A 124,497-nucleotide genomic window follows, 5' to 3' on the forward strand; every position below is an offset into this window, starting at 1 on the left:
GTGGAGAGACAAAGAAACAATCGCAGGACGACAATTCGGACCAACCATCTTTGGATTGTTGTAGTGCATCCGACTTTAACAAAATTCACAATGCATGCAGCAGCGCTTTCCAAAAAGCTGCACAATTCTACAGGGAATAAAACAACTACGCTAGCAAGTCTATTACCGAAAAAGCAAGCCACATTCGTGAAACAGCGTGTGCCAGAATCCGAGTGTAAGGGGTCGGATATGTGCAACGTATCATTGGCAGCCGTGTAGCGCGTGAACCACGTGCAGTTGTGTGTTCCGAGAGAACCATAGCGGATGCGATTGCGGAGTACATATCCTGCAAATTACAAAATTGTCCAGGGAAAGACATGTCACTTGTACCTGTTACTTGCGCCAGGGCCTCGAGTAAATGTCGATCCATTGGCCGCTTCTTCTTGTAGACCTCCACAATGTCTCTGGAACGTTACCTGGAAGTTTGTAATCGCCCGCAGCATACGTTACAACTCGGTCATCGGTCGTTAGGAATCCCTGAAAGGAAAATAATAAATATAAGCTTGAAAACATTAAAAAAAAAACAAGAAATACCTTCACAGCCAACAAGAGCAAGGACTACATCACGTAAGAGTGCCTCCTCGGGAATTTACATCACAGCCAGCAAGCATGAAATCTACAACACACCCTAGATTAGGTCTTATGGCGTCGGGCAACAGCAAAAAGGGCACTTTGTTGCTATGGAATTATAGTCCGCCGCCTGAGCCCGTGATTCATCTGAATCAGCTTGCTGGGATCCTTGTGCCGCGCTGCTCGCCTGCCTATATGAGGCTGCCACTGTTGGAATTCATTTGTCCCGTTGACGATAGCTTTGTGGTGGTGGATTGGCCAGGATTCAAGACAGGTTTCCAAGCATGGTGGGCATCTCACTGCACTGATCCTGCGAAGGTGGAATCTGTAGCAGTGTACAGGCAGGAGTTGCAATACACATTTTCAAAGGACATTGAGATGGTTTTGCAAATTGTTATTTATCCTTTCCTCGCGAAAGGAGAAAGGTTTTTGAAACCTTTAATCGGGTATCAATTTCTAATTCTTTAGGTAAGTGATTGTTGATATGTGATAAACATCTAAACCTTTAAGTTTTCATTTTTGCTGGACAGTTGTTTCATTCAATGGGGTGGCTTACTTATCGCTACCAGTCTTGCTCATTAGTGTCACAAGCAAGGGCGACCAGAGCATGTACTCGTTCGCCAGGTTCTGGGCATATATGCTCCTCAACAGTGTTGCCTTTGGTGTGATGGCATTTGATGACGATCGGCTGGCATTGTGCATGCGAGACAGTATACAGCTCAGGGCTTATATTACTTCTCGAGAGGATGCAGCAACGCTGTTCAAGCTGGGGTATCTCATCAACCTTGCTAGGAACAACAATCCTGCACTCGCAGAAGCTCAAGAAGCTGCGATACTGTGGAAGCCAGTTCGTGTTTCTCGTCTGTATGAGCAGAAGCACTTGTTCATAGAGCTGGCCAAGAAGATGGGACTGACAGCCATAGCTACTACCGAGTTAGAGTGTTTGGACGTGAGCAGCTTGCAAGGGATGGTACGACTTCACTCTTCCTCATCCTGCGTGGTTCGAGCGGCTTGGAAGGGCAAGCAGGTGGTGCTCAAGATGAGGGACCTGTCCCTGTCCGATCGCTGGTCCGAGGTGCTGATCAAGACGATCTGGGAAGGGGAAGTTTACATGAGACTGAACTCTCTCCAAGGTCAGTGCATCCCAACGCTCTACTCCGTGGGCTTTCTGCACGGGGGGATGTTCTCCTTCCTCATGATGTCCGACGCTAGAGTTGGGGACATGCTGCTCCCGCATCCTACGTGCCCGCCAGAAGCTGCGCTAGCTGTAGCGCAGGGATGCAGGGAAGCTGTGAGTGATATGCATGGCATGGGGATTCTCCATGGGGACTTAGCGTTTAGCAACATGGCCGTCTCGCAGAGGCCCGGTGGAGGCTACGTTGGCATGCTGGTGGGATTCTCACAAGCCAGGTTTGCTGAAGAGAGTCTACTGGCCAAGGAGTGGCTTCATCTGGAGAGATTGCTCAATTTAGTACAAGTGATCCGTAGGAGTTAAGCGGTATGTACTGCTTTTAGCAGCGAGATGGCTATAATGTTTCCTTTCAATCTATTGCAAATCCCTCGATAAGTTATGGACACCAGTCTCTTAGTTGGAACATATTTCCCTTTCACTCTTTACTGTAGAACGCACGAGAAGAGTAGCATCGATTACCAGCGTCAAAAGATCTCTGAGGCAAGTACTTCACATTTTCCTGCAAAGGTCGATAGTTTCTCATAGTTTTCCCGTGGAAAGAAAGAAAGACTTGGAAGCGTTTCTTCGTAGACCCACCTCATCCAATGAAGGGACTCCGTCGACACGAACTTTACCATCCTAAAGCGATGAGCTTGGCAGCCCAATTCCCAACCGCAACCTGATCTCTCACAGAAGTAGCCATGGACGCCACAGGATAAAAATCTTTCCGTACCAATCAATGGCGAAACCACAAGAACAATTTCTGGCTTTGCAGAGAGATTCTCCAGCACCCGGTCATGCAAAACACAGTGACTCACCTGCTAGAACGGCCTCGATCGAGTACTCCTCTAAACCCAAATAGCTCGTCCCATGAGCAAAGAAAGAGTTGCTCGCCGAGCGATTCAAGCTCTGGACTTGGTCTCGCCCTTTTCTTCACCCTTGCTGACCGAAGTATTCCCGGTTATCGCACTACACCTTTTCGACCGGCGACTCCGGATTTCTCCTCGGTTCTTCATGAACACGCAGAATCCACACGAGCGCGCGGAATCTCTTTTCTGAAACCACGAAAACCTTCCCTCCAAGTTTTTAAAATCCAAGATCTGGCACGGTTCGATCCTGCGGCCTTGCGATTAAAATAATTTGCTAAACGTGTTGGTTTCGAACCTGCGACCTTGGCTTGTTTAGCACCAAGAAAATGCCGGCATGGCATCGCGTCCTGGAGTGAGCATGTGGCAGCCAGCACAAGGAACCCAACACAGATGTATGGACATAAGGGCTGGTAACATTCCATCTCATATTGAAAGGATCCTTGGAAATCAGTATGTAACTGCTGCAAAGATGTTACTACAGGTATAAAGTTGCTTTTCTATCAGAATAGCGATCTCCATAGATATACCCATGTAGGTTCGTGAAGCTACAAGCAGTGGAGCTTCCCTGGGGTGATATCGCGTCGAGCACCATAATAATAGCAGAATTTCTAGGGTAAAAATTGTTTTCAAAACTTCTCTCACTTGGTAAAGGGATATCCTTCTTCGAATCGTGGAGTGAAGCTGGCTCAAGTATATAGATTTTAGTAGACTTTGATTATGAATATCTGGGCGAGCGGGTATTCGCTGGGAGCGACTGGATCGGCAGCGGCGTCGGGGGCTTCTTCGGGTAGGGAATCGAACTCAGGAGAAACGGGTTTGCAGTTATAAATTGCCCAACACGGTTAATAGGCTGAATCCGGTTGGTCCTCCAATTCTTTGTTTGTTGGTCATAAAAAGCCAGAAATTCATGGTGCATAACCAGAATTGTGTTCTCGTAAACAATGCATATAGGTTCCTCACTACCAGGCCAAGGATAAGCACCTTCCTCCACAAATCCTTTAGTAGGATCCATCCTCAACAAGTAACAGTTTGAATTGTTTGCAGTTGCCACAAAGAAGGATTTTGCTGTCACCACAAAGATATCACCTGTGAAAATCACAAATCCAGCACCATTTATTCTAGGTCCACCATCAAATTGAGGATGGTTAAATGATGTCACTTGTCAGGATAAACTGCAATCTTCCATCTTTAGGGAATAACCTTCTACCCTTTTACAGTTAGATTGTTGTCCCTGACAATTGCAGGAGAGTAATATAAGCCAGACCAGCCAAGAGGCAGAGCAACCTTGTTCCACAATCCTGTTTTTCCTGAATCATATACATACATAACAGCTTTCATTATTATACAGATCCAGTAGCACTTTCCAGACAAGTCCACCCCCATTGCACACTCTGGTTCCCTTTCCAAGAAAAGTGCTGGGAGAATTTTCTAGAGAGGATTCCATACTATAAGATCTTTCCCTTTCATCCCAAGTAACAACCCACTGCTAGCATTTAGAACATCATGCTCCATGGCAACCCAGCTTGCTTCTTGTCCCACAAAGGGGTAAAGAAACCTTTGGCCATATACTCTAGACCCCAAACATGAGGAGGACTACGATTCAAGTGGTGTGTGTAGTGAAGAGCTGGTGTCTCTATGAGATCCTTCCATGCCTTGCACACGGCTCTCTGTAAAACAGCTGCTGGCAGGCGCTTGAGCACTCCTCAAGTGGTATTCTAGTTTATTTTAGTTACTAGTCTTAAGGGTTCTATAACGAAAAACCCTAAAGAAGGTTCAGCAGCGATGAAGGCCGCTACTCATCCGTCCATGACGCTGATCGAGAATGCGAGGTGCGCGAGGAGAGCGCCAGTAGCAGCGGCAAAGATCGCTCTCCACATTCCTGGAATTTGAGCCTGAAATTCTCAGCTGTGGAGAACCAGCAGCTCCGATTGCGCACTTACAAGCTATCCGAGCTGAGCGACAGCGATATGAAAGGCCTGGCAGCGCGTCCCAGGATTGATATCTCCTCCATTTTAAAAACAGTGAGGAAGAAACAGTGAGGGGTGGAACCAATTGTCGAAGATGTGAGATTTTCTGGCGATGAAGCGGTGATCAAGTAAGCATTCGTTTTTCCTCTCTTCTCTTTGCTCGTGCCTTTAATATCTTCCCGCTGGCGAGCTTTCCAGGTACACCAAGAAATTCGATGGAGTGGAGCTTGACAACATTGTCGAAAGGGTGTCCGACCTTCCAGATCCAAAGGTAAAACTTTTCGATCTATCTTTCTCCAAAGCCACAAAGAATGATCTCATTCACGTATTGGCAGCTCGATCCAGATGTCCAAGCTACATTTGATGTGGCCTTCGACAACATCTACAAATTCCATCTAGCACAGCGAAAGACTCAACAGCTTGAAGTAGAAACCATGCCCGTCAGTGCTCTATCCGAGTCTGGTAACTTGGAGCTTGTGTGATAAATGCTAACTCCTTGGCTGTTTTACCACCCAGGGAGTTAAATGCCGGCGAGTTGCGAGGAGTATCGACGCCGTCGGACTTTACGTCCCTGGTGGAACGGCTGTTCTTCCATCAACAGCGCTCATGCTAGCAGTGGTACGTCATGTCTTTCACTGATCTTTCTTAAAGCTGCAAGATTAATAGCCGGATGTGAGACGATTGTTCTTGCGACTCCACCAGTCGGACGGTTCAATATGTCCGGTACGTTTGTTTTCCTCGAAAAGTTGTCAAGCTTAGTGGAGCAAGCAGGAAGTTTTATATTGTGCTAAGAAAGCTGGAGCTACTCACATCCTAAAAGCTGGAGGAGCACAGGTACTCCACTCTTCATGCTCTTTTGTTACGTGTTCTCATCTTTGGAACTGTTTAGGCTGTAGCTGCCATGGCATGGGGCACTAATCCCTTTCCAAAAGTAAGAATTTGTTGTTGAAGCTTCCGTGATTGACATTCCATCTCCATATTGCCACAGGTCGACAAGATCCTAGGCCCTGGAAATGAGTATGTAACTGCTGCGAAGATGTTGCTGCAGGTACGAAGTTGCATATTTTTCCTTCTTAGTTTACCGTTTTTTCAAGCTTTTCTATCCTACAGAATAGCGAGTCTATGAATATGCCTGCTGGTCCCTCGGAAGTCCTTGTCATCGCGGATAGAAACGCGAATGCGATCCATGTAGCTGCGGATCTCTTATCCCAGGTTCGTCAAGCTTTAGCTTTGTTTTTTGCTTAGAAACGCTTTGTGTACTTACAGGCGGAGCACGGCCCGGGCAGCCAAGTGGTTCTCGTGGCTGTCGGCAGCGTCGACTTAGAGGCCATCGACGAGCAAGTTTACAAGCAGCGCCAGGAGCTTCCCCGGGGAGATATCGCGTCGGTCGCGCTGGGTCACAGCTTCATCGTCGTTGCTCCAGGCATGGCAGAGGTCAGTCAGTCAGTCCTTTACGCGATCGTAGAAAACTAGATAAGAGTTTTCATTCATTCCTTTGGTTCTTCCAGGCTTGCAAGTTCTCCAATGTCTACGCGCCGGAGCATCTCATTGTCAACGCCGAGGACGCTGAGGCTTGGCTGGATCACATAAAAAACGCAGGTTTGCATAGCACATTCTTCGCGATTGAGTGGAAGTCTTTCTCTTCGCAGGGTCTGTGTTCTTGGGAAGATGGACGCCCGAGAGCGTTGGCGACTACGCGAGTGGAACAAACCACGTCCTCCCGACGTACGGCTACGCTGCGGTGTGTCGCTGGACTCGTTCGTCTGGCGAAGATGGCCGAGGTCGAAGGCCTGGACGGCTGTGACGCTGCGCTTGGCGTGATCCATTCGATCTATACATCCATCGTCCTGCAAACAATCCTTTTGGCGCTAGGTTTTAGGGTTCTTGGAGGGGGCTATGTCGTTCCCACTGTTTAGTTTCCAGCCATCCTTCCCGTCCCCATTCGCAGCTAGCAGCACGCCATCGCCATTCGCTCCTCCAGCTGCGTCCTCGTCGCCATTTGCCAGTGCTCCATCGCCATTTGCGTCGACGCCGCCCGCGTCCTCGCCATTCTCTCCTGCGCCATCGTCTTCACCATTCCCGTCGATTCTGGGAAGCGCATCCACACAAGGCTTTAACTCGACGTCTTCGACTAACTCTACAAACACCATCTCTGTTCACAACACCCTCTATCGTTTTTCTTTCCTTTCTGTGATTCTGGTGTTCCAGGCACCAGAGGCTTGTTCGGACGAAGTTCGTGACTTCGGTTTCGCTAGCGTAAAACAGAGATAACTCACCGACGGTGCCACACCGGAAGAAGTCGAAGATAGAAATCTTATTTGGGCCGCGGTATACCATTGTCGAATTTTTGCTGGAGGTAACTTAAACTTTTGTGTGGACTTTGCGTGGTTGGCGATCTTTCGAAGATTTGCAAGCCTCGCGTGTGTTTCTTGTCGCAAGCTAGAGAAACCATGTCACCAAAGTTCATGAAATATTTTTCCTTTATACACTTTTTTTGTCTCTTCAATTTTTGTGGTCGATGATATGCCTGTCCGCGAGCACAGCATCCTTTCGGGTAACCAGCAAGTTCATTAGATAAGAGAAGAGAGGAGGCTGCTCTCCTTTTTTTCTTTACCTTTCCTGTGTGTCGATCAATCACTCCTTCCAGAGGCTTGATCTCTTTACGTAGCGGAGGTGGAAGTGGAAGTCCCAGCAACTTGGTGGTGGAGAAACTAGCTGGAATGGAAACGGAGCTTGGGTCGAACCGCACAGCCAATCTTCCCTGCTCCAAATCTTCCACCAAGCACGCGCTACCTCCTCCACCATCGGCGTTGTAAGCGAAATGTGGATACCAGGCAATCCCAAGCTTGCATCCACTGAGAGTTTCCAGCTTCACGGATTTGGCTGCGCTGCTCGCCGGGGATAGCTGCGCCGGAGAAGAAACACTGGCACCATCCGAGAGGCTCGACCGAGCTCGCAACGCCTCTCCCTTGTAGGTGGAGCTTAGATTCATCGCGGAGTTTTTCTTCACCGCAGGTCCAGTGTATAGAGCTCCAGCTCTTGTCGTGGATACGCTCCTCACGACGGGAAGTTCCAGTGGGGAGCACGGGAGCGGCCAGGGATTCGCCATGGATGAGAATGGGAGCTGCAAGCTCGTAGGCACTGCAGTCATCGACAAAGTGAGCGATGGGTTCCTCGATGCGTTTCTGGCGCTCCCGAGTGGCGCCTTGCTGAAATGTACGCACGGATATGATCTTAGAAAAACGTACCAGTTGGTCGAAAGCTTATATGGTGACGACTATCTGCTTCTCTTCCGGCTCTGGTATATCGTCTCGCTGCTGCTGCTGGTCCTCCTTTGCATGATCTGATGCTCCATCTCCGAGGTTCTTGTTCTGGAGAGCGACGAAATCCTGCTTCAGTTTGCTAATCTGCTCCAGAGCAGCCTCCAGCTTGTTCTCAATCTTTTGTTTGTTCTTCATCAGCGATTCTATCATTTCTTGGTTGTTGACCTCGATCTCCGACGCGCAGGAATGCCTTGCTGATGTCGGCACTGGCTTGTTGACGAACTCCACAACTTTGAGGTCACTTGGAAGAAAAGGACGCTGTTGTTGCTGTGGTCGTTGCATGGCTTCCTCCGTTTGTGGAGGCTGAAGTTTCCTGTAATAGCAGAGAAGTTATTGAGGCGCGAAAAGAAAGAGAGAAATGAAAAACTTACGACAGCTGAAGCTGGACGGGACGAGTTCCTTTCTGGGTGGCGAATCTTTCTTCGCGGGGCTTTACCGCTGATCAAGCGGCTCCAGAAGGTGCGTAGTCGAGATGCCTTTTCAATCTTGAAACCTGTTTGGAGCTGGAAGTATAGTGGCAAGTAAACACCAGAAAGTTTCAAGACTTGAAGTTACCAGATTGCTGTGCCGAAAGACGTGTCCACCATAAGTTATTAGAAAGTTCAGTCCACGATGCTAAGCGCTCACAATGCTAATTCCCTGACAATCCAGAGTCAAGCTTGCAAAACCAGAAAACATATCGTACATCGTTTGCCAAGGGCGAGTTTGGTGAAACAGTCATAATAACAGCCCACGTTTGGGTCGGGAGAGTTCCAATAATTTCTGCAAAGCCCAAAGTTTAGATGCGATTTGCCAAGAAAAATCTGCATTTACCTTTATCGCTGTATTCTCCTCCTACAATGTACCACCTGTGGCCAACAATTACACTCGCATGACCAGCACGAGGAACGACGTTGCCTCTCGGCTTCGTTGCAACCCATTCCATCTATAGATTTTGAAGATCAGAGCATGAAGAAACAGGACAACGGACTTACCGCACGTAGATCTAGCTAAGATAAGAAGTTCTTGATTTCCACCAAAAATCCACAGGTAACGCCCGCCGTAGCATGCAGCAGTATGACATTTCCTTGGACAAGGCTTTGAGCCACTGCATCAAGGAAACACAAGGGTCAGTGAGTGGTAGGAAGAGACAATGGAAAGCTGTACATGGTGCTGCAAGGAAGCCATGAAAACGTTTTGAGATCCAGATTGAATATCATTTCTCAGCTGGCCTCTGGCATCCTCGCCACCAAACATAATCGGCATGGAACCAACATGAACGATGCTGTGGCCGATGCGAGCCATCTGCAAGGTGATAAACCGTTAGTCATTCTGGACAAATGTTAAGGAGCACATACCGGTATTTCTCCACCCACGTCAAGCTTTCGTGTTTCCAGTTCAAAAGCAATGACTGCAGGTTTGAGCGCTTGGTTAAATTGTTTATAGAACTACTGCTAGCAAACCTTCCAAGATCTTCTTCATCGGTTCTAATGGCCTCCAAGAACAAGCAGCTTCTTCTCCCAGAACACCTGCAAAAAATGCTCGTAAAAACAAAAGGTATAGTTCGAGACTGACACTACCAAGCTATGGCCGGCACAATGAGGGCCAGGATACCCCAGTTCCGGAACCCATAAACTCCATTCCCTCCATTCACCCGTAACCGTATTTAGTTCCTGTTAAGTAGAGGATTAATTTGAGCAATAGAAACACTTGATTGGTACCTGGACGTCGTTTAACAAGCTCCAGAAAATGCCACCCACAACGAACATTCTTCGACCTACCATTGCCGCATGCTACAGAAAATACGCCAGAAAAACTAAGCAACAGCACAAGATAGAAAAATCACACCTTGGAACGACATATCGGTGACTGTCCTGTTACTTGAAGTTTGTACCATGAGTGCTCATATTTAATCATGTCAAGGGACTTGATAAACAGGTTTTCTTCGTCTAAGGCAGCATGGTGCTTCCGGTACTAGTAATTTGTAAGATCAGTATCAACTAAAAGAGGAAAAAAAAAATGAAAAGAAATGAGAGAGCACCTTATAGGTAAACCATGGTACGCAGTGCACTTGACTGTAGTGCTTGCATCGGCAGCTGCAGTGAGACGGAGTTGGACTGGCACCGCTGCTACCAGTGACAAACTGGCAAACACTATCATCACTTCTCCGTGGCAAGGCCCAAGGAGCTTCCGGGATGAGATCCAAGGGACTGCCCGGTGCACCATAATACAGATCAGTGTTGCTCATAGCTGCGGGTGATGAATCTTGCAGCTTGATACTGCTTCAAATGAAAACCAATGCCAGGCACGTGATGTATTTGAATGGAGACAGTTTCTGACGACGTCCACAAGGCTGGAAAAATGAACGGCCGGTGAGCCTTTCAAAGCATTTCAATGTGCTGATCCTAACCAATTTAGAAATATTACATATGTCAATCGAAAATTTTTAAAATAAAGAAAATATATAAAATATCAAAGAAAATTAACTGTTACTGTATAATATTGCAAATTATTATATAATTTTTAAGATTTTTCCTTAATAAGAACAGATAAATACTTTGTAAAAGAAATTACTTTATAATCAAGAATGAAAAATATTTATCATAAGATTTTTTATTTCTCACACAAGTGTTATATGTCTTAAGAAACAGAGAATATATTTAATTTATATAATTATTTAATAAAGCTACTTTTTAATAAAAGAAACTAGATACTCACAATACCTCTATAATATTTTCTCAAAAATATTATTTTAGTTTATTTTGCTATTTACAGTTTCAAAATTAAATCTTTGTTTCAAAATTTTAAACATTTTAATATTCATGGTTATCAAAGGAAACATTACTTCTTCTTGAAATTATTTTTTATTTACCCTTTGTTCATCATATTGAAAAAGCTAATTATTTTTGCAAATAAAATTATTTTCATGAAATAAAAAATAGCATTAATTATTTTTCTGTTTTATTTTGCAGATCAGCACTTCCAAGTGTGATATACTTGAAAATTAGTCATATATTAAAACATGGGACATTTGGTATCTTTTTCTTTTTATTAAGCTTTGTTATGCTTGCAATTTTTAATTTCAGAATTTCAAACTTCCAAGTATATTGAATTTTTTAAGACTTTGTATTTGAACTTTAGCAGGTAATACTTTCCCTTGTTTTTTGATAAACATAATTTATTTTTGCATAACTGATTACAATTTTAGGATTTACCACAATTTTTGAAGTGTTGTCATTTTTTTAATGTTATACTCCTTTTTAAAACATTTTTTATAAATTTTTGATTTGTAAATTTTAAGAAAATTTTGTATTACATATAAAATATTTTACAAATATTGTCATCACCCTTGCTTTTATAGTTACTTATATATTTCTAGTCAATTTTAACTATATTTAATCAACTCTTTTACTATCAATTTTACTAAATTTTATATATAGATTTTATATAAAGTTTTTCTAAAGTAATTAGATTTTTAAATTTTAGTTTGAAAGAGTTTTTAGTTTGTGTTTTTAAAGTAAATTATTTTACTTGAACATTTGTTTAATCTTAAATATTCAATTAAGATTAACCACTCACATCTTGCTCAAAATTGAGTTTTGCTAAATCCACCCAAGTCTGCCAAGCACTAGGCTCAAACAAAACAAAATGGATCTACAAAAACGAAAACAGGAAAGTTCAAGCAAGATAGAAGGAGAACAAAATAAAGGATCACTCACCTCTGAAAAGCCCTCAGAATTTTCTTTGATGGTATTCAACGAGATCTTGGCAGCGTCGTCCAATGGATATCTGCATAACATTCATTCAATCATCGAGGATTTAAACAAGGAAGCTTTTACCCGTAGATCCCACAGGAGATGGCCGGGAATGCGATGTACTTGACGCCCTTCTCCCTTGCAAGCTTTATCGAGTTCCTGAGCAAAAAAAACAGCAAAGCTTCATTATTCTTTTTTCTTTTCTCACTTACCTGTAAGCACTTGCAAGATAAGAAGCACAGTCATCTTTCACTTCCTTGTCATAAACCGGGCCTACGGTGTGGATAATCCGCCGCACAGGCAGCTGGAAGCCCCTGGAAAAAAACTTCAATCAAGAACAAAATGAAAAAGAGGAGTACCAAGAAGAAAACTTACGGTGTCTCCACGGCCATTCCAACGCCACAACGAACACCACCGTGGCTAGGCAAGTCCCTACAAGCACGGAGTAGCTCTCCTCCAGCGGCACGATGGATCGCTGCAAGAAAAGAAAGAAAGAACTGTCTTACGATCGATCAAACACTAAAGCTTTGGAAGAAAAGAAAAAAAGGAAAAGAAACCTTACGAACCTCCGTCCACTCCACCGCCTCCCATCATTAGCTCGTTGGCCGCATTCACGATGGCATCCGACTCTCCATCAATCTTCCACTTTGTGATATCCCCTCGCTGGAGGACGAGCTTGCATTCTCCGGAAGGGAGCTTGAACTTGAGCACCTGGGGAAGGAGATCCGGCTGCGAAGAGCTGGAGAAGGACCTCATGGCTGCCTTGGAGCGTTTAGTAGTCGCCACCCCTTCACCACTAGAGAGGAAGCCACGCTTCCCACATGAAAAGGAAAGCCCCATTGTGGACGTGGACAAAGAGTTTTTAACTATTTGTTCTTCCTCGCTTTGGTAGCGTTTTCTCGCTAGCCGAGCAGTGAGAAGAAGATCTCCTCCTCCTCCTCCTCCTCCTCCTTCTTCATAGTTTTTCACCGATCTAGCCGTCCTTCGCTCGAGGAGGTGATGATCCACGCTGCCAAACTGGAGCTCCTCCAGGCTTGCTGGAAGAAGAGAGGGAGCAAGCTGCTGGATCATGCCATCTTGCTGAGATTTTTCCAGGCTTTTGGCCTGGATGGAGACCATTTCCATGGTGCCAAACTGGAAAACGTCAAAGCTGCCGAACTGGAACTTCCAGTTTGCGAGAAGAGGCTCGCCGCGCTTGTCCCGATCGTGCCGGGTGATTGCCGCTGCCACTCTGTGTGAATCCCGGCGCTGGAAAGAGCTGCTGTGGATGTGGATCCATTCTTGCGCGGCATTGATCGCGGCCACGTCCATTGGAGCAGCAAAATGCCTGGAAGATCGAAGAGGAGGATTCTTTTCGCTCACCAGAGATCTTGAATCGCCGCGGCTGGAGATACTCCTGGAAATGTGGGGTGACCTCGAGAATCTAGCAACAGACCCCAAAAATAATTTCCAGCGCCTCATCGTCTCATCCAACACCAACATTCCCTCCCCTGTTCTAGGGCAAAAGGGTTAGGGTTCTTCGCGACAACGATGGCGTTTAGCGGGAGCGCTAGCAATTCCAGGTGATTCTCTCTCGCTCTCTCTCGCTCTCTCCTCATTGTCTAGATCCGATCGTCCAGGCAGAGGCAGAGCTCCAATCGGCTGCCACAGCGGGAGGAACACGTCCAGCTCCGGATCGATCCCGTCCACGGCGATCTCGACGATCACGTCCAGGATCTCCACCAGCGAGTGGTCCTCTTGAAGAATGTAAGGGTTTGGATCAATCAAGAGAAGATTCTCACGACCGATCTCCACAGGTTGCGAAGGAAATCGAGCAGGAAACGAAGTACCAAAATGACCTTCTCAATCAGCTGGTATAATCGTTTGATCTATCATAGCTCTCTCTTTTCTTCGATGATATCTTCTTTTTTATTTGGCTCTTATCTTTCTTCCTTTTTTCGTTCTTCATTCTCCTAGGAAGAAACGATGGCCAAGGCTGGTGCTGGGCTCAAGAACAGCATGAACAGACTATCCAGAGCGATGGCACAACATAGCTCCAACCACGTCCTCCACGTCGTCATGTTTGCTCTGGTTTGCTTCTTCTTTGTATACCTCTGGTCTCGATTTTCCAGATAGTAACAACTGATCTTCTTCTTTGCAATCGATCGATCACATCTTGCTTTGAGGTAAAGGAAGGTCTTTCCATTCCAAGAAATTTTCTAAAGATGTTACAACACACAGGTTATAAATCCAAAGACTTATAGCTGCTCTAGTGCCGCTCCACCACTGCTCCCAAGCTGTCCGTGACGAAGAACCTCAGCGTCCTGGGGTTGACAACCTCCAGCGTGCACAGATCCCCGATCCTCATCTTGTAGTGCTTGACGATGGCCGACCAGCCCTGTGTGAGCATCCGCTTCCTCGCCACAATCCACCTCATTTCCCATTCTTTGCCGGCTCTGTCAACCAGCTTCACCATGCACGTCTGTGGCGGAAGCCACCGCAACGCAAACGCCTTCTCGATCGTCTGGAGGAACCAAAGTCAGGCAAAGGAGACGAAAAGAGCGACTCTTACCAGTCGAGAGTAGGGAGCGACGTTGGTCGTCCGGATGGGAATGGTTATCCTCGGCAGTGGAGTTGTAGCAGCAGCAGCAGCAGCAGCAGCAGCAGCAGCAGCAGCAGCAGCAGTAGCAGCAGCAGCAGCAGCAGTAGCAGCGGTAGCATCAGACGCAGCAGCAATTTGAGGCTTGGTCTCCAAAACGTTCACTGGATTCTCCGGCTCGGCAACAGGAGTATCGGGTGCCGTGACAGCAGGATTCTCCACCACGCCAGTGTTATTCGTAACGTCCGGCTCCGGTGTAGCAGTGTTGGCAGCAGCAGCCGCCTCGATGGCGGAGACAGAAATAAAGACCTTGAAGTTCTTCCTCTCGGTTTTCAGCACCAGGTGTATTCCTGCTTCCTCCGCGGCACCTTGTCCTCCAGACATATCGATCTCTAGCGGGTCCTGTGCTGTTCCCAGTGACTGCCTTCGCTCTGCTCTTTCCGGGGTTACCATCTCGCTGGCTGGTGTTACTGGTGTTGCTGCTGCTACCGGTGCAGCATGAACTTCATCATCCTCCAACCGAGCAGCTTTCCTTGGAGGACCATGCTGGAGCTCTTGCTCCTGGGCAGTCCTCTTCCTCAGTTCAAACTGATCTTCCGACTCTGGAGCTGGAGAAGTGGCAGTCGCAGGTGCAGTAGCAGCAGCAGCTGCAGCAGTCGGATCTTCCACAAACTTTGAGGCTACAGTTTCTTCTTCCACGCCCGGCATCACGGTCTCTGCAACAGCCGACTCCACCTCCGGCTGCTCCTGCTTCACCTTGACATTCCGCCTGGCATCCGAGTCCTCCCCCGCCCGCGTTATCTTCACCGAGAAGAGGCTGGGACTGAGCATGGTGAACATCACCTGGTCGTCGATCTCGAGCTCGTTGTCCCTCGCAAAAGCAGTCCACCCGGGCCCCCGAAACGCATACGTGGAGCTCTTCAGCACCGCAACCTTCACCACCCATTTCTTGTGGGAGTTGATCTTGAGCACCGCTTCGCTGGCCAGCTTGCCGCGCTGCTCGTCGTGAAACTCCTTTGGAATAGGCTGTGGCGCGGCATCACAAGTTAGTTCGTCTTCTAGAGATCGAGAGAGCTTACCAGGCATCCCGGGTAGTCCTTTGATACCGCTACTCGAGTGATCGTCTTTGTGAAACACGGCAGTGTGCCGATCTTGGAACCCATCTCACTCTCCCAGTCTCTAAGTCTCTCCGAGTCCCACAGGACCATTACCCTTCCTCGGCTCACTCTAAAAACCTAACAGCAAAAAGGAAGTCTCTACTCTACCTCTCACCTCCCTGTTTCCTAGCTTAACTATCGGAACCACGACCTCTTTTCTCGCCCCTTCTCTTTTCTCTAGCAGCCTCTTCCTCCCTCCGTCTATAATCACCTCGATATCGTCCTCGCTGTGGAGTGGCCTCCGGCTGCGAGCTTCGAGCGTTTCCCAGTCCACCACCGAGTCTCTTTGGAAGCCAGTCCTTGACCGTCCTGCCTCTCTCAACGTCTACGAGAATTCGGCGGTTGTCAATCTTGGTTCCATCAGCGTGCTTGTAAGCATCTGCAATGAAGGGAAAAAGAAAAGAAAACGTTTAGCTTGCTGTGTTGTGCGCGAAGAGAAAACGAAACCCACTTTTCATGTCTTGGCTGTGGTAGAATTCCACGAAGGCGTATCCGCGGGGCTTGTCAGTGTGCTTATCGTGGACAAGGCGTACCTAAGGAAAGAATCTTAGAGACACTGCGAAGGAGAAAAGAAAGAAAAGACTCACCTGGCTAGCTATAGAGAGAGACAAGAGACCTCATTTGAGAAGCATGAACTGGACTGAGACACACCATCTTTAGGACCAAAGGCAAAAAAAATAAAAAATTCATGCACTTACCACCATGCTCGCACTCAAGCCATGGTACTTACCCTTTTAACCGGACCATACCGTTCGAATTCACGCTGTAGCCGGTGCTCGGTTGTGTCGTAGCTCTGGAAAGCTAAATGGTAAAACGGATATGACAAAAAAAACGATGAGAAAACTTACAAGCTTGCCGATGAAAAGCGTCTTGTATGGATCACCTCGAGCATTGGGATCGGAACGAGGATCATCTGGAAAGATCACGAGTGATGGTACCGAAAGGAAAAAAGAAAAAGGAAGAAAGAAAGAACGCAAGTGAACTTACACTTTGGAATCTCTTCGGCCAATTTCTCCTTTCCCTTCTCCAAGCGAGCGGCATTCACTCTCGCCCTTCTTTCGGCGGTGGTCTCCACTTTCGCCTGGGATTCCTGATCATCGATCGATAGGTTCTCAAAACAGCTGACGAATTGCGCGATGCCAGTGTAGGGAGGCAATTCTTTCTTCTCGATCGGCTCCTTGTACTCCACCGGGGGCGGAGGATCGAACAGCCGCAGCAAATTTGGGGTTAATCCAGTCGGATGACTCTTGGCCAGCTGAAAAGGAGATCAAATCAAAGAGCGTAAAAAAGATAGAACTTACCTGCTTCAAATGCTTCACATGTGGCGAGTCCTCTTTCCTCTGCCTGGGCTTGCCCATTGCTCTAGAACACGACGAACCCTAAATATCAGAGCGTTTTAGAAGGCGCTCCAACGGCTACGATGATTTTCCTACTCAACGGCCACGATGCCCTCATACATTGTAAGAGAGGCAAGTCCGTGAATAGCTAGAAAAATAAAAAAAAGTAGAAAGAGAACCTCCTTAGATCAAACTCTTGCATCCTCCTCAAGGCGATATCTTATGTTCGTTTCGTGGCTGCCAAGTGGAGAGCCTGTACGGCACATCAAACCATATCCACTACCAAGTTTTTAGGTTCAGACATTGAACGCTAATGTCAAATGTTTGAAAGTTGTTTTTCATTTTCTTTCTTCATTTGATCTAGATCTTGGGTTAGTAGATCTTATCATACCTTACAGCTTGATCACGAAGTTGCAAAATTTAACTTTTGGATGCAATCAATTTTATTTTAGTGCCATATGCAACATTAGTGCAAGCTCACAAATTCATCTTTTCTTGATAGATCTTAACTGAATTGCTCTGCTGAGTGTTTGCATGAGAACTTTAGAGTGATGTTTTGCAATTTCCTCCCACATTAGTTTATTTTGAGTGGGGAAGAGGTTTCTAGAGCTTCTTGCAGATAAACCTAAAGAAAAGTTAAATAAGTGATGGCCACATTTGTCTGCTCTCAGCAGAGACGAACAACATGTGTTTTCTGAAACAAGTGAGTGTTTAATAAACTCACTCCCAAAATACAATTGCTTACTCGTGGACGAACGCTATGGATTTGTACACTACAGAGCAGAAAAGAAATTTAACATAAGATGAAACGACAGTGTAGATCAGAGCTAACAACCAGTCCCGCAACATAGTCTTCCACACAGCAAACATAGCCCGGTATTGTTTTGCAACGCAATCAGTAGTATCTACATAGAAAAAAGGAAACATAGGACGGTCTTATGGAACAAGTAAAGAAAGACTTTGAAGGACAGTAGAGTCATCAGTTGGAAAGCCACTGCTCCCACAGCTCTTAGAACAATGGAGAAGCTTTGTGAGCCTGTTTCACGCTGAAGACTGTGGCACCACTTGAAAACGACTGCCACCTCCAAGGTATCATGAAATCTAGAATGCAAATGCCCTTACTATATGCATGTCCTTTTCCTCTCCCCTCACAAAGTGCCACATGGCATGCTAGGCACCATCCAATAAAAATGTCCCATTAACAAACCGAACCAATGGAAATTCAAGTGTTGAAGCCACAGAACCCTTTGTTATCACATCTGGATCAGAGTTTAGAGAATGTAGCAGAATAGAATTGAAGAGATAGTCAATGAGGTAAAATATTACTCTAAACATATTGGATTATACAGCTAGAAGGTGCAGTGTTGTACTGAGTGGTTGCTGGATTTGCCATTGCAAACAAATCAATTAAGCTTAACTTAATTTTTTTATCTCACAGTTTTCACTTTTGCCCTAAAGAATTGGAGTCAGAAGTTTATTTAGTATTTGTGTTGAGATCAGTGTATTTCTCTGGGAAGATACCCTCCACTCCCGTAGAACAACCATTACAGTAGTGCATATGGTAGCACCCACTGTAGTAGGTGCTACTGCCCACCATATATTTGCAAAATACAATGTTCTCTCCTTTTGCTCTATGAAAAGTAGATTAGTATATAGATTTTTTTAGAGAAAAACCTTGAGTTTTACCTCTTTTGAAGTGATTAATTAGTTTTTTTATGTCACAAGGCTTTTTAATTTGAATGATTGAGCTGATTGTGATCTTGACTATAGATGAATATGGAATGAGGGCAACTTGTGAACATATAATATTATATGAGGTGGAAATAGGCCGATTTGATGCTAAGTGAAGTTATTTTTGTATATTAAAAAGAAGCTCATCTTTTATTATATGTAGGATATCATATTTCAAATTGAAGACAATAGTTTAATAGTTTTGCACTCTATTAAGATTATATTGAGTTGCAATTATTAGGTTGGTTGGTATTGTTATTTTGAGTGATAATGAATTTTTCTTAAACTTTGATTTTTTATGTCATTTTTTTTATTAGTGTTTTAGCTTCACATTAGATCTTGAAAATGGTTGAATAAGAGTGTTAATGCAATATAGATATCTGAAGATATAGTCGTCAAGATCAAGCCTTGGATGTTCATTTTATATTTTTATGGATGTTAGTGTTAAATTTGGAGATATGGCCATAATATTCAATGCTTAAGCATGCTATTGGGTCATAGAATTTGTATTACTTTTTTAAGGTATATTTTCCATTAAATGTATTGATAGTGATTGTAACTTGTAGAAAACTTATAGTCTTTTCATGTGGTTTGGTTGTGATCCTCTCTTCTTTCACCTCTAAGTATTCTAGCATGTAAACTTGTTTTATATTTTCTGACCTTCTTGGGCTAAAGGTCCATTGATAACAAACAGTCACCTATATATCTTGAGATTTGTATAGATACATGCTATTGCATTTGTTAGCCATCGAAACATTCATTTATATGCTATTGCATTTGTTAGCCATCGAAACATTCATTTATATGATTTATATGTGTCCATGAAATATGGGAATGTATTCTTTTCAATATGATCCTATTGTGGGAGTAATGTTATGATTTTATTGCTTAAAGTGGATCATAAAACCTCAATGTCTCCTCCTGAAGGAGAGTTGAAACCCCACCATGAGCAAATACTTCATATTAGTTCCTCCCATTTTCTACAAATTTCTATAACCACAACAATTGTTTTTAGTTGGGCATGTATTGCCCAAATACAGCCGCTTAAACAAGTACCCCAGGTGGAATATGGTTAAAGCTGCAACGAATTTTGGTTGCCATTTTTCTAGAATGAATAATGCCGATATCCATGGTAAGGACATGGTTGAATTCGTCATTAATAAAGTATGTGAGCCAGGGAACTTTTAGGCATCTACATACAATTTCTAAGTTAGAAAATTGGAAGTCGGTGAAGAACTCTGGTAAGAGCTTTGATATTTCCGAAAAATTCCATATTTGTGAAATAAATATGGTCAAGGATTTGTTATCCGGACGTAAGTCTAAAGGTCAGCTTTTGGTTCGCATGTATTGCCAGCTTATTACTTTTTGGAGAAAAGGGCTGATTGTGAGGGACTTGCCGATGAAATGGATGGATCACAAAGGCACTTAACAATCAACATAAGATTATATGAGAAGTTATACATATTAATTCCACGGTTTTACAAAGACAACCTTTTAACGGTGTTCGGGCCTGAAATAAAATCGCTTTGTGACCTGCATAGAGTAGAACAGTTTGCCGCTGCGTGTCTTTGGCTGCCAGACAAAGCAGAGGCAGTGTAGACGCCTCCGTCGCTTCGTGAACAGAACAACTAATCGAGAACAGGGCTCCTTGAAACAAGCCTTAGTATAGTGCAGAAAGCCGCTCCAGTAGCATCATCAGCGGATCGTAGACACTGCACGAACACGCTTGTTCTAGTCTTGTAAACCCCTCTACAACGTTGGCTGCAAAGGGAGTTCATGCGAGGGATGTAAAACTGGACGAATGGACTTTGACAGCCGACGTCAGACCGGACATAGGGACTCTCCCTGCGAAATCACAACCGTTAAGATGTAGATTGTTTCTACAAGAACTTACAAAACGCTCCTGGTGCCAAGCTTGTTTCAAAATTTCCAAAACTCGCCATGAGCTTATCCTACACAAGTGCGCAAGTTCCACATCAGCAGAAATAAAAGACAAAAGAGATTTCATCACTGCAGCTTCACGCTCCCGGTTTCCTCTCTAAGCTCAACGTGCAGTTCCTTGCCTCCGCCTTGGGAGGACGATACACGATGTAATATCTCGGGTACAAGCGCTTATATGCACTGACGGCCTAGCTCGTAGCGATATCGTGCTCGATCATCTGCTAATTATAGTGGTGTCCACTGCAACCATTATCATTTGCTTTTTCCTGTACAAATGTTAAAAACGTACTTTTTGGAATTACCTTGGACATTTCCCTGTCGTAGACTCCGACTTGTATCTGAAAAAGAGCACAAAAAGTTTCCTTCCAGAGGTTTTTCAATAAAACCGGACAACATATTCTTGATCAGGTGTGACTTTCACTGAACTTTAAATCCTGATCTTGCCATTTTTGTATCCACGATTGAAATTTCCACAAGGCGAATGCATCTCGTCCCTCTGGTGGTTTTTTTGCGTAGAAAAGAAAGATCTTGCTGTTATTCAGGTGTGTCCACGAACCAGATGCGACCTGCAAGATCGTTTTTACACAAGGTGTGAGCATATAGCTCGTGGAGGATACACACCTGAAAAAGAAACAGCAAATGACTCACACTCAGCAAAAGGTGCGAAGACCTTACATGGATCTACGCAAAAACTTTCTTGTGGCAACAGCACTGACTGGTCCACTTAGAATCGAGCAACACAAGAATCTAAAACGACGCCACCATTCTGATAAACCCTAATCTCTCTTTGCAGTCGAGGGCAGTCTAAGATTCTCCCAGCACTTTGTTGGAAGAGAACACTGCCATGGGGATGGACTTGTCTAAAAAGCGACTATAATATTGGAGGCCGATAATTTGTGGAATAGGGTTGCATTGCCTCTTATCACTAGGATAACAATATGTATACTTGCAAGGGAATCTGGAGAGTTATAACTTATACTCAGTGTTGCAAGATTATCCTTACGAGTTCTAACCATCCTAAATTTGATGGTAATGGGCGAGTTCGTCATGGAGCTTCGATCCTTTGTGGCGACAGCAAAATCCTTGTTTGTAACAACTGCAAGCTATTCGAATTGAGGATGGATCCTACTAAAGGATTTGTGAAGGAAACTATCCTCAAGTGGCATGTCGTAGTCCAGAGGCACAAGCTTCACGGACTCCCGGTGTCTTGATCCTGGTACATTATAGAGAAAGCACTGATCACAAAATGTAAACGAAGAAAAAGTATTGACAGTTCTGGAAAGCCAACTTCGGCTAAAAATGTTGATCTATATGTGTTAGTGAATCATGGAGAGACTATATTGATTATGTTGCCATCCAAGTTCCAACTCTTGACGGAACTCCTGCTGATATACCAGCTCCACGGATCGACCAAGCACGAGAGCAAGCGATGCTTGGAGTCGACAAAAACGGCCAAGGCACCGGAGCTCCGGCAGTACTAAATGTCGGCACGCTTGTTCACGAACATTGTGGGAAAGAATGGAAAGAAAAGCTTTGAGAACTGAAGTAGCTCACACCATTTCCAGCATCCAATCTGGCTTCTCCTCCAGAGATAATCGCCTGCAAAGATTAGCCATGGCCAATCACTCAAGCAAAATAAAAAAGGGTTTTTTACCTGTGGCTTTGCCGATTGCGGCAACAAGAAACAAGAAGGTCGAATGTTGGGCCTGGATCGCCTGAGGCTGCTGACAATGGAGCTCCGGAGGCAGCAACACATGCGCGATCGACTTCCCCGGGATATGGATGGCGTCGGCACTGTCTCGGATGCGAACGTCGCGATGCCACTCGCTCACCGTATTCCATGAGCGGGAGCGCGCAAGATGACGAGATGATACCACTCAACATCCTTGCTGGGATGCACGACTTGGCAGGCTTGGACGCCACCGCCGTCATACTCTGCTGGTAGCTCCAAAACGGAAGCTTGATGCTGCTGCTCCGGATCAAGGCTGTAGCAGAGAAGGGAGTGACGATCTCCCGCCTCGCCTTGGACAGTGTTGCAGTAGAGAACCAGCAGCCCGCGAGGAGACACGGCCAGGAGGCGCCTCTGCGACGAGCTGTGATCATCCCTCTCATCGAGTTGGAGTCGGAGCCGCTTCCACCTGGGCGGGAGATCTACCTCGAATCCAAAGTTGTGCAAGACGAGGTTTTGATTCGGGAGCAGCAGCGCACACTTGTCTTGCTTCAAGGGCTGCAACAGAATGGCGGCGGTGAGCTCCCAGTCGCCGTCGGCAAGGCGGAACAGATGATCCAAGGCGAGGTGATCGATAAGAATCTTGAGCAGAAGCAGCGCCGGCAAGCCCTTCCACAGCTCTGGAACCAGATCACTCTCTTCCTCCAGAGAGTGATCTTCTTCAGTCGCAACTTAGACGCTGCAGTGAGAGGATTCCAGACTAAAAGATCTTCTTTCATCCCAAATAACAAGCTACTGCTCGAGTTTAGAACATAAATCCATGTAACAGGTTGGCATGCTTCTTGTCCATAATCTAGACCCGAGGACTATGATTCAAGTGGTCTTGGGTGACATATTTAAAAGGGAAAAGTCCTAAACCCTAAGATGGTAGGCTAAATATCCGACGGCTACGATGAATTTCCTACTTGATGCCCCACATAGGGTTTTAACGTGCGGCCAAGATTTTTGAAATTGAGAATGTCCAAGCGATGGACGGCCAGGATCCAGAAGGTGCAGATAAATATCTCTAGGGGTTTAGGGTGTTTGAGGGGAAGGGTTTTGGCGATCGATTCTTTCTTATCGGGGGCGCTCCATCTCGAGTTTCAGCGGCGATGCAGGCCGGGGTCGTGAAATGCAAGGTCTTCCCTCGCTTGGCGCAGGCGTCGCAGCTGTTGGAGAGGAATGCCGGCCTTGCATCGCTCTACAAGCGAGCGTCGGGCATTCACACGACGCCGGCGGTGGAGGTAGCGCAGCCGACGAGGATCAGCTGCGCAATGGGTGGGCCGCGATCTATGGATAGGCCCCGCCGTCGCCCAAATTTCGATAGGCCGGGCGATACTCCCCCGACTCCGCCGCCGCCGCCGCCGCCAGAGCCTCTCAGCGGCCAGGTCAAGTACAGGATCTCGGAGAACTGCGTCATGGCGATCTGGAAGGGCGACATTGCCTTGTGGCACGTCGATGGACAAAACGATTGCATTGTAAGGCTTTTTTTTTTCTTGTCTCGTTTTCGTGATGGTTCTCATGTCTTCTTTTGCTTTCCAGGTTGCTCCTGCGAACAAGCGATGCAATGCCGGATTTGGAGTCGATGGAGGTGAGTTTTGATCGGTTTTTCACCATTCTAAGGAAGCTCTTTTTTTTTTGTTGTTGTTCTAGCTATTCACCGTGGAGGAGGACCACGTCTTCTGGATGCTTGCCAGAAGCTCCCGGACGTAGCACCGCAAGGCATCAAATGCGAGGTCGGGAATGCTGTGATCACAAGGTGGGTGTAGCAAGGCCTTCTCTCGGGATTCGTTGTCTTATGTTTGTTTCGTGGTTGCCAGGGGATTCAATCTTCCTGCTTCTCGTGTGATTCACGCGATTGGTCCCGTCTACGAGGACAAGAACCGAGACGAGTCGGAGAGAAACCTCACCAATGCATACAAGTAAGACTCTTCTTCGATCAGAAAAAAGATGTTTTTAATCCCTCGGTGGTTATAGGAGTGCTATCGCGTTAGCTCTCAAGGAAAGCATCAGATTCATGGCGTTCCCTGCGCTCTCCTGTGAACTCTACGGGTAATTCTCGTCTTTCTAAGAGTTTCGAGTCCAAAAAATCGTCTTTTTTTCCAGATATCCTTACGACGAGGGAGCCGAAGTCGCATTGAACGCTGTGATAAAAAACCACCATGGATTGTCTGAGGTATATGAAGTTGGAGCTAGAACCTTTTTTCATTTTTCTTTTCTTTTTGTTCTCTCCAGGTCCATTTCATTATCAAGGCACAGGATGGATACGATTCCTGGATCGACGAGGCCAAGAGGATGTTTAGACACCAGCCACAGGCACTGATGCAGTAGCAGCAAAGTTGCGAGAGCTCTATTCCTCTTAACACAGTCTGTAGCTAGAAACTACGTTAAATTTCAATCTGGAAAATGTGTGCCGATCCAACGGCTGTGGCTCGCTCTCTACTTTGTATCCATCGGATGCCATTGCCCAGTTGTTATGCGGTGGAATATCCACATGAAGCAGGATATTTGAAAGAGAGCTCGAGGAAGCAAAGCGCTAGGGCAGCGCAAAGGCGCAGGCGCGCGAGGCGTTGGAGGTCAGTCATTTCTTCTGCGCTTGGATGTAGATTCGTTAGCGCGCTTTCATCCGGGCCAGAAATCTCCCAGGGTTTTGGGTTTTGGCTGGAAATCTCGCATTCTTCTCGCCCTGTTCCTTTCTAGGATTTCTTCCGGCACTCACAATGGCCGCATTCTTGTGTGAAACAATCGCAGGGAAGATGGGGGCCGTGGGAGTGGTCCAAGCTTCGCAGTTCCTGGGCGCGGTGAAATCGCCGCCAGGTCTATCATCGCTAACGCAACACACCCAGCTCGTTGGGTCGAGCATTCGCAGGAAGAACAGCATCCACACGCAGCCATCGCTTCACATCAATTGCGCCATGGGCGGGCCTCGCTCGGCGGGAATGGATCGGCCTCGCAGGAGACCAAACTTCGATCGTCCCAGTGGAGAGAAGCCCGTTCCTCCGCCGCCACCTCCGCCAGAGCCCCTCACTGGGGCGGTCAAGTATAAGCTCTCGGATACGTGCACCATGGTGATTTGGAAGGGCGACTTGGGACTGTGGTATATCGATGGACAAAACGATGCTGTGGTAAGCAAAGCTTTTGCGTCTAGGCTTTTCTTTTCTCGCTCTTTTTTCTCTCGAAGAAGTCTGAAGTTCATGTTCGTTTTTTTTTCTTCTTCGTTTTCCTAGGTGGCTCCTGCGAACAAAAGATGCAATGCTGGATATGGTGTCGATGGAAGTAAGCTTTGATGCGCTTTAAAAGCCAGGAAAACATCGAGCTAAAAGTTTCTAAATGGCAGCTATCCATCGCTTTGCGGGTCCGAGGTTGCTTGATACTTGCCAGAAGTTACCCGACGTAGCACCTCAAGGGATCAAGTGCGAGGTCGGTCAGGCTGTGATCACAAGGTAAAGCTCTCTCTTTTTTATCTTAGAGTCTTGTCCACTTCATTCTTCCTTTCTTGCAGGGGTTTTAATCTCCAGGCGTCTCGTGTGATTCACGCTGTTGGTCCTGTTTACGAGGAGAAAAATCGAGACGAGTCCGAGAAAATGCTAACCAAGGCCTATGTGTAAGTGTCTACTATGATGATCTGGAGCTGGATTTTGGCATTCTCTAAACTTATTCGTTCTTTTTCTCAGTGCTGCTTTGAATCTGGCAACTTCTAATGGCATTAAGTACATCGCATTTCCAGCTTTGTCTTGCGAGCTCTACGGGTATGTTTCGTAGAAAAACTAGAAAAGCTCAAGAGCTTGCATTCACCAGGTATCCCCACGACGAGGGAGCTGAGGTTGGTCTTACGGCTTTGAGGAAGAACTGGGCTGGTTTTCAAGAGGTTTGTTTGATTCAATCTCTCGCATTTCTTTGTGGAATTCATGGTTTTGGATGGGTGTTTATAGATCCACTTTGTACTCAAGAATCCAGACGCTTATGAAGCGTGGCTAGACGAAGCAAAAAGAATGTGGAGGTTTGGCTAAAACTTTACACACTATAGAGAATTTAAAATTATGCTTTTTGGATATTCTTATCTCGAGCCCGATCAATCTACGCCGCCGACTTACAACGGCTGGATGAGATTAAATTTGAATTTGTGCTTTTTGGATATTCTTACCTCGAACCCTAGATTTTAGAGCGAGAAGAGAGATGGGGATAGTGCTGTCGATATGCTTCGAATGGTCAGCTCCGACGCTCGCCCCCGCCATGTCACTCAAGAGCGCCTCACTCCGGCGTCTTCGATCTCTCACGCCCTGGGCGATCCAGGTGATTCCAAGCATGGATCGGCAAAGGCGCGCTTCACAGATTCTAGGTTTTGCAGGATAGCAGGGAATTTCTGGTGAGAACGAAGAAATTTGCCATCAAGGAGCACATACAATGCAAGTTTGAGGGTCTCGGATCCTCGGAACGCTGCCGATGCGAAGATTTCAAGCAGCAAAAGGGGCAGCCAGCGATTGTGGGACTCCATTCCAACTGGGTGACTGATAACATAGTAGCTACAGCTCGTCCATCGGATGCTCTCATCGGTGATTATTCCGTGCTAGAACAGGTAAGAACGTGAATCTCAGAGTAAATACTACTACTGTTGTTGCATGGACAGTTTGCAAAATGCGGTTTAGGTGCGATTTTCAATCTACAAGAGCCTGGCGAGCATGGAGATTGTGGACCAGGAATCAAAGTCGAGAGTGGATTTTCATACACACCAGAAAGTCTCATGAGAAACAAGAGTAACTCCCGTTATGCTCCAGTGTTTATTGTTTTTTTCTTCTTTTTTTCGGTGATTTGGCAGTCTTCTATTATAACTTTCCATGGAGGGACATGACTTGCCCGAGCGTCGAGTACACTCTGAACATTGTGGCAGTGATGGATTTCCACATTTCTAAGGGAGCTAAGGTTTGTTTTGTGATCTTTGCGACCTTCGCGATCTTCAGAAGAGTTTTTCTATGCAGGTAGCTGTTCACTGTCATTCCGGACTTGGTAAGTTACTTTCATCTCATTGTAAGCAGCTTTCTTACGGTTCGTTTGCCACAGGACGCACTGGGCTTGTGATTGCTTGCTACTTGGTGTACACGGGGCAAAGGAATGCTGTCGGAGTACGTTCTCTTGCAGTTAGATCTTCTTTTTACGAGCTAAATGCAGCTTTTTCCTGTGGCTCAGGCTGTGGAGCTGGTCCGCATGCATAGGTTTGCCACCATTTTCCCAAGCGATTCAACATATTTCTGTGCGTATTTAATCAAAAGTCTTAGCACACTGAGGCGTGAACTTACATGCATTTTACAGACCAGGAGCTCTTCAAACAAAACAACAAGTGCTGCACGTGAAAGAGTTTGAGGACTTTCTATCAGGATTGAAGATTGTGTACGTGCAGCCTTGGCAAACTCTGGACAATGCCGGTACCAAAGGAACGCATCCGACGCTAGAAATTTTGATGGCAAGGCAAAGACAAATGCTTCATGGGGAAGAAAGTCGCCTTCTCCGATATACTCCAAAGGTAACAGAGGTCTAGCGCTTTTGTTGAGGACTTTCTTGGTACAGGTTTTGGTGTGTTTGGTTCGGGAGCTTTCAAGCCGTATTGTTTTGAGCAAAATCAACAAAGAAGCAGTCGCTTCTGCTCTTTTGCAAGGATTGGCACTTGAGATGACAACCGAAAAAGATCAAAACTTCATCTCAGACGTACAAACGGCGAAGGTATCAATAACTTTTTGTGGATGTATACTATTTGCCGTCCATAATCATGCAGAAAAAGCTAAACACGGGCAATTGGGAGGTACTTTGTAGCCTCGATGTTCGAATACTTGTGCAGCTGTTTCTAGATTGGTTTTACCTTCTTAAGGTCTGAGCAACTTCTTGTTCCTAGTAGCGCTCAGACCAGCGTTTCTGGCAGGATCCCATAATCCCCGATGCAGCTTTAAGCAAAGCGTTAAGTCGTGGCGAGATTCGAGCTGCAAATTACGAGCTAAAGAAAGGTGGCAAGTGTTGCTTTTACACAATCAGGCTGTTGGCTTGCTGGATGCTTCAGGTACTATTTCCCTTTACTCCGTCGCAACTGCGCAACAACTATCTATGACAGGTTGTTCCGGCAGAAAAAGACATGCGACGCAGATTGTTTAGCGGCTTGGCACATTTATTACTTCGACCGTCGAGTCTGGCCAGCGAGGGAAAAGTAGAGCTCTTGGACAAGATTGTAGATCCATTAAATCAGGAACATCAGAAGACGGTGGAGAGAAGCAGCACCTTTTCTCCATCGCTGCTGGAGGTAGAGTTCGGTTTGCTTTTGGAGGCGGCTGCGAAATACTGGTACAAAGTTTTGCTCCTGCAACGCAAGCTCGGCCCACTAAGCTCCATCAGTCCCAAGCTGAAAACAACCAAGAGCGACGACTTATGGGTGTACGACAAGGCTGGTATCGAGGCAGAGATTTGTAGCAATCCGGAGAGCGTCGAGGAGCTGCAAAGTGGCAACGAAGACGTCCAAGAATACATGTCAACTGTTTGTGTAGAAGATATCATCGACGAGGTCTCGTCTAGCGGACAGCTCGTCTTACCGAGCGCAACCTCCACTCCCATATCATCGAGGCCGGAATCCAGCAATGTGTCAACTCCTCACAGAGGCTGACATGACTCCGGCAAAGCGAGCTAGCATCTCTTTTAGCGGGGGGGCTTAAAGCGACTCACAGGCATCTCGGGGAGCTTGCGACACGTATGTGAAAGTGGCAGTGGTTACTGTGAAGGCATCGATCACAAAGCAAGGTTGTCACAGGTAGAGTGGAACAGGAAAGTTGAGAAGCGATGGATCGTATATGTGAAAGTAAAGGTACTTCAAAAGCAGCCGAGTCAACAGGGGAGAAATAAAGGCGTAAACTTTTCATCGCTCTCGTGTCCAGCTCAGAGGAGAAATCGGTTTCTTCCTTGTTCTTCGACTCCTCAACTTCGCGGAACGAGCGCGTTGATAGAATCTTTGCACACCGGGGAGTCAAAAGAGGTAACGTGTTGCTTTTTCTAGTTCTCGTTTTGTCTTTGCCTCACCTATCTTATAATATAATCAGATCGATCGATCGATTGGTGGAGCAATGGCTAAGTGATCATCGATCATATACGATTATCACGCTACAGCTTCAAAGCTACCAAAGCTCTACAACTTGACTGTTCGACTGTGCATAAGGTAAGTCTACCTCTCATCCATTGTGACTTGACAGATTGTTTTCTCGTTGTTGGTAGGATTGACTCAACGCCCCCAGGATTCGACGCTTCTTCGCCTCGTCTCAGAGACACAAAATGGTTGTGTTCCTTGAACCGTGCTCGCGAGCTCGACAAAACACAATCGGATCAGAGCCATAAAAAGCCTCTCGCGTGACAATCCTCAAACATAATCCGGACGTTGACACGGCGAGATCAAACTTTATTTTGTAGCTGGGAAAGAGAAGCGAAAGTTGCTAATGAGCGCTGAGAAAAGCGCGGCTGTCTTTGTCGACGAACACCACACTGTTGAGTTTTATCGCTGCTCCCAGATCGGCTGCTGGCACGATTGGCCCTCGCGATCAAAAAAAGAAAAGAAAAATCTCTCGCACGAGAGGTGGTCCAGATAATCACATCGATCGTACCGGAGTGAGCGGTCGAGGTGAATAGAAACACAAGTATGCGTTGCTGGTGCTAGTCTGTCGAAGATCCCTCTATCGTGAATCTAAACTTCCAGAAGGTGAAACTTCTCCCCTTCGTAAGCAAAAACAACCAAGATGAGCGAAGGCTCCACCGCCAAAGAAAGGTCTATAGCTTTAGTGGAAGTTTTTGCTCGCTTTAGCACCTAGCGCGAAGAACTTAGCACCGAACTTGGAGCTATCCCTGCCACCAAACGATGCGGAAGCGAGCAAAGTCTTGGCAGGTAAAGCTGTGGGGCTTTCAACACGGGAAGAAAGCCCTTCTTTTTGTTTGTGAGTGTGTGTCTTCTACAATGGCAGGAGAGGACCACTCTACCCTATATGTGAAGGAGCTCCAGTCGAAAGTTTTTGCGTGATCTAGTGGCGCTTACATCAACTTGAGCGATCCAAACTAATGGAAAGGGCCAACAAAATGGGAGAGTATGAAAGGTTAACAAATATAGGACCACTTTTTTGTGCCATTTTTTCTAAACATGTAAAAAGGGAAAATTTTCTCCTGGAGAATCAAGGAGATAAAGATACCGAAAAAGAAGAGATGTATCATGTACAACGTTATAATCTCCCACCTAATCGAGAGGATCGAAAGGAAAAAAAAGAACAAAACTAAGAATCGATCGATCGATAATTACTTTTTTCCCCTCGCGTTTTAATCTTCTTTCTTCGCTGCCTTGCCGTTGCCTTGTCGTTGTTCCTGTGTTGATTACCTCCAGCTATAAGCTGCTGTACACGAGAGAGAAACTTGGGAGAAGTCGATCAGCGAGCGAGCGACCCCACCTTGTCACTCCCAAGATCCCCACCTTGCCAGATCCTCCATCAAAACTCGCCAAAACAATCCCGCTCGCGATTATCCGAGAACTCGTACGAGATCGTCGACGAGGAGCTACGCCGGCTGTCAATCTCCTCCTCCTCTTTCCTCATCGAGGACGAGCTCACCTTGGAGGAGCTCCAACTCATGGTGGTGGCCGGGGTGGACTGGATCGTGGTTGCCGGCATCGTTTGCTTGAGCAGCTCGTCCACTGTCACCACCTCCATCCTCTCCTCATCAATCGCCAGAGGCTCCGGAACCCACGGTGGACGGGCGACGTGTTGGATTGCCTCCCAGTCCACGCCCCGGAAGAAAGCGTGTGACTTGATCTCCTCGGCGCCACCTTGGCACCCCAGCCTCTTGGTCGGGTCTTTCGCCAGGAGCTTGGAGATCAAGTCGCTCGCCTCTGTCCAGTCCCCAGGAAATGCCGGCTGCGAGCTCAGGATGTTTAGAAACGTCTCCCTCCGGTTCCTCCCCTTGAACGGCGTCACCCCGTAGATCATCTCGTAGAGGAAGATCCCAAGTGTCCACCAGTCGAGCGGCTTGCCGTGCCCGGATCCCAGGATCATCTCCGGGGCGACGTACTCCTCGGTTCCCACAAAGGACTGCGACTTGATTTCCTTGGCGGCTGCCGCCGCTGCGGCAGCTCCTTTCCTTCCTCTCATCTCCGAGGGAAAGATTTTCTTTGTTGGGCGATGAGACGGCTTAACGTCCACCGCCTTGCGAGCAGCGCATCCGACATCCACTGACAGGGGCGTTGAGCACATGAATGGAAGGTTCTTCATCTTTTTTTGCTTGGGCTGCGGAGCTGGAGCTGGAGCTGGAGCTCCAGGATGATGGTGGTGGTCACGGTCCTGCTCGATCCTCACGGACAGATCGAAATCCGTAAGCATTATGTGACCATCTTCCTGGATGAGAACGTTCTCGGGCTTGAGATCCCTGTATATGATCCCGGCCTTGTGGAGATACTCGATCGCTAGGCAAACCTCCGCGGCATAGAATCTGGAAGGGAAAAGGAAAGGCAAAGTAAGAAAACCAGAACTTCTCGGATGAGAGCTTTCGCTTACCGAGCGGCATTCTCCGAGAATCGTTTCTCGGGCTGGCGCTGCCGGAGCCTGTTCATGTCACCCCCGGGGCAGTAATCCATGACGAAGTAGATGTTCTTCTTGGACTCGAAATGGCTGAAAAGCTTGGGCGTGAAAGGATGAGAGAGCATCGAGAGTATCTCCAGCTCCCTCTCCACTCGGTACTGGTTGTGCCGGGCCTTCACCACCTCCTTGTTCATCACTTTCATCGCCAGGGGCTGTCCCGTGTTTCTCAGCGTCGCCAGAAACACCGTCCCCATGTCGCCATACCCAAGCCTCTTGAGCGCGTTGAAATCGTCGGATTCGTAGCCCGGCACGAGATCGGAGCCATGGCTATCGCTCCTCGACAGCATTTCGATCGAAATCTTGCCAAATTCCGTGAATTCCCCGCAGGATATCCCTGGATCGGCGATATTTCCTTCACAGACCCCCTCTCAGCTCGCCGCCTAAGCCCTGTGACCGAATCGCGCCGTGAAGGGAAAGAAATCTACTAGATCGCTGGACGAAGAAGAATCGCAGAAACCCGCAGCTACAATACCTTGGCATTGTGACCGATCATCAAAGTCACAGCCGGGGAAGAACTAGAGATCGCGCAAAAACCTAGCGCCTTCGTCTTCTCCTTCTTCTTCCTTTCGAAAGAAAGACCGCCTTATAAATATAGGCGAAAAGTGCGCCACGTGTCCGCTGGCGGGAAAACCCCGTAAATTCGTGCGGCCTCCACCGAAACCGTTGGATGTGACGCAGGCGCGCCGTTGGATCCGGGATTTGCAGATATTGTTTGTGGGATCTGATCACTAGTTTTTTGCCTTTGGAGATTTAGGGCTTATAAACTTTGAATGCAATAGATCACTCACTGTTGCTTATCAACTTTGGAGATTATTTGCGATACAATACACTAATGCGCCCAACTAGATCATTCCAACTCGAATCTCTTACACTCCAAAGTTGAGATTGGGTATCTGGCGACCAATGTTTTCTAATCTTTCCAAATCGAGTTGACGATCGATCAATCGAAAGATATCATATAATGCGAGGGAACGAACAGATCGTGCGCGCGCGTATCATCGCTATCTTTGGGTCAAAAGCTTCCCACACGTTGTCAAATGCCCATGCCAGTTGCCAGATTTGGACCTCCTCACCAAACAAATCCCATCCCACGTTTAATTTTTTTTGTCAACAGGTGCGTCTTTCGTGAGAAAGAATCTCTTGGAAGAATGGTTGTTACCGTATTTAATACGCCAAGAGAAGAGAAGAAAAAACAAATATATACCTTTGATTCTTAAGGCGGTGATAAGAGGATTCGCCTTTAAGCTCGACTTTAAGCTCAGCTGGTCTGGAATGCGGCTGGAGCGTCAAACTGGAGTGAGCGTGGCGAGCTCTTTGTTTGATCCCTGGCAAAGAAACCACCATCAGCAGTTCCATCTAACAAGAGGAACCTCTAAAGGCTCGTAAGAGATGAGGAGCATACCTCTTTGACGACCATGCGCTTGTAAGCCGTGAAGCTACCGTACGCGGAGGAGCTTTTCTCCGCGGGCTCCATGCTGCTCGCCATCGATCAGCGTCACCGTCCCTGAGGATGGATGCTTTTGCTGCTCTAGTCGTGGGAGAACTCGCTGCTGTTGGACGCGGACTTCGCACCGGCAGTGGCTGTGTTCTAGAAATCCTCAGGCTGCCGATGCGCGATCGCTGGCGATGGCGAGTGACACGGAAGAAGCCGTGAGCAGCCACGAGGACGATGGCCACTGCCAAGGAGAGCTGGGAGGCTGGCGTCGTCGACCGCGGTAGAAGGTCGCCACTGACCAGCAAGCGAGGAGAATACGTCTGTAAGTCGTCGACGTTCTCAATCTCCGGAAGCTCGTCACCAACACTGGACAGGGCCTCGCCGCTGTGAACTTCACGTACAGTAGCAGCGTCGTCGTCACTTGAGGATTCCTGACTCTCCTTCTGCGGCCTTTGTGAACTCCAAAGACTCGCCAGCCAAGATGCTTCCCACATCATGATAAAACTCGACGTCTTCGTGTTCCATCAGCTCCAAGTATCTCTGCTGGACGTCTCGCTCGGACCGTCATGAGCAGCGCATCCAGCTCCAAGGAATCCACCGAAAACAAACTGAGACCTGTGCTCTGATTGCGAAAGCTCTCGCTTACATCGTAGTCAGGAGACCCTTCCCAGTCGTCGAAGTCAGCAAAGTCTCTTGTCACCAAGATGCTTAGTCCGAGTGAACTTCTGCCTTAAGGTGGGGACACTGCTTTCGCTCGCGATGTCTGTATCCGTTACATCGATTGCTACATAAACTTCCCAGCAGCAGAATGAATGATGCTGCTCTCAAAGTCGTGCCGAATGGCGCTTCCTCCTGTTCAGTCGCTACCACTTCACCATTTTCCTTCCCTTCTATCGTCTGGGTGATCGATCATCACCTAGCTTTTCCTGGAAATGGTCGTTCAAACTTTCCTGTGGTTCTTCAGTGGCTCGTACATCCTTCGGTAAGAACCTCGGTAGCAACATCTTCGACGTGAAACGAACGCTCTTCGTTGCTGAGACACTCTTCTTCGGCAAAACACTTCCATCACCCGTTGCGTTTTCTCCTCGAGACTTGAGAGACTAGATGGGACATTCCAGAGTCTCACCTTCTTTAAGCTCGAGACTGCTGAGAAACTCCAGACGCCAGTCAAAACTTCGGCCTGGGAGTCCGCCAGTTCACCTTCGGATCATACCTGTTCACTCGAGCTCTCCGATGCATGGCTCTCGGCGGAGAAAGTGTAAACCACAAAGTTGGGCTTGGCGGAGACATCGACAGCGACGACAAGCTCTCGTCGCTGCTGCTATCAGCACTGTAGAGAGCGATAATGCTCTTGGTGGTTCCTCGTCCACAGCACACCAGTCCTGTTCCTGGTTTTCCCGAAGGATCCTCTTGGAGCTGCTGGTCTTAGTCATGGAATTCCAGACCTTGAATTTTCCTCCACTATCCACAGCCGCATTCTCTTTGAACGATAAGTCAAGCCCGCCGATGATAGCTGTGAAGGCAAAGTCAGGGCTAGAGTAGAAAGAATGGATTGCTTTTGCCTCTCTTCTTGTGCCTTCTTCTTTGCCTCTCTCTTCTTGTGCTTAATGGTGGAGCCTTTGCCTCTAAACCCTAAACCCTAAACCAGCTCCCAGAAACATTCCTTTTCATTAATGAAGTGGTTCTCCGAGAAAGGAAAAACAGGACGATTACAAGCAGCCCTGGACGCATGTCCGAGGAAGACAAGGAGCAAACCGTGTCAAACATCGCAAACCAGTTCATCCAAGAGCGTCAAATGGGCCTCTTCCGGAAATGCGATGGGGATCGAGAAAAAGAAGTCGCCGAAACCGTATACCATGATCGCCTAAAGGAAAGCAAGTTTGCGGAACTCAGTTTTAATCCACGTGGCGCAGCAGCACAAGAAACTCGAATTTCTTACACTGATTGGGTTTCGGGCGACCATGGTTTTCTAATCGAGTTGACGATCAATGACTCTAAAGATACCATACAATGCAAGGGATCGTATCATCGTCCCCCGAGAATATGGGGATCGAATATGCAACATCAATATCTTTGGGTCAAAAGCCTCACACACGTTGTCAAATGCCTTTGCAAGTTGTTGGATTTGGACTTTCTCACCAAACAAATCCCACGCTTCGTTTTTTTTGTCAACAGGTGCGCGAGAGATTCTTAAAACTGGATGGAAACGGTATTTATACACAAGAGAAGAGAAGTAAACTGATACATACCTTTGATTTCTTGTTTGAGCTAAGCCGGTGACAAGAGGATTCGCCTCACAAGACAAGGAGACCTCGACTTTAAGCTCCGCTGGTCTCGAATGCGGCTGGAGCGTCGAACTGGAGTGAGCGTAACGAGCTCCTTGTTTGATCCCTGGATAAAGAAAAGTCCATCAGGAGCTCGAAAAGAAAGGGGAGCATACCTCGTTGACGACGATGCGCTTGTAAGCCGTGAAGCTACCGTACGCGGAGGAGCCTTTCTCCGAGGGGAGGATATCATCGATCAACGTCTTCGTGGGAGGACTCGCTGCTGTTGGACGCGGACTTCGCGCCAGCAGTGGCTGTGTTCTAGAAATGCTGCCGGTGCGCGATCGATGACAATATACACGGAAGAAGACGTGAGCAACCACGAGGACGATCGCCACTACCAAGGAGAGCTGGGAAGCTGGCGTCGTCGACCGCGGTAGGAGCTCGCCTTTGGCCAGCAAGCGAGGAAAATACATCTGTAAGTCGTCGACGTTCTCGAGCTCCGGAAGCTCGTCACCAACACTGGACAAGCTCTCGCCGCTGTGAACTTCTGTATGATCACGTACATCAACGTCGTCGTCACTTGATTGCTCTCCTTGGACTCCTGACGGTTCTTTTTCTGCTTCTTCTTCGGCCTTTGTGAACTCCAAAGACCCGCCGGCAAAGATGCTTCCCACATCATGATAAAACTCGACGTCTTCGTGTTCCATCAGCTCCAAGTATCTCTGCTGGACGTCTCGCTCGGACCCGTACATGATCGCCATGAGCAGCGCATCCAGCTCCAAGGAATCCGTCGAGAATAGGCTCAGACCTGTGCTCTGATTGCGAAAGCTCTCGCTTACATCGTAGTCAGGAGACCATTCCCAGTCGTCGAAGTCAGCGAAGTCTCTTGTCACCGTGTCTTCAAGACGCTTAGTTCGAGTGAACTTCTGCCTCAAGGTGGAGACACTGCTGTCGCTCGCAATGTCTGTATCCGCTATGATCAGCGTTGTAGCGATTGCTACAAAACTTCCCAGCAGCAGCATGAATGATGCTGCTCTCAAAGTCGTGCCGAATAGTGGCGCTTCCTCCTGTTTAGTCGCTCCCACTTCACCATCTTCCTTCCCTTCTATCGCCCTCGGTGACTGATCATCGCCTAGCTTTCCATCCTGGAAATGGTCGGTCAAACTTTGCTGCTGTTCTTCAGTGGTTGTAGAGCTCTTACATCCTTCGGTAAGAACCTCGGTAGCAACATCTTCGACGTGAAACGAACGCTTTTCGTTGCTGAGACAATCCTCTTCTTCGTTGTCCGCGGACAAAACACTTGCATCACCCGCTGCGTTTTCTTCTCGAGACTTGAGAGACTCGATGGCACTTTCCAGAGTCTCACCTTCTTTAAGCTCGAGACTGCTGAGAAACTCGAGACGCCAGTCCGGGCGGTACCTCAAAAACTTCGGCCGGGGAGTCCGCAAGTTCACCTTCGGATCATACCTATGGCCACCTTCCACAGAACCACTCGAGCTCTCCGATCCATTCGGCGACATGGGTGGAGAGAGAGTAAACCGCGAAGTTGGGCTTGGAGGAGACGTCGACAGCGACGACAAGCTCTCGTCGCTGCTATCAGCACTGTTTCTCTCGGAGGAGAACGATAATGCTCTGATAGACTTTGGTGGCTCCTCCTCCACAGCACACCAGTCCTGTTCCTGGTAGCAATTACTTTCCCCAAGGATCCTCTTGGAGCTGGTCTTAGTCATGGAAGAATTCCAGACCTTGAATTTTCCTCCACTATCCACAGTCGCATTCTCTTTGAACGATAAGTCAAGGTCGCCGATGATAGCTGTGAAGGCAAAGTCAGGGCTAGAGCCAAGAATTTCCCGAGCTAGAAAGAATGGACTCACCGGGCGGATTATCGGCGGGGGAGCTCTTAAAGAGCGGATTTTCATGGTAGCGCCTCAGCCTGGCGCCGAATGGAGACTCCTTGTCGATTGTAGCAGACATCTCTGCTGCTCGGAGGAATGGAGGAAGAAGATTCTCACCGCAGCCGAGACAAGAACAAAATCGCAAGAAGGAAAACCTGGGAATCGATCGAATCGGTCGCAAGAATCTCGCTGCCTTGAAGGAGCGCCTTTGTCGCCTTCCCTGTCCCAAATGCTGGGGTAGCAAGAAAGAGCAATAGCCCTCGAATTAAGAATATTCTATACAACGGTCAAATGAATCTGGACCGTCCAAATCTGGACGGACCTAAAGCGACGTAAATAAACCAAGTTTTAAACCTCAGCTTTTATCTTCTTCCCAGATCTTCCCCTCCCACAAAATGGGAAGAACAGCAAAATTATACCAGAGTTTGTTTGATGGCTGGATTGCCAAGTTATTCCTCGCTGCCTCTTTAACGATGAAAATTGGAGATCTCACTGCTGTTGCTGCTGTTGCTGCTGCTGCTGCTGCTTTAATTTATTCTTCTTCTTCTTGCTCGTCTCTAGACTCAATCCTTCGCCCAGTCCCACTGGAGTGCTCTTCCGATTATCAAAATTTGAGCTCGCTTGATCGCTAGTAGAAGTTGCTGCTGGTACCGATGCTGCTGGTGCTGCTGGTGCTGCTGCTAATGATGGTGTTGAGTTCTTCGAGTTTGAAGAGCCCTTGCCGTTGTTAAAGAGGCTGATAAGGTCGCTGAGAGTGGGATCACCTGGATTGACGCTGGACGACGAGGACGAGGAGCGTACATTGAGGCCTTTCGCGACTGCCTTCTTGCGAACTTCCGCCGCTGCCCGAGCGCCACGCTCGTCCATTCCTCTTGTTCTCGGGAGCGTTTCTCCCAGGAGCGCCGCAGCCGCCACGGCTTTGTTTATCCCACGCCCCGCGCCACCGCCGGCTGCTTGGAAAACTTGGACCAAGTCGGCCCTCGCCTGGTTTTCAAACAATCTGTTAGGAGGAAAGTCAATGATAACAATGCAGTCTACCTTCAAAGCTTCTGACTTTTGCGACGCTACCATGGTCGCAGCCTGACCTCTTTGCTTTTGAGCATGAGCCTGAAGAAAACGGTTGGTATACTCGTATAACTTAGGCAGAAAACCAACCTGCAATTCGCGGACTTGAAACGTTCTCATCCAGTTTGCCGACTCCTTGGTTCGGGGATCATCTTCACCCAGCTGTTTAGACAGTATGTCGTGTGTACTCTTTTCATGCTGCAAGATTTCACGATTTGAAGTCAGGCATTCCAACTTCACGAAAGTCGATGAAAACAATACCTGTAGTGATAGCTTGTAGGCACCCATGAAATTAAAGGCCACGGCCAAAGCATGATAGCAAACCGCAGTCTGGATGTGATTACTTCCCAAAAGGCGCTCATTTTTCTTGAGCGCCTCTTGGAGGTACCTCAACGCAACGTGCATGTTGCTTAGCTCTTGGTACATAACAGCAATATTGATAAAGGTTGCTGCAACGTCCGGATGATCACATCCACACGAAATATTAAGAAGCAGAAGCGTCCGGGCCATGTGTCTTAAAGCCGAATCGGTCTGGTTCAGTCCATGATAAAACAACGCCATGTTGCCATAGCTGTAAAAAGATAGACAACAACAAGCCACAATCAAAAGAAAGGTTTTTCAGAGAAAAAAGTCATACCTGTGTGCAGTATCTGGATGATCACAGCCAAGGCAACGCTCATTAATTATGAGCTCTTTATGTTGTTGCATAATCGCTCCTCCCATGTCACCGGTATGATATAGAACCATCGCCAAATACCTGAGTGTGCCTCAGAATGAAAAAAAATACAGAAAAAAAACATTGCATCAATACCTGCAACAATTTGCCACCTCCCTATGCATTGGGCCAGAAACCTGCAACGATTAAGAGAATGAGATCTCGTTAAAGAGAAAGAAGAAAGAACACCTGTTGCAAGATGAAGAAAGCCTCGGAGAAATGCTCGTATGCCTCGGGAACTTTGCCCTGATACGCACGCAGTAAGTCAATCCTCTAGATGCGCAACTTAGCTTACTTGGGCAAATAGAAGCTTGCCATTCTCCATAAGCTCTTGAGCATCTGCGCAAACTGGAGCAGCGTGTTTCACAACCGCCTGGAGGTCGAGTATGTCCATTTGTTCAAATGGGGTGGCTGACTCAAGATTATACGCCCTTGCAGCCAAAGTTATTCCAACCTGAAGTCGCCATTAAGACAATTGTGCAAAAATTAGAAGGTGTTACCTTTAGGCAGATATTCCTAACAGCTGAAATCTTGCGAATGATGGCTCTGAAGTCATCTGCAAAATCAAACTGCAGGGCGGTAGAAATAAATACATGAAAAAACTAACACAAATAGAAAGCTTCACCTGGTATTTAAAGTGAACGCTCTCCTTGATATCGATCCATACAAGCTCCGAAGTGATACACGCATAAAATGGCTGCTTGTTGGCCTGCAGGTTACTGTAAGCAACTAACACATCCATTCCATACATTTACCTCGTCAGAGACAACAGCATTGGGTGATGAATGACCACCTTTCTTCTTCTTTCCCGGGGACGTCTTTGTTGGAGTTACCTTCGGACTGGCAGATTGCACAGTACCGAAGAGACAGTTCAGAAAATGAGCAACGCATCCTCCAACATCCTGGTCAAGTGTTTCTCTTAGAATACCCTGCACATAGCAAAGATAAGCGCATTATGAACCAGCTTCGCATAAAAACTGCTTGAACAGAACCTTTAAAACGTGTTTTGCTGACCGAACAACCATTTCAACAACGCAAAGCTCGTAGATATGTGGCATATGCTTCGCTAGCTGAGCCACCTAGAAGAATGCAGCAAAACAGAGGTCAAAACAGAACTTTCAAATAATAAATCCCGAGTACCTTGCCAAGGTATCTAATATTGATGCCATGGGCGTGTAATGCTTCTGTTAAAGTTTGCCCATCCATAGGTGAAACTTCCAGGCTACTAAGGTCCTGAATAAATTTCTTGAGTACGACGTTCGTTAAGTAATCCCCAGCTTTTCTAACTAACTCTTCATCCGCAGCTTTTTCCTGGAACACGGAGAACCATTATGACAATCTAGGAGAACTGAGACGACAGTATCTACCTCGGGCTCTCCGGCAACAGTGAAATCCGTAAAGACGTTAGGATTAAACAAAATCGTTGGGATGCTTTTATCATCCCTCTCCGTTTGTGACTCGGCCTACAAAGCATTTCACGTCAGTGTTGAAATATATTACGAGATCGTATACCTGACAAAATGCAGCGATTAGCTCAGGTCTCAAAACGGATAGACGAGATCCTGGTCCAGTGTAGTTTACATCCCTTGGAAACGTCCTCATCAAATCAAGTATGTAGTATCTGCCCAACGTAAAGGAACGTTCGTTACTACGGGGTTTTAACTCAGACTAACCAGCACCTATTATCACTTCCGACGATTCCCTTGCACTCAACGGGTGCACACAACTTCACTTTTCCACCAGATCCATCCAGCACTTCGTGCTCTTTGATGTGCAGTAGCTTTCCAGCTTCAACAACCTGACAACTTAGTTTAGAGGGTGATAGGAAAGCAAAAGAGAAAAGAACCTTCGTATGAAACTTCTCGTTCCACGAAATCTTTTTGCCGTTATCCAGGGAGCCATACAACAACGATTCGGATTTATCCCCTTGAAGAATACCAGGAATTATACTCTGAAAGGGAGGGAAACGTGAAGCGATCATAAATTCTACATAACTGGAACGTACCTGAGCAACTACCCGATGCCCTCTGTAATCGACTATAGCCATTGCAAGCGTATACAACCCCGCGACATCAGCATTGTTATACGCTTTTGTGCCTTTCAAGTCATTGTTGGCAGACGAATATGTAGCCTGCTCTCCCTCCATAGCATTAGTTGGGTCATCCTTCACTTCTGTAGAGTTTTTCTTCTGGCCTATAGATTGATCACGTTCGGCGTTCAAAGACGGTTCTATTGACTCTGCAAGTTTCGGCTCCTTTTCTGGTTGTTTCTCTTCTGGTTGTTTGTCATCTGGCTGTTTCTCACAGTCCGTCGTGTTTTGAGCTTCTTGCTCTCTATTTTGCTGCATGAGGAGAAAATCTCCATCAAGAGCAAAACTAAAAAAAATATTGTTGTGCACGTACCTATGGTAACAAGAACAATTAGCAAATAAGACACAAAACTTATCTTACATTTGAAAGCGATCTGGATCCGTGGGGTTAATAGGAGGAATGCATCGACCTATGACCGCCTTCGCGCCCTTGATCGCAGCATCTACAAAATCACAATTGACTTTGTATAGTGCTCTATCTCGCATCAGCCTGTATAAAAAAGCTTTTAACCAGTTAAGTAGAAAGAAGAGAAATAAAAACATCTATACCTGTCCTGAGGAGTTTCTCGAGGGAAGTCCCTGCATGACTGAAGCTCTTCGTTCCAGTCCCTTTGTAAGCCAAATACCTCGGATCCATAGGACGACATTAGAGCGTCCTCAGCCCGTGAAATGTCTCTTTTGTGTGCTAAGAACACGAATTAAAAAATAAGGCTCAATTAGCAGGAGTAAAGTTCAGACTTACGCGAAGGGGGGTAACTCCCTAGCCAATGATTCGGCGGGTGTAACACCGGAACGTTTTCAAAAGGGTGGCCTGCTCCCTTCCGCTTCAAAACCTCTGAAAAACCTGTAAAACCATTTCATTTAGATAAGAAAAATTGAAGGAATAAAATTAAAAAACTCAACCTTTTGTAAAAGCAGGACTCAGCTGGTGAAGAAGTCCCACAAGCGTGGTCCCGTCGTGCCCAGCTTTCAAGGGGTGTGGGTTCAGAACATCGCTCTTACTAGAGTTCACAAAAAACCCCTGGCAGTGAGCCGTCACGCAGTAATTCTTTCCTTCCAATGTCGAGATATCCAGATATAGTAGATCTCCAACAAGCCTTTAAGCAAATGTCCATCACTAAGACAACATTATAACCAGGCTTACCTCCGGTAACCAGGAACCGGGTTAAACGAGGAAAAAGAAATACTTTGGATGCATTTGACATCGGGTACGTCGGGACTAGAAACCAAATCTTTCAGCATCTTGCTAGGCTCGTCCATGAGTCCCAGCGCTTCCAGCTCGGTAATCTCTTGTCTGACTGTGGTAAGAAACTATGAGATAAAATGGTACTTATGGAGAAATAAAATACCTTCTTTTTCTTTCTCGTTTTTCGTCTTCTCTGCGCAAGCTAAGAACGATTAGTAAGAGTACTTAAAGGTTTGACACTTCACGAACCAGAAGCTTCCTGTTTCCTTTCGAACTCCATGGCCAATGCAGTTGACACAGAAAAGTAGATGTTTGATGTCGAAATCAGATCGCGTGTACGACGTACATGGACTCTCACAGACCTATCATCGTACGCAGCTAGACAAAGGAAAGGTCGTCTTAGTCTTGGCTGAATAACAAAAAGAAAACGCACGTACCATTGACCATCTCCAGCGAGAAACCTCCAACGGTGATATCCGCTACTTCACCTATCTCTAGAAACTCGGCTAGCTGATACTTTGCCCCGTTGGGGCCATGTAGTATAAGATCGTAGCAGGTGTAGAAGCAGCTTTCAATCGAATCCAACAAAAACTGCCTCAAGTCCATTACCGAATCATTGGGACTTATCTAGAAGAAAGAAAATGGAAAGAGTTTCGTTTCCAGTTCCACAGAATGTTTAATCAAACGAATACCTGGAGTTCAATCTGTTCCCCGGCCGGGCCTTTGACTTTCACCGGGTAGAGCTTCTGCTCATCTGTATCCATCGCAAAACAAAATAATCAGCTACCAAGATATCGCAAGCACATGTTTTTCTCTCTCTCTCACCTTCGCGTGCGGCCTTTTCACCCAGTTGCTTGTCAGCTGAAAACACCTCAGCCGATTCATCGCTGTTCTTCACACCGCCCTCGCCCTCCACAGCAACAGTTTGCGCCTCACTAGCTCTCGGAGAATGTGTCTCATTCTCCCGGGACGCTCCTTTCTTTCCTTTGTTCTTATTCGAATTTAACTTCCCAGCCATAAAAAAAAAATCTGCGCCGGAAGAGCAAACGAAAGAAACAATGAGAAACGAAAAGGCAAAAGGAGGAGGAGCAGTGAAGAGAGCCCTAATCGCGAAGAAGAAAACAAATGCTTACCCCCGGAAGGCGCTGGAGCAGCGCCTTCGGCCTGGCTCGCCGCCGCTCCTTCGATTACAGCTTCGGAAAAGCGCTCCCAGAAAGAAATCGACGTCACAGAAGGCGCTGGCCGAGAAAATTTCCCCCTGGAAGCTCTCGGCTCGTAGCAGCGAGCACAATATCTGCTAAAACCCTAGAATGCCGGTAAATGCCCGGCCTTTACCCCGGATAAGGTTCCTCCCGGCAGGGATATTCCGTCCATGGCGGCTTAAACCCTAAACCCTAAACCACGGTCTAAACCAAGGTTATCAAAAAACCCATTTTAGGGCTCTTGGGATCACGATCACGAAATGCTGCTCCTCCATCCTTCGCATTGCGGATCCCTGCTACTGGTAAGCAATTCTTCTCTCAAATCCTTGCGGCAGCATCGATTCCTAGGCTCGCATCCGCGCGTGGTGTTTGCCACTGCCCGGGCATCGTATGCTGCAAATTCTCCCCCTCCAGCTGCGGAGGATCCCTCCAAAGCTGAAAAGCTTGCTCAGGTATCACAATCTCTCATCGCGCCTCACTCTTTCTCACTCTTTCTTCGCTTTGGAGCATAGGTCTCTAAACGCTTGGAAGTGACTGGAAGATACTTTAAGAGGCTGGGTAACCTGGGATTTTGGTCTCAGCTTGCCTGCATTGTAGTCTCGGCCGGGATTACTGCCTTCTCGGTTTTGATCACTGGCAACGCCACCTCTCCCACGACGTTCTACTTGACTGTTGCTGGGATTGCTGCTGGATTTGTCTCCGTGTTTTGGTCCTTTGGATTCATCCGGCTTGGCACCAAGCTGCAAAGTGTGGATCCCGAGCAGGTTAGCAGCTTTTTCCTTCATTGTGAACTTACAAGCTACAGCTCTGTCATTGTTTCAGGCACCTCCTCGCATCGAAGTAGTCGAGAACATCAAGAACGGTGTTGGCATCAACCTGCTTGGAATGGGAGCGACAATTCTGGGAATGCAGGCCACCGTCGGTGTTCTTGTCGCAAAAGCTCTAACGAGCTCGGCAGCACCGGTGCTTCAAAGACCATCTCCGAGCTACAGTCCAGTGCTAGCGCTCGATGTCTTTCTCGTGCAGGTAAGCTAGAAGTATTTGGTAATCACTAACTGGCTTTCGGTCGCAGGCTTCAGCAAATGCGTTACTGTCGCACTTCTTGGGTTTGCTTTTCTCTCTAGAGCTTCTCCGATCGGTCACTTTGTCGCAGAATGCTCCTCCGCCAAAGCCTGCGTAATATGATGGTGGTAGAAAAGTTGATAGCCAGATCTGGACTGGTTAATGGTATTTGCATGTTTTTTCTTTCGTCGAAGACTAAGTGGTGAACCTTACAGATAAAGAATAACTAGTTGCTAGAAGTGCTGGTGCGAGAAGAGTTGACATGCCCCGACTCGGAGCTGGAGTCCGAAACTTTGGCGGTGGCCATCCTCGAGGCAATGCTTCTGACCGAGTTCACTCGTGACGGACCGACCGTGCTGACGCTCAATCGCGACGGAACGCTCCTCACCGAGTTGGCTCTGGAGTTGGCCATGGTCCTTCCGCCGTAGTTCCACTTGGAGGAGAAATCGCTCCTGGTTGACGCCATCTCACCGGAGGAGTCACTGTTGTTGTCAGCTACATGGCTTCTATTGCCGTCTTCACTGTCGCATGCTTTCAGCGTTGATTCGTCGAGCCAGTTGCTACCATCCAAGGTTCGTTGTCTCGACAGTGGCACTAACTTATGGTTCTTGTCCCTTCCATTCGCTGCTCGACAGGATTGGCTGCTGTGATCGTCCCTTGCAAAGAGTGGCTGAGTGAAGACCCATGCAGCACTCCTTTCCATCGAGAGTGGCTGATTATTGTTTGCAAACCATGCAGCAGGATCGTGCTCCTCCTCGTCGTCGTCCGCGTTGTCCACTTGCTGCTCGATTGATAACGGACCCCCGAAGACTGATCTGGTTGCCGATGATGCAACCGTGATTTCAGTTGTCATGCCGACGGAGAAGTTGCTCGGCCGTGGAGCAAAGTTTGCCATGCCGTGGAAGTCTTGGACAACACACAGTGCATCGAATCTCTGCTCGCGTTCTTTCCCCCAGACGACGAGGTAGAGTCCCAGTAAGATTATGCTACCACCGACCAGGCTGCGCAAAAACTAGTTGTTTTTCTTCAGGTAGCAATGGAAGAGATTGTACCTTCCCAGGTTTAAGCTCTCCCTAAGCAAGAAGAACGCCAGGATTATGGTTATAATCGTTTCAAGAGGCTGGTAAGCTGCAACCAGCATCGGTCCTCCTTGCTTTACTCCCCAGGATTGAATTCCGAATACCATTGATCCAATAATTCCCTGTTACAAACTAATGTTTTGTAGGTAATGAAAGAAAATTTTACTTACTCCATAGGCTATGTTGATGCCATCAGCAATGCTAAACTTTAACCACTGAGATTTATGATGTACATAAATCGCAGCAATTACAGCAACTTGTATAGTGCTGAAAAAGAATGCAAATGAAGCAAATGATATAGGTGCTGCGTATTTTTCCATAAGGAATCCCTGAAATAAATAAATTTACGAGCTCATTGCTATAAAATTATGATAACTTACCTGTAATGTTAGGAAGATTGAAAACGATACACAAGAAATGACAAGAAATAAAATTCCATATTGTTCGTTATTTAGCTCCAAGTGTATAACACCCAACCTTATTGAATGGTGGGCAATAGATAGAGTTGGTATATCTCCATACGAGAAGTGACTCATCAAAAGCTCTTGACCTTTGTAAACTAAAAGTGTCATCCATCCGCATATAAGTAAGATAGTCCCTACTAACTTGACAATACCATGACTTTTCTCAATATCAACCTTCTCCATCCTGACAGAAGTAAGAATCAACATAAGACGAATCAAGAAACATTGCAATTCATTACCTGAAGATCAAAGCAAAAATGAAAGTGAAGGCCGGAATCACATTCCGCATGGCTGAGGCAAATATTGGTGTTGTATACTTAAGCCCTTGTAGGTAGCATAGCTCACTTACACAAACTCTGTAAGATTGGATACAGATTTTCCTCTCTAAATTGTTTTAAATGCTAAAACGTTTACAAAACTTACCCGAAGACACCAAGGAAGAACGTTGCAAATAATGCAGGAAAATTGAGAACCGGTTTCCTCTTCCTGGAAAAAAAAATTAAAAAATCCACTAGTGAGTAATTATGAACTTAGCAATGCAGAAAGAATCTCACAAACTTTTCCACAAAGGAGGAGAGAAATCTCAGCACCATGAAGCCAAGACAATTTTTGTACACAGAGTAGACAATCATAGAACTGCCCTTGCCAAATCTCCGCCTGACCAAGACTTCGTAGCCTGCAAAACCTGCTTGGGCAACAATGAGAACGACATGAAATCGAAGCCGGGAAGAAGGTAATGAGATTGGTTGCTCATTATCAAATAATCTAATGCTATTAGCAGTAACTGCAGGTGGAAGAGGTAATGGAACATGTATCTCTTCTGAATCGATAGCAAAATCAGCCTTCTTCTCCTCCATAATCAAAACTTAAGCTTTTCTTGAGAATCAAAATGAGAAAAAAATGCATTAATTTAGTAGTGACTTATTATAACCATTAGTTTATTTGGAGTTCCAAGTTTTCATTCCTCAGTTTTAAGCATATGAATATTCTGAGCCTTCAAATGAAAAGGATAGAAGGAACGCTGAAGAGCCACATTCGATCACCCAAAAGAGATCTCCTGTCATATATCATAGTGCCTCTGGTCAGGAACAAGCTCGATGGTGCTTGGCCAAACACTGTCACCTTCTCTCGGCAGCTCATATAGCATATAACCATTTGGAAAGGTGACAGCTCTCGTGGTGTATAGCCATTTAGGCATTGTGGAATCCTCTAATGTGGGCTTTCAAAAGATTTCCTCATCACAAATACTAATAGATTCTATGAATCGATATGTTGGTCCAATAGCTTTTGCATGTTAGATATCAGAGTTTGTTCTTTTGTTTCTCTAAAGGAAGTGGATTCCAATAAGGTGATTAATCCCTTCTACAAATGAGGCACTAGATTAATGGGTAACCTCTTATTCTATATGTGTTGAGAATGGTGTTCTATGTATGTAAAAAACAAATGTAAATTTCTAATACAAAGTTTAACAGCCCTTGATATTAAAGCTTAACAGCAACATTAAATTAGCTAAAGAAGAACGCATTTAAAATAAATTCTTACTTAAATTTTGTTCTTATAATAAAATACTAAGAAAAATCCACAGAAGAAAACCTCTTTCAATATTAAACTACATTATTAGTATCAAAAATGTTACATTATCCTTCATCCTAGTTTCAAAAAGGTGAGGAACTTCTGCTGCTATCCAAGGCCTAATACCCAAGCAAAGAACATACGCAACACCAAATCTAGGACTGGCAAAGAGATACAAATTAAAATAAATCAAACAATGAAAAATCAACTTGATGCACTAATGTTCTTTATATGAATTCGTCATCCAGGTTTGCCTTGGATGACAGATGTGCAACTGGGTTTTAACATTGCTTTGTGCTTCTTGAAAAAGTAACAGAGCTTCTAAACTTCATGATGAAGATACATGAACTTTTCTTTGCTTTGTAGGGCTGCTATGGGTACGAAAAAGGATGGGAAGCCAAATGTGATCATCAGACTGTATGTAAAATTGTCTTACACTTGGAATCACTATAACTCATGCTTTGTGCTAACAGATATACGCCCATAAGTGATCCATACATTCATGGTCACTTTGATTTACTTCTGAAGGTATTGTGTTCCTTGTTTTCAGCATTTGTGTGCTTTTCAGCTGTTAAGGGAAAAAATATTTCTTTTGTAGACTTACCCACAAGGAAAAATGAGCAAATATTCTGTTGCTCTTCGGCCCAGAGACACTTTGGAAATGAAAGCGTACATGTAGTTTACTACATTTCTTTCCATCTGTAGTTTTACAAGGAAGATCCACAGTCCTATTCCCAAGCTCCTATATAGCACCAACATGAAAGAACATATTGGGATGGTATATTTTTGAGTTCTCTGCGCCACTTTACTGTCGCTTAGATTGCAGGAGGTACCGGGATCACACCGATGTTTCAAGTGCTTAACGAGATCTCAAAAAATCCAGAAGATAAAACACAGGTTTGTCTCGAGGAAAATCGTGTCCTCGTAATGTTTCTCCGCCGTTTCCTCCGATCAGGTCTCGTTGATCTATGCCAACTTGACACCGGACGACATTCTACTAAAGAACGAGCTCGACAAACTAGCTGAAAAGCATCCAGACTTCAAGGTCCTGTTTGAGACTATCAGACTTCCACTCTCGTGTTTCCAAGGAAAACTGACGCATGTTTACAGGTTTTCTATGTTGTCGATAAGCCAACGCGTTACTGGGGAGGAGGATCCGGCTTCATCACGAAGGACATCCTGGTGAAGGGACTACCACCTCCTTCGGACGGCAATCTCATCATGGTTTGAAGCTTATTCGCTGCTCGTTGTTACTTAATTCCCATTGACACAATTTCCAACAGGTGTGCGGGCCTCCAGGCCTCATGAACCACATCTCCGGCGATAAAGCACCAGACAAATCACAAGGACAAGTAAGCATTTTACGGAGATATCTATTCCAACACGCGAGCTTCCCTGATTCCACTCTTCCTTCTCAACAGTTGACAGGTCTCTTGAAGAGCATGGGTTACACCGAAGACCAAGTGTACAAGTTCTAGGCATTCTTTTATTCTCAGGACAAGAACAACACAATACAATACAAAGCTCTTTAAAGTCATGAGAGCCGTAGATTAAGGTCCCCTGAGACGCACTGGCTTATTCCGTGGAGTCATGCCGTGTGCTTATGGAGTCGCAGAGTGATGATCTTTCCCTCCTGAACGAATGAAAAGAAGAGCGTTTGCACAGAAAAGAGTGGAAAGTCTATACTGTAGCACCTGATGCCTTGGGACTGGCCTTTGGAGTTGGATTTGGAGCGGGGCTGGTCTTTGGAGGTGATGGGCTTGGAGCGGGGCTGGTCTCTGGAGATAAGCTTGGTGTTGGGCTCGTCTTTGGAGATGGGCTTGGTGTTGGGCTGGTCTTTGGAGTTGGACTCGCCTTTGGGCTTGAACTGGGACTTTCCGTGCATCCTGTTAACAGCAAAACTCTATCAGGTTCATGGTACGAAACGTGGAAGCATGAAAAGTTGGCCAGACAAACCTGGTGGGGGCGGTCCTGACAGAAACATGAAAGAAAAATAAAACAGTTAAGCCTGAAAAACCATAGAAAAGAAAGCAGAAGTTGGTATGTATATGGCACCTGCTTCAAATTTACGTAAAAAGTTTCAGTACGTGATATTAATCTTGCTGTTAAATTCAAGAGTTTCACCTGGGCATGGCGTCGTACCACGGAGCCAGCACCTGGAGCAACAAAACCAAATCAAAGGCTATAGTAGCACAAACTTGAATTCGAACTTTCACCTGCATCGATCTTGTGCTGCAGCAACAACAAGCAAAGAAAAGATGTTGGCAAGAGTCCCATAGAACACCATGTCAAATGCATCAAAAGAACCTTGGTTTGCTTGACGGACAACAAACTCAGCAGCTCCATCATCCCCGAGACTGCAAACCGCAAGACATGAAATCACCAATGCCACAAAGACGGCCTTCATCTTGTAGAGACACTGGCTGGCTGGCTGAGAGGCAATGCAGGAGGTAAAATGCGAATGCATATGCAGGGCCCCGAAGGGGGAATTTATTTCGAACCAAGGCTAGCAAACAAAGCCACTGGAATCACAATGTACCGGGCAGAATCTCAGTTTTTGTTATTTTCCGAAAGAATTGACAAGGGAGCCCTTCCAAATCTTAGCTGGGTGGTAACAATAGACACAAGTTCTGCCAGGTTTACGAACAAGGTGATATGACCCAAAGCGCATATGATAGTTGTCTTTTTTCCCAAAGAATTGACGAGGGAGAACGTGAAAGAGAATTGTCTGAGATGATTCCAAATCTTAGCTGGGTGGCAACAATAGACACAAGTTCTGCCAGGTTTACGAACAAGGTGAACAGCAAAGGGACGTGATAGTTGTCTTGCCTATTTTATAGACAATGATTTTGATGTGCAAAGAAACCGATCCAGAGACTAAATTGCAAGAAATTTTAAGCGAAGTGCAGCTCGTTTGCCACGAGTCACATCTCCATGGAGCCTGCAAGCGCTCAACAGATTTGTCCATGCCACCGCATCTGGAAGAAATGGAATGGACTGGATGAGATTCTCGGCCTCCTCCAGCCGCTTAGCCCGCCCAAGCAGATCAACCATGCACCTGTAGTGATGGGTCGATCCCAAAGTTTGATTGGATCGACAGGAAGTGTTCTCGAGCATCAGTGATCTTCCCCGCGTGGCTGCAACCGCTCAGGATTGCGATAAAAGTGATCTCGTCCGGTGAAATCCCTTCGAGATTCATGGCCTGAAACGCATTAATCGCATCTTGCATATGGCCGTTTCTGGCAAGTACTGCGATCAAGGCCGTCCACGACCGCAGGTCTTTCCATGGCATATTTTCGAACACTTCAACGGGCGCAGTTTACATTACCATTTACGGAAAATGCAACCATCATTGTAGTATTGTGCACCAGAATTCTGTCAAATATACTCTTCTCTTGCGCAAGACACCCGTTAAGGGCATAGACTGAGATCATAGCTTTCCAGGACACTACGTCGTGCAAGGGCATTCGATCGAAGGCTTGAATTGATTCGTCAAATTCACCACAATCGCCATAGCCAGTCAGAAGAACACACCATGCAAGGTGATCGCGGAAAGGCATCGAGAGGAACATTCTCTTCGCGTCTGTTTGATACCCATCCTATGCACAGGCTGACATTATGGTGTTCCATGCCACGACATTCCAACTCGGCATTCTATCCAGGCCTCTTTTTCTTTGAAGGTTTGCATTGCAGTAAGAAGTCCACAGCTAGAGCATTCTAGGATTTCTGTTCCACAAGAGAAAACAATCTCCACATCTCCTCGAGATTCCCAACTCCGGCATTTGCAGAAATCATGCAAGTCCAAGTTGCAACATTGGTCTCGGGCGTCGACTCAAAGATTATCTTTGACTCAGTTACCTGATCCACATGCGCCAAGACCTGTATCATTGCGTTACTAGACAGAATATCCCACTGTGGCATCCGATCAAAGAGTATCATTTCTTCCTGAGTATCCCCTGTTTGGGCATATACTGTAATCATAGTATTCCAAGTAATGACATGCTTTTGAGGCATGTTAAGAAACACAGAAGTAGATTCATTTAAGCAACAATTAGATGCTCAAGATGACTAGGGCCTTTGACCTTTGCAATTCAATACCTGAAGATGAAAGCAAGAATGAAAGTGAAGGCTGAAATCCCATTCCACATGGTTGAGGTAAATATTGGTGTTGTATACTTAAGCTCTTGTAAGTAGCATAGCTTACTTACATAAACTCTGTAAGATTGAATATAGATCTTCCTCTCTAAATTGTTTCAAATGTTAAAACATTGACAAAACTTACCTGAAGACAGCGAGGAAGAATGTTGCAAATAACATAGGAAAAATAAGATTTTGTTTTCTCTTCTTGGAAGAAAACAAAAGAAATCCACTAGTGAGTAATATGAACTTAGCAATGCACAAAGAATGTCACGAACTTTGAGTAATATGAACTTAGCAATGCAGAAAGAATGTCACAAACTTTTCCACAAAGGAAGAGAGAAATCTCAAAACCAGGAAGCCAAGGCAATTTTTATACATAAATCATAGAACTACCCTTGCCAAAGCAAGACTTTGTAGCTTGCAAAACCTACAAAACAATGAGAACCACATGAAATCTAAGCTGGGAAGAAGATAATGAGATTGGTTGCTCATCATCAAATAATCTAATATTATTAGCAGTAGCTGTAGGTGGAAGAGGTAATGGAACATATATCTCTTCTAAATCAATAGCAACATTGGAACAAGTACAACTCAAATCACTATATATAACCTCAGAGATTTATAAAGGTCAAGTGAGGCAAGTTCAAAATAAAGACAAAAAATTAGCTAATGAACATTATCATCATCAAGGGTGACAAAGTTTTCCTTAAGCTATTGGATGCACAATGTTCTTTAAAAGGAGGTGGTAGTGATCGATCAGACATTGAAGAAGGTATAGATATTGTTCAGATTGCAGGAAGTACCAGGATCACACTAATGTTCCAAGTGCTTAATGAGATCTTATAAAATCCAGAAGATAAAACACAGGATTGTCTCCATGAAAAATGTGTCCTCATAATGTTTCTGCAGCATTTCCTCTGATTAGGTCTCGTTGATCTATGCCAACTTGACACTGGACGACATTCTACTCAAGAACGAGCTCGACAAACTTGCTGAAAACATCCAAACTTCAAGGTCCTGTTTGAGACTATCAGACTTCTCGTGTTTCCAAAGAAAACTGATGCATGTCTACAGGTTTTCTATGTTGCCAATAAGCCAATGCGATAAGGATCCGGCTTCATCACGAAAGACCTGGTGAAGGGACTACCACCTCCTTCAGACGGCAATCTCATCGTGGTTTGAAGCTCATTCGCTGCTCGTTACTTAGTTCCCCATTGACACCATTTTGTGCAGGCCTCCAGCCCTCATGAACCACATCTCCGGCGATAAAGCACCAGACAAATCACAAGGACAAGTAAGCATTTTACAGAGATATCTATTCCAACATGCGAGCTTCCCTGATTCCACTCTTCCTTCTCAACAGTTGACAGGTCTCTTGAAGAGCATGGGTTACACCGAAGACCAAGTGTACAAGTTCTAGGCATTCTTTTATTCTCAGGACAAGAACAACACAATACAATACAAAGCTCTTTAAAGTCATGAGAGCCGTAGATTAAGGTCCCCTGAGACGCACTGGCTTATTCCGTGGAGTTATGCCGTGTGCTTATGGAGTCGCAGCGTAATGATCTTTCCCTCCTGAACGAATGAAAAGAAGAGCGTTTGCACAGAAAAGAGTGGAAAGTCTATACTGTAGCACCTGATGCCTTGGGAGTGGCCTTCGGAGTTGGGCTTGGAGCGGGGCTGGTCTTTGGAGGAGATGGACTTGGAGCGGGGCTGGTCTTTGGAGGAAATGGGCTTGGAGCGGGGCTGGTCTTTGGAGGAGTTGGACTTGGAGCGGGGCTGGTCTTTGGAGATGGGCTTGGTGTTGGGCTTGAACTGGGACTTTCCGTGCATCCTGTTAACAGCAAAACTCTATCAAGTTCATGGTACAAATCGTGGAAGCATGAAAAGTTGCCTAGACAAACCTGGTGGGGGCGGTCCTGACAGAAACATGAAAGAAAAATAAAACAGTTAGCCATGAAAAACCATAGACAAACCTGGTGGGGGCGGTCCTGACAGAAACATGAAAGAAAAATAAAACAGTTAAGCCTGAAAAACCATAGAAAAGAAGTTAAATTCAAGAGTTTCACCTGGGCATGGCGTCGTACCACGGAGCCAGCACCTGGAGCAACAAAACCAAATCAAAGGCTATAGTAGCACAAACTTGAATTCGAACTTTCACCTGCATCGATCTTGTGCTGCAGCAACAACAAGCAAAGAAAAGATGTTGGCAAGAGTCCCATAGAAGACCATGTGAAATGCATCAAAAGAACCTTGGTTTGCTTGACGAACAACAAACTCAGCAGCTCCATCATCCCCGAGACTGCAAACCACAAGAAATGAAATCACCAATGCCACAAAGATGGCCTTCATCTTGTAGAGACACTGGAAGGCTGCCTGAGAGGCAACGCAGGAGGTGAAATGCGAATGCATATGCAGTGCCTCGAAGCTGGAATTTATTTCGAACCAAGGCTAGCAAACAAAGTCACTAGAACGAGAATATTTCGGAGAACGTGAATGAGAATTGTCTGAGGTGAAGTTGAGGTGAAGTGTCCCTTTCAAATGTTAGCTGGGTGGCAACTCCATACAATATAGACACAAGTTCCAGCAAAATTGACAGAATGTCATAAATGTCAGATACCACGTTCATTGCCAACAGGATGATATGACCTAAAGCCCACAAAGAAGCTGGCGGCAAAGGGACGTGATAGTTGTCTTGCCTTCTGCAAACCAGTTTCTTTGATCCAGAGACTAAATTGCAAGAGATATGTTTAAGCGAAGTATGTGCTCTGCAGCTCGCTTGCCACGAGCCACATCTCCATGGAGCCTGCAAGCGCTCAACAGAGTTGTCCATGCCACCACATATGGAAGAAATGGCATGGATTGTATGAGATTCTCGGCCTCCTCCAGCCGCTTAGCCCGCCCAAGCAGATCAACCATGCACCTGTAGTGATCCACAATTGGGTCGATCCCAAAGTCTGATTGGATCAACAGGAAGTGTTCTCGAGCATCAATGATCTTCCCCGCGTGGCTGCATCCGCTCAGGATTGCAACAAAAGAGATCTCGTCCGGTGAAATCCCTTCGAGATTCACGGCCTGAAACGCATTAATCGCATCTTGCATATGGCCGTTTCTGGCAAGTACTGCGATCAAGGCCGTCCACGACCGCTGGTCTTTCCATGGCCATTTTCGAATACTTCACAGGCGCAGCTTACATGATCATTTACGGAAAATGCAACCATAATTGTAGTGAACGATGAAAGAGTGTGTTCCAGAATTCTGTCAAATATTCTCTTCTCTTGCACAAGGCACCTATTAAGGGCATAGACTGAGATCAAAAAGTTCCATGACACTATGTCGTGCAAGCGCATTAGATCAAAGGCTTGAATTGATTCGACAAATTCATCACAATCGCCATAGCCAGTCAATATAAGAGAAGAAAAACAACTTCACACCAGAAAAACTCTTTCAAGATTAAACTACATCAACACCATTAGATTAGCATGATTTCGAAAATGTTAATTAGATACATTATCCTTATGAGAAATCATCCCAGTTTCAACAAGGTGAGGAACTTCTGCTGCTAGCCAAGGCCCAAGACCCAAGCAAAGCGCATGTGCAACACCAAATCTAGGACTGGCAAAGAGATACGAATTAAAACAAATCAAACAAGGAAAAATCAGCTTACCAGTTCTTTGCCCATAAAGGTTTGAAATGGATTGTCAAACAAATCTTTCCACCCCTATACATCTGGAAAAGAGAGAAGAAGGTAAGAATTTTTCCTTGATAATGAGCTAGAGATTGAGCGTCTCTACCTTGGCTGTTTTCCCGTCCAGTTCCGGGAGCTCAAGCTCTGGAGCGGTGGCGGGGTAAGTCACGGGGATCTCGAACTGCAAATCAAACTCGTATTTGAGAAGGTTGTGGATGTACCAGCATCGCCCCTTCCATTTGGTCCCATCTGGACTGGCCGAGATGCGAAACCAATCGTTATCATTCGCTTTGTTCATCTCCATGTACTTGATCAAAGCCTGGAGTAGCAAACCAGGAAATTAGAACGAATTCTTCTCTCCTTCCCTCGATCGATTCAAGCTGCCGCTACACGGTCCACACACCAAGGACGCAAATGTAGAGCAAACGAGAGAGATCGCAGGTGGAAAAATGCGTTTTAAATCTGAGAGAAACGTTTGGAAATTCATACCTGGTACTCCTCCTTGAGGCGCTGCTTCCACGCATCGCCATCCCTAGGCCCAGCTCGGGTCTTGAGCAGTGGGATCTTCGCGACGGTGTTCTTCGTCCCAGCGTCCCAGCCCTCCATGACGAAAAACCCTAGATGCCCACGCTCATGTCGAGAATATGCTTTGAGTCCAAATTTTCAGGGTTCATGGCGCTGGCGCTGCGCTCTCGATCGGCTCTTCGAAAGGCTGCCCCGGCATTTTCATTCCACAGCGGAGCTGAGACCGCCGGATCTGGCGCCGATCGGCGGACTGGAGCCGCCGCCGCGGCGACTGGAGCGGCGATTTTGGCAGCAGTGGCGACGATCTACTCGACCTGGAAGAGCGAGGTGAGATATTTTCTTGTATCATTCTGCTGCTCATCTTTTTCTTGTGGATTCTGCAAAGACCGCTCGTAGCGACGCTGGGGATTTCGGTTCGTGCTTTGCTTTTTGCTCGAAAGTTCTAAGTTTTGGTCGTGGTTTGCTCACATTGTCCGTCCAGCATTGGATCCGAACGAATGGCGGAAGTTTCGACTCTTAGAAGCGAAGCCTGTGACTCACAACACGAGACGTTACAGGCAAGAGGAAAGAAAGAATGGAAAACAAGACGATGCGCTAACGTTCTTTGTACAGGTTTGCCTTGGATGACGATGCGCAACTGGGTCTTAACGTTGCTTCGTGCCTCTTGACAAAGTAACGGAGCTGCCAAACTTCATGACGAAGATACGTGAATTTTTCTTTGCTTTGCAGGGCTGCTATGGGTACGAAAAAGGATGGGAAGCCAAATGTGATCATCAGACCGTATGTAAAATTGTCTTACGCTTGGAATCACTGTAACTCGTGCTTCGTGCTGACAGATATACGCCCATAAGTGATCCAGACGTTCGCGGTCACTTTGATTTACTTGTGAAGGTATTGTGTTCTTTGTTTTCAGCATTTGCGTGCTTTCTCAGCTAACGATGAAGAAAACATTTTCTTTGTAGACATACCCCGAAGGAAAAATGAGCAAATATTTTGCTGCTCTTCGGCCCGGCGACACTTTGGAAATGAAAGGGTACGTGTATTTTACTACATATTTTTTTCCGTCTGTAGTTTTACAAGGAAGATCCACAGTCCTATTCCCAAGCTCCCATACAGCGCCAACATGAAAGAACGTATCGGCATGGTATATCTTTGAGTTCTCTGCGTCACTTTACTGTCGTTTAGATTGCAGGAGGTACCGGGATCACGCCGATGTTTCAAGTGCTTAACGAGATCTTAAAAAATCCAGAAGATAAAACACAGGTTTGTCTCCAGGAAAAACGTGTCCTCGTAATGTTTCTGCGGCGTTTCCTCCGATCAGGTCTCGTTGATCTATGCCAACTTGACACCGGACGACATTCTACTCAAGAACGAGCTCGACAAACTATCTGAAAAGCATCCAAACTTCAAGGTCCTGTTTGAAGACTATCAGACTTCCACTCTGGTGCTTCCAAGGAAAACTGACGCATGTTTACAGGTTTTCTATGTTGTCGATAAGCCAACGCGTTACTGGGGAGGAGGATCCGGCTTCATCACGAAAGACATCCTGGTGAAGGGACTACCACCTCCTTCGGACGGCAATCTCATCATGGTTTGAAGCTTATTCGCTACTCGTTGTTACTTAGTTCCCCATTGACACAATTTCCAACAGGTGTGCGGGCCTCCGGGCCTCATGAACCACATCTCCGGCGATAAAGCACCAGACAAATTACAAGGAGAAGTAAGCATTTTACAGAGATATCTATTCCAACACGCGAGCTTCCCTGATTCCACTCTTCCTTCTCAACAGTTGACAGGTCTCTTGAAGAGCATGGGTTACACCGAAGACCAAGTGTACAAGTTCTAGGCATTCTTTTATTCTCAGGACAAGAACAACACAATACAATACAAAGCTCTTTAAAGTCATGAGAGCCGTAGATTAAGGTCCCCTGAGACGCACTGGCTTATTCCGTGGAGTCATGCCGTGTGCTTATGGAGTCGCAGAGTGATGATCTTTCCCTCCTGAACGAATGAAAAGAAGAGCGTTTGCACAGAAAAGAGTGGAAAGTCTATACTGTAGCACCTGATGCCTTGGGACTGGCCTTTGGAGTTGGATTTGGAGCGGGGCTGGTCTTTGGAGGTGATGGGCTTGGAGCGGGGCTGGTCTTTGGAGATGGGCTTGGTGTTGGGCTCGTCTTTGGAGATGGGCTTGGTGTTGGGCTGGTCTTTGGAGTTGGACTCGCCTTTGGGCTTGAACTGGGACTTTCCGTGCATCCTGTTAACAGCAAAACTCTATCAAGTTCATGGTACAAATCGTGGAAGCATGAAAAGTTGGCCAGACAAACCTGGTGGGGGCGGTCCTGACAGAAACATGAAAGAAAAATAAAACAGTTAAGCCTGAAAAACCATAGAAAAGAAAGCAGAAGTTGGTATGTATATGGCACCTGCTTGAAATTTACGTAAAAAGTTTCAGTACGTGATATTAATCTTGCTGTTAAATTCAAGAGTTTCACCTGGGCATGGCGTCGTACCACGGAGCCAGCACCTGGAGCAACAAAACCAAATCAAAGGCTATAGTAGCACAAACTTGAATTCGAACTTTCACCTGCATCGATCTTGTGCTGCAGCAACAACAAGCAAAGAAAAGATGTTGGCAAGAGTCCCATAGAAGACCATGTGAAATGCATCAAAAGAACCTTGGTTTGCTTGACGAACAACAAACTCAGCAGCTCCATCATCCCCAAGACTGCAAACCACAAGACATGAAATCACCAACGCCACAAAGACGGCCTTCATCTTGTAGAGACACTGGATGGCTGGCTGAGAGCCAATGCAGGAGGTAAAATGCGAATGCATATGCAGGGCCCCGAAGCCGGAATTTATTTCGAACCAAGGCTAGCAAACAAAGCCACTGGAATCACAATGTACCGGGCAGAATCTCACTTTTTTATTTTCCCAAAGAATTGCCAAGGGAGCTCTTCCAAATCTTAGCTGGGTGGTAACAATAGACACAAGTTCTGCCAGGTTTACGAACAAGGTGATATGACCCAAAGCGCATATGATAGTTGTCTTTTTTCCCAAAGAATTGACGAGGGAGAACGTGAAAGAGAATTGTCTGAACAATAGACACAAGTTCTGCCAGGTTTACGAACAAGGTGAACAGCAAAGGGACGTGATAGTTGTCTTGCCTAGTTTATAGACAATGATTTGGATGTGCAAAGAAACCGATCCAGAGACTAAATTGCAAGAAATTTTAAGCGAAGTATGTGCTCTGCAGCTCGTTTGCCACGAGTCACATCTCCATGGAGCCTGCAAGCGCTCAACAGAGTTGTCCATGCCACCGCATCTGGAAGAAATGGAATGGACTGGATGAGATTCTCGGCCTCCTCCAGCCGCTTAGCCCGCCCAAGCAGATCAACCATGCACCTGTAGTGATGGGTCGATCCCAAAGTTTGATTGGATCGACAGGAAGTGTTCTCGAGCATCAGTGATCTTCCCCGCGTGGCTGCAACCGCTCAGGATTGCGATAAAAATGATCTCGTCCGGTGGAATCCCTTCGAGATTCATGGCCTGAAACGCATTAATCGCATCTTGCATATGGCCGTTTCTGGCAAGTACTGCGATCAAGGCCGTCCACGACCGCTGGTCTTTCCATGGCATGTTTTCGAACACTTCAACGGGCGCAGCTTACATTACCACTTACGGAAAATGCAACCATCATTGTAGTATTGTGCACCAGAATTCTGTCAAATATACTCTTCTCTTGCACAAGACACCCATTAAGGGAATAGACTGAAATCATAGCTTTCCAGGACACTACGTCGTGCAAGGGCATTCGATCGAAGGCTTAAATTGATTCGTCAAATTCACCACAATCGCCATAGCCAGTCAGAAGAACACACCATGCAGGGTGATCGCGGAAAGGCATCGAGAGGAACATTCTCTTCGCGTCTGTTTGATACCCATCCTATGCACAGGCTGACATTATGGTGTTCCATGCCACGACATTCCAACTCGGCATTCTATCCAGGCCTCTTTTGCTTTGAAGGTTTGCATTGCAGTAACAAGTCCACCAGCTAGAGCATTTCAGGATCTTTCTCCTCCACAAGAGAAAACAATCTCCACATCTCCTCGAGATTCCCAACTCCGGCATTTGCAGAAATCATGCAAGTCCAAGTTGCAACATTGATCTCGGGCGTCGACTCAAAGATTATTTTTGACTCAGTTACCTGACCCACATGCGCCAAGACCTGTATCGTTGCGTTACTAGACAGAATATCCCACTGTGGCATCCGATCAAAGAGTATCATTTCTTCCTGAGTATCCCCTATTTGGGCATATACTGTAATCATAGTATTCCAAGTAATGACATGTTTTTGAGGCATGTTAAGAAACACAGAAGTAGATTCATTTAAGCAACAATTAGATGCTCAAGATGACTAGGGCCTTTGACCTTTGCAATTCAATACCTGAAGATGAAAGCAAGAATGAAAGTGAAGGCTGAAATCCCATTCCACATGGTTGAGGTAAATATTGGTGTTGTATAAGAAAACAAAAGAAATCCACTAGCAAGTAATATGAACTTAGCAATGCACAAAGAATGTCACGAACTTTGAGTAATATGAACTTAGCAATGCAGAAAGAATGTCACAAACTTTTCCACAAAGGAAGAGAGAAATCTCAAAACCAGGAAGCCAAGGCAATTTTTATACATAAATCATAGAACTACCCTTGCCAAAGCAAGACTTTGTAGCTTGCAAAACCTACAAAACAATGAGAACCACATGAAATCTAAGCCGGGAAGAAGGTAATGAAATTGGTCGCTCATCATCAAATAATCTAATATTATTAGCAGTAGCTGTAGGTTGAAGAGGTAATGGAACATATATCTCTTCTAAATCAATAGCAACATTGGAACAAGTACAACTCAAATCACTATATATAACCTCAGAGATTTATAAAGGTCAAGTGAGGCAAGTTCAAAATAAAGACAAAAAATTAGCTAATGAACATTATCATCATCAAGGGTGACAAAACTTTCCTTAAGTTGTCGGATGCACAATGTTCTTTAAAAGGAGGTGGTAGTGATTGATCAGACATTGAAGAAGGTATAGATATTGTTCAGATTGCAGGAAGTACCAGGATCACACTGATGTTCCAAGTGCTTAATGAGATCTTATAAAATCCAGAAGATAAAACACAGGATTGTCTCCAGGAAAAATGTGTCCTCATAATGTTTCTGCAGCATTTCCTCTGATCAGGTCTCGTTGATTTATGCCAACTTGACACTGGACAACATTCTACTCAAGAACGAGCTCGACAAACTTGCTGAAAACATCCAAACTTCAAGGTCCTGTTTGAGACTATCAGACTTCTTGTGTTTCCAAAGAAAACTGATGCATGTTTACAGGTTTTCTATGTTGCCAATAAGCCAATGCGATAAGGATCCGGCTTCATCACAAAAGACCTGGTGAAGGGACTACCACCTCCTTCAGACGGCAATCTCATCATGGTTTGAAGCTCATTTGCTGCTCGTTACTTAGTTCCCCATTGACACCATTTCCAACAGGTGTGCAGGCCTCCAGGCCTCATGAGCCACATCTCCAGCGATAAAGCACCAGACAAATCACAAGGACAAGTAACCATTTTACAGAGATATCTATTCCAACACGCGAGCTTCCCTGATTCCACTCTTCCTTCTCAACAGTTGACAGGTCTCTTGAAGAGCATGGGTTACACCGAAGACCAAGTGTACAAGTTCTAGGCATTCTTTTATTCTCAGGACAAGAACAACACAATACAATACAAAGCTCTTTAAAGTCATGAGAGCCGTAGATTAAGGTCCCCTGAGACGCACTGGCTTATTCCGTGGAGTCATGCCGTGTGCTTATGGAGTCGCAGCGTGATGATCTTTCCCTCCTGAAAGAATGAAAAGAAGAGCGTTTGCACAGAAAAGAGTGGAAAGTCTATACTGTAGCACCTGATGCCTTGGGAGTGGCCTTCGGAGTTGGGCTTGGAGCGGGGCTGGTCTTTGGAGGAGATGGGCTTGGAGCGGGGCTGGTCTTTGGAGGAGTTGGACTTGGAGCGGGGCTGGTCTTTGGAGATGGGCTTGGTGTTGGGCTCGTCTTTGGAGATGGGCTTGGTGTTGGGCTGGTCTTTGGAGTTGGACTCGCCTTTGGGCTTGAACTGGGACTTTCCGTGCATCCTGTTAACAGCAAAACTCTATCAAGTTCATGGTACAAATCGTGGAAGCATGAAAAGTTGGCCAGACAAACCTGGTGGGGGCGGTCCTGACAGAAACATGAAAGAAAAATAAAACAGTTAAGCCTGAAAAACCATAGAAAAGAAAGCAGAAGTTGGTATGTATATGGCACCTGCTTGAAATTTACGTAAAAAGTTTCAGTACGTGATATTAATCTTGCTGTTAAATTCAAGAGTTTCACCTGGGCATGGCGTCGTACCACGGAGCCAGCACCTGGAGCAACAAAACCAAATCAAAGGCTATAGTAGCACAAACTTGAATTCGAACTTTCACCTGCATCGATCTTGTACTGCAGCAACAAGGAGCAAAGAAAAGATGTTGGCAAGAGTCCCATAGAAGACCATGTGAAATGCATCAAAAGAACCTTGGTTTGCTTGACGAACAACAAACTCAGCAGCTCCATCATCCCCGAGACTGCAAACCACAAGACATGAAATCACCAACGCCACAAAAACGGCCTTCATCTTGTAGAGACACTGGATGGCTGGTTGAGAGGCAATGTAGGAGGTAAATGCGAATGCATATGCAGTGCCCCGAAGCCGGAATTTATTTCGAACCAAGGCTAGCAAACAAAGCCACTGGAATCACAATGTACCGGGCAGAATCTCAGTTTTTGTTATTTTCCCAAAGAATTGACAAGGGAGAACGTGAAAGAGAATTGTCTGACGTGAAGTGTCCCTTCCAAATCTTAGCTGGGTGGCAACAATAGACACAAGTTCTGCCAGGTGTACGAACAAGGTGATATGACCCAAAGCGCATAAAGAAGCTGGCGGATAGTTGTCTAGCCTATTTTATAGGATGGCAAAGAAACCGATCCAGAGACTAAATTGCAAGAAATTTGTTAAAGCGAAGTATGTGCTCTGCAGTCGTTTGCCACGAGTCACATCCAACAGAGTTGTCCATGCCACCGCATCTGGAAGAAATGGCATGGACTGGATGAGATTCTCGGCCTCCTCCAGCCGCTTAGCCCGCCCAAGCAGATCAACCATGCACCTGTAGTGATGGGTCGATCCCAAAGTCTGATTGGATCAACAGCAAGTGTTCTCGAGCATCAATGATCTTCCCCGCGTGGCTGCAACCGCTCAGGATTGCGATAAAAGTGATCTCGTCTGGTGAAATCCCTTCGAGATTCATGGCCTGAAACACATTAATCGCATCTTGCATATGGCTGTTTCTGGCAAGTACTGCGATTAAGGCCGTCCACGACCGCTAGTCTTTCCATGGCATATTTTCAAACACTTCACAGCGGCAGCTTACATGACCATTTACGGAAAATGCAACCATCATTGTAGTGCATGATGAAAGATTGTGCTCCAGAATTCTGTTAAATATACTCTTCTCTTGCATAAGACACCCATTAAAGGCATAGACTGAGATTATAGCGTTCCAGGACACTATGTTGTGCAAGGGCATTCAATCGAAGACTTGAGATTGAAATGCTTATCTATTGCCATGTTTACATCCAGTGAGAGGGATGTGATATGGGATGAGCTTTTAACTTATAGGAGGACAGGAACTCGATTGATACTAAATCTGATCGCATTAAAAAAAGACTTGTATGTTGGTGAGAGTATTATAGTTATGAAATTCCAGCACTTCAAAAGTTGGCCATTCGAATTCTAATGTTTGTCATCCTTAGTGGAGAGATTGTTTGAGCACGTGTCTTCAAAGAAGAAAAATAAACTTATTATGGACAAGATAGAGGTTGTTAATCTGCAAAAATGATTGTGACTATAACAAATTTGTGAGCTACAATGTACTAGAGATAGTTCCTTATCTAGAAGACAAATTTAAGTAAGGAGAGGAAGAGGAAGAGGAAGAGGAAGAAGAAGATGGAGATGATATTAAAGATTATAAGGTTGAAGATAATGATGATTTGTAGGATTTTTGAGTAGTTTATATATAATAAAAAGTAGCATATTCTTAGAATTAAAAATAGAATATTCTTAGAATATCCACTAGAATATTCATGAGCTATTGATCGTGTTCTATAGTCAGGTTCATGAAATCTAAAACTTATGTTCGTGTTCTATATTCATGTTTGTAACTATAATATCAATTATAAACACTATTGTGAGCAAATTGGAGCAAAAGCAAATACTTCTCCTATACTCTTTGTTGAGTTAAGTTTCTTATAAAAAACCTCAATACATCTTTCAACAGCTGATTCATGCACTTTATCTGCCCATCTAAATGTGGATGCTCACCACTACTCATGCTCAACTTAATCTCTAACTTCTCGAAGACCATTTCTAAAATTTAAATGTGAACTTAGGATTCTGATTAATCACAATATCACATAACAAACCATATAGACTAAATAACTAGTCTACAAACAACTAAACAAGTTTAGTAGTTTTAATTGTTAACTTTACTAGGAAGAAGTGAGCTATCTTTGTCAAACAATCTATAACTACCAAATAATATTATTTCCTTGAAAAATCTTGGGCAAATGAGTGGTAAATTATATTGAGATGTTATCCCAATCATTTTCGAGTATATATAGAGGATGATAGAGGCCAACAAACTTCCCCTAAATGCCTAACACTTATCAACCAAAATCTATTTAATGAGTATGTCCCTTCTTTACCAAGATTTCATTTCATATCTTGAATGATATAACCTTGTCACCCTTTAAATGTATAGAGGCATCCCTCAATAAAACCTTCATGTTAATATCAGTGATGAAGAAGTTGAAATCAGTAAACTCCTTAAACTCATTCAAAAGATTGCTAGATAGCTTCATGAATGAAATAGAATTCATTATCTTGAATAATGCATTAGCCATCTTATTGTCACCACCATACTTGTACCAAATCTCCACAAACATGTCTTATAGGAACTCTTGCCAACCAGTAAAAATGGTCTTAAAGATCTTTTTGATGACTAAAATATTGGAGAGATTGATAGTTTGGATCTATATGGAAGTATGATCTATATAAATAATATTGCCATTTATTCACAACAGAAATCATAGGATACAACGCCTTATCTCAAGTAAGCCAATTTTATTGTGTGGTATCAAACTTAAATCATGCATTATCAAAGGTATAGACCAATCAACCATGACTTGGATCTTTGTGGGATCATCTCTTATACCATGCACTAAAATCAAATGCCCGAGATATCCAATTTCCTCCAAGAAAAACTCACACTTGGATAACTTTGAGTATAACTTGTTGTCGCTCAAAAAATGTAAAACACTTCACACATACATCTTATGTTCTTCTGCTGTAAAGCTGAAAACTAGGATATTAAAGTAGTCAATCACAAACTTCCCTAAATAAAGTTGTAAAACTTAATTTATCAACCTTTGAAAAGTTGTAGGAACATTTGTCAAACCAAATGGATTTGATAATACTTTTGCTTCAAATCAATCTTTATAAAATATTGAGCACCATAAAGACAATTGAGCAAATCATCAATATGCAACATATTCTTCACCATTCAAGCCCTTAACCGTTTTAGTTCATATAGAAAAGCAATGTACTCTTTCTTTTTGACCATCACCACTAAAGCAGTGTAAGAAGACTTGCTTATCCATAACCACCTCTTTTGAAGGTACTCAGAAAGTTGCCTATTGATTTCATCTTCAAGAGGACTAGGAAGAGTCAATTTTTGGTGATAAGGAGTAGCTCTAGGAGCCAAGTCAATCTTATGCTACGTTAGATGGGGCAAACCATCAGGCAATTCATCTGGAAATACATCACGAAACTCCTTTTGAATGCAATTAATACGAGCCCTATGCCTACAAATGTATTCCAAATTAGATATGATCATATTAGAAAGAAATGGGTACACCACAAAAATCTTATGCGTGCATTTCACCAACTCCAAAGCAATAATTAATTGTTGAGACAGATAATAGTGATACTCTATTTCTTTCACATATCCAAAGGTAGCAGAGCAGAATTCAAGTTTTAGGGCCTTGAACCACTACCAGATGCAAAACAAAGATAGGCACGTAAGTGGGAGTTAGATTATGTTTCAGGTTGGTCTTGCCTGACCTAACTACTGACAATGTGCCCCACCCCCCCCCTTCCCTTTTAAAGAATGCATCATAAGTGGTCATCCCTAGACCACACTTTAGCATCCTTAGGATGCCCGAAGACATAGAGAACACCCTTCCCCATCCCTTCTTCAGTATTCACCAAGTCCTTTTCCATCCATGGGTGTGCTTACTAACACTACCACTATATCAAAGCCTAAATGCCCAACCGCTAAATCCCATTGATTTTTGGGACTTTTTCACCATGTGACCATATCTTTAGTCACTATACAAGAGGATTGCTCCTCTTCCTTTCCATAGTCTAGGACATTTTGAAACATTATGGCCATATGCAAATCTTATAGGTACTCTCTGCAGCTTCTACCCTTATGTGCCCAAACCATGTGGCTAAAGTGAGGTTCTGATAAGCCATATTAGGTATCTAAATAGATAATGCCACCTACACTTGGATTAGAAGCATTGATTATTCAATCTCCTAGAAGGGCTAGAGTCAACTCTTGAACACTTCACCAAGTTATCTAGCCTTAGACTCTTCAATGGTTATATCATCACCCACCACGTGGGTATAGTTGTTTTTTATCACACTGCCCTTTTCTGGCCAAATTGGTTCCACTAGAGTCCTCCCCCCTACTATCCTTTTGAAGCTCACCAAACCCCTTAGGGTTTGAGAAATTATTGCTTTGGGCTTTCACCCTTAAACTTGGATTTGGACTCAAACTTAAACTCGGACTTGGACTCATACTTGGTCTTAGTCTCAATCTCAGTCTTGGTCTCAATCTCAATTCTAGTCTTGGTCCCTATCTCAGATTCCTTCTCAAACTTCATCTTAAACTCCATTTCAAACTTCTTCTCGGACTCCATCTTGAACTCCTTCTTAGACTCTTTTTTGTGTCCTTTTTTAGAGATTTATTCACCAATTGCTTTATACTCATTCCTTGAGCATTTTATTTGGAGTTCCACTTCTGCTCTTGACTTTCCAAGTTAGAGCTTTTGGTCTAAACATATTACACTTGTTGAACTTCCACTTTGACCATTACCATGTGGCACCCTTTCGGCTCTAGTTTAGGGCTTAGGGATTTGTGTCTCACAATCAGACACTTGAGTTGTATCCATGATGGATTCCATGATATTCATCTTAACATTCTTTAAACCCTTCAGAAAAGGATAATCCTTGTTTTGATGTTCAACCTTGTGGCAATGAAAATAATTACCCTTTATTTTGCCTTTCTTCCATTAGATTAAACAAAGTTTCTTAGCCTCATTGCCATCTCCTTTCTTTAAGCCACAACATAGCAATGGTCATTTCTTCCCTAAATGTGAAGCATTGGTTAGTTGGTCATCACGTTGACTACCCTATTGACCATCCCATTGACCATAGTTGATTGACAGTTTTGACAAAAAGATCTAATAGCATCAATTAACATTCATGGAAAATCATTCTTGACCTTTTATTACACATCTAATAAGCTTAAACCTTTAATGAAATATTGCACCTTTAATAGAATTAAACATTGCACCTTTAATAGCTTATTATAGGTGCCCATAAGAATGCAAAGATCACAAAACTTGCAGGCATACACATTTAAAGATAAAAGTGCTCTACTTGATCTTTAGTGATTAACCTCTTCAATAAATGAAGTGCAAAAAGCTTTTGTCAAATCACTCCAAAAAATTGATTTTAGATTAACTTTGATGTAGTTCTTCCACCCCACAAAGAAGCATGTGTAAGCTTCGTCATAAAAAAACAATCTTCACCTTGTCTTTACAAGAATTGTATGATTAACAACTTTTCCATTAGTCTAACTAACAATCAACCTTTTTGTTATCATAAATATCTAATGGCGACTTCCATTCCATAATACCATAATCCTTGGCATGTTTAATATACCAATGGTAATCATGAACATAAGATTGATTCAACCTTTAAGCATCAATATGAAATAACCTTAATGAAATTGATGAAATCTTGCTTTGAGCTTTAATAGTTTAGCATTCTTGCTACACAATGACATCATCAAGAGTCTCTTCCTTTTTGTCATGGCCATCATTACTAAAGCTATACACCTCATCAAGATGTATATTTTGCTCATTTCCATCTTGAAAAGAATGTTACTAATGAAATGCACAAAGAGCAAACCTTAGGCTAACTTTAAGCTATAAATAATTCTTGGAATATTCCTGTAGTTAGTTCATACACTTAATTTCCATTACAATACTTTGAAGAATTGACATAAAATTAGGTAAAGAAGAACACATTTAAAACATATTTATTTAAAACTCTCTCTTATAAACACGAATATTAAATACAACTAAACATTAATTAAAATGATATATTCATATAATTATAAATATTTTCATATTTAATAATTTTTAAGTAGGAATTTTTCTTTGCAATACCTAGCAACCACATTAAATGTTTTCTCTTAAATCTTTAAAATGATCAAAATGAACAAATGATTAAATGATTTATTTTTATTAAATTTCAAACTGCATACTTACTATCCACAAAAATAGTTTTAATGATAATAATAAATTACTTTTGTTTATTTATTTTTAATTATATATTTTTATATAGTTCTCATAATGAGAGAACAGTCTTTAAATTTTTATTAATTTTATAATTATGTGATTCCATGCACTCACACTTAGAATATTATTTTAATAATAAAATTAATTTGTAAATATTTAAATTTGTAAAGAAAATATAAATAATAAATAATATTGTATTTTTATTATTTTATAAATATCTTAATTTGAACAACTTTAAATTTGGAGGAGATCAGTCTTCTCACTACAATAAATAATTTATCCAAACTCATTTGAAAATGAATTACATGCTTTGGAGTATCTAAAAATAATAAAATACTTTTAATAACTATTAAGATTTGTAGAATAGGTAAAAATAATTTTATTTTTTACAATTTATATTTAAAGTAATCAAAAAATTAAATATTTAGCCACAACCAATAATTGATTATTTTTATTTATGATGGTCTAATGATAAATATATCATATATCAATTAATTTTTTTCCTGGTTATTAAAATATTTTTAAATAATTTACATTTAAAAATAATTTAAATACTGGATAATTTTTACTTTTACACTACTTTAGTAATAATTTTTTTAAAAAAAATAGTAGATTACAACACCTAACATTATCCTTATGAATAATCATCCCAATTTCAACAAGGTGAGGAACTTTTGCTGCTAGCCACAAGCAAAGCACATATGCAACACCAAATCTAGAACTAGCATAGAGCAAATTAAACAAATCAAACAATAATGAAAAATCAGTTTTAAAGGTTTGAAATGGATTGTCAAACAAATCTTTCCACCCCTATACAAGAGAGAAGAAGGTAAGAAATTTTCCTTGATAATGAGCTAGAGATTGAGCATCTCTACCTTCCCGTCCAGTTCCGGGAGCTCTAGCTCTGGAGTGGTGGTGGGGTAAGTCACGGGGATCTTGAATTGCAAATCAAACTCGTATGTGAACATACCAGCAGTGGAGTGGATTCCACAGCGGAGTTGAGGCCACCAGATCTGGTGCCAATCAGTGGACTGGAGCCGCTGCCACAGTGACTGAAGCGGCGATTTTGGCAGCAGTGGCGACGATCTACTCGACCTGGAAGAGCAAGGTGAGATCTTTTCTTGTAGCATTCTGCTGCTCATCTTTTTCTTGTGGATTCTGCAAAGACCGCTCGTAGTGACGCTGGGGATTTTGGTTCATGCTTTGCTTTTTGCTCGAAAGTTCTAGGTTTTAGTTGTGGATTGTCCGTCCAGCATTGGATCCGAACGAATGGCGAAAGTTTTGACTCTTAGAAGCAAAGCCTGTGACTCACAACACGAGACGTTACAGGCAAGATGAAAGAAAAAATGGAAAACAAGATGATGCGTTGATATTCTTTATTGTCCAGGTTTGCCTTGGATGACGATGTGCAAGTTGCTTCATGCCTCTTGACAAAGTAACAGAGCTTCCAAACCTCATGATGAAGATACTTGAATTTTTCTTTGCTTTGCAGGGCTACAAAAAAGGATGGGAAGCCAAATGTGATCATCAGACCATATGTAAAATTGTCTTACACTTGGAATCACTGTAACTCATGCTTCATGCTGACAAATATACACCCATAAGTGATCCATCTATTCATGGTCACCTTGATTTACTTGTCAAGGTATTGTTTTCAGCATTTGCATGCTTTCTCAGTTGACAATGGAAAATATATTTCTTTTGTAGACTTACCCAAGGTTAGTCCCGACTATTCCGAATGCCGACTGGCTGACTGGCCGACCGTGGTTATCGACCAGCTATAAAAATGCCAAGTGGCCGAACGGTTCACAATTTTTTTTTATAAAAAAATAACATTTTTAGTAAAACCACATTAATAAAAGTAGGAAAACCAAAGCATTAAACCAAACCAAACCAAAACAAAACATTAGATCAAATCTAATCTCTAGAATCAAATCTCTGAAATCACAATTTCCATTTTAGGGCAAAAATTTCAAGCATGTGGACTAGGCAATTTGCAAGGCCTCAGCAAGCTACTCCACGCTCAATCGAAAGTGGAGGCCAACTGACTGGAGAGTGTCACTCTGTAGAGCTCGGTATGGACGCAGCTCCTATAGGCTATAGCCCTCTTGGTCAGATTTGATGTAAGCTTGCTAGGCTGGGCATTCGTGGATGGATGGATTGCTCCATAGCAGCAGGAGAACAGCAAAGCAGTGGAAATGCAGTGACGATGGCAATAGCCGCAGCAGCATCAGAAATCTAGCCCTTGTGAGCGCGATCACCATTTTTTTCGCCGAATGGAATCACCAAACGGAGCTGTTCGACCGCGTTCGGTGGCAGTCGGGATTCCGGCCGAACGCGGTCGGGACCAACCATGCACTTAGCAAATATTTTGCCGCTCTTCGGCACTTTGGAAATGAAAGGGTACGTGTAGTTTACTACATTTCTTTCCGTCTGTAGTTTTACAAGGAAGATCCACAGCAAGCTCCCATACAGCGCCAACATGAAAGCACGTATTGGGATGGTATATCTTTGAGTTCTCTGCGTCACTTTACTGTCGTTTAGATTGCAGGAGGTACCGGGATCACACCGATGTGTCAAGTGCTTAACAAGATCTTAAAAAATCCAGAAGATAAAACACAGGTTTGTCTCCAGGAAAAATGTGTCCTCGTAATGTTGCTGCGGCATTTCCTCCGATCAGGTCTCGTTGATCTATGCCAACTTGACCCCGGACGACATTCTACTCAAGAACGAGCTCGACAAACTCGCTGAAAAGCATCCAAACTTCAAGGCCTGTTTGAGACTATCAGACTTCCACTCTGGCGTTTCCAAGGAAAACTGACGCATGTTTACAGGTTTTCTATGTTGTCGATAAGCCAACGCGTTACTGGGGAGGAGGATCCGGCTTCATCACGAAAGACATCCTGGTGAAGGGACTACCACCTCCCTCGGACGGCAAGCTCATCGTGGTTTGAAGCTCATTCGCTGCTCGTTACTTAGTTCCCCATTGACACAATTTCCAACAGGTGTGCAGGCCTCCAGGCCTCATGAACCACATCTCCGGCGATAAAGCACCAGACAAATCACAAGGACAAGTAAGCATTTTACGGAGATATCTATTCCAACACGCGAGCTTCCCTGATTCCACTCTTCCTTCTCAACAGTTGACAGGTCTCTTGAAGAGCATGGGTTGCACCGAAGACCAAGTGTACAAGTTTTGGACAATACAATACAAAGCTCTTTTAAAGTCATGAGAGCCGTAGATTAAGGTCCCCTAAGACGCACTGGCTTATTCCGTGGACTCATAAAGACCAAAGTTCTAGGCATTCTTTTATTCTCAGGACAATAACAACACAATACAAATACAAAGCTCTTTAAAGTTATGAGAGCCGTAGATTAAGGTCCCCTGAGACGCACTGGCTTATTCCGTGGAGTCATGCCGTGTGCTTATGGAGTCGCAGCGTGATGATCTTACCCTCCTGAACGAATGAAAAGAAGAGCGTTTGCACAGAAAAGATTGGAAAGTCTATACTGTAGCACCTGATGCCTTGGGAGTGGCCTTCGGAGTTGGACTTGGAGCGGGGCTGGTCTGTGGAGGAGATGGGCTTGGAGCGAGGCAGGTCTTTGGAGGTAATGGGCTTGGAGCGGGGCTGGTCTTTGGAGGTGATGGGCTTAGAGCGGGGCTGGTGTTTGGAGGATTGGGACTTGGAGCGGGGCTGGTCTTTGGAGAAGGGCTTGGTGTTGGGCTCGTCTTTGGAGATGGGCTTGGTGCTGGGCTTGAACTGGGACTTTCCGTGCATCCTGTAAACAGCAAAACTCTATCAAAAGTTCATGGTACAAATCGTGGAAGCATGAAAAGTTGGCCAGAGAAACCTGGTGGCGTGGGCGGTCCTGACAGAAACATGAAAGAAAAATAAAACAGTTAAGCCTGAAAAACCATAGAAAAGAAAGCACAAGTTGGTATATGGCACCTGCTTCAACTGTAAATTTACGTAAAAGTTTCAGTACGTGAGATTACTGTTGCTGTTAAATTCAAGAGTTTCACCTCGGCATGGCAGAATACCACGGAGCCACCACCTGGAGCAACACCAAACGAAAGGCTATAGTAGCACAAACATGTGATCAATTCGAACTTCCTCACCTGCATCGATCTTGTGCAGCAGCAACAACAACAAGCAAAGAAGAGATGTTGGCAAGAGTCCCATAGAACACCATGTCAAATGCATCAAAAGAACCTTGGTTTGCTTGACGAACAACAAACTCAGCAGCTCCATCATCCCCGAGACTGCAAACCACAAGACATGAAATCACCAATGCCACGAAGACGGCCTTCATCTTGTAGAGACTGGATGGCTGGCTGAGAGGCAATGCAGGAGTTGGAATGCGAATGCATATGCAGGGCCCCGAAGCCGGAATTTATTTTGAACCAAGACTAGCAAACAAAGCCAATAGAATCATAATGTACCAGTTGGCCAGAATGTCACAGTTTTTGTTCTTTTCCTGAAGAATTGACTAGGGAGAACGTGAATGAGAATTGTCTGAGATGAAGTGTCGCTTCCAAATCTTAGCCGGGTGGCAAGCTAATGTGACACCATAAAATATAGACACAAGTTCCAGCAAAAAATGCCAGGTTTATGACATTCATTGCCAACAAGGTGATCGAGACCTACATCGCATAAAGAAGCTGGCAGCAAAGGGAGGTGATAGTTGTCTTGCCTTCTATAGACAATGACTTGGATGTGCAAAGAACCCGATCCAGAGACTAAATTGCAAGAGATTTGCTTAAGCGAAGTATGTGCTCTGCAGCTCGCTTGCCACGAGTCACATCTCCATGGAGCCTGCAAGCGCTTAACAGAGTTGTCCATGCCACCGCATCTGGAAGAAATGGCATGGACTGGATAAGATTCTCGGCCTCCTCCAGCCGCTTAGCCCGCCCAAGCAGATCAACCATGCACCTGTAGTGATCCACAATTGGGTCGATCCCAAAGTCTGATTGGATCAACAGGAAGTGTTCTCGAGCACCAATGATCTTCCCCGCGTGGCTGCAACCGCTCAGGATTGCGATAAAAGTGATCTCGTCCGGTAAAATCCCTTCGAGATTCATGGCCTGAAACGCATTAATCGCATCTTGCATATGGCCGTTTCTGGCAAGTACTGCGATCAAGGCCGTCCACGACCGCTGGTCTTTCCATGGCATATTTTCGAACACTTCACGGGCGCAGCTTACATGACCATTTACGGAAAATGCAACCATCATTGTAGTGCACGATGAAAGATTGTGTTCGAGAATTCTGTCAAATATACTCTTTGCTTGCACAAGACACCCATTAAGGGCATAGACTGAGATCATAACGTTCCATGACACTACGTCGTGCAAGGGCATTCGATTGAAGGCTTGAATTGAGTTTAAAAGTTCACCACATTCGCCATAGCCAGTCAGAAGAACACACCATGCAAGGTGATCGCGGAAAGGCATCGAGAGGAACATTCTCTTCGCATCTGTCAGATACCCATCTCGGGCATAGGCTGACATTACAGTGTTCAACGCCACGACATTCCAACTCGGCATTCTATCCAAAGCCTCTTTTGCTTTGAAGGTTTGCATTGCGGTAACAAGTCCACCAACTAGAGCATTCCAGCAAACAATATCTTTCTGCTCCACAAGAGAAAACAATCTCCACATCTCCTCGAGATTCCCAACTCCGGCATTTGCAGAAATCATGCAAGTCCAAGTCGCAACATTGGTATCGGGCATCGACTCAAAGATTATCTTTGACTCAGTTACCCGACCTCCATGCGCCAAGACCTGTATCATTGCGTTACTCGACAGAATATCCCACTGTGGCATCCGATCAAAGAGTATCTTTGCTTTCTGAGTATCCCCTCTTTGGGCATAAACTGTAATCATAGTATTCCAAGTAATGACATTTTTTTGTGGCATCGTAAGAAATACGGAAGTAGATTCGTCTAAACATCCATTATATGCAAAAGCTTGGATGATAATGTTGCTCGACACAAGATCCCTGTGTGGCATCTTCTGGAGCAAAATTGTAGCCGAGAGCATATCCCCGCCTTGGGCATATGCCGTCAACATTGTATTCCAAGCAAGAGAATCGTACGAAGGCATCCTAGCGAATATAACTTCCACGTGGCAGGGAGAGCCATGCTGGTAAACCGCGTGGAGGAGCGCGTTCCACGACACCGTCGTTCTCTGCGGCATCTGCAGGAAAATCTCCTCCACGAGTTTGACGTGTCCGGAATGATCATAGCCAATGGCCAGAGAGTTCCACGTCACCACATTCCGCGCTGGCATTCGCTGGAAGAGCTGCACCGCGATGTCCACGTAGCCCCTTTGCGCACAGGTGGCAAGGATGGTCGTCCAACTCACCACGTTTCGTTCGGACATCCTGTCAAACGTGAATTTGGCCTCCAATGGGAGCCCGGCTTGGGAATATATGAGCATCATGAGATTCCACGTTGCAGTGCTCGGGTGTGGCATATTCTCAAACAGTTTTATCGCCTGTTCCAGATACCCGCACCTGGCATATACTGTGAGCATTGAGTTCCAGGCTATGACGTGCCACTCCGGCATTCGGTATAAATAGTCGCTTGCGTTGTCTAGAGACCCGTGTTCACAAAACGCAGATACCATCGTCGTCCATGTCACTACGTTTTTGCGACGCATGGAATCAAACAGATGCTTTGCCTGATACAGATGCCCGTTTTGGGCATATGCCGCGACTAGGATATTCCAAGAACATATGTTTGGGGCTTCAATCCCGTCAAAGACCATCTTGGCTTCTCGCACTTGCCCGCATTTGCCGTACAGGTTAACAAGCATATTGGCCAGGTACGCATTTGATTTGTGACCACTGGCCACAATTTGGCCATGGAGATCGCGGCCTCTTGCAATGTCTTTGGACGCCCCACAAGCTTTGAGAGCTGTGGCAAACGCATCTTCAAACAAAACCTTTGCCTCATTTGCCCGTCTTTGCATATGCTCACTAAAAGAGTTTCATTTTCTCAAAGACAGTATTATTTACACTACACGCTTTCAATCGCTTTGCCGGAGAAGCTGGAGCAATGCGAGGAAGAGATTGAGGATGTCGAGGTAGAGTGCGATGGAAGCCCAGACGTAGTCGTCGTAGTCGAAGCGCTTGATGAGATTGTCCGTGTCGTAGACGATATAGGCGCTGAAAATCAGCGCTCCAATCCCGGCGTAGATGCTCGTGCCGAGACTGGTAATCGGGAAGAACGACTGCAAGGAAAACGCGTGAGAAAGGAAAGAAATTCGATCAAAAGCATCGACCAAGTACCTGAATGAGTCCCCACAAGATGAGGATGATCACAGCCACGAAGAGAAATGGCCCCAAGAAGCTAAAGTCCTGGCCCCGCTTTGCAGCCCAGTATGTGTAGGCAGTGAGCCCAAATCCAATGGCGGCCGTGAGGATCAAAGCTTCCAACACGATGTCCCCTGTGCCAATTTTTTTAAGCTAAGCTGTGAGAAATCCAAGTTCTAGAACTTTCGAGAACTTACCTCGCGTGAACGCGCACGAAATTCCAACCGGCAAGCTCAGGCACACCGTGAAGATCCCCAGCAAGATGAGATTGATGGGATGGCTCTGGCGATAGGGATGAATCACGCACAAAACTGTGGAAACACAGGAATCAAATCACTCGAAAACCTGGCGAAATATTTCCCGAAAACTCACGGATCAGAGGCAGGAAGGCCAGGAAGATCGGCAATCCGGGCGTGGTGACGAAGAACATCGCCACCGGGCGCGAGAAGACGACGACGCTGGCGACGATGGCGGTGAGCACGATCTGCGTGGTGAGAATTCCATAGACCTTGCGGATGAAGCCCCAGCGCAGCGTGCTGTCGTCGGCGGAGAGCCCCGGATACAAACCGCCGCTCTCGATGTCGTAGTCATAGCCTTGCTTCCCACCCCACATTATGCTGCGCTACCCAAGAACCCTAGATCCCGAGAGCATATCCTTTTAAGTATATCCTCAAGATACATTAATTTAGAAAAACAATTGGTTTTGATTTTGATTTGATTTGGATATTAATTTATGTGTTAGCCATTTCAATGAATTTTATTTTCAAGTGAAGTAGGCTAATGCACCCACAAGACCAGCATTTATGTAAGTTGAAGGCTCGGACTGCGAATAATCATCGCGATTGTCTGCGTAGTTATCATTTTGATCAGGGCCTCCGACTACAGCGCCAATGAGCAAGTTTGGATTGGGATTTGGAGTGTGCAGCCAGTTGAATCCATCTTTGCACGAGATGCGTTGCGGCTGTGTGTGTATCGAGGGGAGCGATGAACCGCGGTGGTGGACGTGCTGGGGGAACTTTGCCCCGAACCCAACCATGTAGGACATTTTCCGCGGATTGTTGCCTAGGATGTAATCTATCTGTGTGTGAATGATAGCAACGATAATAATGATATAAATAAACCTGCATAGCATGGAAAATTTTGAGAGACACACTATACCTGTCTTTTCGCAAAAGTGATCAGCTCATTTGGCTTGAAATTGCTACCTCCTCCACACCTGACACTTTGTTTAGTGCTGCTCAGGTATCCTGCATATGTGATGAGCAGAAATGCGTTGCTCGTAGCGTATTGGAGATTGTTTGTGCCTTGGTAGAATAGCCCCCCTGTTATGATACATACGATTCTCATCAAATTGCCATTGTAGATAGTTTTGATTTTGATGGACCTGGTGTGAGCCTGGCTCGTCCAGGCATGGCCGAGCACACGAAATCATCAGCACGGTCCTTGTAAGCCGCAAGCCAGTTCTGGTTTCCTCCCAAAAACACCTTTATGATAAGATCAGCATCAGCATTTTCCAGTGAAGATAGAAGAAGATTGTAGGGTTTTTAGCAACCTTTGCCAAGAGGACATCCACACCAGCATACTTGTTGTCCCAGCTGAGAGTATTGTAGGATGTCCAAGGGCCTCCCAGCTCGTTTTGGTGCAGGCCAATGTACTGCAAATACTTCCCATCGCCGGTGGCACGGTAGAGCCAAGCAGCGCCCCACAAGAGCTCGTCTCTATATCCCGAGTAACTCGTATAGAAAGGGCTCACAACTCCGCCCAGAGCATCGCTATAGCTCCCCCGGAACTTGTCCGCGAAATCAAATACCTAAAAGGGTCCCGAATTTTAAAATTTTAAACTTAGCGCGAAAGCAGGGGCTCTGCTTTTTAGGGTTCTTGCCTGTTTGGACGCGTTGAGCAATTGGCGCGAGTACTCCGGCTTCGCGTACTGGAAGACGATCGAGGCGGCGGCGAGCGCTGCGGCTGTCTCCGCCGCGACGTCGGATCCGGGCGCGGATTGATCGATCTTGTAGGCGTTCCGGGGCGTGTCCATGTCCTCGGGCCTCTCCCAGCACTGGTGATCGGAGTAGGGATCGCCCACTTGGACCCAGAGCGTGTTTGGGGGCTTGTAGGCCTTGAGGAGATAGTCCGTCCCCCAGCGGATAGCGTCGCGGGCGTTTTGGAGCTCCCCCGCTCGCTTGAGCTGCTTGCCGGATTCTATCACGCTCCATGAAAGCATGGTGATCGTGAATGCCATGGGGAATCCAAACTTTACGTTGTCTCCAGAGTCGATGTAGCCTCCTCGGAGAACCACCTTGAAGAGAACAACCAAAGAGATCAAGTAGAGCTTGTTACAAAACGAGCAGGATCTTAGAAACGCATACATTTTGTGCTTGTCCATCGTTGAGTGCCGAATCTCCTCTCCATTTGGCTCTTTGCTTGGATGGCAGCTTGCCCGATCGCATCCCCTCGTAGAAGAGGATGGATTTGGAGAGAGCGTCACGGTAATCAGCACTTCGGAGTGCTTGGATCGACGAAGTACTTGACAAGGCGATGATTGTGACAAGCAGCTTCAATTGGAGTGGCAATGCCATCCTTGTTGTTGATTCAAGCTTAGGAACTCCATAGTTTATATAAATCTATGGTGAAATTTTTCAAGGCCAATGTGCCGAGATCGAGGAAAGATTGTCTGTCGCTCACATGGAATATCCAAGCTTTTCAATTGCTTGTGCTGGATTGGTGGCCGAAGATTTGAAGCTAAACCCCAAAATTCTTTCCAAGCTTTTCAATTGCTTGTGGATAAACCCAAAAATCACGCAAAAATTAATGGCTTCATCCAGGTTCGAACTGGAGACCTTCAGTGTGTTAGACTGACGTGATAACCAACTACACCATGAAACCAACACATGGTGAATTCCAACTTTTTAGCAACTTCACAGATTTTTAGGGCTTAAAAGTTGCCATAAAAAGTGAGATGAACCCGGCGTGACTCGAACACGCAACCTTCTGATCTGGAGTCAGACGCGCTACCATTGCGCCACGGATCCTCTGACATGTCAGCACCGAAGCTAAATCTTTATCTCTTTTCTTCTTTTGTAAAAGAGAATGTCCAAAGCCACGGAATGAATTTCATTCCCTCCATGGCTAGGGTTCTTCTCAGGCGGGGGAGCAAAGCGCTCGCTGCCCGGTCAATTTCAGGCGCTGGAGCCCGGCTCGAATGGCGCGCCAGGAGGTTTTGCTCGGATGGATTCCAGGAGAGGGAGAGCATGGATTACGACGTCGTGATCGTTGGAGCTGGTCCTGCCGGCCTGGCAGCGGCGATCCGGCTCAAGCAGCTCTGCGATCGCGAGAAGAGGGAGCTGTCCGTGTGCGTCGTGGAGAAAGGAGCTGAAGTGGGTAACATATCTATTCTCTTGTCATTGTTTTCTCCTTGCTTTTCTTTGAGGAGTGACCGCAGCGTTGGTTTTTCAGGATCTCACATTCTCTCGGGAAATGTCTTTGAGCCTCGCAGCTTGAGTGAGCTCTTTCCGGACTGGAAGAAACAAGGAGTAAGCTTGTGTTCTAAACTTTTGTAAGACTGTCACGCTTGTCTAGGCTCCCGTGGAAATTCCAGTCTCGGAAGATAAGTTTTGGCTCCTCTCAAGTAAGCATGCAATACCGCTTCCATCTCCATTCAGAAACCATGGGAATTACGTGATCAGGTGAGAGAGACATGTCTATAATTCTTACGAGGCAATCGTTTTTGTTCAGCTTAAGTCAGCTCGTTCGCTGGCTAGGGACCAAAGCCGAGGAGCTTGGAGTGGAAATATACCCGGGCTTTTCTGCTAGTGAGGTGAGGCGCTTCAGAGAGATTATTCGTTCGTTCTCAAGTGTACTTACTTTCTACTGTGTCTTTGACAGGTTTTGTACGACGACAACAGAGTTGTGGGAATTGCGACTAACGATATGGGAATTGCGAAGAACGGCAGTAAGAAGTCAACCTTCCAGAAAGGAATGGAGTTGAGAGGTGCACAAAATCATCGTAAAATGGACTTCCCCTTACGTTCTTTTTTGTTATTTGTGTAGGACGTCTTACCCTCCTGGCTGAAGGTTGCAGAGGCTATCTATCTGAGGTATTTGTAGATTAGTGTTAAGGCACTCGAAGTAATTCATGTGACAGGAAGTTATTCGCAAGTACCAACTTAGGAAGCAATCAGGTGCCCAGCATCAAACGTACGCTCTTGGGATTAAGGAGGTATATGATAAGCTCCACTGCAAAGTTTTACGCTTACAAGCAGGTTTGGGAGGTCGAGGAATCAAAACATCGTCCTGGTTTTGTCCTTCATACAGTTGGCTGGCCTCTCAACACAAAGACGTACGGGGGCTCGTTTCTGTATCATATGGCAAATCGGCAAGTAAGTTCAAGTTCTTACGTGCTTTAACTAAGCTTAGAGAATCAAGGCAGGTTGCAGTGGGCCTGGTTGTTGCGTTGGACTATCAAAATCCATATCTTTCGCCCTACGAAGAATATCAGGTGAGAAATATGTTCAGTATCTACTTCTGCAAAATCTGATCTTAGAATTTATAGAGATTTAAACAGCACCCGTCCATAAGGCCGATGCTTGAAGGTGGCAAAGTTGTGCAATATGGAGCCCGAACACTAAATGAAGGTGGCTTTCAGGTACATTAAAATTCTTGACAAGCCCATGGCGTTCATCGTTTTTTCATAGTCCATTCCAAAAACTGTGTTTCCGGGTGGAGCACTCATTGGCTGTTCAGCGGGATTCGTCAATGTTCCAAAAATAAAGGGCGCCCATACGGCTATGAAATCAGGTACATTCGTGTCACTAAACTGGCATTTTCAAGTTTCTCTCTGTAGGATTGCTAGCTGCAGAGACAGCTTTCGAACAACTAGCAAAAGGTAGTGAACCTGCAAAGCTGGATAGTTATTGGGAGCGTCTACAAAACTCATGGATATGGGATGAGTTAAACGCGGCACGTAACATAAGACCGGTTTGTCCTCATTCTTTTCACTTACAACCAATCTAATCCTAAGTTTGTAACAGGCTTTCCATTATGGTTTGCTCCCAGGTCTAGCAGTTTCAGCTTTTGAGCAGTAAGCTTTTTCGATTTGCTTCCACAGTTCTCATTCTTCGAATTTGCAGTTACATTTCCAAAGGCAAACTTCCATATACTTTGAAGCATGGAAGACCCGATCATTTATCCACTGAGGTATTTAGCTGTGTTATCAAGTGTTTCTAGTGTTATGCATCTGTTGTCCAGGTTAGCAAGAAGCACAAGCCTATAGACTATCCCAAGCCGGACGGTGTGATCTCTTTTGATCTTCTGACATCACTATACAGGTGCAGTCCACCTATTTTTCAACTTCAGGAGCTGTGTTCTGACTGTTTGGCTCATCTTCTAGAAGTAACACAAATCATGAACACGATCAGCCTTCGCACCTTCTTCTCCGGGACCCCTCGATCCCGGAGAAAGTGAATTTGATAGACTATGCAGGACTGGAATCGCGCTATTGTCCAGCGCGAGTCTACGAGTAAGCGCAAGTTTCATGAGTTATCAGAAAAGTTACCCGTGGCGTTTGTAGGTACATTCCTGATGAGAATGAGAAGCTCACACTTCAGATAAATGCCCAGAACTGCCTGCACTGTAAGGTATGGGAGACGTTAGTTTCATAGTAGGTATCGTGCTTTTTCTTACTTTTGACACGTCAGGCCTGTGACATAAAGGATCCACCACAAAACATAAAATGGACAACGCCCGAAGGTGCTGGTGGTCCAGGTTATTCAATCATGTGACAGACTAGAGTTTTAGTGGGATTTGTTTTCGCATTTGCAAATGAATAATCATACTTGTTGGAACAAGGCCATGGTAGGTAATGCTTGAGTTCCAGGTTACTTGCAAGTGGCTCGATTCCTTACACGGTACGTATGTTTTATCTTGCCTTGGTTGACTACTAACTTAAGCAATGGGTGTGTTCTTTTGTCGATCGCGTCAGGTTCTGAATTTCAGAACTGAACAGGGTCAGATCATTTCAATAATGGATCAGTCAGGTGTCAACCTTCAGGTACGTTTTCTCCAATTGAAAAATGTCTAAGTGCTCATTCTCACCTTGCTTGCATTAACACTGTTTTGTGGTCTGCTTGTGGATGCAGGCAGACGTTTGCTGAATGATGCTACTGGTGCAGTTCCCTTTGTCAATGCTACTTCGCCGAAGTTGAATATCAAATGGTGGATCAATGGTGGTGGTGGTCCCGTGTTCCTGTTCCAAAACAGTGCCGTGTATGGAAGGACCGAAAATGCTCGTCACTGTTGCCAAAGATTCCTGAGAAGTGAGGCGCATGTTCGTAACCGGTGGTCCTAGTCCTTCAAAGGTAGGCAACTCTTTTTTAAAATTAGCTGTGCCTCGAGCTTTTGTTTTTCTTCTCAGGCTTTTCGGGATTTTTCAACCGGGCTAAAACTTTCCAGGGAGACTTTTGAGGTAAATTGCGAGCATTTGATATTACATAAACACACCATGTAGCTAGGACATTTCTTCCAGAGCTTCAAAATTCTTTGTGACTTTTTCTTTCGTGTGCTTCTGCAGTTCTTGCTAAAGACTGCTGTGCGAGAGTATGATACAGTATCGATCAGCTTCAATCAGTTCGCGCTTCCAATCAATCGTACGTGGTCTTGAACGGCGTGTACTTTTTGAGGCTATGGAGAATACCTTCGATGGAGCCGATCCCGGCAGCGATGGATATCATCAGGCAGGCTGCACTGATGGTCTTCAAAGCAACCCAGGACCAGGACCAGCTCTCGATCCGCTTTTGCTTGATGAACATCTCGATGGGGAAGTAGACAGTGAGCGGCCAGAATCCAGCAGCACCGATCAAACCGACGATGTCGTTGAAGAAGGGAAGCAGCATTGCAGCAATGGTGGTGAAGATGACGTACATGGTTCTCCACAGGAGCCGGAAGACGTTAACTCGCCAGGTTCCCACGAACGGGATTCGGATGGCGTGCTCAGTGTGGATGCAGCCTGATTTTGGCCACTTGTTCGCAGCAGTCGACTCCACAAACTCAAACAGTGGCTGACTGAAGACCTGTAACGTTTCGGCGCGACATACGCCGTTAAGACAGCCAAACGATCGATCAAAAGCCTACCTGATAAGCTCCGACGAGATGGACAACGATGCAGGCATTTGCAAAGTCGACGAGCCAGTAAGGGTCGTAGAAGCCGAAGCCGGTGAGAAGATTGCCCGGAGCATCATTTCCAAAGGCACCGTAGCCGAAGCATCCGACCGACAAGTAGAAGGTGGTGGTGGTGATGATCCCAATCAGCGTTGCCTTCTTCATCGTTTTGTTCTCGGCTGGTGGCGACTTGATGGTGTCCTGGGAGTTTTCAAACAAAGGCCACAAGGAATGAGCTCTCGAACATTTACTTTTGCGATGGTTTGAAGTTGGCGGTACCTGGATTTCGATGAGAACGGTGGAGAAAGAATATGCAAACGCGATGTTGCCAAGGGCCTGGAAGACTCTCCAGACTTTCCTGGCGGGTGTTACACTGCCGAGAGTCAAACCAATGGGGAGGCCGGTTGCTGATCCCAAGAGATGGCCATTCTCTGCGATTCCAAGAGGCAACGACGACGACGACGACGTTAGAAGATTCATCGACCAGAACGGGGCGAAGACAAAAGAGAAAACAAGGAAGGCTATGAAAAACAGAGCAAGAAGGAGGACCGAACCACGCACCGATGATCTTGCTGATGCCGAGTCCCAGGCCGATCCCGGAGTACGAAAACGACATAACGGCCGCGACGATGGACAGCCACCAGAGCTTGTGGAAGTTTGGGATCTGTGACAGCATCAGCTGAACCACTCCAAACAGAGCCATGTAGAGATTGTTGGAGGTGTTGCAGACGCCATTGTGGCCCTTGGCGTGGAAGCAGTCGGATCGATTGATGGCCCTGGGAGCAACAGCAAGAGTCAGCCAACTTTGCGAGAAGAACGAAACAACAAACAATTTTGGTGGAGGAGTTTCGGAAACTTACACCATACTTATCGAGGCAGTGATGGTGTAACCGATGGCCGTTCCCATCAAGTTGCTGTACTGGACAAGCGCGCAGCACCAGAGCTGGATCTCACCTGGAGGAGCCAACACAACAACAGGCATTTAAGTCGGGGAGCATGAACGAGGTACGGTCTTCGAGTAGAATCTCACCGAGGTTGGCTTTGACGGCGTCCTTGTATCTGTAGTTTCGCTTGCCGGTGACGGGGTCCGGAGAGCGGTAGCAATCCGTGAGCAGCAGCGACGTGAAGAAGGTGATGGCGGCGAAGATGAGCAGCACAACGGGGCCAGCGATCCAGCCAATTTGGGCCATGCTCCACGCCAGGGACAAAACTCCGCTGCCGATGACGGCGGTCACGACATGGGCCGAGGCTGTCCACACAGTTCCTGGAAGAAGACACAAGGAAACAAACGAAAGATCTTCATGAGTCGCCGAGAACGAAGAACTTTTCTTTTCAGCGAGGAAGAAACAAAAAGAGGAGGGGATTGATCGCCGACAACGGAAGTGATGGAAGGGATTGACAGGAAAGAGAAGAACAGCAGGAAAGAGGAGCAAGAAGAACAGGGAGGATGGATTCTCCACCTGTGCGGCATGGACGTCCATCGTCGTCGACGTTTTTCTGCTGCTGCTGGAGCTCCAAAGATCCGAGCTTGTGACCATTCTCAGCGTAGGAGATTCTCTCATCGTCCGAAGGAGGAAACATTCCAACAGCCATTGCTCGTTTCTTTCCTTGTTTTCTTGGTTTTCTTGGGGGCTCTCGACTCGATCGTTCTTGGGCGGTGGAGAAGAGACAAGGAAATCTATGCGAGGCAGATCTTTTCCAAAAAGGCTTTAGCTGGATTCACGCGGGATCACGCAAGGATAGAAGCAGCAGTATCAATGCGAGATTGGTAGGAGTAAAGAGAGGAGGCGATGGGTTCTTGGGCCTCCTCGCGAAAGACACAGGGAATGGGTGAGGAAGCAAGCAAGCAAGCAAGCAAGCGATGGAATCACATGAAAAGCCCAAATCGATCATCCAGTTCCACACACTTTCCGCGTGCTGTGCTGCAAAGATCTTTCGACCAAGACTCGAGACAATGCGATGGCGATTCTCTCCTCTTCTTTCTCTAATAAGTTCTCTCCCTTCTTTGCTATCTCCGGCCTGGGCGGGCAATGGGTTTTTATACTAGGATACGCCCAGGTGAGATCAATCAAGCACGCTAAGAGAAAGGAAAGCTTCGCCACTGTTGCTAATAAGACGCGATGGAATCCATCCGTCCAAATCCATTCACTCGGGAAGCCTCTTGGAAACAAAGAAAAACCCATCAGAGGGGAGGAAGAAGAGTACGAAAGCGTACGGCAGGATGGTGTCGGTCATGTACGGTAGCAGCTGCGTACGGCGGGCGCCTGATTGGCGGGCGGATTTTCAAAGAGCGAGCCTCCCAAAATGCCGCGACTGGGCACTCATGGGTGGCGTTTGATTTGATCACATTTAATTCATCGGCCGCCCCTAATTTTGGGGCCCTCAATAATGCCCCCCCGTCGCATTGAACGAGGCATCTGCCAGATTCGCTAAAATATTCGCGTGCCCGTTGGAGACGCTCTAGGTTATCTTACGGAAGAATTCCTTGACTCTTTGTAACAATGTGGCACAAGACTAGCATTCTGTGACAAGAATAGGGCTCGACACGTCGTCAACCCGTGGCAGGCATAAAAAAGTATCGTCCTAGAGAGAGAAGAGAATCAACTCAAAAGCTCTAGAATGCAAATCTCATATTCGCAAGTTCGCGAATATTTACATAGGTGTTGCGAATCTGGCTCCCAGCTTTTGGGAGCACCGCTGGAGAGTGTGTGGAAGAGAGAGAGAGAGAGAGAGAGAGTTATAGTTTTGCTTGAAAACAAACGAGGGGAAATTCCACCACCGTCCCAAGTGGACTCGTCTTTTTGGGTGGTAGCTCTGATTATCTTTGCTTAGATGGTTTCGAGAATCATCGTGGAAGAATAGGAGACAAATGAGCACTTCGAATTTCAAGTGTTCCCAAAGGCAACCGCAAACGAACCGTGACCTCCAATCTTTTCGGGCATGGTGGCTTGAATCATAGCTCCGAGCTCCAAAAAACTCTTAAAGTTGGCAAAGAAATAACCTAAACCATGGCCAACAAGGACCGATCCATCTGAAGCTTCTGGACACAAAATCTCTTGTCAATCAAGTCAATAGTCGGGGAAATCCACATTCTTTTTAGAAAAGAAGGTGTGTTCTTTAGTGTTCTCCCTCGACACTGTGTGACCGTACAGTGCCAGATGCCAAATTTCCAGCTCCTTGCTTGACAAAAGAGAGAGAGGATCAGTTTCTCTCTCTCTCTCTCTCTCTCTCTGTGCCTCTGTCTCTCTCTCTCGTGAAACTTGTCATTCTCTCCGTGGTGTTTGTGTCCCAGGGCATCTTGGACAAGCGGATCAATGGAATTTTTTACTCACAGAAAAAGTTTTCGACCGTGCTCTTCCGTCGTCGGCTGCGTAGATTCCTTCAAACAAAGCTGCCCAAAGGGAAAAGATCTAGAAAAGGAAGAAGCAGGTAGTGTAAACTTCGCCTCGATCTTAGAACCATGGCGTTTTCATCCCAGTGGATCGATCCATTGGTGATTGATTGATTGGTTCTCTTCGGGAGCACTCGCAACTTTTAGACCAGTCGTAAAGGTCGTTCGCGCAAATCCACCGCCGCAGCACGTCTTGGCGTGGAGCAGACCTTGCTTGACTTTATCTCGGCTTGATCATCCAATCGATTCTTCCGTCGGGCACGATTTGCTCATGAACTGAATCTAGTGATTGACGAAGCTCTTCCAAGATCTTTTGCAACCTCGAAAAAAAAAGCAAAATTTTCATATGATTTTAGCGTGTGAGTTTTGGGCGGAGCTTCTTCGACGAACTTAGAGGTCTAGATTGAGAAGAATCAAAGCTGACATTCTTCCAGGTACCTTTTCCGCGTTGCATGATCATCGAATGAGAGATCTCGATAAAAACATTCCGGTCTTCCGATCCGGAAGTGTGATCCCACCAAGATTACACGTTACCAAGATTCACTCTGTTGTTACCTATGTTACACGTTTCTTGGGACTGGTCTAATGGAATCCGCCCCATCTCTATGGTTTTCGATCACGTTTCCACCTTTTCTATGATAGTGGGATTCCTTATAAACTATTTTCACTTCCTTTTATTCTAGTAAAAAACGTCGCAACAATGTAAGGGTGGAATAATCTTTGCAAGTGGCGATAATGGACTCGAGTCCATTCTAGTCAAGTCAAGCCGTGCTGACGGGGCATTCTATTTTCCTAGCTGGCAAGAGCCCAACCGTCGGATGGAAACAAAAGGCTTTCGCGTCCTCATGACATGGAAAGGGAAAGGCGTGACAGTTATGCATGGGTCTTTAACGGCCTCGATCGCGCCACGTCATGCGGGGCGTGTACTCGTCACCAGTTGTGTGATGACACGTGGCGGTTACGCCGGGCTTTCATCATTCCCTCCCATATATCTTTCAAACTCCAAGAAAGTGTGTGATTTTAGGGCTGCCGCTTATTTTAGGGAGGAGAAAGAATGGGAGGGGAGCTAGATTCCGCCGCGAGCGCGCTATTCTGAGGGAACTAGGCCAGCGATCGATCGAAAGTAGTTCCCATTCCGCGGCACAGTGGATTCTAGCAGCAGCAACATGACCGCGGGGCTGGATTCTTCTCTCCCGAATGGCGCCGAGGCCAGCATCGACATGCGATTCCATGGCGGCGCCGGAGGCAGCGAGAAACAAGTGGAGCGCACAGGTATGGGGATCGAGCGAGCAAGAAAGGGTTTTTCCTTTAGTTTTCGCATAACTTCCATTTTTTTTTCTTTGGGCTTTGCATGGCGAGGTCTAAAGATCTGGGCTTTCTGCGCAGGGAACGTTTGCACTGCCTCCGCTCATGTAATTACTGCCGTGATTGGATCCGGAGTGTTGTCCCTTGCATGGAGCATCGCCCAGTTTGGATGGGTTCCCGGCCCAGCTATTCTATTTATTTTTTCCATCGTGACCTTCTATGCGTCTTTGCTCCTCGCGGATTGCTACAGGAGCCCAGACCCGGCCTTTGGGAAAAGGAACACTACCTACATTGATGCCGTCAAGAACATCTTGGGTGAGCTTGAAGTTCTATAGTTCTTTTGTTCCCAAGTAACTTTTTTTCTTCTCTTGGTTGTGCTTCTAGGTGGCAGGCAAGAATGGTTTTGCGGTCTCGCCCAGTATGGCAATCTCATCGGTGCTACTATTGGATACACCATAACTTCTGGGAAGAGCATGGTGGCGATTAGCAAAGGTCACTGTTTACGCCATAACCGGCACCTAAGCAATCCATCATCGTGCAACATCCATGACGGGAGGTACTTGCTCGTTTTCGGAGCTGCTCAGCTCCTCTTCTCGCAGATACCAGACATACACCAGATTTGGTGGCTTTCCATCGTCGCGTCGATCATGTCTTTTTCGTATTCGTTTGTCGGGCTGGGTCTCAGCGCTGGTCAAGCAGTACGTAAGTAGAGCGAAGCACGTTTGCGCTGATTCTTTACTCATGTTTTCGTGATTCAGATGGAACTCAAGGTACCGCATTTGGGATTGGCATTGGACCTGGACCGCACTCTGTCAGCTCAGCTGATAAAGTCTGGGGTATACTCCAGGCGCTTGGGAATATTGCTTTTGCTTACTCGTTCTCATCCATCCTTATCGAGATTCAAGTATTTGTGTTCAGTCAGAGCATTTTTTTCCTTTCGAACTCAAGTGGGTTTGATTGATTGTCTGACAGGATACACTCAAGTCGCCCCCATCCGAGAACGTAAGCATGAAGAGAGCTACGTCAATCGGTGTTCTCGTCACCACCATATTCTACATGGCTGTCGGCTGCGTCGGCTACGCAGCTTTTGGAAACGATGCTCCGGGAAATCTCTTGACCGGATTCGCGCACAGCAAGTTGTTCTGGCTTGTCGACTTTGCGAACATCTGCATCATCATCCATCTCGTCGGCGGCTATCAGGTAACGTTAACTTCAGCTTTCCTGGCTTTCAAAGCTGGAGAACAAATTCCTTTTTCTAACACGCTCTCCCGACTTGACAGGTATATGCTCAACCAGTGTTCGCGCTGGGGGAATGGTACGCCTCCCAGAAGTGGCCAAAGTCGAGCCTCGTAAACAGGGAATACTCCGTAACGGTGCTCACCCCGAGGATTGGAGTTTTCAGGTTCACCATCTTCAAGCTGTTCTGGCGGACCTTGTTCGTGCTCTTCACGACCATTGTCTCGCTTGTGTTCCCGTTTTTCAACGCCGTCATCGGCCTGGTTGGAGCCATCACCTTCTGGCCGCTCACCGTCTACTTCCCGGTGGAGATGTACTCGAAGCAGTCGGGCGTGCGGAGGTGGTCGTGCAAGGCTATGGCGCTCCAGAGCTTGAGCTTTGTATGCTTCCTCGTCTCGCTGTCCGCGGCCGTGGGGTCGGTACAGGGAATCATCAGCTCGTCCAGGCGCTACAAGCCGTTCGAGTTCTAAGAGAAGTTTCCAAGTTTCCTTTCAAGAGTTCGTTCCAAGGCGAAAGAATGCAAAGTTTACCATGTACACTTGGGAGGAGGAAAACTAATTTTTTCTTCTTGCCTCCCAAGGATCGAAATCAAAGTGGTATTTTTTTTTCTCTCCTTGGCTGTAGATCTTGTAAGGATTTTTCTTCCAGAGAGTGAGATGATGGTATGTGTCCGGGAGTGTTTGGTTATACTCATTCCATCGCCGCCTCTCGCAAGCACGCGCTGGAAGACGACTGGGCATCGGACGGCTGGGACATGGCCTTGCCAAGTAAGCCCTAAAAACAGAGTCCCCTGTTTAGGGTTCTCGGACATCGTGCTCTTTGACAAATCTGGGTGGTACCAATTGGAATGAGCGCTCCTCTCTTTTTTCTACATGGTGGTTTTTCTTCTCTGCATTGGTACGAGCGATGGATTCGAGCGCGCGTCTTTGTTTTGCGTGATCTTTTCCACAGCCCAAAGGGCCACGAATAATTCGTGATTCGAAATCCTAGGAGATAGAACAAAGATCTCTCCTCTATAGTGAATGATCAAATGGGAATTGTTTTCAGCCGACATTCCTTTCAATCTTATAGTTTACTTTCTCTCTCTCTCTCGCTCTTTTCTTTGATTTTCTTTGATATCCATATCCTATTCTCTCTCTGTTGGCTATGGCTGGTGTTTCTTTGTCATGGCAGAGTTTGGGCAGGACCGGCCAAGCACGGGTCTGAAAGAAAAGCTCTGGCTTCTCAGTCAAGATTTCTTTCTTTTTATTCTCTCTGCGATAGATCAGATTTTGAAAGGCGAAATGCCAAGATGATTCCATGTTCCTCTCCCTCCATTTCCGAGATAATGGATCGATCTAATCAAATTGGCCGAAAGCCTTTTGCTCCTGGAATCGATTTGTCCGAACCAAAAGCGACAATCCCCTCAAAAGCTGTGCGTGTGTCACTCCTTCCCCTGTTCTTGTTGTTGTTGGATTAATAGACCCGCGCGCACAGTCAGACGAGAAAGGAGGACAGCGATAGGGAGTGAGAAGATCTCTCTCTCTCTCTCTCTCTCTCATATATTCATTAAGATCAGTGTACACCGGTCTCGACTCCGATCGCTCGCGATTGCTCCATCCATCTATCCATTCCTGTATATATATTCCTCTTCTCTCATTCAATGCTCTTCCCGGTGCTAGTCATAGTGGAGCTTTCCTTTCCATTTTTTCTGCCTCAGTGGAACCAGCACCACCATAAAACTATGGCGATTGTCACATACGATGCCTCCGTAGGAAGTTTAAATCGCGGGAATTTGCTCGTGCTCTAGTCTCACGATTTGATCCATCTCTTTTTCCTCTCTTTTTGCTGATATCATGGGAGCTCCTCGAGAGCTGCTGCTGCCGCTACTCTTTCTCGTTACTCTTGTCCCTCCAGCCATCGGCATTCTAGAACGAGAGCATTTAAAGCACGAGTACGAGCGTAACGAGAGTAACGAGAGGAAGGTTTACCTGGTGGTTGTGAGAGGGAGGCCGGTCGTTCATTATCAAGGAGGCATTCCTGGATTTCCTGCGACATCGAGCGAGCAAAGAATCAACAATGCTCTCAGGTATAGCGATCGAAACAATCTTTCTCGATGGAACGTGAATAAGAAAGCTTTGGTTGCTAAGATTGGTTTTCCTTGCGGATGCATCACAGAGCTTTTGTTTTTGCAGTGACGAGGACAAGAATTACGCCTCGCTGCTCGTCGCGCGGCATGACGAGCTTCTCGCCAAGGCCTTTCCAGGTGAGAAGAGCTACCGGAAGCTCTACAGCTATCACCACTTGATCAATGGATTCGCGGTGGAGCTGACTGAAACACAGGTAAGAAACTCATGTCATCCCAGCGATCGAAGGCGGTAAAACTCTCTCCTGATCAAAGGCAGCGCGGCTGGAGAGAATGGACGACGTTGTCCACGTCGAGCGAGACGAGCGAGTCCAGACGATGACCACTCATACCCCGGAGTACATGGGACTGCCCGGGAAGTGCTGGCCAAAGCTGGGAGGCGTCGCGAATGCTGGGCAGGGAGTGGTGATTGGAATCGTCGACACCGGCATTGACCCCTCCCACCAGAGCTTCAAATCCTCTTCGTCTTCCACGAACTCATCTTCCAGTAGTCCGGGAAAGTACACTGGGAAATGCGAAGTTGCGGACGAATTCCCGCAAGGCTCCTGCTCAGGGAAGATTGTTGGAGCCCGGCACTTTGCGCAGGCCGCGATTGCTTCCGGGGAGTTCAACGCCAGCGTTCACTACGCGTCGCCCCTGGATGGAGATGGACATGGAACGTAAGTTTGTGCTCTATGATCACATATCACTTGATCATCGCACTCTTTCTTCTCTTCATCAGCCACACTGCTGCTACTGCTGCTGGGAATAGCGGCGTCTCGGTTGTCGTCAATGGCTTCAACTTTGGGAGCTCCAGTGGCATGGCACCCGCGGCAAAGTAAGTCGAGCGAAGAAAGAACGACTTAAACATCCCGGGCTTTCATACAGAATCGCGGTGTACAAGGCGCTCTACCGATACATTGGAGGCTTCTTCGCAGACGTGGTCGCCGCCATCGATCAAGTAAGCTCGCTCGCTATAGCAACTTGCAAGCTCACGAGTTTTCCTTCGGTTTCTTTGTTTCCTTCAACTTTGGTCGTTCTCCTGCCTCGTTCGTTTTCCTCCATTTCTCGTCACATTGCTTTGTGTGATCGATCAGGCTGTTGCCGATGGAGTGGACGTGCTGAGCCTTTCAGTCGGGCCCAACGGGCTCCCACGCCGGAACTTGACATTCATGAGCACCTTCGACCTGGCGCTGCTGTCGGCCGTCAAGGCGGGCGTGTTTGTGACCCAGGCTGTTGGAAACGGGGGACCGTATCCCCGGACCAGCCTGTCCTTCAGCCCCTGGATATTCTCCGTAGCGGCGGCCACCCACGACAGGACCTACCCAAACGCCATCACCCTCGGGAGCAACATCACCATCACGGGAACCGGCCTCGCATGTAAGATACACGCAAGTGTACTGCCTTCTGTGACTTTCCTCGTCGTTATCTTGCCCCTCCGCCAACTTTTTTGTGCCCGCCAGCTGCTCCGTTGACGTGCCATGCTTGCCAGCTGATGTAATGTGAGGCTTTCTGGGTGTTGTTTGCAGCCGGGACAAATGGCAGCTTCAGCCTTATCACCGCAGCAGATGCCACCAATGGGAATGTGTCCAGGATCGTTGTCGACGAGTGCCAGGACGCCGGGAACTACAACAGGTCGCTCGTCAGCGGCAGGATTCTCGTGTGCAGCTACAGCCTGCGGTATCTGTTCGGGGTGTCGACGCTGGCCGACGCGGTTGCGGCCGCGCAGGAGCTCAGAGCGTCCGGGCTCGTGTTTCTGGCCACGCCCGACCTCGACGGCCACAGCTTCCCGCCGTCCCCGATCGGCTTCCCGGCGATCATCATCCCCAGCTCCAAAGACTCCGCGGTAAAGTTCATCTGCCACCTTTCTTGGATCTTAACTATCTCACTGCATTTGCCGCCAGGTGCTGCTCCACTACTACAACACATCCACGAGAAGAGACGAGTCAGGCAGGCTCTCGAGTTCCGCTGCCATGGCCACCATAGCAGGAGGCCGCGAAGCTCTTTTCAGCTTCTCGGCACCAAAGGTGGCGACGTACTCGTCCCGGGGCCCGGACGTGAATAGCAACAACCTGGACGTGGCTGATGTGCTCAAGCCCAACATCCTGGCTCCCGGGAACCTCATCTGGGCGGCGTGGTCCTCGATCGGGAGCGACGAGCGGGAGTTCGAAGGCCAGGAGTTTGCGCTCATCTCCGGGACGAGCATGGCCACGCCCCACATCGCCGGCATCGCGGCGCTCGTCAAGCAGCGCTTCCCGTCGCTCAGCCCCGCCGGGATCGCGTCGGCCATGTCCACCACCGCTCTCACTCTCGACTCCAATGGCCAGCCACTACTCGCACAGCACCCCTCGAGCAATGTCGACTCCATTCTCGGCCCGGCCACCCCATTCGACTTTGGAGCCGGTTTTGTGAATCCCGCAGCGGCGATTGATCCTGGCTTGATCTTCGATGCCGGTGAGTTTTTCTATTCGATCGCGTTCGTCTCGACTAAGGTGTTTTTGCTGCCAGGATTCCAAGACTACATCCAGTTCTTGTGCTCCATTCCGGCTCTCAGCAACTCGACAGTGTCAGCCGCGACTGGATCGTCTTGCTTGTCATCGCCATCGTCACCCTCTTCGTCCTCCTCAAACACCACCGCTGCCGCCAGCATTTCTTCCAGCTTTGCCTCGGACCTTAACACTCCATACGTGAGTATCGCGAGCCTCAATGGCGCCAGATCTGTGGTGAGAATCGCGACAAGCGTGAGCGAGAGGGACGAGGCTTACAATGCTACATTGGTCGTCCCCGCCGGGGTCTCAGTGACGGTAAAACCATCGAGTTTCTCCGTGCGCGGTGGACAATTGGTCAAGTTGACGCTCACTCTCAAGGCTCTGGTCACCTCCTCGGCTCCCAGTTTTGGGGAGCTCCTCCTGGATGGCGATCGGGGACACAGGCTTCATCTCCCCATTTGCGTCAGCTCCAAGATCGCCTCCTCCGGTACCTCCTGAAGCTTTTCAATGTTTTCTCACAAAGCAAAGCAGATCTAACCTCAGCCCAAGTGTTCATAAGCTTAAAAACAAATTCTCGCAAGTTTCGAGAGACATCCATACTCGCCTCCTCCTCGTAAACCATTCTTCTCAATGTTTTCTCACGAAGCAACGTCAGAAGAATTATTATAAATGCCCGCAGAGAAGGACAAACGCCAATGAAAATGAGAAAACATCACCCCACACGACATCCATACCTCGCATTGATCCTATCATCGAACGAAAAACTCTAAACGAAATAGTCAATTTGCTCATAGTGGCGACCTCTTTGCCAAATGACCATGTTTAAAAGGTGGGCTGGCGATCGAGAGAGGCAGATTTGAGCACCCAATGGAGTTTCTCGTGGCTGCGCTTGCGCTGTGTGTGATCTTGGCAGGAGTGATGATCGACGGATCGGTGGTGAGCGATATTGTCCAGCCGATCGACATCCCAAAGGACGCTGTCAAATGCGCTCACCCCCTCGTCAATGCCGAGTTCTCGGGAGCTTCTCCGCTGATCGAGGTGAGTTTCTCATCATGGTTTCTCACACGAAGAACGTTTCCATCCAGACTAGCTACGCGCCTTCCACCCAATGCGGGAGCGCTTGGACCAAGATCGTCCTCGAGCTCACCGGTTTTTGCAAGGGATCGTCCAAGGAGCAAAAAATCGGTGGAGTGTGGCTGGGTGGCGCTCAGATCCTCCACGCGAGCACCCCTCTCCCGACACCGGAGGGGACAAACTGGACGATCCAAAGGGACGCCACCAGTTTCGAATCTCTCTTTCTATCCAGCTCAAATCTCTCGCTCATCTTCTTGGATGTCACCGCCTCCTCCTCCACGAACTCGTCACTGCCATCGACGAAATCTTCCTACAGAATTAGCGTCACAGCCAACTTCTACTTGTTCAAGGAATCCACAGCCGAAATTATCGATCAAGCTCGCGGAAGTCGCCGATTCTTCTCACCCCTGGCAGGAACATCGGCCGGTTTGTTCCCGCCCCTCGCTGTTCTCCCGATCCATCCACCACCCTCCAACTCCACCGGGCTTTGGTTCGTATTCCAAAACGATCAGGAATCCTCCGCCATGGTGACCCTCCGACCGTCGTCAGTGCTCGCTTGCAGGTCTTCGTTTCCTCGCATGGTGACGACGAGTTTTGGTACAAGAAGGGAAGCTCCCCGGAGATGCGAGAGTTGGTGGTCATTCTCGACGGTGCTGTGGTGGACGCGATCTGGCCGAGCCCGGTGATCTACAGCGCTGGGATCAATGCATCCTACTGGGAGTCTGTTGGATCCATCGGTGCCTTGAACTCTCCTGGCTACGACGTCATCTTGGACGCGTTTGCTCCTGTTCTAGCCGATGGAAAGCCCCATAAGCTTGGATTTCGAGTGACCGGAGCCACCAGCATCTGGGTGCCAGTTTGCTCAAGCCAAAAGAACATTGAACAAATGAAAATAATCAGGGCACAATGCAAGGCCCAAAAAATATTCAAAATACATTGCTCAAGGAAACACTTCAAAAAAATTATTCAATGAGTCTGAGGTGTTATAGAAATTTATCTAAGAGCTTGACCATGACAAGAAGGTAAGTATCCAACTTTATTATTATTTAAATATTTTGCCTTTAACCATATATTACTAGGGGTATATAAAAATTCAGTAACAATTATGTCTTTATAAAGATGAATTTAGAAGCATTTAGTATTTGGCTTAACATGTGAAATTTAACTTTTTGAACTTTTTTTTTTAGTTCAACTACATGATCCAGTTAACTAATAATGTTTCAATATAACAATGTTAATGAAAAAACATCTCCAATGCGTGGTGCCTTGCTTGGTGTGAACTTCGGAGTGCCCATGCCGTTGGATTCATTCGCTCGTAATGTTTCAGGATTTAGTATAATGTTATTATCAAAGAATGGTAATCTTTATTAGGAGTTGAATAAGCTTTAGCACTAGATGTTAAAAACTAGGAAGTGGAGTGGACTTTATATTACATACACAATTTAGACAAAAATTATAACACTCTTGAGTATATTTCAATTTTGTGCATAGAACTATTAAATGGGCAACTATTAGAGCACATGTGTACAATCACAAGTAAATTGTTTAACATGAATATGAAATATTAGATATTGAATAATTTTTACAAGATTAAGAAAGTTCTCATTATTGTCACTTGTGAGTTCAAACAAGAAAATAGTACATTGCAAAAATTATTCTGACAATACTTAATAATATTTATTAGCAAAAAACTAGAAATATATCAATATTTACTTCAGTGAAAATTGAAATGCAATTTATAAAATTTACTTCAAAGGTGAACCATGCTTTGAAAAGGAGTACTTTTATGTTTTTCACTTTAAACAAAGTCTCCAAATTCACATTAAAAATATATTTTAATTGAATATCAATCATCACATATTGAATTATGTAAAAACTAAAGGTTAGTGACCATAAAAAATGAGATCACAAAATACTTTAACAAGATTTTAAAATGGTGGGAGGGGAAGGTTGACATGAAAAATAAAGAATATTTTCTTCCTAGATTGGTTGGTGGCATTCACATATTGCAAGATGGGGGAATTTCATTCACTTGGTACAAAATTTTGTATGTTAATATTCAGTTATAAATGTGTTGTAGAGTAAATCAGATATTGAATTGGCATTCATCTCAAACACAAATTATTTTGAGATGAAACATGCAAGTTGGTTGGCGAGCAAAAAATTCAAAGCAAAAACATCTTTATATACTTGTTGTAATGATTTATGTGAGGCTTTCATGCAAATCACAACATATTTGTAGTGCACCCTATTGAGCCTCTATTTCCACATTGAATTTTCCTTTGTGTAGACTAGTTATTTCATATAAGGCAATTAGTCATCCTAGGGTGGATACTTTTGTAAGCATGGATGCCTAATACATATGATTTCAAATTAAGGGGTAGAAGTATAGATTTCAAATTTAGAGGTAGAAATATACCTTGTTCAAGTATATATTATATTTTAAGTTGCCACTAATCAATAGGAATCAAACTTGTGCCATTTACTTTGATACCACATAAAGCACACTTTTTAAACCAACTAGAAAAAGGATAATTGCTTAATGAGATAGCCCTTAGTGGCTATTTTATCCCCATTTATCCCCTAAAGTTCCAAGAATTCACAGTGACAGTATATCCAAATTTCATCCCATGATCACATGTGCTACAATATTAAACATTCCTTAATAGAAAAGTTATAGAGACAAGCCTAGGATTTTGAGAGTTGTTAAGCAAACATAAAAAAACTCCTAAAAACTATGACAAGCACAAAAAGGAGGATGCATTGAATATTATTTGTGCAACAACATCAATAAGAGTGCATTCATTTCAACAAAACAAAAGTGGCAATCAAAAAATAATTTATAACAAACAATCAAATATCACTTTTAGATTTATAGTGAACAACAATCATAGACCCAAATATAGTACAACGAATGTTCTTGTGTGAGAATATAGCTCCAGATGAACCATTGATTTTAATAGTCACACAATAAGTATCACAATTCTTGATGAACAATCATAAATCATTGAAGAGAAAGTTCATAAAACATTATGAGCTATTTGACAAGTGGAGAAAAGGATTATTGTAACGCACGTGAATTTGAAGTCGAACTCCAAGCCCGTTGCACTACAAACGAGAGTCTAGTACAATCCTACGAGCACTAGCTTCCTGTATCCAACACTTGCACGCAAAATGGTGTTAGATGGAGTCTGGCATAATTTTGGCATACCGGTGGCCTAACGCGAGGAGGTGGTACCCCACTGACTAGAGCAATATGGAGCTTGGGCTTAGACCCAAGTTGGACGCAGAACAAAAAGTGACATAGCCCAGCGGGAGCCAAACTAATATCTTAAGTGGTCAGACATGCATTCCAACCACTATCTCTATTATACATTTAGAACCCCCCACAACCCCCTCCCCTCCCTTAAAGACATACGCCTTGGGCTTTCACTCCAAGCCTCTCTTATTACCATGAGTTAGTCTTTGGGACAACTTTGAAACTTATTAAATATGGAATGTCCTTAGAATGAGAATTTGGACATAGGACATACACTATTGTGTTCAGGCCAATGTTTACATTCTATAGATATGCCAAATGAGCAAATCTAGACACTTTCTATAAATAGCATTTGGAACCGAAATGAGACTAACACAAAAGGCATGATAGCGAAGGTGTTTGGTAGACATGGTAAGCTATCATTTAGCGAATATTGAGGGATTAGTCTCAATATCGCAGGAGTTCTTAACATTAACAAGTGCAAGTCAACGAATGAGTTTTTCTAACTAGGTCAATGTGAGACACAAAATCCCTAGGCCCCAAAGTGGAGATGAAAGGGTGCCATGTGGTAGTGGCCGAAGCTAAAGCCAAACGAGCATAACACATTTGGACTAAAAACTCCAATTTGAAAAGGTCGAGAGTGGGAGTGGAACTCCCAATGAAATGCTCAAGGAATGAGCACGAAGTGAGCAATAAGCGAGGCTCCAAAAAGGGACCCAAAAGGACCAACACATGACACGTGGAAGTGTCTGAGATGGACCCGAGTTAGGGTCTAAAGTGGAGTCCGAAGTGGAGTCCGAGACGGAGTCTGAGATGGACCCGAGATGGAGTCTGAGATGGACCCGAGATGGAGTCCGAGATGGAGTCCAAGATAGATCCGAGATGGAGTCCGAGATGGACCCGAGATGGAGTCCGAGATGGAGTCCGAGATGAAGTCTAAGATGGAGTCCGAGATGGAGTCCGAGATGGACCCGAGATGGAGTCCGAAGTTGAGACCGAGACTGGGACCGAGACCGGGACCAAGACCGAGACCGAGACCGAGATCGGGACCGAGACCGAGTCCGAGTCCGAGTCTGAATCCGAGTCCGAGTCTGAGTCCGAGTCTGAGTCCAAGTCTGAGCTCGAGTCTGAGAGGGTGAAAGCCCAAAGCGTTCGTCTCCCAGACCCTAGGGGGTTTGATGAGCTCCAAAAGTATAGTGAGGGGGAGGACTACAGTGGAGCCAGTTTGGCCCAGGAAGGCCGGACCCAGTGTTGGGTGATGAGCTGCCCATTGGGAAGTCCAAGACTAGAGTGAACACGGACCGACAAGTGGGATAGCTTGGTGAAGTGTTCAAGAGCCGGCTCTAGTTCCCCCGGGAGATCAACTGGCCGATGCTTCCAGTCCAAGTGTGGGTGGCACTACCTACTTGGATACTTGTCGTGGCTCAACGAAACCTCGCTCTAAGCCCATGGCTAGAGCACCTAAAGGCGAAAGGCGGGGAGAGTACCCATGAGGCCTGCGTAGGGCCACGGTGTTCCGAAATGGTGTCCCAAAGTCCCAGACTGTGGAAAGGAAAAGGAGTAGCCCTTTGGTGTGGTGACCAAGGACATAATCACATGGTGAGGAAGTCCCAGAGGACCATGGGACTAAGTGGTCGGGCCTATGGGCTTTGCCCCAGTGACAGTGTTGGCAAACATGGCTATGGACAGAAAGAGACTTGGTGAGGACTGGAAAAGAGGTATTGGGGAAGGCTATTCCCCATGTTTGTAGGCATCCTAAGGATGTTAAAGAGTGGATCTGGGATGATCACTCATGGACGGATGACCCAGTCTTTGAGAGACGGTTTTGCAATGCATGTGGTGTTGGACCACTAGTGTGACCAAGGTAAATGGGCATGGCCTTAGCGTAATGGGCTGATACGTCAGTGGTACCTTGGGGTGTCGATCATGGGATCGGACACGTGGAGCACCTGGACTAAGTGCTAAGGTTGAGTGGCATAGATGGCATTCTCGGGGCTAGCAAGCCCCAAGTCCTGAATGGGACTTATGAAGGTTATGAGTGAGACTCCTCCAAGTGGTCGAAGGTGCGGTTAAGTGACTAAAGTAGAATGGAAAAATTAGTCGCTTACAACTTGGTATCGGAGCTGTTCCTTAATCCGACTTTTATTGGTGCTCAAGTATATCACCATTGATGTTGGCATCGAAAGGTCCTAGGAGTGGGCCTGTCCTTGAGGAGTAGCATGTCGAGAGGACATGGCTCTCCACTCAAGTTCACGCGTGAACTTGGGCACAATGTGGTGGATAGAAAAGGGCCAATAATGGAACAACTTTGGGATCTTGGGAACAGTATAAGGTTTCCTCAGAGAGCTGAGGATGTGATCCAAATGAGCGTTTGACGCAGCAAACGGGCTAACGTAGTTGTGGTAAACAACTATAGTTGGGATCACGGGAAAGATGTAGACTCCAAAACAATAAAGGAGTCACAAGATTACCCTCATATAGTTGAGGCTGGTGCTCATAACATTGAGACCAAAATTGATGACCATGGGAGGTCAAATACAGAAGAGGACACAAGTCCTTGAAATGGTAGCCGGGGCTACCTTTAACAAATGCTGGAACAACCCAAGGAGTTGGGGGTGTACTCAGAGGATGAGTTGGTATTCTCATCACATGGACAAGTGGTCCTAAGGGGCAAGAGGTTGCCCCAAGAGAACAAATCAAGTGTCGGAATAACACTTGCAAAAATGGTCCTTGTGAGTAGGACCTGAATACAAGAAGTTGTATTCCAGCGAGTTGGCACCTCGAAGACTAAGACCTCGCAGATCGTTGGATTAGCAAAGTCTAAAATGCTAGATGACTCAAGTGGAGTCAGGGAATGGTCCTAAGGGATTGGTTGAAGCATTTGGACTGAAGTGTATGGGCCCCATGAGGTATGAGGAGGATCATCAGATCCAAGTATGAGAACAGTAGGTATCTCATTGATGGTAGAATATGCCATGCTAAAGTTGTGGGGAAAATGTTCCCAGAAGAAAGCAACTTTAGCCCAGAGTTGGGTGCAAACACTATGGTGCAGTGCTAACGGATAGTTAGTATGAGGAACAACTATATTGGTCTTGGCAAAGACCTAGACACTAATAAATAGTGTCATAAGGATAGGCTCGTGGGGCCAATGGTGTGGAGATACCAAATGTGCCAAGGGGTGATACTTTGAGGTTATGTTGGTGAGTTCATAAGAACCCCTTGCCAAGGGAATCCTAACGGAAATGGGAATGATATAACCTAAGCTGGAAGGCATGTGGTAGAGTGTGGTGACCAAAAACAATGATGGAAGTGTGGAAGCACCAGCAATGAGTTGCAGGACTTGACAACTATGAGGCAACTAAGCAAAAAGTGCAAGATAATTGGTTAAACTGGTAGAAGGTAGCTACCCAAGACTTCTTAATGGCATAAAAAAGTTAGATATACCCTTATAGGGGATAAATTGCTTAGGTTGCAAAATAGTAAGTCGATGTCGTAAAAGGGAATGCTCATTGTCAAAAAGGCCATCATTTGGGACACCCAAACACTCTAGAACACTAGGAGGTGGTGTTTGAGGTCGCGAGGGCAATAGATAAGGCCCAAGGGACTAAGTCCCTAGTGAATGATAGATAGAAGATGCTATTCAAATGTCCAAGGTTGTGGAGACAGGAGAATACTGTCTACCCGAATTGGACAAAGCCAAAAATGGAATTTTGGCAAGGCTAGTGATGGGCATGTAAGGGCCCATAAGCAACAACGTTAATCCTGGTGTGTAGGATTATAAGGTGAGCATATCTGAACCACTTCCTAGGCTATTTAGTCGGTTCATCCCTAAGAATACTTGCTAAGGCATGATAGAAAGTGCAAAGCTATCCTTTTAGTCTAGAGGAGAATGACCGAAGGAAAGGTGTGAAGCCAAAAGCAAGTAGTAAAAGGATAGAACCGAACCATAAGAATTGATAGGCATGACCAAGGGTGGCTATGCAAGTTGTAAGTGGAGAATCAAGTGGGCGCTCAAGCATGTTGTTACTAGCAACCAGGATGCCATGGAGAGTCAAAAACATGGGATTGTCCATGTTAGGCTATATGGTAATTGGAAAGCTTGCAAAAGGAAAGACCTTAGCAAGCTAAGGAACAAAGTTCCTTGAAAGTTCCCCTAGGTAGTTAAGTACTTAGTCAACCAAGTGTAAATGGTTCATAGAACACGCAAAATCAGAGTAGCGTAGCAGAAGTGTGGTCTTGAAGCTTGCCATGAGGCAAAGCTATCAAGGTTGGGGAAGTAGTTCCTGAGTGTTCAAAGAGAGGGCTTTGAACGCAAGTCGATGGTTAAGGATTTTCACGTTTATGCATGAACCATGTTACAGTAGCCGAATGACTTGCTAAGTGAAATTGGCAAGTTGGGGGAATGAATACCCTAGTTGAAGGAGCCAACTTCAAAGGGGTGGCCCATGGGGCCGAGCATAGAGGAGTCCATGCATGATCACAGACATATCAAGTGAGAGGACTTGGCAGTGCGGAGGAACTAGGTTCCTAAGCTGTGATCTGTAGCGCGCTTTAAATATAAGTTGGCGCACCGGCGTGGGGAGTCATACTAGGCATCTTGTGTGATGCTGTCCATAGATGCATATACGGAGGTTGGGTTTGAGTCCCGACCCTCTAGTGCTTGGGTTCGAATCCCAAATCACTAGGGTATGGTGATGGTTTGGAATATGAGAACACTCATATTTTGGTGGTCATGGACTCTCAGTGGGGAGACTGGTTTGGGCACACCGCTAAGCAAGGGATGCCTCGGAGTCGTGATGCACGGTTAGATTGCTTAGTGTGAAAGCTCGGCATATCTAACTTGAACTCTTTGGTGCAAGTGGCACCAAGGACGTGGTGAGTGAGATAGAGACACCTAATCTCAATTGCTATGGACCCTTGGCCGTAAGGGTTGGCTTGGGTGCACTGCTAAGTGTGGGGGATGCCCCCGGGTTATGGTCAACAACTTGAAGGTCTAGAAAACCAAGTACCTCTTGGCAACTCTGTTAAGGTGCTAAGGTTAGATCACTAGGTGATCTTATGGCTAAATAAGGACAAGATCCTTGATTGGCTAAGGAATGAAGTTCCTGGTTAAAAATGTTGATTTGAACTATTGATGATAGTGTGGCTTGGTCAAGGTGACCAAGTGAGAAGGACACCTAAGGGAAATGAGATATGTCAATGCGATGGCATAGTGAGTCCGAGGAAAATAATCTATATAAGAGACCCATAAGAGGGTCACGAAGTTGGGCCATGGATAGAGCCCACAATAGAAGTGTAAGCCATAAATTTTTCCTTTCCAATTTGCCAGCTTACCTCGTCTATCCGTCCGACACTGCCTTGGCTTTTGCTAAGTTCCCTTGCCAAGGTTCTCGCCTATGGTACCAGCTCCTACTTGGTTTCAGCTACTCACTGCACGAGCAACGGAGTGTTAGCCATCCTTCCACGGATTCCCAAATCACTCTCAATCCCCCTCCCCGGGTTAGACTGGACTTAAGGTTCGGCTACACTCCCCGCAAGCACAAGCAGCCAAGCACACCAAGCTTCCAGGTTCCTAACATCCCTTGGTACCACAAGACTTGATCATGGGACCCTCTAAATCCCAAGTCTTGAGTGCAACACTTGCTTCGGGACGCCGGGGTGAAACACCGTGGCCTAACGGCCCGGTATGGGTACCTCTCGCCCCCCACTTCCATCCCGAAGGAAGGCCCAAGCCCCTAGGAAGGGCGAGGACCAATGAGCCGCATGGTACTCAAGTGGGGCACCACTCCACATGAGCCGGGAGCACCGCAATCGGTTTCCCTTTCGGGAGTGGGAGCTGCTCTTGAGCACTTCCTTGGATGGCCCCTCCGGCACCAGCCAAGTCCATGCTCACTCCCACCCAAGGCCCCTTAGTCCCAGTCCCAACCTCAAGTCGGTTTGGAAGCCCCACTGGAGAGTCCCTTCTAAACTGGTTCCTGGACCTCACTATCCCTACTATACTTTTGGAACCCCCTGCAGCCCCCCCCCCCCTGGGGGACGCACGCTTTGGGCTTTCACCCCTTGACCCGTATTAGTATTTGGACTTAGTCTCTGGCTCGATCTCGGATCCGATTTCGGATCCGACTTCGGATTCGGTCTCGAACTCGATCGCGGACTCGATCTCGGACCCGATCTCGGGCCCGACCTCGGACTCGACTTCAGACTCGGTCTCGGACCCGATTTCGGATCTCGGACTCCGTCTCGAACTCGGTCTCGAACTCGGACTTGAACTCGGTCCCCGAGTCGGTCTTGGACTCGATTCCGGACTCTATCTCGAACTCGGTCCTAGAGTCGGTCTTGGACTCGATCTTTGACTTGGTCCCATCCGATGAACTCTTTGTCATTTTGGTCATGCTTTCGGGGTTCCCTTAGCCTACGACACCTCGGCGAGTTGGTTCTTTACAACTCCACCACCCATAGAAGAAGTTCGATGCCCACATCGAACGTCTCTTTTTTATCCTACGACTTGTTGACCATGTCTCCGGGGGCATCCCCCCACTTAGCGGTGTGCCTAAGTTAGCCTCCCCGGCCAAGAGCTCATGACAACGGAATATAGGTGTCCCTATACTCCTCCCCTCACCACGCCCTAGTATGGGGTCGGGACTTGATCCCAGCCTTGCTTTACTAGGGGGTTGGGACTCGAACCCAACCTCCGTAGAATACGTCTACGGTTTCGACATCCCCGCAGGGAGTCGGGCGTAGCTCCCTACGCCTGGTCGACCTAGCTAACCCATGCTAATTAGCTTACCTTCGGCGCGCCTTCGGGTCCCAACATATGCCATTGCTCAACTTCTCAAATTGATACTTTTAATTGAACTTTGCATAAGTACATAGAGTTCTGCCATGCAGAAATTCCTCCACTAGATCTCGCGTGTTCGCTAGGTTCTCCTCCGGTTCCCATGTTGCTTCGCAGTGTGGAAATCCTTTCCACTTCACATGGAACTCTCTCACCTCGCGTCCGTGTCGCTTGCTTTTGCGCGCATTGAGGATGGCCTCGACTTCGTATTCCTCCTCCCCTTGGATAACCTCAGGTAAAGGTCTTACTTGGTCCTTGCGAAGCGGATCCTCAAAATACGGCTTGAGTAAGTTCACGTGGAACACGGGATGTATCTTCCCCATCTCTCGAGGAAGTCGGAGACGGTAAGCCACTTTACCGATTCGAGCCTCAATCTCGTAAGGCCCCGCGAACCTGCTTAAGGAACTCAAGATCAATTCATTTACAGGAACACATGCATTTTTACCTTTGGGTCAACTTCCGGCTGATCCCACTTGGTAGCCTGAGGTTCTTGGTGTTCAGCCACACCTTCTCCCCAGCTTGGAACTCCACATCTCGACGCTTTTGGTTCGCGTACTTAGTTTGCTTTTGTTGAGCCCGTTCCAAGGAATCCCTCACTAGATTCCAAATGTTGAGTCTTTCCGCCGTGAATGCCTCCACTGCGGGTAACTCTCCATGATACTCGGCCACGCCGAGTTCCACAGGACCTTCAATAGCTCGCCCATTGATGACTTCCCATGGACTCACCCCGATGCTCGAATGTGGTGAGTTGTTATAACACATTTCCGCAAGTCCCAAATGACTTACCCAGTCGGTCTGGTCTCCCGAGACATAGCATCGCAAATAATCCTCCAGCTGCCTATTCACCCTTTCCGTTTGTCCGTCTGTCAAGAAGTGTTAGTGCCATCAATCTTGACTCAATACCCATTACCTGTCTGTGGGTGATAGGCCGTGCTGAATTTCAACTTGGTGCGATACTGTTCTAGGAGCGTCCTCCAGAACCTACTGGTGAAGATCTTATCTCGATCTAAGATAATCTCTTCCGGCCTTCCCCGCACTCGGACCACTTGTTCAAAGAACAGCTTTGCCACACCTTCCGCATCCACATCCGTTGTGGTGGGTATGAAATGTGCCATCTTTGAAAATCGGTCCACCACCACGAATATCGCATCGAACCCCTCGCTTGGGGGTAGTCCCGTGATGAAGTCCATCGTGAGACATTTCCACGGACGATCTGGAATGGGGATGCTTTGCAACAAGCCCCCACTAGCCTTCGTCACGGCTTTGACCTGCTGACATGTTGGACATGTCTTTACATAGTCTTGGACGTCCTTAGCCATATCTGGCCAGTGATACTTCCTTTTGAGTAAGCCCATCGTCTTGGGCACTCCGCCGTGTCCCGCGAAAGGTCCGTCATGACACTCTTCCAAGGCTACCTTCCTTAGTTCCCCTTCTGGAACATACACCCTCGTTTGCTTGTAATATATGAGTCCGTTGCGTTCCGCATAGCCCGTTTTCTCTTCCGTTGGCAGCTCACCTCTCTGGTGAGCTTCCCGTGCCTCCAGATTCCTCAGCAACACTTCTTGTGCTAGACCATCACTCTCGTATGCGGTCCGCACCTCGTCCCAAAAGGTTGCTGTCGCGCTAGATATCGCCAACTTCAAGCTCGCTTTTCGACTTAGCGCATCTGCCACGATGTTGCTCTTCCCAGGCTTGTACAGGATCTCGCAATCAAACTCGGCCAAAGCATTGGCCCACCGACCTTGTTTTCCCCTTAGGTCGGGCTGTGACAAGAAGTGTTTCGTTGCCACATTATCCGTGTAAACCTTGAAGTGTCTCCCAAGGTAGTGTCGCCACTCCTTGAGCGCCTTGACCACCGCAAACAATTCCTTCTCGTGGGCAGGCCACTTCCGTTGAGCCTTGTCCAGCTTCTTCGAGAAGAATGCTACTGGATGGTTGTCTTGCTTCAAAACTGCGCCCAACGCAAAGTCCGAAGCATCCGTGTCTACCTCAAAGTCCTTACCAAAGTCTGGTAATGCCAACACCGGAGCCTTCCTCAACTTCCCTTTGAGGTGGATGAATGCCGCCTCGCATTCCGCTGTCCATACCATCTTCCCTTTTCCTGTTTGGTCCGTTAAGGGCAGGGCTACTCTCGAATAGTGTCTGATAAACTTTCGATAGTAGTTGCATAGCCCCAGGAACGCCCTCAACTCATGTACATTCGATGGTCGTTCCCATTCCTGGATCGCTTGGACCTTCTCCGGGTCCACCTTGAGCCCGTCTTGGCCCACCACATGCCCGAGAAACTTTACCTCTTGTTGAGCAAAGTCACATTTGCTCTCTTTAGCATACAGTTTGTGTTCCTTTAGTTTCTCAAACACCTTCGCCAAGTGTTCGGCATGCTCCTCTAGCGTCTCGCTATAGATCAGGATGTCGTCAATATAGACGACCACGAAGCGATCCAGATAGGGTACAAAGATGTGGTTCATCAACGCCGAAAACGTTGCCGGCGCATTGCACAGCCCAAAGGGCATCACCAAAAACTCAAAGCTCCCATACCTCGTTCGACAGGTTGTCTTCTCGACATCTTCCTCAGCTACCCTGATCTGGTAGTATCCTGACCTTAGGTCAATCCTCGAGAAGTATTTTGCCTTTCCCAACCTATCGAACAGGTCCTCGATCCTTGGCAAAGGGTACTTGTTCTTCTTGGTATACTTGTTGAGCAACCGGTAGTCTATGCACATGCGCATAGATCCATCTTTCTTTTTCACAAATAGCACCGGCGCCCCATACGGCGACTTGCTCAACCTAACATACCCTTTGTCCACCAACTCCTCTAGTTGGCTCTTGAGCTCCTTGAGTTCTTTTTCGTTCAATCGATAGGGTGGACGAACCACCGCCTCAGCACCCTCGACCAGCTCAATCTTATGTTCTATCGGTCGTGCGGGGGGCAACCCCACCGGTAGCTCCTCCGGCATCGTATCCTGGAATTGGTCCAGCACCTGCTGGATCACTAAAGGTACTTCTTCCGTTCTTGTCTTTTTGTCACTCTTCACCGCGAGTAAGCACAAAAAGGCTACCTTAGTTCCTTTAGTGAGTTGTCCTCTCGTGGACACCAGGTTTAAGCATGACTCTTTGGCCTTGCTTTGCCCTACCTTTAGATCCTGGGCCTCCACCCTAGATCTTCTTCCTTGGGCATTCGCCAATACCACAAGGTTCCTACCTTGTCCATGCAGGGCTACCACGAACCGATTAAACCAATCCATTCCGAAGATCACGTCAAATCCCGCCATGTCCAAGACGGTGAAATCCATGTCCACTTTCCATGTCCCCACTTCGACTCTCGCTTGTCGAAGTACCTCATCGGTGCTTTGGCTACCTTGAACAAACTCTATAGTCCTTGGTTCGCCTAGCCGCTGCACCGTTAGTCCGGCTTGCCGGACTATGTCTGCAGCCACAAAATTATCCGAAGCACCCGTGTCAATAAGGATCTTAACAAAGCTACCTCCGAGCTTCCCTCGGAGGGCTAGTAGATGTCGCGAACGACTCTCTACCAAAGTTGCTCGTGTAATGAGTAACTTTGAGTTAGGGACTGGATCACATACCTCAGTTTGGACTTCACCCGACTTGATGGCCATATTGGCTCTGGCCTTCTTCGGGTAGGGACATTCCCTCGAGAAGTGTCCCGCTTCGCCGCAGTTGTAGCATACGTTGTTTCCCACGCTGCTATACGACTTGACCTTCTTATCTGTGGGTTTGTCTTTTTTCGCTTGACTCCCCCACGTACTCGCTCGCTGGCCACCGGATTTGCCTTTCCGGAACCCCGAGGACTCATTCTTAGAGAAACTCTTTTTGAATTTCCCCTTGCTATACGTTCCCCTCGGTTTGGCCCCTTTGTGAAACGTGGATCCCGACCCCGTCGTGTTCCCCTTTCGCAGGTTATCGTTGAAATGCACCTTGATGGCCGCATCCAACGCTTCCTTGTAGTTGGTCGGGTTCCAGCGCATCACCTCACCGCGAGCCCAGGTTTGCAAACCTGATATAAAGGCATGGAACGCATCCATATCCCCCATGTCCGTGACAAGTATCCTCTTTGCCATGAACCCATTCACATATTCCTGGATGGTTCCAGTCTGCTTCAGCCTACTCAACTCATCTCTCAGATGCAGAGTGGCATTTGGAGGAACGTATGTCGCGCGGATCCTCACCTTCATCATGTCCCAGGTGGCCACCGGTCCTTCGTTGGCCTCCGTTGTTCTCCACCAAGACTTGGCATTATCTGCCAAGTATGGTTTTGCACATGGGACCTTCTCCGAGCTCGGTAACCGCAACGCTCGGAAGTAGTCCTCCATATCGTAAAACCAATCCTCCACAACCTTATAGTCGTTCACTCCCTTGAACACCGGTGGGGGCTTTGGTTTGTACTTGGGAACTGCCTGAGGGACTGATTCCACTTCGGTCTGTTCGACCTTGTCTGGTTTTGCCTCAGTCCCTGCCGAAGGGTCCGCACCTTCTGCACTGCCAGCATCCGCAGTCTTTCGCTTTTTCCTCCGCTTCTCGTCACGCTTTAACTTGCGTACGAGAGTCTCCAGCAGGGCATTGGTCTGTGCCAACTGTCCTTCTAGCACGTCCAATCGAGCCTTGGACGACCGAACCTCGCCACCGGACTCCTGTTTGGAAGTTTCCTCACTGGAGTCCTCCTCATGCAAGGATTCCTCATCCATAGCCTCTTGTTCAACCGGAGGCTCCAGCTCCGGCGGAGGTTCCGTCTCCGCCTGGGTTCGCTTACGCCCTGCCCTTGCCATCTCCCAGCAATCCACCTCTATCCTTCGCTAGAACTGAGATAAAGGCTCCGATACCAAATTGTAAGCCACAAATTTTTCCTTTCCAATTTGCCAGCTTACCTCGTCTATCCGTCCGACACTGCCTTGGCTTTTGCTAAGTTCCCTTGCCAAGGTTCTCGCCTATGGTACCAGCTCCTACTTGGTTTCAGCTACTCACTGCACGAGCAACGGAGTGTTAGCCATCCTTCCACGGATTCCCAAATCACTCTCAATCCCCCTCCCCGGGTTAGACTGGACTTAAGGTTCGGCTACACTCCCCGCAAGCACAAGCAGCCAAGCACACCAAGCTTCCAGGTTCCTAACATCCCTTGGTACCACAAGACTTGATCATGGGACCCTCTAAATCCCAAGTCTTGAGTGCAACACTTGCTTCGGGACGCCGGGGCGAAACACCGTGGCCTAACGGCCCGGTATGGGTACCTCTCGCCCCCCACTTCCATCCCGAAGGAAGGCCCAAGCCCCTAGGAAGGGCGAGGACCAATGAGCCGCATGGTACTCAAGTGGGGCACCACTCCACATGAGCCGGGAGCACCGCAATCGGTTTCCCTTTCGGGAGTGGGAGCTGCTCTTGAGCACTTCCTTGGATGGCCCCTCCGGCACCAGCCAAGTCCATGCTCACTCCCACCCAAGGCCCCTTAGTCCCAGTCCCAACCTCAAGTCGGTTTGGAAGCCCCACTGGAGAGTCCCTTCTAAACTGGTTCCTGCACCTCACTATCCCTACTATACTTTTGGAACCCCCTGCAGCCCCCCCCCCCTGGGGGACGCACGCTTTGGGCTTTCACCCCTTGACCCGTATTAGTATTTGGACTTAGTCTCTGGCTCGATCTCGGATCCGATTTCGGATCCGACTTCGGATTCGGTCTCGGACTCGATCGCGGACTCGATCTCGGACCCGATCTCGGGCCCGACCTCGGACTCGACTTCGGACTCGGTCTCGGACCCGATTTCGGATCTCGGACTCCGTCTCGAACTCGGTCTCGAACTCGGACTCGAACTCGGTCCCCGAGTCGGTCTTGGACTCGATTCCGGACTCTATCTCGAACTCGGTCCTAGAGTCGGTCTTGGACTCGATCTTTGACTTGGTCCCATCCGATGAACTCTTTGTCATTTTGGTCATGCTTTCGGGGTTCCCTTAGCCTACGACACCTCGGCGAGTTGGTTCCTTACAAGAAGATGCTAAAGAGACGTACTAGGGGTGAACATCCTCCGGACTTGGCAAAGAAGAGTCTTTGCTATGGAACCGAAGGGATACCTCAAAAATGGAGGTAGCAATCTTATGTTGCTAGGTGCAACAATCAAGGATAGGAGCAAAAGACTGTGGCTAAGTAAAAAGCCATGGGAATCATGGGAAAGAATCCAAATGGCAAAGTTAAGCCAAAAACACTAAGGTGTTGGGTGCTAACGGATTGTCGGAAAGGTAATGTGTTCCCAAGGATGGATTCCCAATTGCTCCAATTTGGTGAAAGCGGAAGCTCCAAGGGTGGGAGCAGTAAGGTAGCTAAATGATAGGGCTGTGGACAGCCCTAGCACAAAATATGATGATTGGAACTTAGTGCCAAAGGTGGCATGAAATCGAACAAAGGATGATGGTGCCCTCAAGTAGAGAACTTCCTAGGATGAGGAAGTGGAGTTGCATAATCTGTGCAATACGAGGTGTCGGAGACATCCAGGAAATTGACTTCGAGAAGTCAGAATTAAAAGTTCCAAAGTGCAAGGGTTATATCGATGGAAAGTGAGACCACTCGAGAACGAGTAGTGGGATCGAGTTAGAGAAGGTGTCTCTAACAGGTTTAGTGAGAACTAAACCAATAAAAGGAGAGAACCACCACAAGTGGTCAAATGAGCCTCTAAGTTGGAGAAGCTATGCTCCTTAGAGGATGGACAAAGCATGGTGAGCCTTTAGTGTCAAACCATAGACAAATATTGGCTAGGTGCCAAGGATGGAAATGGTAACACGTGTGGGTGTTACTTTATGAAAGGGTTTATCGTTTGATGAGGACATCGACCTTCGTCTATGGGTGGTGGAGTTGTGAGACACAAAATCCCTAGGCCCCAAAGTGGAGCCGAAAGGGTGCTATGTGGTAGTGGCCGAAGCTAAAGCCAAACGAGTGTAACACGTTTGGACTAAAAGCTCTGACTTGAAAAGGTCGAGAGTGGGAGTGGAACTCCTAACGAAGTGCTTAAGGAACGAGCACGAAGCAAGCAATAAACGAGGCTCCAAAAAGGGACCCAAAAGGACCAACACATGACACGTGGAAGTGTCCGAGATAGACCCGAGTTGGGGTCCGAAGTGGAGTCTGAGATGGACTCGAGATGGAGTCCGAGATGGACCCAAGATGGAGTCCGAGATGGAGTCCGAGATGGACCCGAGATGAAGTCCGAAGTCGAGACCGAGACCAGGACCGAGACCGGGACCAAGACCGAGATCGAGACCGAGATCGGGACCGAGACCGAGACCGAGGCCGAGACCGAGACCGAGCTTGAGTCTGAGTTCGAGTCCGAATCCGAGTCCGAGTCCGAGTCCGAGCTCGAGTCTGAGAGGGTGAAAGCCCAAAGTGTTCATCTCCTAGACCCTAGGGGGTTTGGTGAGCTCCAAAAGTATACTGAGGGGGAGGACTGTAGTGGAGCCAGTTTGGCCAGGAAAGGCCAGTTTGGCCCAGGAAGGCCAGACCCAGTGTTGGGTGATGAACTGCCCATTGGGAAGTCCAAGACTAAAGTGAACACGGACCAACAAGTGGGGTAGCTTGGTGAAGTGTTCAAGAGCCGGCTCTAGTTCCCCCGGCCGATGCTCCCAGTCCAAGTGTGGGTGGCACTACCTACTTGGATACCTGTCGTGGCTCAACGGAACCTCGCTCTAAGCCCATGGCTAGAGCACCTAAAGGCGAAAGGCGGGGAGAGTACCCATGAGGCCCATGTAGGGCCATGGTGTTCCGAAATGGTGTCCCAAAGTCCCAGACTGTGGAAAGGAAGAGGAGTAACCCTCTGTTATGGTGACCAAGGACATAGTCACATGGTGAGGAAGTCCCAGAGGACCATGGGACTAAGTGGTCGGGCCTATGGGCTTTGCCCCAGTGGCAATGTTGGCAAACATGGCCATGGACAAAAAGGGGACCGGAAAAGAGGTATTGGGGAAGGCTATTCCCCATGTCTGTAGGCATCATAAGGATGTTAAAGAGTGGATCTGGGATGATCACTCATGGACGGATGACCCAGTCTTTGAGAGATGGGATTGCAATGCAGGTGGTGTTGGACCACCAGTGTGACTATGGTAAATGGGCATGGCCTTAGTGTAACGGGCCAATACGTCAGTGGTACCTTAGGGTGTCGATCATGGGATCGGACACGTGGAGCACCTGGACCAAGTGCTAAGGTTGAGTGGTATGGATGCCATTCTCGGGGTTAGCAAGCCCCAAGTCCTAAATGGGACTTATGGAGGTTGTGAGTGAGACTCCTCCAAGTGGTCGGAGGTGCGGTTAAGTGACTAAAGTAGAATGGAAAAATTAGTCACTTACAGTCAAGTATGCTTGACAAATAACATGTAGGAATTCCGTCCTTATGCTCATTTAGTCAAGTGCACACGTGATGACCAGTTTCTCAACTAGCTTGAGTGGAGACCATAAAAGGGACTAGTAGTACCAACCTCCTATCATTGTGGCACTAAGGAATGAGTGTCCGTAAAGATTGGCCGACAAATATCTTTCGATACCTAAAGTCACATTCACAACAATTATTCATTGCATGGAGTGGTTGTGTGAAACAAAGTAAAGTTGTCATTAAACAATTTCATAAGGGATATATGCTTCTTGTTACTATGAGATTTATACACATGAAGGGCATCAAAATCCTGCTTGGATGTGGTTTTGTGAAGGTGATGTTACACATACTTGAGCACCTAAACACGCACTACTCAACCCACCAGAGATACCATAAGTATGGCTAATTGACCAATTTACAAGTTTGACAGAAGGAGAAGTCAATGAACTTGGAAGAAGTGGTTTCCAACTAAAGAAAGCTCTTATAACATAGTCTTTATATCAAATTAGATCCTTATCATGTCATAACATGTAAACACTTCAACTCTTGAGAAGCATGCATTGTCAACCTCGGTGCCACACAAACAAGATAGAAAAATAATGTATGCTAGGACAACATTTTTGGCTCATGCACAATAGAGGATGGAAAATGTTGCAACAATTCAAACAACAACAAGAGTGGTTAATATCAGCATTATTTGTCATAAGGAGGAGTTGGTGTAGCTTTAATCATCACAAAACAACTATCGAGTGAGAATTTCACAATATCTAGTTTGCACTTGTGTTGATTTCATCAAGCATCAGGATTTCAAGTGTGTAAGCATTTGTTATTCATGTATATAAACATTTACAAGTTGGTGGATGGTGACCTCTGCATGATCCAACCAACATTGTCCAAGTTAAAGGTTGTTGATACAATCAGTAGGTATGAGGGTGCTCTAATTGCAACACCAACAACTTAAAAAGACAAAGTGGCTTAGACAATAAAGGTTGTTATATTCAACTCCACTAGTTCTGTTCTATTTTTAGGTTTTTTTAATTGCCAGTTTTAAAGCCTGGCCTAAGAAAATGTACTTTGTTTTCTCAGACTTACAGAATGTAGTTGTCAATTTTTAGTTTGTCATGTCTACTGTGTTTCTGGTCTTTACCATGAAAACATTTTTTCATTCAATGTATCAAGTGTATTTTGAATTGTACTTTTTTTCAAAATAAATGGTTCATAGAATATTCTAAGTATATTCTACGAATATTCTATGAATATTTGGCCTCTAAAAAGAACGCACTCCTTTCTGTTTAAGACATGTTCTAAGTATATTCTCCTGTTGTCCAATGGTCCTCCCCATGGTGTCTTAATCCACCATGTAAATGATGTATTCTACTGTGGTAGAATATGCTATTGTGGTGGTTTATTCTAGCATGTGACTTCTGTTGGATATACCTTGCTTCTGCTCCATGATTGCAACTTGTTCACGTTGGATGTGCCTCGTCAACTTGTTCGAACGTGTTGGACATAAAAACACCAAGTTGGCTAGGCACACGCAAGCGCCAGAGCACCAGTTCTCTTCTTCAAGTACATAAATAGAGCTCTAGTGCTGCAGTAATGTACACACAGCTGTGCAATGAAGATCTTCATTCCCCTCGTTCTAACACTGGTTTTTGCAATCGCTCCTGCACAATCGAGCCTCCCAAAGCCGGGAGAATTGGATCTATCAAAGTGCACCGAGGTGATCCGGTTCTACTTGCACGACCAGTTCAATGGGAGCAATCCGACAACAGCAATCGTCCTGCCTCCTCGTAACAATGAAACGTTGTTTGGTCAGGTTGCCATTTTTGATGACAAGCTGACTACGGAGTCCTCGATCAACTCCAAGCCTGTGGGAAGAGCCAAGGGTTTTCTGGTGATAGATTCGCTGAGCAAAAGCAGCTTTCTCCAGAGCATGACGGTGGAGCTGGAAGGGCGGAAAGGTACAATAGTGCTCCATGGTCAGAACCCCTTCACTGAGTCCCGAAGGGAAATAGCCGTTGTTGGGGGCACAGGAGAGTTCAGAAACGTTCAGGGCTACGCATTAACGAGCACAACTGGAGCTGAACCTGGTGGGCTTATTGCAATCTACGAAGTTCATCTGGTGAGGTTCTGGGAATGCATCTCGAAATATATTTTACCATTTCATATTGTAAACTCAGATCCCTAGACCATTAAAAAATGAATATGCTTTATTTAATTATTATGCATCTTATAGAAAACGTGGGTAACCTATTAAGAGTCCTAGGGCGAAGAAACCACCATCGAATGCGAACCACCGTTAATTCTTGCTATAGCAGTTCAGTGACTCTTCTAGTTCTGAAATACCACACTCTCCAAAATTTCTGAGACCTGATCCGCGCAATTCGGTTTCTTTGTTTCCTTCAACTTGGGTTGTTCTCCTGCCTTGTTTCTCTTCGTTTTCCTCCATTTCTCGTCACATTGCTTTGTGTGACCGATCAGGCTGTTCCCGATGGAGTGGACGTGCTGAGCCTTTCAGCGCTGGAACTTGACATTCATGAGCACCTTCGACCTGGCGCTGCTGTCGGCCGTCAAGGCGGGCGTGTTTGTGACCCAGGCTGTTGGAAACGGGGGACCGTATCCCCGGACCAGCGTGTCCTTCAGCCCCTGGATATTCTCCGTAGCAGCGGCCACCCACGACAGGACCTACCCAAACGCCATCACCCTCGGGAGCATCACGGGAACCGGCCTCGCATGTAAGATACACGCAAGTGTACTGCCTTCTGTGTCTTTTCTCGTCGTTATCTTGCCCCTCCGCCACCTTTTTTGTGCCCGCCAGCTGCTCCGTTGACGTGCCATGCTTGCCAGCTGATGTAATGTGAGGCTTTCTGGGTGTTGTTTGCAGCCGGGACAAATGGCAGCTTCAGCCTTATCACCGCAGCAGATGCCACCAATGGGAATGTGTCCAGGATCCTTGTCGACGAGTGCCAGGACGCCGGGAACTACAACAGGTCGCTCGTCAGCGGCAGGATTCTCGTGTGCAGCTACAGCCTGCGTTATCTGTTCGGGGTGTCGACGCTGGCCGACGCGGTTGTGGCTGCGCAAGAGCTCAGAGCGTCCGGGCTTGTGTTTCTGGCCACGCCCGACCTCGACGGCCACAGCTTCCCGCCGTCCCCGATCGGCTTCCCGGCTATCATCATCCAGCTCCAAAGACTCCGCGGTAAAGTTCATCCGCCACCTTTCTTGGATCTTAACTATCTCACTGCATTTGCCGCCAGGTGTTGCTCCACTACTACAACACATCCACGAGAAGAGACAAGTCAGGCAGGCTCTCGAGCTCCGCGGCCATGGCCACCATAGCAGGAGGCCGCGAAGCTCTTTTCAGCTTCTCGACACCAAGGTGGCGACGTACTCGTCCCGGACGTGAATAGCAACAACCTGGACGTGGCTGATGTGCTCAAGCCCAACAGGCTGCCTCCCGGGAACCTCATCTGGGCGGCGTGGTCCTCAATCGGGAGCGACGAGCGGGAGTTCGAAGGCCAGGAGTTTGCGCTTATCTCCGGGACGAGCATGGCCACGCCCCACATCGCCGGCATCGCGGCGCTCGTCAAGCAGCGCTTCCCGTCGCTCAGCCCCGCCGGGATCGCGTCGGCCATGTCCACTACCGCTCTCACTCTCGACTCCAATGGCCAGCCACTACTCGCACAGCACCCCACGAGCAATGTCGACTCGCCCGGCCACCCCATTCGACTTTGGAGCCGGTTTTGTGAATCCCGCAGCGGCGATTGATCCTGGCTTGATCTTCGATGCCGGTGAGTTTTTCTATTCGATCGCGTTCGTCTCGACTAAGGTGTTTTTGCTGCCAGGATTCCGAGACTACATCCAGTTCTTGTGCTCCATTCCGGCTCTCAGCAACTCGACAGTGTCAGCCGCGACTGGATCGTCTTGCTTGTCATCGCCATCGTCACCCTCTTCGTCCTCCTCAAACACCACCGCTGCCGCCAGCATTTCTTCCAGCTTTGCCTCGGACCTTAACACTCCATACGTGAGTATCGCGAGCCTCAATGGCGCCAGATCTGTGGTGAGAATCGCGACAAGCGTGAGCGAGAGGGACGAGGCTTACAATGCTACATTGGTCGTCCCCGCCGGGGTCTCAGTGACGGTAAAACCATCGAGTTTCTCCGTGCGCGGTGGACAATTGGTCAAGTTGACGCTCACTCTCAAGGCTCTAGTCACCTCCTCGGCTCCCAGTTTTGGGGAGCTCCTCCTGGATGGCGATCGGGGACACAGGCTTCATCTCCCCATTTGCGTCAGCTCCAAGATCGCCTCCTCCGGTACCTCCTGAAGCTTTTCAATGTTTTCTCACAAAGCAGATCTAACCTCAGCCCAAGTGTTCATAAGCTTAAAAAACGAGTATAAATTCTCGCAAGTTTCGAGAGACATCCATACTCGCCTCCTCCTCGTAAACCATTCTTCTCAATGTTACCTTGCAGATGAAGAGGGTGTGTGTTCTCTCACGAAGCAACGTCAGCCCAAGTATCCTGAGAAGAAGAATTATTATAAATGCTCGCAGAGAAGGACAAGCGCCAATGAAAATGAGAAATCATCACCCTACACGACATCCATACCTCGCATTGATCCTATCATCGAACGAAAACTCTAAACGAAATAGTCAATTTGCTCACTGTCTCTAGTGACGACCTCTTTGCCAAATGACCATGTTTAAAAGGTGGGCTGGCGATCGAGAGAGGCAGATTTGAGCACCCAATGGAGTTTCTCGTGGCTACGCTTGCGCTGTGTGTGATCTTGGCAGGAGTGATGATCGAAGGATCGGTGGTGAGAGATATTGTCCAGCCGATCGACATCCCAAAGGACGCTGTCAAATGCGCTCACCCCCTCGTCAATGCCGAGTTCTCGGGAGCTTCTCCGCTGATCGAGGTGAGTTTCTCATCATGGTTTCTCACACGAAGAACTTTTCCATCCAGACTAGCTACGCGCCTTCCACCCAATGCGGGAGCGTTTGGACCAAGATCGTCCTCGAGCTCACCGGTTTTTGCAAGGGATCGTCCAAGGAGCAAAAAATCGGTGGAGTGTGGCTGGGTGGTGCTCAGATCCTCCACGCGAGCACCCCTCTCCCGACACCGGAGGGGACAAACTGGACGATCCAAAGGGACGCCACCAGTTTCGAATCTCTCTTCCTATCCAGCTCAAATCTCTCGCTCATCTTCTTGGATGTCACCGCCTCCTCCTCCACGAACTCGTCACTGCCATCGACGAAATCTTCCTACAGAATTAGCGTCACAGCCAACTTCTACTTGTTCAAGGAATCCACAGCCGAAATCATCGATCAAGCTCGCGGAAGTCGCCGATTCTTCTCACCCCTGTCAGGAACATCGGCCGGTTTGTTCCCGCCCCTCGCTGTTCTCCCGATCCATCCACCACCCTCCAACTCCACCGGGCTTTGGTTCGTATTCCAAAACGATCAGGAATCCTCCGCCATGGTGACCCCTCCGACCAACGTCGTCAGTGCTCGCTTGCAGGTCTTCGTTTCCTCGCATGGTGACGACGAGTTTTGGTACAAGAAGGGAAGCTCCTCGGAGATGCGAGAGGTGGTGATCACTCTCGACGGTGCTGTGGTGGACGCGATCTGGCCGAGCCCGGTGATCTACAGCGCTGGGATCAATGCATCCTACTGGGAGTCTGTTGGATCCATCGGTGCCTTGAACTCTCCTGGCTACGACGTCATCTTGGACGCGTTTGCTCCTGTTCTAGCCGATGGAAAGCCACATAAGCTTGGATTTCGAGTGATCGGAGCCACCAGCATCTGGTTCTTGGGTGCCAGTTTGCTGATGTCCACCACCACTGCTACGAAAACAGGAGCGAGTGGCTTGATCCACTGGAGCGCGAGCGACACGATGATCTCTCATCCAGCACTCGGCACCACAGTGGCTTCCAGAAGCTTTTCTAGCGTGGGATACCACCTTGTGGACGGGACCAACTTCACCACTTGGATCGAGCACGAGGTCCACTCTCGACGCTGGAACTCCGAGGATGGAAGTTTGCAGCTTCTCACGGAGTCCAAGGTGGTGCTCCTGGAGCAAGCTTCTGGTGATGCCATATATCTCCACTGGACTGACAAAACATCTGTGCCGGTGATGATATTGATGCGCGGTCTGGTACATCAGTCGTTCAACCATGAGTTTGATTCCGTATTGAGGATTGGAAGCAACAATGGGGTTGTTCAAGGAGGGAACTTCACAAGCGTGTTCACAAACCTCCAAGTTTGTGGGGGCAAGGGTGTGAGACAGAGCTTGTCATATCGGAACACTGATGCGAGTTGCTACTCTAGAAATTTGCTGGTTGTTGACAATGAGTTTAAGTACGACAATGTCTCTACTAGCTGTAATTAGAAAGAAAGTTAAAATGTTATTTTTAACTATAAACTCTATTGTCTTTTTGACTTTTCTGTCTTTATTTCTAGTTTTTTTTAATGATCCCTATGTAAATACATGTGTATATATATGTATTATTTTAAATAATACATTAATATAGGATATGGACCATTTATTTGGGATTGAATTTAGTCCATTATTGTATATAAACCAAATTAAACCCAAATTCCAAACACTCATATTAGTATTGCAATTTGTCTCTGATTATACCTTTACTTTTGTTCTATCATTTTTTACCATGTTATTGTCGATTGAAGAGTGTTTTATCCAAGACTACAAATGATATGTTGTTATTATCACTCAACAACATTATTCTTGTAGTTGTGTCCTCTTCAAATCAAGCTTTTAGTGTTCTGCAATATGATCCTATGTGATGCTACATCAATCTTTAGTGTGTTGCTATCTTTAGCTTCCATAGGACATGATTACATAATTAATTGTGATATCATTTGGAGATCTACAATCCAAATCTTAAAGACTATTTGATGATTGAGTTTATAGGAAGATGATATTTGGAATCCTATTACAAGTAATTTGATTACTTTGAGGATAAGTTTGGAGACAAATTGTAGATTTTGCAAGGTAGGTGTTAATTTTTTAATTTGCCATTTAATCTTTTTTTTTGCATTTTACTTTTTCCTAACTTTTTCTTATTTCTTGTTTTTTCCTTATCTATAGTATTTTATTCTCTTGGCACATTAATTATTTGTGACTTTTATGATTTTCATTCTTAGTTAAATATTGAGTTGAGTGTTTTTATCCTTCTTATAGATATTGAATATATATGTAAAATTGAGAATCTTATTTTTGTTAGCAAAGTCTTTGATTAACTTTGGTATTGAGTATTCCTCTATTTTAAGGGTTAAGTCACTTTTGTCAAACTTTTGGGTTGAGTGTCTATCCTCAATTATGAGAGTTGTTAAGAGCTTTTGTTTTACCTTTGTTATTAAGGAGTTTATATATATATATACACACACACATATATATATATATATATATATATATATATATATATATATATACACATATATACGCATATATACACATATATATTTGTATACATACATATGCATACATACACATACAGACATACATACATACATACACATACAGACATACATACATACATACATACATACATGCATGCATGCATGCATACCGTACATACGTAATACATACATACATATATATATATATATATATATACACATATATACACACATATACACATATATACACATATATACACATATATACACATATATACATATATATACACATATATACGCATATATACACATATATATTTGTATACATACATATGCATACATACACATACAGACATACATACATACATACACATACAGACATACATACATACATACATACATACATGCATGCATGCATGCATACATGCATACATGCATACATACATACATATATATATATATATATATATACACACACACATATATAGTGGGTGCTTGGAATATGGAAAGGGAATACAGAAAATGTGCATATCAATTAGCCCAAAAACCCTAGCTTATATAGAAGAGCGAGTGGTCCGGATTGAAACCAATCCGACGACTACCAAAATCCCACTACGCTAATATTAGTATACGGCATCGTAGTCGTACATTTGGTCCTCACATCATCCCCTCCTCTCGGAATAATGGAATACAAGAGACCGTCAGAGGTCTCTTGTAGACGGGCTGGGACCTGGAGGAATGTTAGGAGGAGGCATCGGTGGATTTGTAGATGGTATTAACTGCTCTTGATCCCTTTGTATGAAGCATTTCATCTGCTGCACATGCATAATCTCAAGAGGATCGGCTTGTTGGACGTCATGCCGAACCTCATAAACTTGTGGTCCAACTTTCCGCAACACTCGATACGGTCCTTTCCACTGCACAAGGAGCCCCTTAGATAAGCCACGTATCGTAAGATGGGGAAAACAAACTATCACCAAATCATCCATTTTGTATTCCGCAAATGGATGATGATGGGAGTTGTAGCGCCGTTGTTGTCCCACTTGAAAGTGGCCTAAGTGTTCAGCAGACTCTGCTCGAACAAGTGGAAGAATGCTCGTCAAATATTGATCCCATGACTTAGCATTGGGAGCTCGTGGCAATCACGACAGTAAACCTAGCTCCGTTGGTAATATTGGAGTATGACCATATAGGAGTTTATATGGTGAAGCACCAACAAAACTCTACACCCCTGTGACATAGGCATACCGAAGAGATGGCAAATAACCATCCCAATCCGAATGCTGAAAGTTCATATACTTACAAACATCCCTTTGAATGTCCGAACGAGCCGTTCCACCGGACCGTCTAATTGTGGATGATAAGTACTCGTGAAAGTGTGGCGTATCCCCAACCGAGACGTCAAAACATGAAATGCCTCAGCCATAAATGCGGGACCATTATCTGAAAGAATCTGCTTTAGAAAATAATGTTGGAACATCACTCGATTGAGGAGGAAGTATCCAATAGCAGTTGCAGAGGCACTAGTAAAAGCACTAACTTCCACCCAACGAGTCAAGTAGTCAGAAACAATAATAACATATTCATTGCCAACAGTCGACCATGGAAAAGGTCCTATAAGATCAAACACCACCAACTCAAACGGACGGGAAACTACAATTGACTCCAATCCTTCTGCGACATGAGGGTGAGTATTATGAGCTTGGCACCAAACATAGTTATGCACATACCAGATAACATCACGTCACATCTCCAGCCAATAGAAAGATTACAAAGGTTAGAAGGGTTACATGACAATGTCCCATATGCCCACCTAGAACAAGAGAATCATGGTAGGCATAGAGAAACCGCGGAATAAAGATAGAAGGCACCACCAGCCATAAATAATCATTAGGATCTGTCCCCACAAAATAACTTCAAGGCAATATTGAGAATGTAAATGCCGAAAAGGCAAGTCATCAGCAAGTGATGTAGGATTCTCAAACGCATCTCAAAGCCTTTGAATCCACGGCTCAATCTTTTAAGCCTCATAAACCTCATCAAGAAAAGGTAGATCTTGCTCTGCGCCTTGTGGACACTGAACGTTAAGTACGGTAACCACCGTCGGCACAGAATCCTCATCTAGAAAATCCACAAATGCTAAAACAACAAGCTCGTAAAAAACATGAGAAGAGAGTGGAAAAGGAAGAGGAGCTCGAGAAAGGGCATCAGCATCAGCCATAAAACTCCTTGAGCGATGAACAACATCAAAATCATATATCTGAAGCTTCAAAGCCCACTGAGCAGTACGACCAACCAGGTTTTTCTGCTTCAATAATGAAGTAACGGCAGCATGGTCACCTTCAAGTAACATCCGAGAACCATGTAGATATAAATGAAGTTTTTCGAAACCCCAAACTGCTACTAAACACTCTTTCTCTATCGTAAAGTAGTTCATCTCCACTTGTTGTAATGTACGGCTTATATATGCAATGGGATGGCACTAACCAAGCACACTCAAGCTTTTTTGCATCAACACTCTTCCAAGACCAATGTCAGAAACATCCACGCATAAAATAAAAGGTTGAGTGTAGTCAGGATATGCCAAAACCCGAGGAGTCGTCAATAGCTCTTTGAGATCCATGAATGCTCGCTCACAATCCGGAAACTAGATGAAAGATGACGTTTGTCACTTTAGCAACGCTTGCAATGGTGCAGTGCGATCAGAAAAATGATCCACAAAACAATCGAGATACTGCACCTTGCCCAAGAAGCATTGCATATCATTTACACACTTCGGAGTAGGGAACTTTAAAACAGCCACAAGTTTGTCAGGATCAATTTGCAAACCCTCACGAGAAATACGGTACCCAAAATAAGTTGTGTCCTTGGACCCAAACAAGCACTTCGACCGCTTCAGCTTTAGACTAACGTCGCATAGCCGATCCAACACTTTATAAACATCACGAACGTGCTCTTCCCACATCCCCTCCGAGTGGATCAAGACATCATCAATGAAGTCAGCAATCACCTCTGGCATATCGCAAAGAACCTCGTCCATCATCTGCTGAAAAGTTGCTAGAGCATTGTTCAAACCAAACGGCATTACCAAGAACTTGTACAATCCAAATGGTGTACGAAAAACAGTTTTAGAAATATCTTCTTCGGCCATCGGTACTTGCTAATACCCAGAAGCAAGATTTAGCTTGGTGAACCAACGACTTCGCCCTAGACGATCTAAGATATCAGCAGTGTGAGGAAGAGGGTACACATGAGGGATCGTCACTTCATTTAACGGACGATAGTCGATGTAGAAACAAATACTCCCATCAGGCTTCGTCACAAAATGAGGTTCACATGCCCAAGGACTTCGCAACTTCCAAATAACACCCTTCTCCAACATCTTCTTGACGTTTGCACGTAAAATCTTGATCTCCTTGGGTGACTGACGACAAATAGGAACCTTGATTAAACAAGCATCCCCAGTTGGAATCAGATGATGTGTGGCAATCTTGGCCCCAGATGATAGGTCAAATTCAAATAGATCAGAATACTCCTGTGAGACACAAAATCCCTAGGCCCCAAAGTGGAGCCAGAAGGGCGCCACATGGTAGTGGCCGAAGCGAGAGCCAAACGAGCGTAACACGTTTG

The 124,497-nt window shown here is 46.2% G+C and overlaps 29 protein-coding genes, 3 long non-coding RNA genes, 2 other non-coding genes and 3 pseudogenes across 43 annotated transcripts; 19 read left to right on the top strand and 18 right to left on the bottom strand.

Moving 5' to 3' along the window:
• Window positions 1-500, top strand: part of LOC9655747 — a 1,402-nt pseudogene extending 902 nt beyond the window's left edge.
• A 3,659-nt stretch (window positions 501-4,159) lies between these two features.
• Window positions 4,160-6,453, top strand: LOC9639182 (annotated as a pseudogene).
• A 4,945-nt stretch (window positions 6,454-11,398) lies between these two features.
• On the bottom strand, window positions 11,399-13,167 carry LOC9655748. Its single transcript, XM_002977476.2, has 6 exons — window positions 12,240-13,167; window positions 12,049-12,148; window positions 11,886-11,987; window positions 11,758-11,832; window positions 11,638-11,707; window positions 11,399-11,572 (listed from the first exon to the last, which is right to left on the bottom strand). Exons 1-6 carry the CDS (start codon window positions 13,153-13,155, stop codon window positions 11,486-11,488), a joined length of 1,350 nt encoding a protein of 449 aa, XP_002977522.2. The 5' UTR covers window positions 13,156-13,167; the 3' UTR covers window positions 11,399-11,485.
• An 11-nt stretch (window positions 13,168-13,178) lies between these two features.
• LOC9655749 (bet1-like protein At4g14600) lies at window positions 13,179-13,924 on the top strand. Its single transcript, XM_002977313.2, has 5 exons — window positions 13,179-13,235; window positions 13,293-13,419; window positions 13,470-13,526; window positions 13,630-13,838; window positions 13,894-13,924. The coding sequence occupies exons 1-4, from the start codon at window positions 13,204-13,206 to the stop codon at window positions 13,786-13,788; spliced, it is 375 nt and encodes a 124-aa protein (XP_002977359.2). The 5' UTR covers window positions 13,179-13,203; the 3' UTR covers window positions 13,789-13,838; window positions 13,894-13,924.
• LOC112349001 (protein bangles and beads-like) lies at window positions 13,833-16,291 on the bottom strand. The gene is made up of 6 exons (XM_024682561.1): window positions 16,257-16,291; window positions 15,996-16,209; window positions 15,860-15,941; window positions 15,331-15,787; window positions 14,225-15,277; window positions 13,833-14,176 (listed from the first exon to the last, which is right to left on the bottom strand). The coding sequence occupies exons 4-6, from the start codon at window positions 15,457-15,459 to the stop codon at window positions 13,922-13,924; spliced, it is 1,437 nt and encodes a 478-aa protein (XP_024538329.1). The 5' UTR covers window positions 15,460-15,787; window positions 15,860-15,941; window positions 15,996-16,209; window positions 16,257-16,291; the 3' UTR covers window positions 13,833-13,921.
• LOC9639184 (U1 small nuclear ribonucleoprotein 70 kDa) lies at window positions 15,540-16,766 on the bottom strand. The gene is made up of 5 exons (XM_024682261.1): window positions 16,710-16,766; window positions 16,396-16,663; window positions 16,158-16,209; window positions 15,942-15,964; window positions 15,540-15,787 (listed from the first exon to the last, which is right to left on the bottom strand). Exons 1-5 carry the CDS (start codon window positions 16,764-16,766, stop codon window positions 15,540-15,542), a joined length of 648 nt encoding a protein of 215 aa, XP_024538029.1.
• Window positions 16,767-23,155: 6,389 nt separating this feature from the next.
• Window positions 23,156-24,547, top strand: LOC9655751 (macro domain-containing protein VPA0103). Its single transcript, XM_024682390.1, has 7 exons — window positions 23,156-23,603; window positions 23,668-23,716; window positions 23,779-23,884; window positions 23,946-24,047; window positions 24,103-24,177; window positions 24,232-24,301; window positions 24,361-24,547. Exons 1-7 carry the CDS (start codon window positions 23,238-23,240, stop codon window positions 24,454-24,456), a joined length of 864 nt encoding a protein of 287 aa, XP_024538158.1. The 5' UTR covers window positions 23,156-23,237; the 3' UTR covers window positions 24,457-24,547.
• Window positions 24,548-24,608: 61 nt separating this feature from the next.
• On the top strand, window positions 24,609-26,183 carry LOC112348953 (macro domain-containing protein VPA0103-like). The gene is made up of 8 exons (XM_024682391.1): window positions 24,609-24,701; window positions 24,877-25,250; window positions 25,353-25,401; window positions 25,463-25,568; window positions 25,628-25,729; window positions 25,800-25,874; window positions 25,924-25,993; window positions 26,058-26,183. Exons 2-8 carry the CDS (start codon window positions 24,882-24,884, stop codon window positions 26,133-26,135), a joined length of 849 nt encoding a protein of 282 aa, XP_024538159.1. The 5' UTR covers window positions 24,609-24,701; window positions 24,877-24,881; the 3' UTR covers window positions 26,136-26,183.
• Window positions 26,184-26,292: 109 nt separating this feature from the next.
• Window positions 26,293-27,944, top strand: LOC112348954 (protein tyrosine phosphatase domain-containing protein 1-like). Of its 2 annotated transcripts, none has more exons than XM_024682392.1 (8): window positions 26,293-26,418; window positions 26,474-26,701; window positions 26,753-26,879; window positions 26,942-27,045; window positions 27,102-27,129; window positions 27,184-27,245; window positions 27,292-27,373; window positions 27,433-27,944. In XM_024682392.1, the coding sequence occupies exons 1-8, from the start codon at window positions 26,302-26,304 to the stop codon at window positions 27,471-27,473; spliced, it is 789 nt and encodes a 262-aa protein (XP_024538160.1). In that variant the 5' UTR covers window positions 26,293-26,301; the 3' UTR covers window positions 27,474-27,944. The 2 variants fall into 2 exon arrangements, with proteins under 2 accessions (XP_024538160.1, XP_024538161.1); XM_024682393.1 differs by having other exon boundaries at window positions 27,310-27,373.
• On the top strand, window positions 27,459-29,791 carry LOC112348952. The gene is made up of 7 exons (XM_024682389.1): window positions 27,459-27,643; window positions 27,688-27,840; window positions 27,893-27,985; window positions 28,037-28,171; window positions 28,223-29,131; window positions 29,196-29,311; window positions 29,368-29,791. Exons 1-5 carry the CDS (start codon window positions 27,581-27,583, stop codon window positions 28,763-28,765), a joined length of 987 nt encoding a protein of 328 aa, XP_024538157.1. The 5' UTR covers window positions 27,459-27,580; the 3' UTR covers window positions 28,766-29,131; window positions 29,196-29,311; window positions 29,368-29,791.
• A 491-nt stretch (window positions 29,792-30,282) lies between these two features.
• LOC9639185 (serine/threonine-protein kinase D6PKL1) lies at window positions 30,283-32,306 on the bottom strand. Its single transcript, XM_002977479.2, has 2 exons — window positions 31,677-32,306; window positions 30,283-31,611 (listed from the first exon to the last, which is right to left on the bottom strand). The coding sequence occupies exons 1-2, from the start codon at window positions 32,045-32,047 to the stop codon at window positions 30,618-30,620; spliced, it is 1,365 nt and encodes a 454-aa protein (XP_002977525.1). The 5' UTR covers window positions 32,048-32,306; the 3' UTR covers window positions 30,283-30,617.
• A 2,833-nt stretch (window positions 32,307-35,139) lies between these two features.
• LOC112348929 lies at window positions 35,140-37,586 on the bottom strand. 2 transcript variants are annotated; one of them, XM_024682323.1, is made up of 4 exons: window positions 37,337-37,586; window positions 35,636-37,275; window positions 35,445-35,586; window positions 35,140-35,391 (listed from the first exon to the last, which is right to left on the bottom strand). In XM_024682323.1, exons 1-3 carry the CDS (start codon window positions 37,434-37,436, stop codon window positions 35,464-35,466), a joined length of 1,863 nt encoding a protein of 620 aa, XP_024538091.1. In that variant the 5' UTR covers window positions 37,437-37,586; the 3' UTR covers window positions 35,140-35,391; window positions 35,445-35,463. The 2 variants fall into 2 exon arrangements, with proteins under 2 accessions (XP_024538091.1, XP_024538090.1); XM_024682322.1 differs by having other exon boundaries at window positions 35,140-35,586.
• A 100-nt stretch (window positions 37,587-37,686) lies between these two features.
• Window positions 37,687-43,784, bottom strand: LOC9655753 (clustered mitochondria protein). Its single transcript, XM_024682325.1, has 29 exons — window positions 43,546-43,784; window positions 43,238-43,441; window positions 43,105-43,166; window positions 42,850-43,039; window positions 42,662-42,790; window positions 42,576-42,614; window positions 42,371-42,524; window positions 42,130-42,323; window positions 41,969-42,070; window positions 41,776-41,911; window positions 41,588-41,716; window positions 41,143-41,539; window positions 40,984-41,088; window positions 40,817-40,935; window positions 40,650-40,758; window positions 40,505-40,600; window positions 40,278-40,448; window positions 40,130-40,216; window positions 39,893-40,066; window positions 39,763-39,846; window positions 39,638-39,706; window positions 39,433-39,591; window positions 39,327-39,383; window positions 39,234-39,274; window positions 39,060-39,179; window positions 38,684-38,993; window positions 38,513-38,620; window positions 38,396-38,464; window positions 37,687-38,341 (listed from the first exon to the last, which is right to left on the bottom strand). The coding sequence occupies exons 2-29, from the start codon at window positions 43,428-43,430 to the stop codon at window positions 37,847-37,849; spliced, it is 4,098 nt and encodes a 1,365-aa protein (XP_024538093.1). The 5' UTR covers window positions 43,431-43,441; window positions 43,546-43,784; the 3' UTR covers window positions 37,687-37,846.
• Window positions 43,785-43,828: 44 nt separating this feature from the next.
• Window positions 43,829-44,872, top strand: LOC112348930 (protein TIC 21, chloroplastic-like). The gene is made up of 4 exons (XM_024682324.1): window positions 43,829-44,066; window positions 44,127-44,378; window positions 44,437-44,640; window positions 44,687-44,872. Exons 1-4 carry the CDS (start codon window positions 43,875-43,877, stop codon window positions 44,792-44,794), a joined length of 756 nt encoding a protein of 251 aa, XP_024538092.1. The 5' UTR covers window positions 43,829-43,874; the 3' UTR covers window positions 44,795-44,872.
• Window positions 44,873-48,164: 3,292 nt separating this feature from the next.
• On the top strand, window positions 48,165-49,328 carry LOC112348905 (NADH-cytochrome b5 reductase-like protein). Its single transcript, XM_024682262.1, has 9 exons — window positions 48,165-48,208; window positions 48,265-48,319; window positions 48,390-48,460; window positions 48,518-48,569; window positions 48,611-48,688; window positions 48,747-48,836; window positions 48,902-49,015; window positions 49,075-49,143; window positions 49,213-49,328. The coding sequence occupies exons 1-9, from the start codon at window positions 48,165-48,167 to the stop codon at window positions 49,267-49,269; spliced, it is 630 nt and encodes a 209-aa protein (XP_024538030.1). The 3' UTR covers window positions 49,270-49,328.
• On the bottom strand, window positions 49,256-50,236 carry LOC112348963 (putative uncharacterized protein DDB_G0290521). 3 transcript variants are annotated; one of them, XM_024682431.1, is made up of 6 exons: window positions 50,099-50,236; window positions 50,008-50,023; window positions 49,916-49,947; window positions 49,748-49,762; window positions 49,486-49,677; window positions 49,256-49,424 (listed from the first exon to the last, which is right to left on the bottom strand). In XM_024682431.1, exons 1-6 carry the CDS (start codon window positions 50,196-50,198, stop codon window positions 49,393-49,395), a joined length of 387 nt encoding a protein of 128 aa, XP_024538199.1. In that variant the 5' UTR covers window positions 50,199-50,236; the 3' UTR covers window positions 49,256-49,392. The 3 variants fall into 3 exon arrangements, with proteins under 3 accessions (XP_024538199.1, XP_024538200.1, XP_024538198.1); XM_024682432.1 differs by having other exon boundaries at window positions 49,748-49,846; window positions 50,099-50,175; XM_024682430.1 differs by lacking the exon at window positions 50,099-50,236 and having other exon boundaries at window positions 49,748-49,846; window positions 49,916-50,017.
• A 1,550-nt stretch (window positions 50,237-51,786) lies between these two features.
• LOC112348966 lies at window positions 51,787-52,339 on the bottom strand. The gene is made up of 2 exons (XR_002993232.1): window positions 52,074-52,339; window positions 51,787-52,006 (listed from the first exon to the last, which is right to left on the bottom strand). It is a non-coding gene; the product is annotated as an uncharacterized LOC112348966 (long non-coding RNA).
• Window positions 52,340-53,149: 810 nt separating this feature from the next.
• On the top strand, window positions 53,150-53,410 carry LOC112348964. Its single transcript, XR_002993230.1, has 2 exons — window positions 53,150-53,225; window positions 53,295-53,410. It is a non-coding gene; the product is annotated as an uncharacterized LOC112348964 (long non-coding RNA).
• Window positions 53,340-54,387, bottom strand: LOC112348962 (alpha carbonic anhydrase 8-like). Of its 2 annotated transcripts, XM_024682427.1 has the most exons (7): window positions 54,184-54,387; window positions 54,093-54,108; window positions 54,001-54,032; window positions 53,908-53,922; window positions 53,836-53,850; window positions 53,568-53,765; window positions 53,340-53,506 (listed from the first exon to the last, which is right to left on the bottom strand). In XM_024682427.1, the coding sequence occupies exons 1-7, from the start codon at window positions 54,341-54,343 to the stop codon at window positions 53,475-53,477; spliced, it is 468 nt and encodes a 155-aa protein (XP_024538195.1). In that variant the 5' UTR covers window positions 54,344-54,387; the 3' UTR covers window positions 53,340-53,474. The 2 variants fall into 2 exon arrangements, with proteins under 2 accessions (XP_024538195.1, XP_024538196.1); XM_024682428.1 differs by lacking the exon at window positions 53,836-53,850.
• A 274-nt stretch (window positions 54,388-54,661) lies between these two features.
• LOC112348906 (pentatricopeptide repeat-containing protein At2g22070-like) lies at window positions 54,662-55,281 on the bottom strand. The gene is made up of 2 exons (XM_024682263.1): window positions 55,223-55,281; window positions 54,662-55,106 (listed from the first exon to the last, which is right to left on the bottom strand). The coding sequence occupies exons 1-2, from the start codon at window positions 55,279-55,281 to the stop codon at window positions 54,662-54,664; spliced, it is 504 nt and encodes a 167-aa protein (XP_024538031.1).
• Window positions 55,282-55,376: 95 nt separating this feature from the next.
• Window positions 55,377-56,267, bottom strand: LOC112348961 (ubiquitin-fold modifier-conjugating enzyme 1-like). The gene is made up of 4 exons (XM_024682426.1): window positions 56,109-56,267; window positions 55,726-55,938; window positions 55,599-55,660; window positions 55,377-55,546 (listed from the first exon to the last, which is right to left on the bottom strand). The coding sequence occupies exons 1-4, from the start codon at window positions 56,223-56,225 to the stop codon at window positions 55,429-55,431; spliced, it is 510 nt and encodes a 169-aa protein (XP_024538194.1). The 5' UTR covers window positions 56,226-56,267; the 3' UTR covers window positions 55,377-55,428.
• Window positions 56,227-58,049, top strand: LOC112348959 (NADH-cytochrome b5 reductase-like protein). Of its 2 annotated transcripts, XM_024682425.1 has the most exons (13): window positions 56,230-56,471; window positions 56,530-56,557; window positions 56,626-56,701; window positions 56,757-56,816; window positions 56,874-56,924; window positions 56,981-57,035; window positions 57,107-57,177; window positions 57,237-57,288; window positions 57,330-57,407; window positions 57,466-57,555; window positions 57,622-57,735; window positions 57,796-57,864; window positions 57,934-58,049. In XM_024682425.1, the coding sequence occupies exons 1-13, from the start codon at window positions 56,241-56,243 to the stop codon at window positions 57,988-57,990; spliced, it is 1,032 nt and encodes a 343-aa protein (XP_024538193.1). In that variant the 5' UTR covers window positions 56,230-56,240; the 3' UTR covers window positions 57,991-58,049. The 2 variants fall into 2 exon arrangements, with proteins under 2 accessions (XP_024538192.1, XP_024538193.1); XM_024682424.1 differs by having other exon boundaries at window positions 56,227-56,471; window positions 57,466-57,735.
• Window positions 58,048-73,324, bottom strand: LOC112348907. The gene is made up of 14 exons (XM_024682264.1): window positions 73,044-73,324; window positions 62,567-62,598; window positions 62,399-62,413; window positions 62,104-62,328; window positions 60,353-60,465; window positions 59,994-60,090; window positions 59,550-59,794; window positions 59,158-59,238; window positions 58,820-59,018; window positions 58,729-58,744; window positions 58,637-58,668; window positions 58,469-58,483; window positions 58,207-58,398; window positions 58,048-58,145 (listed from the first exon to the last, which is right to left on the bottom strand). Exons 1-14 carry the CDS (start codon window positions 73,235-73,237, stop codon window positions 58,114-58,116), a joined length of 1,488 nt encoding a protein of 495 aa, XP_024538032.1. The 5' UTR covers window positions 73,238-73,324; the 3' UTR covers window positions 58,048-58,113.
• LOC112348965 lies at window positions 61,715-61,946 on the top strand. Its single transcript, XR_002993231.1, has 2 exons — window positions 61,715-61,761; window positions 61,831-61,946. It is a non-coding gene; the product is annotated as an uncharacterized LOC112348965 (long non-coding RNA).
• A 340-nt stretch (window positions 73,325-73,664) lies between the features above and the next one.
• Window positions 73,665-75,899, bottom strand: LOC9655755 (pentatricopeptide repeat-containing protein At4g02750). The gene has a single exon (XM_024682265.1). The coding sequence runs from the start codon at window positions 75,897-75,899 to the stop codon at window positions 73,665-73,667; it is 2,235 nt and encodes a 744-aa protein (XP_024538033.1).
• LOC9655756 (BI1-like protein) lies at window positions 75,893-76,874 on the bottom strand. Its single transcript, XM_002977484.2, has 4 exons — window positions 76,615-76,874; window positions 76,440-76,553; window positions 76,219-76,376; window positions 75,893-76,160 (listed from the first exon to the last, which is right to left on the bottom strand). Exons 1-4 carry the CDS (start codon window positions 76,853-76,855, stop codon window positions 75,957-75,959), a joined length of 717 nt encoding a protein of 238 aa, XP_002977530.1. The 5' UTR covers window positions 76,856-76,874; the 3' UTR covers window positions 75,893-75,956.
• A 61-nt stretch (window positions 76,875-76,935) lies between these two features.
• Window positions 76,936-78,829, bottom strand: LOC9655757 (endoglucanase 17). The gene is made up of 6 exons (XM_024682433.1): window positions 78,609-78,829; window positions 78,125-78,538; window positions 77,795-78,052; window positions 77,627-77,726; window positions 77,401-77,564; window positions 76,936-77,320 (listed from the first exon to the last, which is right to left on the bottom strand). Exons 1-6 carry the CDS (start codon window positions 78,816-78,818, stop codon window positions 77,006-77,008), a joined length of 1,461 nt encoding a protein of 486 aa, XP_024538201.1. The 5' UTR covers window positions 78,819-78,829; the 3' UTR covers window positions 76,936-77,005.
• Window positions 78,830-79,051: 222 nt separating this feature from the next.
• On the bottom strand, window positions 79,052-79,125 carry TRNAV-AAC. Its single transcript has one exon. It is a non-coding gene; the product is annotated as a tRNA-Val (tRNA).
• Window positions 79,126-79,199: 74 nt separating this feature from the next.
• On the bottom strand, window positions 79,200-79,271 carry TRNAW-CCA. Its single transcript has one exon. It is a non-coding gene; the product is annotated as a tRNA-Trp (tRNA).
• Window positions 79,272-79,347: 76 nt separating this feature from the next.
• Window positions 79,348-82,100, top strand: LOC9655758 (electron transfer flavoprotein-ubiquinone oxidoreductase, mitochondrial). 3 transcript variants are annotated; one of them, XM_002977315.2, is made up of 18 exons: window positions 79,348-79,620; window positions 79,696-79,772; window positions 79,819-79,925; window positions 79,975-80,056; window positions 80,125-80,230; window positions 80,290-80,336; window positions 80,384-80,458; window positions 80,502-80,618; window positions 80,669-80,737; window positions 80,792-80,884; window positions 80,934-81,036; window positions 81,083-81,216; window positions 81,270-81,319; window positions 81,369-81,435; window positions 81,487-81,566; window positions 81,629-81,757; window positions 81,809-81,875; window positions 81,936-82,100. In XM_002977315.2, exons 1-18 carry the CDS (start codon window positions 79,365-79,367, stop codon window positions 82,017-82,019), a joined length of 1,743 nt encoding a protein of 580 aa, XP_002977361.2. In that variant the 5' UTR covers window positions 79,348-79,364; the 3' UTR covers window positions 82,020-82,100. The 3 variants fall into 3 exon arrangements, with proteins under 3 accessions (XP_002977361.2, XP_024538189.1, XP_024538190.1); XM_024682421.1 differs by having other exon boundaries at window positions 80,388-80,458; window positions 80,665-80,737; XM_024682422.1 differs by having other exon boundaries at window positions 81,632-81,757; window positions 81,936-82,085.
• A 595-nt stretch (window positions 82,101-82,695) lies between these two features.
• LOC9639186 (amino acid permease 4) lies at window positions 82,696-85,517 on the bottom strand. Of its 2 annotated transcripts, XM_002977486.2 has the most exons (7): window positions 84,855-85,514; window positions 84,425-84,658; window positions 84,255-84,348; window positions 83,956-84,170; window positions 83,674-83,825; window positions 83,368-83,595; window positions 82,696-83,306 (listed from the first exon to the last, which is right to left on the bottom strand). In XM_002977486.2, exons 1-7 carry the CDS (start codon window positions 84,985-84,987, stop codon window positions 82,878-82,880), a joined length of 1,485 nt encoding a protein of 494 aa, XP_002977532.1. In that variant the 5' UTR covers window positions 84,988-85,514; the 3' UTR covers window positions 82,696-82,877. The 2 variants fall into 2 exon arrangements, with proteins under 2 accessions (XP_002977532.1, XP_024538191.1); XM_024682423.1 differs by having other exon boundaries at window positions 83,368-83,825; window positions 84,855-85,517.
• A 2,333-nt stretch (window positions 85,518-87,850) lies between these two features.
• Window positions 87,851-89,935, top strand: LOC9655759 (amino acid permease 1). Its single transcript, XM_002977316.2, has 6 exons — window positions 87,851-88,057; window positions 88,172-88,405; window positions 88,475-88,792; window positions 88,849-88,994; window positions 89,063-89,290; window positions 89,371-89,935. Exons 1-6 carry the CDS (start codon window positions 87,952-87,954, stop codon window positions 89,794-89,796), a joined length of 1,458 nt encoding a protein of 485 aa, XP_002977362.1. The 5' UTR covers window positions 87,851-87,951; the 3' UTR covers window positions 89,797-89,935.
• A 946-nt stretch (window positions 89,936-90,881) lies between these two features.
• Window positions 90,882-94,516, top strand: LOC9639187 (subtilisin-like protease SBT2.1). The gene is made up of 9 exons (XM_024682420.1): window positions 90,882-91,394; window positions 91,501-91,648; window positions 91,707-92,110; window positions 92,173-92,268; window positions 92,319-92,391; window positions 92,528-92,810; window positions 92,960-93,276; window positions 93,335-93,884; window positions 93,939-94,516. The coding sequence occupies exons 1-9, from the start codon at window positions 91,162-91,164 to the stop codon at window positions 94,415-94,417; spliced, it is 2,583 nt and encodes an 860-aa protein (XP_024538188.1). The 5' UTR covers window positions 90,882-91,161; the 3' UTR covers window positions 94,418-94,516.
• Window positions 94,517-94,731: 215 nt separating this feature from the next.
• On the top strand, window positions 94,732-96,332 carry LOC9639188 (peptide-N4-(N-acetyl-beta-glucosaminyl)asparagine amidase A). Its single transcript, XM_024682266.1, has 4 exons — window positions 94,732-94,748; window positions 94,833-95,419; window positions 95,506-95,849; window positions 96,321-96,332. The coding sequence occupies exons 1-4, from the start codon at window positions 94,732-94,734 to the stop codon at window positions 96,330-96,332; spliced, it is 960 nt and encodes a 319-aa protein (XP_024538034.1).
• An 18,730-nt stretch (window positions 96,333-115,062) lies between these two features.
• LOC9639189 (disease resistance response protein 206) lies at window positions 115,063-115,650 on the top strand. The gene has a single exon (XM_002977319.2). It carries the CDS (start codon window positions 115,063-115,065, stop codon window positions 115,633-115,635), a length of 573 nt encoding a protein of 190 aa, XP_002977365.2. The 3' UTR covers window positions 115,636-115,650.
• Window positions 115,651-115,979: 329 nt separating this feature from the next.
• LOC9639190 lies at window positions 115,980-117,791 on the top strand (annotated as a pseudogene).
• A 347-nt stretch (window positions 117,792-118,138) lies between these two features.
• On the top strand, window positions 118,139-119,836 carry LOC9639191 (peptide-N4-(N-acetyl-beta-glucosaminyl)asparagine amidase A). The gene is made up of 2 exons (XM_024682267.1): window positions 118,139-118,155; window positions 118,240-119,836. Exons 1-2 carry the CDS (start codon window positions 118,139-118,141, stop codon window positions 119,834-119,836), a joined length of 1,614 nt encoding a protein of 537 aa, XP_024538035.1.
• Window positions 119,837-124,497: the final 4,661 nt, after the last annotated feature.

This window comes from Selaginella moellendorffii, unplaced genomic scaffold (genome assembly GCF_000143415.4).
Source record: "Selaginella moellendorffii unplaced genomic scaffold, v1.0 SELMOscaffold_34, whole genome shotgun sequence".
NCBI lineage: Eukaryota > Viridiplantae > Streptophyta > Lycopodiopsida > Selaginellales > Selaginellaceae > Selaginella > Selaginella moellendorffii.

Coding starts and splice junctions, on each gene's coding strand:
- LOC9655748 (XM_002977476.2), bottom strand. CDS start 13,155: ATGTTGGTGTTGGATGAGACGATGAGGCGCTGGAAATTATTTTTGGGG. Junction 11,988..12,048: donor GGAATGGCCGTGGAGACACC/GTAAGTTTTCTT, acceptor GTTTTTTTCCAG/GGGCTTCCAGCTGCCTGTGC. Junction 11,833..11,885: donor TATCTTGCAAGTGCTTACAG/GTAAGTGAGAAA, acceptor TTTTTTGCTCAG/GAACTCGATAAAGCTTGCAA.
- LOC9655749 (XM_002977313.2), top strand. CDS start 13,204: ATGGCGTTTAGCGGGAGCGCTAGCAATTCCAG. Junction 13,236..13,292: donor GGGAGCGCTAGCAATTCCAG/GTGATTCTCTCT, acceptor CCGATCGTCCAG/GCAGAGGCAGAGCTCCAATC. Junction 13,420..13,469: donor GAGTGGTCCTCTTGAAGAAT/GTAAGGGTTTGG, acceptor CGATCTCCACAG/GTTGCGAAGGAAATCGAGCA.
- LOC112349001 (XM_024682561.1), bottom strand. CDS start 15,459: ATGGTCCTGTGGGACTCGGAGAGACTTAGAGACTGGGAGAGTGAGATG. Junction 15,278..15,330: donor AGGACTACCCGGGATGCCTG/GTAAGCTCTCTC, acceptor GCCGCGCCACAG/CCTATTCCAAAGGAGTTTCA. Junction 14,177..14,224: donor TCGCTCCCTACTCTCGACTG/GTAAGAGTCGCT, acceptor TGGTTCCTCCAG/ACGATCGAGAAGGCGTTTGC.
- LOC9639184 (XM_024682261.1), bottom strand. CDS start 16,766: ATGGGCAAGCCCAGGCAGAGGAAAGAGGACTCGCCACATGTGAAGCAT. Junction 16,210..16,395: donor GGCCGAAGAGATTCCAAAGT/GTAAGTTCACTT, acceptor TTTACCATTTAG/CTTTCCAGAGCTACGACACA. Junction 15,788..15,941: donor CTCTAAGATTCTTTCCTTAG/GTACGCCTTGTC, acceptor CCTTCATTGCAG/ATGCTTACAAGCACGCTGAT.
- LOC9655751 (XM_024682390.1), top strand. CDS start 23,238: ATGCAGGCCGGGGTCGTGAAATGCAAGGTCTTCCCTCGCTTGGCGCAG. Junction 24,048..24,102: donor AACCTCACCAATGCATACAA/GTAAGACTCTTC, acceptor CGGTGGTTATAG/GAGTGCTATCGCGTTAGCTC. Junction 24,178..24,231: donor CTCTCCTGTGAACTCTACGG/GTAATTCTCGTC, acceptor CTTTTTTTCCAG/ATATCCTTACGACGAGGGAG.
- LOC112348953 (XM_024682391.1), top strand. CDS start 24,882: ATGGGGGCCGTGGGAGTGGTCCAAGCTTCGCAGTTCCTGGGCGCGGTG. Junction 25,875..25,923: donor TTGTCTTGCGAGCTCTACGG/GTATGTTTCGTA, acceptor TGCATTCACCAG/GTATCCCCACGACGAGGGAG. Junction 25,994..26,057: donor ACTGGGCTGGTTTTCAAGAG/GTTTGTTTGATT, acceptor GGGTGTTTATAG/ATCCACTTTGTACTCAAGAA.
- LOC112348954 (XM_024682392.1), top strand. CDS start 26,302: ATGGGGATAGTGCTGTCGATATGCTTCGAATGGTCAGCTCCGACGCTC. Junction 26,419..26,473: donor TCACGCCCTGGGCGATCCAG/GTGATTCCAAGC, acceptor TAGGTTTTGCAG/GATAGCAGGGAATTTCTGGT. Junction 26,702..26,752: donor ATTATTCCGTGCTAGAACAG/GTAAGAACGTGA, acceptor TTGCATGGACAG/TTTGCAAAATGCGGTTTAGG.
- LOC112348952 (XM_024682389.1), top strand. CDS start 27,581: ATGGCAAGGCAAAGACAAATGCTTCATGGGGAAGAAAGTCGCCTTCTC. Junction 27,644..27,687: donor TTCTCCGATATACTCCAAAG/GTAACAGAGGTC, acceptor TTCTTGGTACAG/GTTTTGGTGTGTTTGGTTCG. Junction 27,841..27,892: donor CAGACGTACAAACGGCGAAG/GTATCAATAACT, acceptor ATAATCATGCAG/AAAAAGCTAAACACGGGCAA.
- LOC9639185 (XM_002977479.2), bottom strand. CDS start 32,047: ATGCTGTCGAGGAGCGATAGCCATGGCTCCGATCTCGTGCCGGGCTAC. Junction 31,612..31,676: donor TTCTCGGAGAATGCCGCTCG/GTAAGCGAAAGC, acceptor TTTCCCTTCCAG/ATTCTATGCCGCGGAGGTTT.
- LOC112348929 (XM_024682323.1), bottom strand. CDS start 37,436: ATGTCTGCTACAATCGACAAGGAGTCTCCATTCGGCGCCAGGCTGAGG. Junction 37,276..37,336: donor CCCCGCCGATAATCCGCCCG/GTGAGTCCATTC, acceptor TTGCCTTCACAG/CTATCATCGGCGACCTTGAC. Junction 35,587..35,635: donor AGCGCATCGTCGTCAACGAG/GTATGCTCCCCT, acceptor TTCTTTATCCAG/GGATCAAACAAGGAGCTCGT.
- LOC9655753 (XM_024682325.1), bottom strand. CDS start 43,430: ATGGCTGGGAAGTTAAATTCGAATAAGAACAAAGGAAAGAAAGGAGCG. Junction 42,525..42,575: donor AAACGAGAAAGAAAAAGAAG/GTATTTTATTTC, acceptor TTCTTACCACAG/TCAGACAAGAGATTACCGAG. Junction 40,067..40,129: donor CAGCAAAACACGTTTTAAAG/GTTCTGTTCAAG, acceptor TGCTATGTGCAG/GGTATTCTAAGAGAAACACT.
- LOC112348930 (XM_024682324.1), top strand. CDS start 43,875: ATGCTGCTCCTCCATCCTTCGCATTGCGGATCCCTGCTACTGGTAAGC. Junction 44,379..44,436: donor AAAGTGTGGATCCCGAGCAG/GTTAGCAGCTTT, acceptor TCATTGTTTCAG/GCACCTCCTCGCATCGAAGT. Junction 44,641..44,686: donor TCGATGTCTTTCTCGTGCAG/GTAAGCTAGAAG, acceptor TTTCGGTCGCAG/GCTTCAGCAAATGCGTTACT.
- LOC112348905 (XM_024682262.1), top strand. CDS start 48,165: ATGGGTACGAAAAAGGATGGGAAGCCAAATGTGATCATCAGACT. Junction 48,689..48,746: donor ATCCAGAAGATAAAACACAG/GTTTGTCTCGAG, acceptor TCCTCCGATCAG/GTCTCGTTGATCTATGCCAA. Junction 48,837..48,901: donor AAAAGCATCCAGACTTCAAG/GTCCTGTTTGAG, acceptor GCATGTTTACAG/GTTTTCTATGTTGTCGATAA.
- LOC112348963 (XM_024682430.1), bottom strand. CDS start 50,013: ATGCAGGTGAAAGTTCGAATTCAAGTTTGTGCTACTATAGCCTTTGAT. Junction 49,678..49,747: donor GTCAGGACCGCCCCCACCAG/GTTTGTCTGGCC, acceptor TGCTGTTAACAG/GATGCACGGAAAGTCCCAGT. Junction 49,425..49,485: donor GGCCAGTCCCAAGGCATCAG/GTGCTACAGTAT, acceptor TCATTCGTTCAG/GAGGGAAAGATCATCACTCT.
- LOC112348962 (XM_024682427.1), bottom strand. CDS start 54,343: ATGCATTCGCATTTCACCTCCTGCGTTGCCTCTCAGGCAGCCTTCCAG. Junction 53,507..53,567: donor GGCCACTCCCAAGGCATCAG/GTGCTACAGTAT, acceptor TCATTCGTTCAG/GAGGGAAAGATCATTACGCT.
- LOC112348906 (XM_024682263.1), bottom strand. CDS start 55,281: ATGCGCTTGCACGACATAGTGTCATGGAACTTTTTGATCTCAGTCTAT. Junction 55,107..55,222: donor TCAGTCTATGCCCTTAATAG/GTGCCTTGTGCA, acceptor GCGCCTGTGAAG/TATTCGAAAATGGCCATGGA.
- LOC112348961 (XM_024682426.1), bottom strand. CDS start 56,225: ATGGAGGGCTGGGACGCTGGGACGAAGAACACCGTCGCGAAGATCCCA. Junction 55,661..55,725: donor TGGACGGGAAAACAGCCAAG/GTAGAGACGCTC, acceptor TCTCTTTTCCAG/ATGTATAGGGGTGGAAAGAT. Junction 55,547..55,598: donor CCTTTATGGGCAAAGAACTG/GTAAGCTGATTT, acceptor TCTCTTTGCCAG/TCCTAGATTTGGTGTTGCAC.
- LOC112348959 (XM_024682424.1), top strand. CDS start 56,241: ATGCCCACGCTCATGTCGAGAATATGCTTTGAGTCCAAATTTTCAGGG. Junction 57,178..57,236: donor GACACTTTGGAAATGAAAGG/GTACGTGTATTT, acceptor GAAGATCCACAG/TCCTATTCCCAAGCTCCCAT. Junction 57,289..57,329: donor TGAAAGAACGTATCGGCATG/GTATATCTTTGA, acceptor ACTGTCGTTTAG/ATTGCAGGAGGTACCGGGAT.
- LOC112348907 (XM_024682264.1), bottom strand. CDS start 73,237: ATGAAGGCCGTCTTCGTGGCATTGGTGATTTCATGTCTTGTGGTTTGC. Junction 62,599..73,043: donor GCTGCACAAGATCGATGCAG/GTGAGGAAGTTC, acceptor TTGTTGCTCCAG/GTGCTGGCTCCGTGGTACGA. Junction 59,795..59,993: donor GACTGGCTATGGCGATTGTG/GTGAATTTGACG, acceptor CGCCCGTTGAAG/TGTTCGAAAACATGCCATGG.
- LOC9655755 (XM_024682265.1), bottom strand. CDS start 75,899: ATGCAAAGACGGGCAAATGAGGCAAAGGTTTTGTTTGAAGATGCGTTT.
- LOC9655756 (XM_002977484.2), bottom strand. CDS start 76,855: ATGTGGGGTGGGAAGCAAGGCTATGACTACGACATCGAGAGCGGCGGT. Junction 76,377..76,439: donor TTCGTGCGCGTTCACGCGAG/GTAAGTTCTCGA, acceptor AAATTGGCACAG/GGGACATCGTGTTGGAAGCT. Junction 76,161..76,218: donor TCTTGTGGGGACTCATTCAG/GTACTTGGTCGA, acceptor TTTTCCTTGCAG/TCGTTCTTCCCGATTACCAG.
- LOC9655757 (XM_024682433.1), bottom strand. CDS start 78,818: ATGGCATTGCCACTCCAATTGAAGCTGCTTGTCACAATCATCGCCTTG. Junction 78,539..78,608: donor ACGATGGACAAGCACAAAAT/GTATGCGTTTCT, acceptor GTTCTCTTCAAG/GTGGTTCTCCGAGGAGGCTA. Junction 77,727..77,794: donor TGGATGTCCTCTTGGCAAAG/GTTGCTAAAAAC, acceptor CTTATCATAAAG/GTGTTTTTGGGAGGAAACCA.
- LOC9655758 (XM_002977315.2), top strand. CDS start 79,365: ATGGCTAGGGTTCTTCTCAGGCGGGGGAGCAAAGCGCTCGCTGCCCGG. Junction 80,337..80,383: donor GCAGAGGCTATCTATCTGAG/GTATTTGTAGAT, acceptor TTCATGTGACAG/GAAGTTATTCGCAAGTACCA. Junction 81,217..81,269: donor CGGCACGTAACATAAGACCG/GTTTGTCCTCAT, acceptor AGTTTGTAACAG/GCTTTCCATTATGGTTTGCT.
- LOC9639186 (XM_024682423.1), bottom strand. CDS start 84,987: ATGGCTGTTGGAATGTTTCCTCCTTCGGACGATGAGAGAATCTCCTAC. Junction 84,659..84,854: donor TGGACGTCCATGCCGCACAG/GTGGAGAATCCA, acceptor GTCTTCTTCCAG/GAACTGTGTGGACAGCCTCG. Junction 84,171..84,254: donor ACTGCCTCGATAAGTATGGT/GTAAGTTTCCGA, acceptor TGTTGCTCCCAG/GGCCATCAATCGATCCGACT.
- LOC9655759 (XM_002977316.2), top strand. CDS start 87,952: ATGACCGCGGGGCTGGATTCTTCTCTCCCGAATGGCGCCGAGGCCAGC. Junction 88,406..88,474: donor TGCCGTCAAGAACATCTTGG/GTGAGCTTGAAG, acceptor TTGTGCTTCTAG/GTGGCAGGCAAGAATGGTTT. Junction 89,291..89,370: donor ATCTCGTCGGCGGCTATCAG/GTAACGTTAACT, acceptor CCGACTTGACAG/GTATATGCTCAACCAGTGTT.
- LOC9639187 (XM_024682420.1), top strand. CDS start 91,162: ATGGGAGCTCCTCGAGAGCTGCTGCTGCCGCTACTCTTTCTCGTTACT. Junction 91,395..91,500: donor AGAATCAACAATGCTCTCAG/GTATAGCGATCG, acceptor TTGTTTTTGCAG/TGACGAGGACAAGAATTACG. Junction 92,111..92,172: donor GATGGAGATGGACATGGAAC/GTAAGTTTGTGC, acceptor TCTCTTCATCAG/CCACACTGCTGCTACTGCTG.
- LOC9639188 (XM_024682266.1), top strand. Junction 95,420..95,505: donor CCTGGCAGGAACATCGGCCG/GTTTGTTCCCGC, acceptor CAAAACGATCAG/GAATCCTCCGCCATGGTGAC.
- LOC9639189 (XM_002977319.2), top strand. CDS start 115,063: ATGAAGATCTTCATTCCCCTCGTTCTAACACTGGTTTTTGCAATCGCT.